At 43.8% G+C, this 139,539-nt stretch overlaps 1 protein-coding gene across 1 annotated transcript; it reads right to left on the bottom strand.

Moving 5' to 3' along the window:
- Positions 1 to 32,516: 32,516 nt before the first annotated feature.
- On the bottom strand, positions 32,517 to 113,863 carry ERCC6 (ERCC excision repair 6, chromatin remodeling factor). Its single transcript, XM_081105130.1, has 21 exons — positions 113,785 to 113,863; positions 109,462 to 109,897; positions 107,521 to 107,641; positions 105,578 to 105,689; positions 98,364 to 99,075; positions 78,885 to 79,013; positions 73,776 to 73,934; positions 64,964 to 65,099; positions 51,639 to 51,809; positions 50,973 to 51,149; positions 47,381 to 47,497; positions 45,164 to 45,259; positions 41,661 to 41,876; positions 40,900 to 41,010; positions 40,381 to 40,500; positions 39,677 to 39,771; positions 38,289 to 38,434; positions 37,503 to 38,204; positions 35,474 to 35,678; positions 34,818 to 34,896; positions 32,517 to 33,781 (listed from the first exon to the last, which is right to left on the bottom strand). Exons 2-21 carry the CDS (start codon positions 109,881 to 109,883, stop codon positions 33,359 to 33,361), a joined length of 4,449 nt encoding a protein of 1,482 aa, XP_080961256.1. The 5' UTR covers positions 109,884 to 109,897; positions 113,785 to 113,863; the 3' UTR covers positions 32,517 to 33,358.
- Between the last annotated feature and the right edge of the window lie 25,676 nt (positions 113,864 to 139,539).

Here is a 139,539-nt window from a genome sequence, read left to right on the forward strand (position 1 = left end):
GGGAGCTCTTGGGTGTGCCTGTATCTCTTCAATCAATAAAGTGTTGCCAATGCCATTAAGACCCAGATGCCAGACATGTCCAGAGCTGCCCACTGCCCAGCCAGGGAACTGCCTGTCCTTTCTGGGAAGGCTAAGGGCTCTGACCTGGGAATCCGCCCAGGAAACTGATTCGGACCTTCCTGCAGGGGCGGCCCACCAGTACACTTACAACAGGAAATGGGCACCGCGCTGAGTGAACTGGCAGCTGCATGGTACCACGTGTGTGACCCGAAGAAGCCTTAACCCAGGAGTGACTGACTTACACACCAAGTGACAACGGGAAATACCCTCCATTACAGAAAAATACCCGGAAGAAAAAGACCGGAGGGAAATGCATCTGGAAGTTACAGTTGTCCACGAGTAGGTCGGGCGATACGGATATTTAAATTAGTTCTCTGTGCCTCACATAATTCCCAGCTTCCCTCCGGTGAGCACCTGTTGTGTCTCCTTCCAACCTGGGGAGTGAGATCCAGCTCCCCGCTCCCCGCCTCCTGGTCACTCCGGCCACCAGCACTCACACTCCGACCGCCAGCACTCACACTCCGACCGCCAGCACTCACGCTCCGGCCGCCAGCACTCACGCTCCGGCCGCCAGCACTCACGCTCCGGCCGCCAGCACTCACACTCCGGCCACCAGCACTCACGCTCCGGCCGCCAGCACTCACGCTCCGGCCGCCAGCACTCACGCTCCGGCCACCAGCACTCACGCTCCGGCCGCCAGCACTCACGCTCCGGCCACCAGCACTCACACCCCGGCCACCAGCACTCACACTCCGACCACCAGCACTCACACTCCGACCGCCAGCACTCACGCTCCGGCCGCCAGCACTCACGCTCCGGCCGCCAGCACTCACGCTCCGGCCGCCAGCACTCACGCTCCGACCGCCAGCACTCACACTCCGGCCACCAGCACTCACACTCCGGCCGCCAGCACTCACACTCCGGCCGCCAGCACTCACGCTCCGGCCGCCAGCACTCACGCTCCGGCCGCCAGCACTCACGCTCCGGCCACCAGCAGTCACACTCCAGCCACCAGCACTCACACTCCGGCCGCCAGCACTCACGCTCCGGCCACCAGCACTCACACTCCGGCCACCAGCACTCACGCTCCAGCCACCAGCACTCACGCTCCGGACGCCAGCACTCACACTCCGGCCGCCAGCACTCACGCTCCGGCCGCCAGCACTCACGCTCCGGCCGCCAGCACTCACGCTCCGGCCACCAGCACTCACACTCCGGCCGCCAGCACTCACACTCCGGCCGCCAGCACTCACGGCCACCAGCACTCACGCTCCGGCCACCAGCACTCACACTCCGGCCGCCAGCACTCACGCTCCGGCCACCAGCACTCACACTCCGGCCACCAGCACTCACACTCCAGCCGCCAGCACTCACGCTCCGGCCGCCAGCACTCACACTCCGGCCGCCAGCACTCACACTCCGGCCACCAGCACTCACGCTCCGGCCACCAGCACTCACGCTCCGAACGCCAGCACTCACGCTCCGAACGCCAGCACTCACGCTCCGAACGCCAGCACTCACGCTCCGGCCGCCAGCAGTCACGCTCCGGCCGCCAGCACTCACGCTCCGGCCACCAGCACTCACGCTCCGGCCGCCAGCACTCACGCTCCGGCCGCCAGCACTCACACTCCAGCCGCCAGCACTCACACTCCGGCCACCAGCACTCACACTCCGGCCGCCAGCACTCACACTCCGGCCGCCAGCACTCACACTCCGGCCGCCAGCACTCACACTCCGACCGCCAGCACTCACACTCCGGCCGCCAGCACTCACACTCCGACCGCCAGCACTCACACTCCGGCCGCCAGCACTCACGCTCCGACCACCAGCACTCACGCTCCGGCCACCAGCACTCACGCTCCAGCACAGCCTCCGTCCCTCCTCACACCGTCTGCCCCTGCCCGGCCTCACCCTGGGCGGCACAGGTGGCAGCAACCTTCCTGGGACATGCCCGGCCTGCAGTGGGTGCCCGGGTGCATGGGTGAATCCTGCCCGGCACCTTCCCCCGCCTCCCGGCACCCCTGTGAGAACCGCCTGCTGTGGCCCCTGCCTCCTGGTTCGCTGAGAGCCTGTCCCGGGAAGGGACGCCCAGGTCTCCTGAGAACTAGGCCTTGGCCGTCTGGAACCTCGAGGATCACTAATGGTCCAGCAGGTCTGACCAAGTGCAGTGGGGAAGGGGAGGGAGGTGCATTTGGGGGCGGCCCCTTTCTCCCAGAAACATAGATGCCAGCCGGTGCCGCCTCAGTGCCCACCACCGATGTCCACCATCTCCTTTAGAGGAGGCCTCTCCCGCCACGGCCTCCCCGCGGCCACCCCACGGCCCCCCCACCAGCCTCTCCTGCCACAGCCTCCCCAGGCCTCCCCACGGCCCCCCCACGGCCCCCTCCACAGCCTCCCCAGGCCTCCCCACGGCCCCCCACCAGCCTCCCCACAGCCTCCCCAGGCCTCCCCACGGCTCCCCCACCAGCCTCCCCACAGCCTCCCCAGGCCTCCCCACGGCCCCCCCACCAGCCTCCCCACAGCCTCCCCAGGCCTCCCCACGCGCGCCCCCCACCAGCCTCCCCACAGCCTCCCCAGGCCTCCCCACGCCCCCCCCCACCAGCCTCCCCACAGCCTCCCCAGGCCTCCCCACTGCCCCCCCCACCAGCCTCCCCACAGCCTCACCAGGCCTCCCCATGCCCCCCCCCACCAGCCTCCCCATGGCCCCCCACCAGCCTCCCCGAGGCCTCCCCAGGCCTCCCCATGGCCCCCCACCAGCCTCCCCACGGTCTCCCCACGGCCTCCCTGCGGCCCCCCCCACCAGCCTCCCCACAGCCTCCCCAGGCCTCCCCAGGCCTCCCCACGGCCCCCCCCCACCAGCCTCCCCACGGCCCCCCACCAGCCTCCCCGAGGCCTCCCCAGGCCTCCCCATGGCCCCCCACCAGCCTCCCCACGGTCTCCCCACGGCCTCCCTGCGGCCTCCCCACCAGCCTCCCCACGGCCCCCCCATGGCCTCCCCATAGCCTCCTAGTCCCTGAGAGCGACCTCCCCCGCTGTGCACCAGGCTGGGACAGAGACCCAGAGGCAGCGGCCTGCCCCCCTCTTCCCGCCCCCCCCCCCACCTGCTGGGGGAGCAAATAGCTCAGGGAAATGCTTGTGAACCGGTGCAGGCTGGTTGGCCCCTCCCAGACTCCACCCGGGGCTCCACTGGGCCTTGGCCTTGGGGTGCTCCCCTCACAGTCGCTCACCTGCAGACATGGCGGCCTGTGGTGAGCAGGGCAGGGGAGCACCTGGAGTGGGTGCAGCTCAGCTCCCAGAACCTGCTAGTCTCCTGCCTGCTCACCCAGGTGAAGAAGATGCGGACGGCCTCATGCCCTGCCCATGGGCCCATGGGGGTGGAGGGTGAAAGGGGGGCGGCCCCTGACCCTGTTCTCAGCCTGGCGTGGGCGGGGGACAAGCAGGAGGCACAGGGGCTGGGCCAGTGGAGGACAAGCCAGGGGTCCGGGCTGCTCAGTGCCCCCAACGGGATTACCACCGGCTCTCCTCTTGCCCCCTCACCCCCCACCCTCCACTCTACCTCCAGCCTTCCCTGCCTGCCCCCCCCCCCGCACCCTGCCTCCAGCCTTCCCTGCCTGCCCCCACCCCCCGCACCCTACCTCCAGCCTTCCCTGCCTGTTCCCCCCACCCTCTACCTCCAGCCTTCCCTGCCTGCTCCCCCCACCCTCCACTCTACCTCCAGCCTTCCCTGCCTGCCCCCCCCCCACCCTCTACCTCCAGCCTTCCCTGCCTGCCCCCCCACCCTCTACCTCCAGCCTTCCCTGCCTGTTCCCCCCACCCTCTACCTCCAGCCTTCCCTGCCTGCTCCCCACCCTCTACCTCCAGCCTTCCCTGCCTGCTCCCCCCACCCTCTACCTCCAGCCTTCCCTGCCTGCTCCCCACCCTCTACCTCCAGCCTTCCCTGCCTGCTCCCCCCACCCTCTACCTCCAGCCTTCCCTGCCTGCTCCCCACCCTCTACCTCCAGCCTTCCCTGCCTGTTCCCCCCACCCTCTACCTCCAGCCTTCCCTGCCTGCTCCCCCCACCCTCTACCTCCAGCCTTCCCTGCCTGCTCCCCCGCCTACCCCCACCCCCAGTGGCCCTATCCCAGCCCCTGGGCAGCAGCGCCGCTCGCCCTCTGGAAGCCCTGCGCCACGCTGCCAGGGAGGGTGAGGGGGTCCTTGGTGACCCAGTTGGGTTGGCGCCTCTGAGAGCAGCAGCGTGAAGCCAGGCAGACCTGGAGCGGCCCGTCAGGGGCGAGTACTCCATGTCCACCAGCTGCTACCCCGTGTGGGCCCTGCCCTGGCCCGCTGGCCCGCCCCGTGCTGTGCTGAGCAGCTCTGGGCAGCCATTCTCTGGGCTGAATGCTCCCTGGGCCCTGGGACAGGCTGCCTGGAGGGTGGCCCCCTCTGCTCTGTGTGACCCCAGGGACTGTAAGACAGATGGAGGGTGCTGGCCAAGGGGGAGGGGGAGCCAGCCTCAGTTTCCCCATTGGCAAGGAGCTGCTGGGACGCTTACAGGGACCCAAAAGATAGTGTGAGGCTGAGCGGGGCGCCAGCAAATATTAACTAGTATAAAGGGTCCCCCCTGGATTCCTCAGCGGGAAACCCCAGTGAAGAGAAAGCAGCCAGTGCTTGGCGGCAGGCCGCCCGTGTTGCCCATCAGATGGTGTTTCTCTGAGGTTAACGGTAGGGAAGGAGCGCCGGGCCTCTAGTCTAAAGATAAACGCTTGGAGATGTGTTTTTTATGCACATAATTGTGAGGAATAGAAGCCTAGACTTGCAATTGCTGGGCCAAAGGGTATGCTTGCTCTTCATTTAAGTCAGGGGTGGGGGCGGCCGGCCCTGCCAGGGCACCAGGGGTGAGTAGTTAATGTGTGGCCAGACAGAGCAGGCTGCTGTTTCAGTTGACAATTTTGCATGGCCCGCGGATGATGCTGTAAATAGCCGAATGGCTCCCGGCAGAGGAAAAAGTTCCCCACCCTGACTGAGTGACCAATCCCGAGAGCCACATCAGCCTACACTTTTCTCACCAGATGGGGGACATGGTGCATTTTTTGTTATTTTTTGCACCAACAGTTAACACGTGCAGGTCCGTGGTGGCGGGTGTGGCTGTTTGGTTCCGATCCTGCTGGGATTGCGCCTCTTCCCTGCTGCTGGCCACAAGCTCTTCACCGCCCCAGGCCTGGCAATCTGCTGTTCCTCTTTGGCTGTGGCTCCGCAGGCTGGAGTCAGATTCTGTGTTCTAGAAGCCACAGATATGCCAGGCCCATCTTTTGTTTTTGCATACAGTGTCTGCTGTGGCTCAAAAGTTTTCACCTTTTGAAGGAATCAAATTTACCAACATTTTCTTCTGTGTTTTTGTTTTTTCTTGTGTGTGTGTGGGGGGGGGGGGGGAGGGGTTGTTTTGCTTTTGAAGGTCATTTCCATTCCAACTTGATAGACAAAATATTCAATAATTTCTCAAAATGCTTTTATAGTTACTTTTAGTTCTTTAATTTAAAATTTATTTTTACATGGTCATCTAACAACTATCCACAGTATTTTAAATGTATATTTAGGTTTCCAGTACCATTTCTTAAATAATTCAGCCTCTTTTTCCTGGTCCCATCAATCATATACTAATTTCCCATGTATACTTGGGCTATTCCTGGATTCCATTCAAGCTAATTGATATATCTGTGTTTTTCCTGCACCAATGACATTATTATTATTACTATTATTATTATTATGGCTTTGTGCTCTGTTTTTGTGTCTGGTGGGCCTGGTCCACTCTCTCTGGCCTTCTTTCTCGAAGTGCTCTTGGCTCCCTCCTCCTGTCCTGAGGGTCTGGCCGCCTTCTCACTGTGGCTCAGGCTGCCCAGCCCTGTGGTGGGATTCCCCTTGCCATCCCTCAGTCTCAGCGGATCAGTGGGTAAGTGTCAATTAGCATAATTCCACTTAATCCCCAGGAGCCTGAATTGGTCCTCACCCGAGGAAGCATCCCCAAGCCAGGCAGCCTCTCCCAGGTGGGAAAGGAGCAGAACATCTTTCCTCAAACAGGAAAATGTCTCCAAGACCCGTAACATTGAATCTTTGTTTTATAGAGTCTGAGAGCAGAGAGGAGAGGGACTGGCCAGGCCACCCAGTGAGGGGCCCCTGCCCCCCAACAGGACCCCTCTGGTCCCTCTAGCTGACAGGCGCCCGGGGCCCCCCTGAGCCAGGCAGGCTCCTCCTCACTGCCTTGGGGGGACCCAGAGGGCCCCTCCTGCCAGGGCTCTACTCAGTGCTTGCTCCTCACACCATTGGCTACTCCTGGGCCACACTCCTTTGTAAGGAAACCCTCACTCGTCCCCTCCCCCAGCCCTAGTAGCCACACAGGGGGGACCCTGGAAGTCAGCCTGGGCCCCTTCCACGCCCTCACGCACAATCCAATCTGTTACCCAACCACTTTGGTTCTCATCACAGCTCTGACTCGGACAAGGCAAGTTCTGAGTCTCTGTGCCTCAGTTTCTTTGCCTGTCAAATGGGACAGCAGTCATACCCAGCTCTGAGATGCTTTGGCTATTAAATAAGCATGTTTGGAACGTGTTGAAGCAGCACCTGCCATGTGCTCAGGCTTGCAAACTGCCCTTGTCACAGCTTCCTCTCATCGTCCTCATTGTCATCGTCATCCTGAGTGCCTCTCCCAAACCGGGGCTGGGCCACCACAGCCTGGCTTCCTCCTAATGGCTCCTCACAGACAGGGCAACGCCCGTCGTGGCTCCTTGGTCTCTGGGCTCCTTCCAAATGCAAAGCTGACCTCTCTTCTCTCAGGATGAACACTGGAGTCTTGGCGGTGGCCCAGAGTTCAGTACATCCCCGGTGCCCTATAGCAAAGGGGTCCCCTGCCTCCCCGCACCCAGCCACTGCCCTCCGTCCTGATCTTGCCAACACCACCTGCCTTTTTCTTCCGGCCCCACCCCCAGTCCCTCCGACTGCAGAGGCTGGGCCCTTGGTGTGAGCCCCCTCAAGCCTTCTTCCCGCAGGACCTCAGAGAAGACTCCAGAATGCAGAGGCAATGCCCCTGCGGGAGCTCGGGGGCCCTCGGGCCTCGGATTGCCCACCACCAGCCCCGGGTGGGAGACATGCCCGCCCCGGCCCTCCCAGAGGGCCCAGGGCAGGTCCTGCTCACAGCAGTCAAGCAGAAGGGCTGCTGAGGAGAAAGCCAAGTGGCGCAGGGACACCTTCCGTTCGCTCCTCTGGGGGTTCTCGGCTTCCCCACCTGTAGTCAGCCTTTACGTGGGCCTAAAACCAACCCAACAACCCACTGCCCCCGGGCCCTGGGCTTCCCTTAGCGCCCTCAGCACGGCCCCACCAGTCCGGAGATCGCAGACACCACAGGCTCTCCTCATCCTCCAACACGCCCGCTCATCCCACAGGGGTGCCGGAGACCAGGGAGTCGGTGTTGGGGGGAGGAGATGAGAGAGTTCCTCAGAGGAACTTTCTTTAACTTTAATTTTTAACAAAGAAATACATGTATATGTTTAAAAAATCAATTACTGCTCCAAAGCTGATAATCAGCTTTAGCACCGACGCCTGGATTGGGGCGTTGCGACTTCAAACAGCAGAGCCCGCCCTTATCGCAGTGAGAGGAGACGGCAAGAGAGGAAGCCGTGTGTGCAAGGGAGGAGCTGGCTGGTGGGGGGGCGGGGGGGGGGGGAAGGGGTGCAGCAGGGGCTGCCATTTGGAGCCCCCACCTTGGAAGGCCTGAACAGCGAGGTTTTCTCCCTGAGCCATCTGGTTTTTCAGGGGAGACTGTCAATTTCCTGCACACCATGCATGCAAATCAGTTCCGGCTGGGGCAAGTACTTAAACAGCAAAAGCAACGTTTTTAGTAAAAAATATAAGTAAATATCTTTCCAAATTGACAGCAGGAAAAGATTTTTCAAACAGCACATGGCAAGCACTAGCATTAAATTAAGAGATTGATAATTTAACTATGTCAAAACTAAGAATTCATATTCATCAATAAGCACCTTAAAGAGAAAGCAAAAAATAAGTTACAAACTGGGAGAAAATATTTGAAAAATATATACCCTACATGAGATTGGTATCAAGAATATGAGAAGGAAAACAACCCAATAAAAATGAACAGGAGAGACCCAAGAAGGCACTCCTCCCAGGGCCAAACGGGAATTCAACTATGTTATAGAACAATCAACCGAAAGCCAACTGAAGACCAGCTGGAGAGAAGTCTTATAACCAAAAGAAGCCGCATGGAGACTGGGAGGAAGGGTAAGACGTGAAAGGGTCTGGTTCCGCTCCCAAGGCTGAGGCTAAGGTTCTGGAGGGATAGCTCAGCTGAGGGGTGTTCCCCTGAGAAGTATGGGGTCTAAACCCCAGGGTGAGCTCCAAGCCCAGAGTACGAGAGCCGGGAAGAGGTGCCCACATAATATCTGTGAAAAACAGCGGGGTTTCTGTCTGCCAGGGGAGACAAGAGTCCCCTAGAAACACAGGCACCCTCTTAAAGGGCCAATGCACAAAATTTCATTTGCAGCCACTCATCCTGGGCTCTGGCAAAGGGAGGATAGAGTGGACTAGAGTTGCATGAGGATAGACTGGGGTCTGTGGCTCTGAGCAGAGAGCTGAACAGAGAGCCGCTAGGATTCTGTGCTGAGTCACCCTCTGGCACTGCAGGCACCACCTCTCTTGGGCAGAGCATTCCCCTCCAAGAGGCATTAGCCGGGAAGAAAGCAATGGCCCCACCCTCTGGACTCACTCTCACCCACCCTGTGGAGCTTACACCCTGCTGAGGAGTCAGCTGCCTCTCTGCAGAATCAAGAAAAACCTCAAATAAACTATACACTTAAAGGAACTTCAAAGAGCACAACAAAGGACATCATAAAGATCAGAGAAGAAATAAATTAAATAGAATTTAGTGAACAACACAAAAGATCAATGAAAACAAGAGCTGGTTCTCTGAAAGATAAACAAGATTGACAAACTTTTAACCAGATTCATCAAAAGAGAAAGAGTGAAGGACAGAGAGAGAGAAAGGAGACATAAATAAAATCAGAAATGAAGGAGGAGAAGTAATAACTGACACCAAAGAAATACAAAAAAATTATAAGAAAATGTTACCAAGAAGAATCAGAAAACCTGAATAGACAGATTACAACTAGTGAAATTGAAGTAGGAATGAAAAAAATCTCCCAGTGAACAAAAGTCCTGGACTGGACGGTTTTACAGGTGAAATTTACCAAACATTCAAAGAAGAGCTAAAACCTATTCTTAAACTATCCCAAAAAATTCAAGAGCAGGGAAGACACCCAAGCTCATTTTGAGGCCAGCATTATCCTAATTCCAGAATCAAATAAAAATATAACAAAGAAAGAAAAGTATAGACCAATATCCCTAATGAACATAGATGCTAAAATCCTCAACAAAATATTAGCAAACCAAATCCAGTAATACATTAACAAGCTCATACACCATGATCAAGTGGGATTTATTCTTGAGATGCAATGTTGGTACAATATCAGCAAATCAATAAATGTATACACCACGTAAACAGAATAAAAGATAAAAACCACATGATCATATCAATAGATACAGAAAAAGCATTTAATGAAATCTAGCACCAATTTATAATCAAAACTCTCAGGAAAGTGGGAATAGAGGGAACATACCTCAATGTAATAAAGGCCATTTATGACAAACCCACAGCCAACATCATACTCAATAGACAGAAACTATAAGCATTTCCCTTACGATCAAGAACAAGTCAGGGATGCCTGCTTTCACCATTCTTATTCGCCAAAGTGCTAGAAGTCCTACCCAACAATCAGACAAGTAAAAGAAACAAAAAGCACCCAAGTTGGAAAGGGAGAAGTAACACTGTCATTATTTGCAGATGACATGATACTGCATATATAGAATCCTAAAGATTCCACACAAAAAACTACTAGAACTGATTAATGAATTCAGGAAAATAGCAGGAGACAAAATAAATATCCAGAAATCAGTTGCAGTTTTATATACAAGTAGTGAACTAGCAGAAAACCACACCATTCACAACCACTTCAAAAATAATAAAATATATAAGAATAAATTTAACCAAGAATATAAAAGACCTGTACACAGAAAATTATAAGACACTGAAGAAAGAAATTGAAGAAGATAAAAATAAGTGGAAGCACATATCGCGTTTCATGGATAGGAAGAATTAACACCTTTAAAATGTCCATACTACAAAGAGTAATCTATAGATTCAACACAATCCCTATCAAGTTACCAATCGCATATTTCACAGAACTGGAACAAATATTCCAAAAATTTATATGGAACCACAAAATACCCCAAATAGCCTCAGTAATCTTGAGAAAGAACAAAGTTGGAGGTATTATGCTACCTGATACCAAACTATACTACAAGGTCATAGTAATCAAAACAGCATGGTACTGGCATAAAAACAGACATATAGATCAATGGAACAGAATAGAGAGCCCAGAAATAAACTCACAACTTTATAGTCAATTAATATTTGACAAAGGACAAAAATATACAATGTGATAAACATAGTTTTTTTTAATAAATGTTGCTGGGAAAATTGGACAGATAAATTGAGACTAAAACTACTAGTTTTAGCACCATACACAAGAATAAACTCAAAATGGATTAAAGACATAAATGTTAGATTTGAAACCATAAAAATCCTAGAAGAAAACATAAACAGCAAAATCTTGGACATTTCTTGTAGCAATATTTTTTCTGGTATATTGCCCCAGGCAAAGGACACAAAATAAAAAATAAAAAAATACATCAAACTAAAAAGTTTTTGTATAACAAAAGAAACCATCAACAGAATGAAAAGACAGCCCACTGAGCGGGAGAACATATAAGGGATTAATATCCAAAATTTATAAAGAATTCATACAACCCAACACCAACAAACACAATCTGATTTAAAAATGGGCAGAGGACCTGAATAAACACTTCTCCAAAGAGGGCATACAGATGGCCTATAGAAACATGTCACTAATCATTAGAGAAATGCAAATTAAAACCACAATGAGGGCCCTAGCTGGTTTGGCTCAGTGGATAGAGCGTCGGCCTGCAGACTGAAAGGTCCCAGGTTCAATTCTGGTCAAGGGCATGTACCTTGGTTGCGGGCACATCCCCAGTAGCGGGTGTGCAGGAGGCAGCTGATCGATGTTTCTAACTCTCTATCTTTCTCCCTTCCTCTCTGTAAAAAATCAATATTAAAATATATATATATATATACATATATATATATATATATATATATATATATATATATGACAAGCATATATGCTTTCATCACTTATTGAAAAAAAAAACAAAAAACAAAAAACCACAATGAGGTATCACCTCACACCTTCAGAATGGCAGTCATTAATAAATCAACAAACAAGTGTTGGTGAGGATGCGGAGAAAAGAGAAGCCACTGTTGGTGGGAATGCAGACTGGTACAGATCTGTCTTCCCAGAGGGCCCACCCATGTGAGAGGTATACCCCTGTGTTGAAAGGTATTTTGCTCTCGGCAAATGCCTGTGTGGGAAACAATTAAATTTCAGTGCAAACCTCCCTCAGTACCAGATACAGAATATTGGACAGAAACGCTTCACAATCAACGTGAACAGAGCTTCCATTTACCTGCTGGGAGGTTGGGAAAGACTTCCTGGCCACTTCAGGATTCCTGCAAGTACAAACCACTAACACTGAAAACAATTCCAACACTGGAACCAACTGTGTGGCAGCCTTTCCCAAGTGAAAGACTCATTACAACCTTCAGAACATACGAAAGCTTCGTGGTACAAACACAAACTTGTTCATCAACAGAGAGACAGAGACAGATGCTACATATGCAGTGAATGTGGGAAATCCTTTAGCCAAAGCTACAGTTTCATTAGATACTGGAGAGTTCACACGGAAGAAAGGCCCTATGAGTGTGGGGAATGTGGAAAATCCTTCAGCAAAAGCCATACCCTCAGTAACCACCAGAGAGTTCACACTGGAGAAAGCCTTACTAATGTAGGGAATGTGGGAAAACCTTTACTCATAGCTCTAACCTCATGAACACCAGAGTTCACACTGCAGAAAGGCCATATGAGTGCAAGGAATGTGGGAAATTCTTTGTCTACAGATCCCTTCTCTCAGAAACCAAAGAGTTCACACTGGAGAAGGCCTTACGAGTGCAGTGAATGTGGGAAGTTGTTTAGCCAAAGATCCCACCTCAATAACCATGGGAGCGCTTACATTGGTGAAAGGCCATATGAATGCTGTGATTGTGGGAAATCCTTTAGTCATAGCTCCAGCCTCATTAAACACCACATAGTTCACAGTGGAGAAACGCCTTATGAGTATGGGGAATGTGGAAAATTATTTAATAACAAGTCCAGCCTCAATAAACATTGGAGAGTTCATACTGGGAAAAAAATAAGATAAAGTAAAATAAAATCATTAGTGAATAAGGAAAATCAAATTAAGATCAGGATGAGATTTTATACTAATTTGACCCCCCAGAATTAAAAAGTCAGCTTCAAGTGTTGATATAAATCAACAGACTTTTTTTTATACTTTGCTTGAAGGGGTGATATTTGGTACAATAGGTAGAATTCCTTGTTATATGTATAAAATGTAAAAAAACAAAAAAACAAAAAAATAGCCTTACCAGGAAGCATATGTCAGAATGTTGATAGCCACAGTGCTTATAATATAAAAACAGAATGTCTTTTGTTGACCCCAAGAGCATACCTGACAAAAGGATTTTTCATGGTTCCCTGGACTCAAATTTATCACCAGAGTTTAGCACCCATTTGTTCACCAAGCTGCCAAGCTTCCTGCCCTGTACTCTTGCTATCTGAGTCAACCCTTATAGAAGTCCTTAAATCAACCAATGGGCTGAAGACCCGCCTCAGCCAATGGGGCTGTACTGCTGTATCTTCATTTGCATCTTCACCAACCAACTAGAATGGCTGCATTCCAACTGATCAGGACAGTGCATTTTGGATCAATAAAACGGTGAGGCTTTGGAGTCCTCATTTGCATGAGAACTGACCAATCAGGGACCAGAGGCTGGAACTCCTCTACATAGCCAGCTTCAGCTGTGTCTCTATGGAGCCCACTTTCAGTTTCCAGTGAAGGCTGGCTTTCCCCAGCTGGAGCTGCGAGGGCAGAGCGAGGGCAAAGCGCCAGTGGGGCGCAGCTGTGCCACCAGGGCCTCCTTTGGGGCTGCCTCCTATTCCACTACTGACTGTCCCACTACTGAGCTGTCCCGCTGCCACGCTCTCCCGCAGCTGAACTGTACCCCACTGAGCACTCTCACAGCTGAGCTGTTTTACAGTTGAGCCGTTTGCTCTGAGTCAAGTCTGTCCCCCACTTCAGCGTACCCCAAATTGGGATTCCTGTAGGCACTGAATTGGTGGCAGTGGCCTTCAGTTGACACTTTCAATAACAGAACAGATCAATTGTGGAATGTTCACAAAATGACACGTTGTACCATGGTGAAAATTAAAATACAGCTACATGCAGTAGCACAGATGCAATACAGCAGTATAATACTGACTTTAAAAAAACGAGTCCCAGAATATAATGTACTGTAAGGAGCCCTTTGTATTAAGAACTCAAAATAAGTAATGTCCTAGAAATACACTCACACATACACAAAACAAGAGAACGAACCGCACAGGAACCAGAGTAGTGGTTACTCAGCTGGGGAAGCCGGAAGCAGGAACTGGGGGCGGGGCTGGGTAAACAGGTAGCGGTGAGCTGTGGGAGGTCCTCTCTCTGACCGAGCAGCCGCTCCCACGTGCTTATTCTTAAGGACGTAAACACAATAAAGTAGGCCAGGACGGGATAATGATGGTCATCCTGAGCCAAGAATTCTCACACATCCAATTCTGAGCACCTGCGGTTCGTTAGAAAGCTAATAACGTAGTGATCAAAGAAATACTAGAGAGAATGACAAAACCAAACGCTTTCTTTAAAAGGGTCCTTTGAACAGACTAATAAAAGAGACAAACCTCCAGCATGATATGAAGATGAAGAGAGAAAAGTCACAAAAACAACCTTAGAAATACAAAGGAATGGTTACAGATACAGTTAAAATTTCAGTAACATTGGAGAATTAGATAAATAAATATCTCGATGCCAATAAATTTGAAAACCTAGATAAAGTTAAACATTATCCAGAGAAATACAATTTAATAAAAGTCATGAGAAGAACCAGAAATGCAGAAGAGATTTATATCTATTTGTTTAAGTAGAATCGGTAGCTAAAACTTGCCACAAATATATACACAGCAAAACAGGTGCATTTTCCCAGATTTCAAGGAACAAATCATCTTATGCAAATTTCTTCAAAGAGTTGAAAAGCAGGATAACTCTCCCGATGCAACATATGTTCTAAACGAAAAAAGTACACGAAAGGAAAACCATGCGCCAGATTCCCTTATGAGCACAGATGCAATGAGCCTACCCCGAACAGTGGTGAGTAGAGTCGAGCAGTATTTTCAAAAAAGTGACAGAGTAGACTTATCACAAGATACCAGAGATAGCTTCACCTTAGACAACAGAGCAGTGTGCCCCATCACATTAAAAGATTAAAGGAAGGAATAAAACCACTAGCCCCTCAATAGATGTAGACAGAGCATTTGGTAATAATAATGATTATAATAATGATTCTTAGTAAAATAAGAGAAGGAAATTTCCTTAGTCTGATAAGGCCAGCTATCAGAACCTAAAGCAAACAACAGACAATAGTGAAACTTTGAAATCATTACCTTTAAAACAAGGAATACAAATTTTTTTACAAAGGAAAAAGAGGAAGAATCTACAGATAAAACTAATAGATCTTAGAGGATTTAATTACCAAATGATAAATACATAAACAAGTCATGGTGGAATGTAATTTTTAACAATAAAATTTATAGATATCTTTGAATAAATCTAACAAAAATTGTTCATGAACTATATTGCTAAAAGTATAAAACTTCATAGATGGATTTAAAAGACATGCATAAATGGAGTTTTAATAGACTGTTCAATATCATAAATATAATAATTCTCACAAAATAATCTATAAATCCCATCTAATTCTAATTTATATCAAGATATTTCCTATAACCTGAATTGCTGATCTTAAAATTCCGTGAAACCAAAGAACCAAGAAAAGACAAGTCCATTCTGAAGATGGAGATGGTAGAGTTTCTACTTCACATCTCAAGCCTCATCATAATGTTACAGAAATTGAAGCAGTATTTATATATTTACATATACACATGTATGTGTATATATAACATAATATATACATATAAAACTTATCTGGCAGTAGTAAAATTATAAATCGGGGAAGAAATTGTGCTGGGTCAATCAGCTATTTATATGGGAAGAGATAAAATTAGATTCCTACCTTATATCATTCACAAAAACAAATTCCACACATACTGAAAACCTAAATATGAGAAATAGAAAAAGAACAGACTGACAGCTTCAGAGGGAAGGGGGTGAGGGGAAGTAGAAGAGGCTAAAGGTGCGATAAATGGTGATGGAAGGAGACTTGATTGGGGGGGTAAACACACAATATAATACATAGCTGATGTACTGTAGCCTTGTGTACCTGAATCGTATATAATTTTATTAACCAATAAATTCAATTAAAAGCATTTTGATGAAGATATAGATGATTTCTATGACATTAGGGAGAAGGAATGATTTCAGAAACATCACATAATAGGCTCAAACCATAAATAAAAAGGCTGCCAACTGAAAACTTCTCTGATAAATGAATGTTATACAAAGTAAAAACACAAGCCACTCAGAGATATTTGTAAATACAGATGAAAAGATTGGTATCTAGAATATGTGAGTCAGAATATCAGTAAGAAAAGGGTAATACAAATGAGCAAATAATATAAACAAGTAATTCACAAAAAAAGAACATGAATGATTTCTTGAGCAAAAGAAAAAACACTGAACCTTACTAATGATCAGAGAAATAAAACAAGAAGATACAAGTTCACTATTTATTCATTTAAAATACATTTTAAAATGTGACTGTTTTGCCCTAGCTGGTTTGGCTAAGTGGATAGAGCACCGGCCTGCAGACTAAAGGGTCCCACGTTCAATTCCAGCCAAGAGCAAATGCCCAGGTTGCGGGCTGGATACCCGCCCCACCCCCCACCCCCCGTAGGAGGCGTGCAGGAGGCAGCCAATCAATGATTCTCTCTCATCATTGACGTTTCTCTCTCTTTCCCTTCCTCTCTGAAATCAATGAAAAAATATATATATTAAAGATATATTTTTTTAAATAAGAGGTTTCTCTGAGGTTGACAGATACAAGATCAATGCATAAAAATAGTAGCATATTTTTACAATAACAATAAATAGAAAATATAACTAAAAATTAACCACAAACAATAACGATAAAAGTATGAAATGTCTAGAAATTTTAAAATAATTCATAAATCCTTAAATAGAAAAAAATTTAAATCTATTGAAGGACTAAAAGAACATATAATTGATGAACAGTTGTACTCTTGGTTGAGAATAGTTAAAATTAAGAAGAAATGAATCTTCCCCTAAACAAACTAAAATTTAATGCAACTAAAATTAGAATTCCAGATGAACTTTTGGTGGATTTTGATGAATTCAATCTAAAACTTATTTTAAAATTTCAATAAAGTTTCAGTAATAGCCAGTTCAACACTACAAAAAAAAATGTGAATGGTTTTTAAATCTAATAACAAGTGTTGGCAAGGGTATAGCTCCCATGAATGGCAGGGGAGGTGCACCAGTACAGCTGTGCAGAGCACTGTCAGCCCCTAGAGGAGCTGAGAGTGCGCCCCCACATCCAGGTGTCCACTGGGAGCAGCCCTTGCATATGTGCACCGGGGAGCAGGGAAAGCCGGTGAAGCATCATTCTTGGTAATAGCACAAAAATGTAGACCCCGTCTCTCGGGAGGGAATTGGAGCACAGTGAACTATTATACAGCAGTTAAAATGAACGTGCATTGCCAACATGGAATAAATCTCAAAGCATAATGTGTGGCCCAGCCAGCATGGCTCAGTGGTGGAGCACTGACCTGTGAACCAGGAGATGAATCCAAAAATGCTCACACCAAGACACAAAATAATTAAAAGGCCAAGGTTAAAGACAGAATTTTAAAAACAGCAAGAGAAAAGCAGTCAGTTGCCTACAAGGGACCTCCCATAAGACAGTCAGCTGGTTTACCAACAGAAACTTTGCAGGCCAGAAAGGATTGGCATCAAATATTCAGTGATCAAAAGCAGGGACCTACAACCATTATTTAGAATCAAAGGATAGATAAAGAGCTTCCCAGACAAGAAAAAGCTAAAGCAGGTTTGTACCACCAAGCCAGTATTACAACAAATGTTAAAGGGGGTTCTTTAAGAAGAAGACGAAAAGGTAAAAAATATGAATCATCAAATGGCAATAACTATATATCTATCAACAATTACTTTAAAGGTGAATGGATTAAATGCTTCAGTCAAAAGACATAATGTGACTGAATGGATAAGAAAACAAGTCTCTTACTTTACATATGATGTCTACAAGAGACTTACTTTAGATTGAAAGACACAGACAGACTGAAAGTAAATGGGGTGGGAAAAGATATTTCATGAAAATGGAGACAACAAAAAAGCTGGGATAACAATACTTATACCAGACAAAATAGACTTTAAAATAAGGGCTATAACAAAAGACAAAGGAGGACCCAGCAATTACAATTCTGAGTATTTATCCCAAGAAATCCAAAACACTAATTTGAAAAGATGTATGCATCCATATGTTTATAGCAGCATTATTTACAATGCTAAGCAACCTATGTGTCTATCAATAGATAAAAGGATAAAGAACTGGCGCATATATACAATGGAATATGATTCAGCCATAAAAAAGAATGAAATCTTGCCATCTGCAACAATATAAAGAGTATTGTGCTGAGTGAAATAAGTCAGACAGAGAAAGGCAAAGGTCATAGATGTCACATGTGGAATCTAAAAGAACAAGACAAATGAACAAATAAAACATAAAGAAACTTGTAGATATAGTTCATTTTGACAGTTGTCAGATGGGACGGGGGTTGGAGGAATGGGTGAAAAAGGTTAAGGGATTAATAAGTACAAATTGGCAGTTACAAAATAGCCATGGGCATGTAAAGTATAGCACAGGACATATAGTAAATAATATTGTAATAACTATATATGGTGTCAGATGGGTACTAGATTTATCGGGGTGATCACTTCATAAGTTATATAAATATCTAATCACTATGTTGTAGACGTGAAACTAATATAATATTGTATGTCAACTGTAATTGAAAAATAAAAATTATTTAAAAAGAGAGGTGATTTTCAAGAATATGTTTTCACAGTGACAGTATGCCTGTGCAATAATAATAATAATAATAATAACAATAAAAAGATCCGCCCTAACCGGTTTGGCTCAGTGGATAGAGCGTCAGCTTGTGGGCTGAAGGGTCCTAGGTTCGATTCCGGTCAAGGGCATGTACCTTGGTTGCAGGCACATTCCCAGTAGGGGGTGTGCAGGAGGCAGCTGATCGATGTTTCTCTCTCATCGATGTTTCTAACTCTCTATCTCTCTCCCTTCCTCTCTGTAAAAAAGTCCATAAAAAAATATATTTAAAAAAAAACAAGATCCACTATGAGGCAAATCCAACAGACATAACAAAGAACAGCATGAGTACCAAGAATGTCATTCAACACAATAATTGGATTGGAGACTCTAAAACTATTATGTTTAAAATTTTAGCCATAAAAGAAAAAATTGATAAGAAAAAGAAAAGTATGTGAAATAAAGACAGGAAGGTTAGGGTGAGGGGAATAAGCAGCTTTAGAAATAAATATTATAGTTATAAAACTCAAAACTTGATGGAGCTTAAACAGAAGATTAGAAAGAAAGGGTTCCAGAAGCGGGGGCAGAGAAAACTGGGAAGAGGCAATATTCAAAGAAATAATTCCTTTAGTTTCCCGGGGTTGTTTAAAGACATGGATCCTTAAATTCAGAAAGCAAAAGGTCCATATAGGATAAAAATAATTTCACACAAATCAGAGCAAAAATGCAGAATGCTGAAGACAAAGAGATGATATCCACAAAGGAACAATTTTGAAAATTTAGACAAATGGTCAATTTTCTAGGAAAAAAACTTACCAAAATTGACTAAGAGGATTATTGAACACCTGAAAAATTTTAGTGTACAATTCAGTGGCCTTTAGTACATTCACAATATTGTCCAACCATCAACTCTATGTAATTTCAAAGCACTTTAGTCAAAGTGCTCCCCAAAGAGAACTGTGTACCTATTCAACAGTCCCTCTGTATCCACCACCCAGCTCCCAGCCTCTGGGAACCTACAATCTACTTTCTGTCTCCATGCATTTGTCTTTCTGGATATTTTATACAAATGGAATCATACAATATGTGGTCTTTTATGCCTGGTTTCTGTCACTTAGATTATTTTTTGAGGTTTCTTGATTTTGTAGTATGTATCAGTACTTCATACCTTTTCGTGGCTAATTAATATCCCATTGTTTGGATATACTATTTTTTTATCCATTCATCTGTCAATGGACACTTCAGTTACTCCCAACTTTGGCTATTGTGAATAGTGCTTCTATGAACATGAATGTACAAATATCTCTTTGAGACCCTGCTTTCAATTCTTATGGGTATACTAGAGGCCTGGTGCACAAAATTCATGCATGATAGGGTCCCTAGGCCTCGCTGGCGATTGGGGCCAATCAGAGTCTTCCGGCTGCTGGCCAAGGCCTTCCTTCTGGCTGCTGGGTGCTGGCTGCTGGCTGGGGCCTTCCTTCATTTCGCACCACCCCCTGGTGGTCAATGCACGTCATAGTGAGCAATCAAATTCCTGGTCTCCCAGTCAAACTCCCAAGGGGACACTTTGCATGTTAGCCATATATATGTGTGTGTGTGTGTGTACATACACACACACACACACACACACATATATGTATATGAGGCCCAGTGCACTAAACCGGCAGTCAGACATCCCTCTTGCAATCTGGGACCACTGGCTCCTAACCACTCACCTGCCTGCCAGCCTGATCACCCCTAACCACCCTGCCTGCCTGCCTGATGCCCCTAACTGCTCCCCTGCCAACCTGATCCCCCTAACTGCTCTCCCTTGCCGGCCTGATCGCCCCTAACCACCATGGCTTTGTCCGGAAGGATGTCTGGAAGACGTCCAGTCTAATAAGCCTATTACCCTTTTATTAGTATAGACTAGAGACCCGGTGCATGAATTTGTGCACAGGTGGGATGCGGGAGGCCTGCCTGATGGGGGCCCATTGGGTTGGGCTGGCGGGGGGGAGGGGAAGGAAGAAAACATGGTTGGCCGGCCGGCCCCACCCGCGTTCAGGGTGTTGGGGGCCAATCGGGGCCCAGATCAGGCTAGTTGGCTGCCGCAGCACGTGTCATAACAACTGGTCATTCTGGTCATTTTGCCGTTCCAGTCACTGGGCTTTTATATATATAGACTAGAGGCCCAATGCATGAAATTCATGCAAGGGGCTCGGCCCTCACAGCCGCGATGGCTTGCCTCGGCCTTCGCAGCTGTGGTGGCTTGCCTCAGCCCTTGCAGCCCCGGCTTCGTCTGAAAGGTTGTCCAGAAGGACGTCCAGAAGGTCGTTTGGCTGTCTGGTCTAATTAGCATATTATGCTTTTATTATTATAGATACCCAAAAATGTAATTGATGAAATATAGTGATTCTATTTTTAAATTTTTAAGGAATTGCCATACTGTTTTCCACAGTGGTGCTACCATTTTACATTCTCACCAACAGTGCATAAAAGTTTCAATTGTTTTGCATCTCTATAGACTGTTAGGTTCAGTTAGCTTATAGTGTTGGTCAAATCTTGTTTCATTGTTGAACATCTACCTACTTGCTCCATCCATTATTGAGGATGGGGCACTGAAGTCTACAACTATTGTTTACTTCTCCCTTTATTTCCGCCAGTTTTTGCTTCATGTGTTTCGGTGCTCTCTCTCTCTTTTTTTTTTTTTTTTAATATTTTTGTATTGATTAAGATATTACATATGTATACCCTCTACCCCCCCCCCCGCCCCGCTCATCCCCTCACCCCCCCGTTGTCCGTGTCCATTGGTTAGGCCTATATGCTTGCATATAAGTCCTTTGGTTGATCCTTCCCCCTTGCCCCCACCCTCCCCTACCTTCCCTCCAAGGCCCGACAGTCCAATCAAAGCCTCTCTGACTCTGAATCAGTCCTTGTTCATCAGTTTATGTTGTTCATTATATTCCACAAATAAGTGAGATCTTGTGGTATTTATCCGCTCTCCAGTTCCATCGATGCTGTGGCAAATGGTAAGAGTTCCTTTTTCTTCTTCCTCTTCTTAAAGAATACCTTTCAGCATTTCATATAATGCTGGTTTGGTGGTGATGAACTCCTTTAGCTTTTTCTTATCCGTGAAGCTCTTTATCTGACCTTCCATTCTGAATGATAGCTTTGCTGGATAAAGTAATCTTGGTTGCAGGTTCTTGCTATTCATCTCTTTGACTATTTCTTGCCACTCTCTTCTGGCCTGCATGGTTTCTGTTGAGAAATCAGCTGACAGTCGGATGGGTACTCCCTTGTAGGTAACTGACTGTCTTTCTCTTGCTGCTTTTAAGATTCTCTCTTTATCTTTTGCTCTTGGCATTTTAATTATGATGTGTCTTGGTGTGGTCCTCTTTGGATTCCTTTTGTTTGGGGTTCTCTGCGCTTCCTGGACTTGTAGGTCCATTTCTTTCACCAGGTGGGGGAAGTTTTCTGTCATTATTTCTTCAAAAAGGTTTTCAATATCTTGCCCTCTCTCTCCTCTGGTACCCCTATAATTCTGATGTTGGTACGCTTGAAGTTGTCCCAGAGGTTCCTTACACTATCTTCATATTTTTTGAATCTCTTTTCTTTTTTCTTTTTCAGTTGGGTATTTTTTGTTTCTTTGTATTTCAAATCTTTGAGTTGATTCTTGGGATCCTCTTGTCTGCTGTTGGAGCTCTGTAAAGTATTCTTTATTTCAGTCAGTGTATGCTTAATTTCTAGTTGGTCCTTTTTCATGTCCTCCATGGTCTCACTATACTCCTTGAGGGATTCATTAAATTTATCGGCGGTTTCCATAAAATTCTTGACAAACCTTATAAACATGGCCTTGATCTCTATATCCAGTCATCTGCCCTCCTCCGTTTCTGCCAATTGTGACCTGTTTCTTTGCCTCCGCATTTTGGCTGCTTCCCTGTGTTGATAGAGTGGCCTGCGCGCCAGGTGTCCTGTAGGGCCCAGTGGCTCAGCCTCCCCAGTTACCTGGGGTGGACACTCTTGGTGCACTCTTGGTGCCTTGGTTGTTGTAGGATCACTGGGAGGAATTGACCTCCAGGCCAATTGGCTGTGGGAAGCAGCTGTGTCTGAAGTGGGAGAATGGACCCCCTCTGACCACTGGGTACAGTGGCTCCTGGATCTAAGGAGGTGCTAATTCAGCCCCTGCCTGAGGCCACACAGCCGGAGCTACGAAGAGGCTCAGCTGTGAAGCAATGCAAGCCGCTGCGGGGCCTTGGGCCTTCTCTTGGAAGTTCCGGGTCTGCTTAGCTGGGCTGTAGTTAGGTACATTCACATGCAAAAGCCTCTGCTGCAGCCTGGGTGGGGCGGGGTCTCAGGGAGTCAAAAGGGTGGAGAAAGAAGCTATGGCTGATTCTCCGTGCCCGGAGTCGCGCGTCTCAGTGTCCCGGTAACGGCTGCAAGCACCTCTGAGGGAAATCTGCCCTCAAGTTCGCCCGCTGCCGCCTGACAGAGCAGCCTCTCCCCGTATGAGTCCTGGGTCCCCAGAGACTTCCCAGAACCGGAGTTCAGAGCAGTCGGGAGCTTGTGATTCAAAAAGACAGCTGCGTCCTCAGGTGCCACCCCCTTTCCGCGCACGCGAGCCGCCGCCGTACCTCTGCACTCAGCCTCCGCAGCTCCTCTGGCTCTCAGCGTGCTTTTCTTTTCTTCTAGTTGTAGAAATTACACTCAGCCAGCCTTCCTGTTTTTCTGGACGATGTTTGCTCTGTCCTTTGGGATATTTCTCAATTGTTGTGGGAGGCGACTATTTCCCGGTGTTTATCTATGCCGCCATCTTAGTTTCTCCTCCGGTGCTCTCTTATTAGGGGCATATATAATCGTTATATGTTCTCAATGGGTTGACCCTTTACTATTATAAAATGTCTCTCTTTATCTCTAGTAAACATTTCTTAAATTTTGAAGTCTATATTGTCTGATATTAGTAATAGCACTTCAGCTTTCCTGTGGTTGCATGATCTTTTTCCATTCCTTTTGTCTTTGAATTTAAAGTCTTCTGTAGACAAGTTAGATTTTTCTTTTGCACAGAATGGTTTATAATGTAGTATTTTAATTTACCAATGATTTCTTCACTATGTTTTGAGGTGTTTTCTTAGTAATTGCTCTAGGGTTTACCATACATTTCTTAGCTTATCAGATTTATACTAGTTTAATTCCAATCCTGTATAGGCATTACTACCATAGAGCTCTATTGCCTTTTCCTGTTTTCTGCCTCATTGTGATTATACATATTGTTAGAAATCCACATTATTGTTATAACTATTACTTTACCATCTGTGATCATTTCATTAGCTCATTGCAGCCTTGCTTGCTCCATCCACCTCCTTGCTGTTATTGGCAAGTGTTACATTCTGTATGTGATAGTCCTCCCAGCAATATATTATATATATATTATTTTATATAATTGCTTTTGGAGTCAGTTTAGAGGTGAAACATATTGTATCATTTATAATGATATTTTTACTATAAAATCTACTTTTACTGTAGCTCTTTGTTTATGTGGATATGCATTACTATCTGAAGTCACTGGCTTTCAGTCTAAGGAACTTTCTTTAGTAATCCTGTGAGACAGGTCTGCTAGTAACACCTTTTCTGTTTTTATCTCAGGAAGTCTTCATTTCACCTTCATTTTGTAATACCTTTGCTGGATACAGGATTCTTGGTTTATAGTTTTTTCCTTTGAGCACTTTGAGTGTTATCCTTGCCTTCTGGCCTCCATTACTTCTGAGATATTAACTGTTAATCATGAAGTTCCCTTATAAATGATGCATAATTTTTCACTTTCTGCTTTCAAGATATTTTTTGTCTTTGATCTCAGCATTTTTACTATGATGTGCCTGTAGGTCTCTTTGTATTTATCCTCTTTGGAGTTCATTTAGCATCAAGGATGTTTTTCAATGCATTTGGGATGTTTTCAGCCATTATTTGTTTGAATATTTTTTCTTCTCCTTTCTCACTCCCCTCCTTCTGGCACTCCCATTATATGCACGTTGGTGCACTTAATGGTACATCACGTTTCTCCGAGGCTTGGAACATTTTTCTTCGTTATTTCTCTTCTATCTTCTTTGGATAGTATCTCTATCAATCTATCTGCAAGTTGGCTGAATCTCCTGCCATTTCAGATCTACTGCTGAGCCTGCCTAGTAAATGTTTAATTTGTTGCTACACTTTTTAACTATATAAATTTAGCCCCTGAACCTTGAAGCTGGAGAGGATGAGAAATGCTGGCAGCATGCCCCTCCCAGTGAGATACTGTTCCCTTAATTGGGAACTGAGGGAGGGAACCCAATTTTCTGAGCTAAACATACCTGAATTATAGCATCTCTCATCACTGAGATGGGGACGAGTAAGTTGTGGCTCAAGATCATGAACTCTCACTGTAGATTTCTTGACTAAGTGTTTCTTTGTTTGCAGTATTTCCTTAGGACTATTTCTGGAAATATTAACTTTTGAAGTGGTGGTGGTGTTTGTCTTTTGAAATTTTGTCGTTATAGTTGCATTCTGAATAGCAAGTCCAAAGGGCCCCTCACACTGCCATTCTGGAGGTGGAAATCTAAAAGTTCTAATGTTGGAAAATATCACTGTGTATTTTATAATACTATGAGAGATATTTAAAGGAGAAAAATCACACAATGAAATGAACAGATGCAGAAAAAGCATTTAATACAATTCAGCACTGTATTCTGGGCTTCAAGGAGCATTTCCTTAACCTGATAAAGGCCACCTACTAGAAAACAATAGCAACTGTATACTGGGTGTCTCCAAAATGTATACATACTTAAGAACTAATAGCTCAGTTTTGAAAATGAAATCTATTTTAATAAACACTGCCTTTATAATTATTCAAAGTGTGTATATACATTTTGGGGGACACCGTATATTAAATGGTAAAAACCTAGAGCCTTATCTTCAATGTCAGGAATAAGAGAAGGATGCCAAACGTTTACATTCATTGTCATATAGGAAATATATAAAATATAAGTATTGGAATGGAAGAAACATAATTGTCATTATTTGCAGCTGATATAACTGTCACATACAGGATAATTTATAGACTATCAGAACTAAAAAAAGTTCAGGAAGATTGCTAGATATGACCAATATATAAGTCAACAATAAAACTAGAAAATACTTTTTAAATGTTACTGTAGCAACCAAAAGTATAGGATTATTAGGAATAAATGTAAGATGTGCATAATCTTATAAAATATCAGTGAAAGACAAAACGGAATTATGTCTTCACAATTAATACGCATTATAAATGCCCTATTCATAAATGAAACTCAATATTATAAATAATCATTCGCAAGCAATCTGTACAGTCATTACAATTTCAAAAACAAAATCTAAATATGATGAGGTTATCCCAAAATTTATATGAAACAAAGGTCCAAGAATACAGCATTTCTAGAGGATGACAGGGTTCATTCTATCATATATTGATAGCCAATTATAAGCTACAATGATTAAAACAGTGGGTTATTGGCAGTTAGATATGTGGACCAATTTAATGGAACACAGAGCCTAGAAACATTCCCATAATACCTGAAAATTGAATATAATGGAGAGGAGAAAATGGCGGCCAAATAGGCAGACGAATCGGGCACCTCATCCCAGGGCCAAGCTGGAAATACAACTAAATTGGAGAACATTCACCTGGAATTTTCTACTGTGGTTCAGCTGAGGAGGTGACCTATATCAAGGAAGAACAGGAGGGACCTGGAGATTGGCAGGAAGGGCAAGATAATGAGAGTTGGGAGCCTGGAGAGGAGGGACCTGAGCTACAGGGAGAACTATCCCAGGAGCACAGGCAGGGCTCCACACACCTGCCCACAGCAGTGGCAGCAGCAGCGACCCGATAGGCGGTGCTTCCCGACCCACTACAGTGCCACCTGCAGTGCCCATATCATCTAAGCAGCTGCAAAAGACAGCAGGACTGCTGGCAGCAGCAGTCTAGACCCGGCAGACCAGAGCCAGTGGGGCAGAGAGCCACAGTTTCAATTGCCTTTTTTTAAAAAAAAAAAAAATCTCTAAACCCAGAGCACAGAAGTTTTCCTTTGTAACTACACACCCGAGGCACTGGCACAGGGAGGCATGCATGGGTGAAGGTGCCTGAGGACAGGCGGGGTGGGGAGCAGGGCAGGCAGACTTGGAAAAGCAGTAGCCAGGAGTCCTGCATTGGGTCATTCTACGCTTGCAAACCAAACGGCCATTTTCCCTGGGAGGAGCTTCCTGCCCCCAACACCCAGAGGCAGGTCAATGGAAACCCACCCGAGGTGGCACAGCTGCCACACCTGCCGCGTAAGCTTCACTGAGGAACGAAGGCAGCGGCCAAGCTTACCGGTCTGAACAGTGACTGCACTGGGGGAGGGGCCGCCTGCCCCCTATCCTAGGAACCAGCCTGATACAACTCCAGGGTCCCAGCTGACCCCTGGGTCTCCATACAAGGATCTCTGTCCAGCAAGGGCAAGTGCTGGCGAGGCTGTGGAGAAAAGGGAGCCTAGTACACAGCTGGTGGGAATGCAGACGGGTGCAGCCTCTGTGGAAACCGCATGGGGTTTCCTCAAAACATTAAAAATGGAACTGCCTTATGACCCAGTGACCCCACTTCTAGGAATATATCTTAAGAGCCCAAAACACCAATCAGAAAGGACATATGCACCCCTATGTTCATAGCAGCACAATTTACAACAGCTAAGTCTTGGAAACAGTGCCCATCAGCAGATGAATGAATGAATAAAAAAACTGTGGCACATTTACACAATGGAATACTGTGCAGCAATAAAAAAGAAAGAACTCTTACCATTTGCAACAGCATGGAGGGACCTGGAGAGCATTATGCTGAGCGAAATAAGCCAATCAGAGAAAGGTAACTATCACATGATCTCATCATATGTGGAATCTAATCAACCAGACAAACTGATGAACAAAAATAGACCCAGAAACATAGAAACATGAACAGATTGTTGAGCCTCGGAGTTAAGGCCAGGGAGGGTGAGTGGGAAGAGATCAACCAATGAACTTGTATGCATATATGCATAACCTGTGGACACAGACAATGGAGTGGTGAGGATCTCGGAGGTAGGGGGACAGGAGTGGGCTGGAAGAGGTTAATGGGGGACATATGTAATACATTCAACAATAAAGATTAAAAAAAAAGAATAAAATGTAGAAGTGGCCTTATGAATTAGGAAGGAAAGGATGAAATTTTTTTAAAGGCATTAGGAAAAATAACTATCTTTATGGACTTTACAAGAGAATTTGTGAGAATGTAATCATGATTTTAGGTCATTAAAGAGGTTATTAAATAAGTAAACAAAACAAAGTATGGATAGACTAAATTTACTGTATTTAAATTAAAAATTTCTGTATAATAAATGACAGCATAAACAAAGTAGATACCTGGATGTTCTAATTTCTCAGATTTTTACGTAAAATTTAAAAATTCTCACCCCAAACTAAAAATCTATAAAATACCTAGAAATAAGCTTAATATAAAATGTGCAAGATCTTTATGAAAAAGTTATTAAAATGTTATCCAAGAGCATAAAATATTTTAATAAAGAGACCTATCATGATACTAATGGGAAAAATTATATTAATTATAAATAAATCTATTCTCCACAATTTTAGTGGAACGTAATAAATTGATTCTAAAATTCACGCAGAACAGAATATGTACAAGAATAAGACAATGGAAGAGGAGGGGAAGGAAGGGAGAACTTGCCTATAGACAATAAGACGCATATGAAGTCAAATGACAGTGAAGAGCATGGTTGGTAGGATAGGCATCTAGATCTACTGTCCAGAAACAGACAACTTATCATATGATAAACTTGGTATTTCAAATAAATGAAGAAAGAAATGGACTAGTTAATACTAGTTGGGACAATTGCCATTTCATTTTTGCTTGGAGGGGGGAGGAACCCTTAAAGATAAATAACCAATAGTAAAACTAGGTAAATACGACATTAACAGGCAATACAATAGAGGATCTATAAATGACAAGAAAATATGAAATGTTTAGTTTATAAAGTAATCAGGGAAATTCAAGTTAAAGAAGATTATTTCCAACCACAAGATTGGTCAAAAAAAAAAAAAAAAAGACACTAGTATCTACTGTTGTCAAGGGTGTAGAGTATGGTCCTTTGAATAGAAGAAAACAATTTTATTATGCTATATAATAAAAGCCTAATATGCTAAGTGTCCGGTCGTCTGTTCAACCAAAGTATAATATGCTAATGATATGCTAAGACCGCTCAACCACTCGCTATGACATGCACTGGCCACCAGGGGGCAGACAGTCCAACCGGTAGTTTAGCTTGCTGCTGGGGTCTGGCCGATCGAGACTGAGTGAGATGGGCTGGACATGCCCTGGAGCCCTCCTGCGGTCCCTCCCCGACTGGCCAACCTCCCGCCTCCCTCCCCAGTCCCGATTGTATACCAGTGGGATCCCTCTGCCTGACCTGCACCCTCTTGAAATCTGGGACCCCTCAGGGGGGCACAGTGACTGTCAGGTAGTTCCATCTACACTAATAAAAGAGAAAAATGGTAATTGGCGTACGGCGATACCTTTTTCATTGGCTAATCAGGGCTATATGCAAATTATCTGCCAACTAAGATTGGCAGTTAACTGCCAACTAAGATTGGCAGTTAACTGCCAACAAGATGGCGGCTAATTTGCATATGTAGGCACAATGCAGGGAGGCGAAAGGGAAAGCAGGAAGAAGCCCCCTGCCACTGACAGTGATCGGAAACCCAGTGGGGAGCTAAGAGCTGGGGGGCAGGGCAAAGGCAGCCCTGAGGCTGCCTTTGCCCTGCCCCCCAGCCATGATCGGAGAATCAGGCGCCTTTGCCGCCCTGGCCAGTGATAGCAGGAAGTAGGGGTGGAGCCAGCAATGGGAGCTGGACACGGTCGAAGCTGGCAGTCCCAGGAGCTAGGGGTCCCTTGCCTGGGCCTAAAGCTAAGCCCATGATCGCGGCGCCCCCCGCTGCCACTGCAGGTCCCCGCTGCCTGGGCAGGACGCCTAGGCCAGAGGCGTTAGGCCTGGGCAGGGGCAGAGCCTGCAACCGCGGGGAGCTGGGGGTCCCCTGCCCAGGCCTGACACCTCTGCCGGAGGCCTCAGGCCTGGTCAAGGGGCCGATCCGGTGATTGGTGATCGGAGGGTGATGAGGGTCAACTCCTCTGGCCGAGGCATCAGGCCTGGGTGGGGGGCGGAGCTGGGGATTGGGGGGATATGATGGTCCCCTTGCCCAGGCCTGAAGCCTGGGTCAGAGGCGTCAGGCTTGGGGGGAGGGTGGAGCAAGCGATCAGAGGGAGATGGGGGTCCCCTGCCCAGGCATGATTCCTGGGCCAGAGGCCTCAGGCCTGGGCGGGGGCCAGAGCCAGTGATCGGGGGGAGATGGGGGTCCCCTGTCCAAGCCTGACACCTCTGGCGGAGGCGTCAGGCCTGGGCAAGGGGCTGATCAGGCGATCGGAGGGTGATGGGGGTCAACGCCTGAGGGCTCCCAGTATGTGAGAGGGGGCAGGCTGGGCTGAGGGACACTCCCCCCCCCCGGTGCACAAATTTCGTGCACCGGGCCCCTAGTCTATATAATAAAAGGCTAAGTGACCATTATGGCAGAATGACCAGTCACTATGATATACACTGACCATTAGGGGGCAGACGCTCAATGCAGGAACTGCCCCCTCGTGGTCAGTGCACTTCCATAGGGGGAGTGCTGCTCAGCCAGAAGCCAGGCTCACGGCTGGCGAGCACAGTGGTGGTGGCAGGAGCCTCTCCCACCTCCGCAGTAGCATTAAGGAGCAGTGAGCAGAGCAGTAAGGAGCGAGCAGGTGGGCGGTAAGGAGGGGTCCCAGATTGTAAAAGAGATCCTAGACTGCAAGAAGGCACAGGCTGGGCTGAGCCCCCACCCCCCCCCCCACCCCAGTGCATGAATTTTGTGCACCGGGCCTCTAGTCTCCATTAAAATTAAAAATATACATGATTTTTAATCCAGCAATTCTATGAAAGTAGAGGTGTCATTATAGGAATGAAAAGACATCTTGCATATAATGTTAAAGAAAAAGTTAATTGCAAAATAAGAATATAATCCCACATAGGTAAATCACATGCATTGAAAAAACAAAACTAGCCGCTGTAATAAAGAGACTCCAAAGGACAGTGGTTTAAGCAAGTCAGAAATTAATTTCACTCTAAGTTACAGGTGAAAGGAATTTTCCCATCCTTAACACGTGACTTCTGCCCATCCCATGCCACTGTTTAAGCCTGCACTGGCATCTCAGCCAGCAAGGAAGGGGCATGACAGAATTGTACACCCAACTCTTTAGTTAAGGACCTGATCTGGAAGGGCTACTCACATCGATTGCCTGGTCATGTGGCCACAATTACTATAAGAGGCTTGGAAACAGCCTTTAGCTGGGCAGCACCTGTCCAGATACAACTTTATCAGTAAAGGAAGGAGAACACGGGCATCATAGCAGCAGTCTCTGCCACATGTATTTGTAAATAGGCTGCATGAATACACACCAAATACAGTGCTTATCTTCGGAACAGGAGCAAGAGTGGTGGGGAGGTGGAGTATTTCTGAAATTTTATAAACAGTATTAGCCTATTTATATATCAACTAAGGAATTTTTAAAATTCACATTTTAAAATCTTTTATTTGGGGCTTGAAACTATTGTTAAGCACACTAAATCTATTAACACTATAGAAAGCATTTAAAGTTCCAAAAATTAGATTTTAATCTAAATGAGAAAGTTACTCTGTATTGTTGAAACCATTTTACTTAGAGCATCTTTCTCCAAGCTGCTCACCCAGGAAGCGTGATGGCATTGTCTGTAGACCAGGGGTGGGCAAACTTTTTGACTCGAGGGCCACAATGGGTTCTTAAACTGGACCGGAGGGCCGGAACAAAAGCATGGATGGAGTGTTTGTGTGAACTAATATAAATTCAAAGTAAACATCATTACATAAAAGGGTACAGTCTTTTTTTTTTTTTAGTTTTATTCATTTCAAACGGGCAGGATCCGGCCTGTGGGCCGTAGTTTGCCCACGGCTGCTGTAGAGTCACACTGAGGCACAGGCAGGGCGGCGATCCAGCCGAGGTCACAGCATGCCAGTGGCCGAGACAACTGTCGTGTGGGCCACCCTGCCTTCTCTGCATCATGACTTTGCTAGTTTCCTATTTGTTGAGAGGCTGCCACTCCTTCAGCCCCGGACAATGTAGATTTCAGACAGTGCATGATGCCCACACACTTCCCACTCACTAACTGCATCAGGACTTCAATCTCTGAACAAGGGGACACAGCTCTCTTATAGGCTAACGATTACAACAATGAAAATACCAGCGGGCTTCTCAGAAACAGAACAGTCATGAGCTGAACTGACTCCCTTCTGAGCCAAGTACTCAAGTTCAGGATTTCCTCATCTGTTTAAAAATCCTTCCATGACTTCTAGATAATGATGGCGAATGAGGAAAATATAGGACCTTTCTCCTCTGATATATAATGGATCACGCTATAAATATGAAAAAAAATGAACAAGCCAGAATCCCCCCCAGAACAGCAGAAAACCCATGCAGGAGGCAACCATCAGATGTTTCTCTCTTCCCCCTCCCTCCCTCCCTTCCACTCTCTCTAAAAAACAAACAAACGACTTCAGAGCTGAGATCTTAAACATAATGAGAAGGAAACAAGGAAAAACAGACTAAGAAAACAAACTGAGGTTCAAAACAGCACCATCACAGAACTACAAACACATAAATACCAGCCAGAAAGAGCAGCTGAAAACCAACCCTTAAACAGGAGAGTCATCAGGAAGGCACAGCAAGCGATGGAAACAGGACAGACAACAACACCTAAGGAGAGCAGTACTGCCTGACAGCCACCAGCACCACTAGGAGAGCGACAGACCACTGAAAGGAATCGGTGAGGTCGCCTCCCATCGTGGGCGCAGCGGGCTGGGATGCGGGCAGATCTGGCTGGGCTCTGGAGCGATGTTTGTGAGCATGGGTGTGTTGGCTGTGTTATCTGCACTTTTGGTTCTGCTTGTTTTGTTTTTGAGGATAACATTTCATTTTCCTAAAACGAACAGTCATCATAGGGACTTTGCTTGTTATAAAACTGAGTACACTACAACTTTCTAAAACACGTCTTATTTATCCCAGGCTACCTCATGCTTTACTAACGAAACTAACTGCCAATTCAACAGCACCTTAAAAGAAAGACTATTTACAGGCAATTAAGATGATTCAAAAGATAAATCTGATCTCTCTTGGGGTGGCAAATGATAAATTTAAACATTGTAAAAATTTAAGCACCGAAAACAACACTGTTGTCAGATATTGCTGAATTAATTTATTGAACAGGTCTCACTGAATAGAAGACATGTTTTAGTGCAATAAAAAGAATTGTTGCGATTCTGGGTCCGCAGACTTCTCAATGAGCAGTAGCGTCTCTGGGACTGAAGTCCACAGACTTCTCAATGAGCAGTAGCGTCTCTGGGACTGAAGTCCACAGACCACTCAATGAGCAGTAGCGTCTCCGGGATTGAAGTCCACAGACCACTCAATGAGCAGTAGCGTCTCCGGGACTGAAGTCCACAGACTTCTCAATGAGAGTAGCGTCTCCGGAAAAGCGGCTTTTGGGAAAAGGAACAAATGTGTCCCAGGACTGTCGGGCCCCTGGTTTTATAACATAATTCAGAGCATCAAAAAAATCAACCCATGTGTTTATAAAACTTTTAAGTCCCAAAGAATTTCTTCTTCCTTAAAGTTTTAATTATGAGGTAGCTATCATTCAAAGTACACATCAAATGCAGCCAACCTCTGCTGACAGACATGAGCCCTAATCATAATTCTTGGAAATTGCCACTGGAAAGTCAATTAAAAGTTTAGAAATTAATGTTAATCAGCAGTATTCTGGCTTGAGTTTCCAAATTCCTTCCCCACCAGAAGTTCTATGAAAAGTGCAGAGGTTTCTCAACAGTTCTCGAAAGACACAAGACTGGGAAACTGTTAACTTGGACTCGAACTCCTGCAGAATCTCCTGCGTGCTGGCCTGGCCGTCCACGCGGGCCTGAAAGGCGATGAAGTTCCTCATTTCCACCAGGAGGTCGTCGTGCTCCGCGCTGGAGGGCGGCGGGGCGCAAGCCTCGGGAGGGTGCACGTTTTCACTTTCCAGCCGCTCCGGCAAAATCAGGTGGTTCCTGGCTCTCATTCTAGCCAACAGTGAGGATGAAGCGAGGGCCCCGGATGAGGACTCCACAGCTTCCACATTTCCACTAAAATGCTCAGAAATGTGATCTTTTCCATCCTTTTTCACGATGCTGTCCTGCAGAAGCAAGAGCACTGCATTGATACGTTTACCGTCTAACTTATGGTCCACTAATCTCCCCAAAGCTCTGAGGGGCTATACAGTAACATGGGTGCCCGGGCCAGGATGTCAAATTCATGGGGACAGAATGAAACAATAGATACCACAAAGGGAAAGGAGAGCCAGCCATCTAAATCCACCCGTATTAAAAACCAACAACAAAAAGACACCCAAAACTACACTATTCACTTGGTGGCCACTCTGCGTGATGAGGATGGAGGGAGAGCAGAGGGGCTGGGGAGCAGGCGCCAGGAAACTGCCTCTAGGAAGCTTGAGTTCTGTGGGCTTCTCCTGCTCTTCCTTCCAACTTTATCCTGGTCTAGGTTGGCACTGTGGGCTAAGGAACAATATTGAGCTGTACTTCTTTTTCTTCACTTTTATATATTTTATTCTTTACTGCTTTATACCTCCTATGTGTTTCCTTAAAAACAACAAAGTTTCTCTAGTCATATTCATCTAAAATAGGAGTCTGGACCTGGCAGTTCCAAAGGTTCAGTAGCACAGCCCTTAACCAGAAAAGACCAGAGAGCACTGAGTGAGCGAGGCCCGAGGGCGAGGCCCGGCTGCTCTGGTGGAGCACTCGGACGTTCGTTACAGGACAGGAGACCGTGCAGGGCGCCGGCAGCTGGTGAATGACAAGCATCTCAGGCCTTTGCTCTAGGGCAGTGGTCTTTGGAACCACTGAACCTGGTACTGCTGCGTGGGCCATGCCTTCCACCTGTCACCTGTCCCTGTATGAACACCCTCCCCACACACACATTAACTTTCTAAGGGCAAAATAGAGAATTTGCTCTAGATCGTGGGTTAAAGACTTCTTCTGTTAGGAAGTTAGCTGGCCTTTTAGATTCGAATAAAGTGGTTCATAAATCAGAGCAGGCAGCACAAATCGCAGGTGGCGTTAGCCAGAGACTTTTTTCACATCCGAATCAGGTTACATTTTCCTGGGAATCCAATGAAGTCTCCCAGGTGAAAAGCGGACAGGCTACCACATTACCTGGCGTTTCTGCTTTGGGGACGTCGAAGAAGGATGCTGCACAGAGAAGCTGGAATTCCTTTTCTGACCAAATCTACTCCTAAATAAGGAAAAGAATCACAGATAAAATGGCTGTTTTTGTGACTAAGAGATGAAAATGCCTTTTCAACAACTAAACTCTTCCTGGAAAACTTTTGTTCTGCGTAATTCTTCTTTCACAGCCATGGCCCCGCCCTTCCTCTGCTTTACTCCCCTGGGAAGAAATGTTGCATCTTGAGCAAGAACCACTCCATGTCCGTGTTCAGCATACGGGGGCCACTGCCTCCTCCCGGGGAGGAAAACCCTTCCCGGCGAGTGCACTGAGCAGCACAGCCACGCCCACTGAGGGAGCTGGCGAGATGTCTTATGAAGGCTTAACTGTGATTCTGCACCTCTTCCTGGTTTTAACAAAACAGCTCTCCTTCCCCCTGAAAGCTTGTCTTTGGAAAGCAGGGAACAAAGCGAAGAAGAAGGTAAGGTTACAAACGTGTTTCGCTGAGTCCCACAAGCTGGCTGCCCGTCCCTCCCTGAGGTTTCCCCTGCAGAAGAGCAGGGGGAGTGCCCACGCCTGCCCTGACTGTGCCCAGCAGGACGGCCTGGCCTTCTTGCAGCACAGCAGGCAGGGCAGCATTTCTTACTTCGTTCCCGCTGGTGCACCAGAAACCCCCCTGTGGCCGGTCCAGGTGGGAACACCAGACGCCACTCCCAGACATCTCTGCCGAGAGAGCCTCAGTGCCTTCAGGGCATCCTGGGCCACTCGGTTGGCCTCTGCCTCCACCAGCACATAATCGGGGCTGGCTCCATCCATGATGGCGTCGTGCTTCATGACACTGTGCACGCCAACTAGCAAGAACACAGAAAACAGGAAACATGTTATTTCAGGTTGGAAACAATCTCAGTTTTTCTTCCGTACAGTCTAGCATGTCATAGGTAGAGGGAAATGATGACTATTTTTATTTACCGAGACCCAGTCACTTACATGCTGTGGCTACTTACCTTCACCACACCGTCTGAGGTAGAGACTATTACTGTCCCTGTTTTACACAATGGAAGCATGATGCTTCGATCATAACTTCAACATCACCTCTTCCCCCCTATCTGGGAATTTTAAAATCTTCTATGGTATGGTATGTGAATTATATCTCAATAAAGCTATCTTTCTGAATCAATTAAGAGAAAAAAATTCTTTACTGAAGGGAAAAATATAAACCAGAATTATAGAATTTCTAAATGTAATGCCCATGAAAATATTACATATTAGACTAATTTAATGCAGTTATTAATGGAAAATTCATAGCCTTAAATACCTGTATCAGTAAAAATAAATGAATATAAGAACTACATTTCCAAGTCAAATGGTTTTATAAAAAGACAAAAAAATTCACCAAAACACAAAAACAAAAGCATAAGGAAGAAAGTAATGAAGATAAAAGCAAAAATTATGAAGTAGAGAACAATCATGGATCTAGTTAATAAATCAAAATCTTGGTTTACTAAAAAAAAAAAAATTCACAAACTAGACAAACCACTAGCTTAACTTGATCAAGAAAAAAATGGTGCGTGTCGGGAGGGCATAGAATATTAGAAATGACAAGGGGGAAATTATCTTGAAAAAGAAGTAAATTAAAAAGAAACATTTCAAGAGTATTTTCTGTCTCTATGCAAATGAACCTGAAAACGGGACAAAACAGATAATTTGCTAGGAAAACAGACCAGTAACTGCAGAAAAGGCAGAGTTAACCAGTTACAGGAAAGCATCGGGCCCAGATGGTTTCTCTCTTAAATGCCATCCCAAGCTGCCTCCTTGAACAGAGAACCATCCCAGCGACCTGTTGAGGCCTGAACAGGACCACACCCCACGGATGAGGAAGCTGGGCAGGACTGCCGTCCCCGGGTCCTGACACATTGCTGAGACTTCTTCTGTTCTCCCTTGAGGTTAGCCACCAGCTTTCCTGCTTCCGGAGTGCCTGCCTCTGGCCATACCCCTGCCCTGCCCCCCTCCCCTGCTGTTACTGCAATCTCCTGTGGTTGGAAAATCAGATAAATATAGCATGTAGGGAAATCTCCTATTAACGTTCAGACAGCACAAGTCCATTGAAAGCATTGCACCCCTCCCGTAAGTGGTTATGTCAAGTACTATTGTTCTCCAAAGGTTCAAATCCTTGGTCTTCAAAAGGGAGAGGTGAATAAAATTTTCAAAAATGTCAATAAATTTCAAATCTTAATTTTAGGAGAAAAAAATTACTTCCAGTAGATAGCACTGTCAGCAGAGGCTGCTACTGCTAGAAACGGCCTACTCATGTCTGTCCCCAGCACACCTGTGGCAAATTCAACAAAGGATTGCCTGACTTTTTTTTGTTTGTTTATTTGTTAATCCTCACCCAAAGATATTTTTTTCCATTGATTTTTAGATAGTGTGAAAGGAGGGAGAGAGGAGGAGTGTATATATGTGTGTGTGGGGGGAGAGAGAGAGAGAGAGAGAGCGCGCGCGCAAGAAACATTGATGTGAGAGAGACACATCTATTGGTTGCCTCCCGCACATGCCCCAACCAGGGCCAGGGATTGAACCTGCAGCCCAGGTACATGCCCTTGACCAGGAATGGCACTCGGGACCCTACGGTGCACGGGCCGACACTAACCACTGAGACACCGGCCAGGGTGGATTACCTGATTTTTTGAAAAGCTTTTCTAAAACATAGTCATCATTGTTCTGCTGCTTGCTCTCCTGCTCGTTTTCACTGTCCTGCTTCCGGTACTTTCTTTTCTTCACAAGGTGTGGAATTCGAGTTCCTTCAAACTTGGCGTCTCTATGGCGCTTGGAGCTCTTGGGCTTTTGATGTGGCCTCAGAAGCGTCTCCGGGGCCTCTTCTTCTGCCACACTATGTTTTGTTTTCGACTTGTGCTTACAGAAGTTATTGTCCATTTGTCCATTCTCACAAAGAGGTTCAGTTTGGACCTGGCAGCTTTCTCTTTTATCAGAAAGACCTTGCTTCTCACCGATCCTTTCCCCACCAGATGTCCTGCCCGTGTCACTGATTCCTGGAGAACATGAACACTGGCCCTCTGCACTCGGCACTGGCCAGTCCTCCAGTCTAATCACTGCGTCTGTCTCCTCGGCAAGTCTGTCACCACGACCTCCAGTGCCAGGTGTCCGAGGGGCCTCTGGCAAAGGGTCACCTTGATTAGAAGGCGCTGCATTTACTGCAGCTCCTACAACTGCGGATTTCTCTGCTGATGCTGTGCCATCGCTGGCGGATGCATCAGAACCAGGGAACTTTTTGCCTATTGGAATGTTATGGTCTGTTCCAAAGGCCAGCTGAAGTTTTCTTTTTAAATGGCGTTTGGGTGTCTGAACATCTGAGCCAGTTCCTGTAAAAGGAAAAACACACTAATGTTACATTTTGTAATTCTTGTATCATTTGTTCCGTCAAGTTAAACGAGCTTCTGTAATACCTGCAAAAATAGCACTTGTTTCCGTGCCCTGGGATGCATCAGGACTAGTCAGAGTGAACAGCTCATAGAGGTCATTGGACTTGAAGAACCGCCGTTGCTTTGGATCCTTTAACACTCTATTTGTCAGAAACTGCTTGAAGATTTGTCTAAAGATAGAAAGTAACTGGTATGAAACAACAGTTAGCTCTACCTCAAAACCCTAATTATAAAACAATACGAGAGAGACATGATAACTGCAGCTGTACAGGTGTCTAAATAATTCCTAAAACTTCTAGCCTTGGAAATTACAATTCAAGAAGTACACAAAACATCAGGTGGTCTCCCATGTTTTACAGAATTTAAGTTAGAAATAATGCCTTGTTATTATTTATACCCCATGGGTTTCTGCAATTTCCAAGATTCATCACATTTCAAGAAACACCTTTTTCCACACAATTAAGTGGCACACAGGCTGTCTAAGCTGCAAAGAGCCAGCCCCTGACTCCTGGACCAGGCCCCTTCCCATGACGGGCTCCGCAAACCCCGACCTGGGCTTTGCAAAGTTTCCACCTGGAGCTATCTCACCAGCTTCCACCTCCTGAGCCACACCCCACACTAAAGCAGTATGCCATCGTCACTCTTGCCCAGATCCCCCCATAAAGGAGCCCTGCCCCGCCCAGTGGCTCATTCTTCAGGCTAAGGCATGTGTTTCTAAGTGGAGAGCTCTCCCTCAGGACTCGACTGGTCTCCAGCCCTCACACCAGGCCCCTGAAGAACACGCACGGCCCCACAGTGGCCCCGCACATGGTGGAGAGCAGGGGCCTCCCTTTAGATCTGGGATGTGGTTCAATAAAGTCTCCAGCACGGGCGAAACTGGCCATCTCTCCATTCCACTGCTGAAGTGCTCCTTGCTCAAATCCCTCCTCTTCACAGAGAGAAAGACGGAGGAGACACAGGTCAACCTTCCTCTATGGGGCGCCTGAGCCACAACGAACAGAACACCCACGCCAGTCACACCCACATGCCATGTGTAAATACCAATACTGTTAGCATTTTAATTCTGTCACGTCTTACAATTTTTCTGAAAAAAGATGGCACACTATAGTAGGTAGGAAAATTTCTCTCAAATAACAGGATGAAGTTTAAACAGAAGCAGTCCTTGAAGTTTAATAAAGTAGGACAATGACCACGTTCAAAGACATCTTTTCAAAACCTCACAATAAGCCATTTCAAAAAACTAAAATAAGGCTTATTTTAGAAAAATAAAATATAAAGACAAAACAAAAACTTCAAAAACCACATTTTCCCTCAGGTTATAGCAACCATTGCTTTACAAAAGATGCCTGGCTGCCCCGGCGGTGGGTCTGTCCCGCGCACACACGGCGGGAGGGCGGGCCCTGCACACTGACCGGTGGTAGATCTTCTCCTCGATGGTGCCCGCGGTGAGGAGCCGGTACACCGTCACCTGCTTCCTCTGGCCGATCCTCCACGCGCGCTCCCGGGCCTGCGGAGAGAGCACGCGTCAGCAGGGCCCTCCCCACGACAAGCCCTGACAGAGACAGGCGGCTGGGTGCTGCCCTCCACACCCCGTCAGAGTGCTGGCTAATGAGGCTGACACCCCTCAGGCCTGTTAGGAAGATAAACAGGCCAGTGACAGAGAGACCGCTATTTCTACCTGAAAAAGGAGTCTGTAGCATTCCCTTTATCAGACCTGGTGATGAGGCTGCGAACAAACAGAAGCGCGTCCTCCTCAGGCCGAAGCCCAGCAGCAACACGGAGCCCTGCGGACACCCAGGTGCGGCCCATAACCGACTGCTGACCCGCACAAAAACCCGAGGTAACCTCACTCCAAAACTTAACTACTGACAGCCTTCTGCTGAGCTGACCCGTAATATAAACAGTCGGTAAACACATACTGTGTATGTCATACGTACTATATGCTGTAGTCTCACAATAAAGTAAGCTGGAGAAAAGAAAATCAGAAAGAAGACAAAGGACATTTACTGCACTTAATTTTAAAAAGCCTCAGATAAATGGACTCAGGCAGTTCAAACCCGTGTTGTTCAAGGGCCAACTATGTCAGCAACACACTCCTTTTAAAAAATAAACAGACCTGCGTGTCGGTGCTTGGGTTCCAGTCGGGGTCGTAGATGATGACTCTGTTGGCCCCTGTCAGGTTGACTCCGAGGCCACCCACCCGCGTGGTCAGAAGAAACACAAATATGGATGTGTCCTAGAGTAAGACACACAACACTGAGTGTGCACATTTAGGACCAGAGAGAATCGTCACCTCTACCGCCCGTACTCCACCCACGGAACATGGCCCTGATATAAGGAATGGGCTGTGGACTAGAGACCCTGCTCAGTCAAAGATGCCATCTCACCACTCCTGCTCTTAATAGCAATATTAGTTGATATGTAAAAGTTGGGTTTTCAAGAAAAAATATACACACATTAATAATTTTACATGCACATAGACACACACATCAATAATACAGAAATGCACAGAGTTAAAAACAAAAACTCCCCCGCCCCCTGCTGCCCACCCCAGACCCCGCACGCTCAGGCGGTGCGGGCACGTCTGCCTCTGCACGCAGCAGCAGCTCCGGCATCACTGCCAGTCACTGGTCACCTCATTGTATCTTGTGATCAGCGGCTGTCTTGAAGCTATGGTCGTGGTGCCATCCATTTTGAGATAGGAATACTTCTGGGCTCTAAGAAAGACTTCAAGTATGTCCAACATCTGTTTGGGAGAGAGGATGGGGGGTAAGAGTTTAAAAATTAAATGCACAACCGTGTGAGTGCTTTCACATTTGTGTGAACAGTCACACCTTCCCAACGGTCACATTAAAAGGGTTTCTTGCTTTGAGGGACATAAATTGCTACGAGTATTTTGGGGATTTCTCTGCTGTTAATTTCTACAAGTTTTGTAAATAGCTGGGCATTTATTTGAGTAACTAAGTAACATGGTAACTAAGCCTTTTTAAAAAGCCAACTTCTGAGCGCCAAATCTAGACAGAGATCTAAGCTCCCAAAGAGATTAGCAGGCTGCCACCCCAGTATCAGCAGGTGGAGCTGCTAAGGGGATCATTACTCTAGATCAGGGGTGGGCAAACTACGGCATGCGGGCCGGATCCGGCCCGTTTGAAATGAATAAAACTAAAAAAAAAAAAGACCGTACCCTTTTATGTAATGATGTTTACTTTGAATTTATATTAGTTCACACAAACACTCCATCCATGCTTTTGTTCCGGCCCTCTGGTCCAGTTTAAGGACCCATTGTGGCCCTCGAGTCAGAAAGTTTGCCCACCCCTGCCCGAGATTATACCCCCTATTGTGAATTATAAGCCGTAAGGAACCAGCTTGTCTCCTGAGTGAGCGCTGTCTGCTCACCTGCCTTGACTGGGAAAACAGCAGTACTCGCTGGCCCTGCTTGTGCCATATCTTCAACAAGGACTCAACAACGATCATCTTCCCAGAACGTCTCCAGTGTCCAAACTGGTCTTCCTCTGGTTCATTATCAGGAATGCCTCTGGGAGTCTTGGGGCCTCCAGAAAAGAGGTCGGGGTGGTTGCAGATTTTCCTCAGGGCGACCAGGCCAGAGAAAACCTAGGCATAAGAGAACATGTGCGCTCCAGACGACTTGGTGTGAACTCCGTCACGCAGGAAGGAGGCGAGGAGGGAGGCCGTTCGACACGGAACGCAGATTAAGAAGGAATTCTTCATTCGCTTCTTAGCTTCCTCCCTAATCACAGCACATGAGGAGCTAGAAGAAATCAACCTTCACTCATCTTCTTTTCCTGACAGGGCAAGTTCTCCAGAAACAAAAAAAATTCTACTGGACCAAACATGTCTGTGGGGGTCATATTCAATTCCTGATTATCTATCTCCCTCACTAGGAGAAAAGGTGGGCAGCTCACAGCATCAGAAAAAACATGATATATAAAACTGACTCATCTGTTACGTACAAATAAAAAATGTCACGCCCATCTCAACTGGCAGAAATCAGTCACGTAACTTAGCAAATGCACTGAAATAGTACACTCCTGAGGACTCACTAAAAGTTCTATAATTTAATATGAGTCAGCGGTGTCCTCTAGTATCATATCAGAAATAGCATGTGCAGGGGAAACACACAATGGGAAAGACGTGCGGTGGTTCACTCTGCAGGACACACAGCAGGAGAGCGCTGCCTCCATGCCTGGCAGGAGGGCCTTCGTCAGTTTTCAGAGCGCGACGCACATCGAGCTCCCCAGTATAAAAGCTCAAGCAGCGCCCTAACCAGTTTGGCTCAGTGGATAGAGCGTCGGCCTGCAGACTGAAGGGTCCCAGGTTCGATTCCGGTCAAGGGCATGTACCTTGGTTGCGGGCACATCACCAGCAGGTGCGTGCAGGAGGCAGCTGATCGATGTTTCTCTCGCATCGATGTTTCTAACTCTCTATCTCTCTCCGTTCCTCTCTGTAAAAAGTCAATAAAATATATATATATATATATATTTTTTAAAAAAAGCTCAAGCTGGAAAAGATAAAGTCATAAACTGAGCCAGTAGTCAAAGACTATGATAGTTCTGACTAGTAAATAATAGTTAAACAAATACACTATGAAGAATCTGCATAAATGAGGAACATTGTCAAAATACCCCAGAGTCACCTAACTCATCTTTTTTCCCCAGCCCTTGCCTCCAACACAGCAGCCACAGCCACGTGTGGCCACAGCACAGGAAGCGCGGCTGGTCCGAACTGAGAGGAGCCATAGTGCAAATACACTGACCCTTTCGACTGAAGGCAAACTTTTTTCAATAAATCAGTCGGCCCTCCGTACCCACAGGCTTGGCATCCTTGGATTCAACCAACCACTGACGGAAACGGTGTTTCTGATCCAAGACTGGAGATCATGCATGCAGAGGGCCGACTGTATGCATTGTTCTACGCCATTTTATGTAAGGTACATGAGCATCTTTGAATTTTCGTATCTGCAGGAGTCCTTGAAACAATCTCCTCGGATACCAAGGGACGACTACAGTTGAGTTTTTAAGGATTCAAAAGTTAAAAGCAGATTTTTGTGTGGGGTGGGGTACTGGCACCCCAGCCCGAGTTAAATGTCAACTATCCAATTTTGAAGACTTAACTACAAAAAAAAGAGTAAAATATCTCAATAACTATTGATTACATATTAAAGCATTTTGGATATATCAGGTTCAATGAATGTACCATTAAAACTGATTTTGCCATCTTTCTTCACCTTTTTTTAAGTGACTACTGGAACACTTTGATCACACATGTGGCTCGTATCCTGTATCTCTAGACCATCTAAAGCAGGGGTCCTCAAACTTTTTAAACAGGGAGCCAGTTCACTGTCCCTCAGACCATTGGAGGGCCGGACTATAGTTTAAAAAAAAACTATGAACAAATTCCTATGCACACTGCACATACCTTATTTAGAAGTAAAAAAACAAAACGGGAACAAATACAATATTTGTATTTGCATGTGGCCTGCAGGCCGTAGTTTGAGGACCCCTGATCTAAAGCTTCAAGACTTGGAGGCACCTGAAGATAAGGGGAGATTTAGGAGAGATAATAAATGTGAATAATTTAACAAACCTCCAATAGGAGACAAAATAAGAAATTATGAGCCCTGGCCAGTGTTCTCAGTGGTTAGAGCACCAGTCCCTGCACTGAAGGGTGGCGGGTTCAATTCCGGGTCAAGGGCATGGGTACCTGGATTGCAGGTTCCATCACCGGCCCTAGTCAGGGTGTGTGCAGGAGGCAACCAATCGATGTGTCTCTCTCACATCGATGTTTCTCTCTCTCTCTCTCTCTCTCTCTCACCCCCCTTCCCTCCCTTATAGTCTCTCTAAAAATATCAATGGAAAAAACTTCCTTGGGTGAGGATTAACAAAAATACAATAAAAAAACAACTGAAGTGACTTAACCTGGAGGAAAAGCATGCAGATGCCACGGACACAGGTAGCCCTGTCCCTGCACTAATCTCTGTTTACCCACGGATAAGCAGGACAGTGTGCACCTTGGAGCATACCATGCTAGTCCAGTGAGAACAGGTCAAGGTTTACGAAAGTCTTACATGTCAAATAAATAAAGCACAACTCACAATGTACGATTCTGAAACACAAACACGTTGAATAGTTTACATAAAGCTTGATACTTAAATGCTGATTATAAACCTACTACATACACTTACTGAACAGACATTTCCTCACACACTGCTGAGTATTACCAATAACTAAAATGTTATCACGGAAAAATGGATAATGATAATTCTTCCTCCAGGCGCCTGGTAACCCCAGCAGGCCAAGACTGCCCCCTCCACCCCATCCTGTATGGATCTGCAGCCCCCAAAGGACTCACCATCAGATCTGTCATCTAGAGCTGCTCTCCCACTAGACCCCCCGCTGCTGGGTTCAAGTCTAACAGTACTCCGCACAGACCAAAGGGAGCGTGCCAGAGTATAGTGTGGCCTCTTACTTCTGGTAAAGGTTCTAAATGAAGGCTTGCACCAAAATGTTTTGAAGAGTGTAATAGTGGTGCCCTGGCAGTCGCTCAGTGGTTAGTGTGTCGGCCTGTCACTAAAGGGCCACGGGTTCAATTCCCAGTAAAGGGCATGCCCCTGGGTTGCAGGTTCACTCCCATGCCCAGGTCAGTATGTGTGCAGGGGTCTCTCACATCGATGTTTCTCTCTCTCTCTCTCTCTCTCCCTTCTTCCCTCCTTCCCTCTCTCTCTCGCTCCCCTTTCCTTTTCTCTCTGAAAAAAATACCCTCAGGTGAGGATTAAACAAACAAAAATAAAAAAAGAGAGAGAGTGAGCAACAGTGAACCCTGACTGGCGCTGGTATCCGTTCTTTCCCGCTTCCCTTTCCAGCTTCTCTCACTTAACTGACCTGCATCTCTCCATTGAGAATTCTGTAAACTTCTTTGGAATCAATGAAATTTTGGTAGACTTTATGTTGCTCTTCTGTAAGACGGCAAAATAAGACCTATGGGGGAGAAAATAAAACAAAAAAACTATAATTTCAAAAAACATTTTAACAGAATAAAATAATTACAATATCAATGAAATTTCCTAATCCAACAGCACAATGTATGCAATTTTAACAATGTATCTCTTGTTTAAAAAACAAAATGAAGCCTCATCTTAGAACTGAACAATGAGTCCAGTTCCCTCCTCTCATCAACCCCTATTTCTATCCTCTGTCCACCTCCTGGTCCCCACCCACTGTCCTGAGAGTCCCTGAAGACTGGCCTCTGCTCACAGGAGAGCTCAGGACCAGGTGCTCAGGGCTTGCTCCATCCTAGACACCACATGCTGGGAGGCTCACCTCCCACGATGCCCCCTTGCCTCAGGTCAGGCCCACACCTCTGCTCCCACGGACTCTGCAGGCTGACTCATCCCCTTCCTCCACTTTCTTTCCTCTTCAATGTTTGCAAACACCACCCGAGTAATCCTTCCAAAACAGAACCCGAGTGTTTATAATTCTTAAATTCACATTTCAGTCCTTTAAAAATGGCAACAGAAAAGCCTCCCCTCTCAATCGCAAGTTAATTGAACAAGTTATTCACCAGGTACCTAGCGTCTGCAAATCACTGTTCTGGGTGCCATGCGGAACCCGAAGATGAGAAAGACAAAATCCCGATCTCGGAGTCCAGTCTAGGAGAGGCCCCAGCGAAGCCTAGTGAGGTCCCCAAGTGGAACCTGTGTGTGGTGCGCTTGCAGAGGGGTGGGAACACCTTCAGGCAAAGGGGCCTCAGGTGCAAATGGGAGGAAAAGTGGGGCGTTTTAAAAAAATCGGAAGCAATTTGCGTTGACTACTGCATGGAATACAAGAAGAAGCATTCTAGGATTCCATAGTAAAAATAAAGTGTTGCAAATAAGCTAAATTGGTATTCCTGGTGGGGAGAGGGATATCCAAGGTATCCATCCAGCAACACTGCAATATTGAGAGGACTGGGGAGTGCCGATGAGCAGGCCATCGGACAACCCCACTGACTTATGAGGATGTGAAGCAGAGAAGGAGAGAATGAATCACCACAGCAACTGGTTGATGGGGACTCAGAGGCAGTCAGAGGGCTGTGGCCTGAGCGGCCGGCAGGGGTGGGTGACCTGTGGGGAGAGCTAAGACCACGACTAAAGCTGAAGATGAGTTCTGCTGGGAAGGGAAGAGGCAGCCATGAAAGTAGCCTTGATGACCAATCTCCCAGATCCGTTAGAGTTTCAACACTCAACATCTACAAGGGATTTATTTTTAGATGCTGAACAGAAGGGTGGCCACCTATTCAGAGAATAGGACACTAGGATGAAATTTAAAAGGATGATCCCTCAAAAGCCTAAGTCAGATGATGTCACTCCCCGCTCAGTATCTTCCTGTGAATTTCCTCTCAAGTCTTCCCCATGCCCAGTGGCCCTGGTGATCTGGCCAGCAATCTGACTTCTTCCACTGAGCCCTCTCCTTGCTCCTGCCCCCCAGCCACACTGGCCTCCTTGAATGTACCCCCACTTTCCATCTGCCTAGAATGCTCTTCCTCCCAAATCTCCTATAAGTCCCTCCTTCACCTTCTTTAGGCCTCTGTTCAAATGACACTTTATTAGAGGTCTTCTCCACTTCCCTTATAAAAGTCTGCTTCCCCAAATCCTTGCCCTCATCACCCCTACCCCCATACCCTGCCTCATCTTTATCTCCACACTTATTAGCACCTGCCACCTGATGTATGTCTTTGTGGCTGTCTCTCCTCAAGAATGAATGTGAGTTCCGTGAGAACAAGTGTTTGCTTCGTTCACTGCTAACTCCCAGGTATGGGACTGGCACCGAACACAATTTATAGCACAAATGAATTGAGGACTTGGGAAATAGAGAAGTTTAGAAAAAGTAGCTGCAGGAATCCATGGCTTAATAAGAGATCTAAAACTGTGGACCACAGGAGGAGTCCTGCTGAGGGCAGATGCCACTGCAGACTCACCTGCCACACACCTGTACATACAGCCTGACCACAGCCCCTGCGACCACACCTATTACCCTCACCAATTCTGCACCTGAAATGGAGAGTGACGGACAGGTACACCGCGCTTTAGGAATATTTTGGCAACTCCTGGATTTACAGACCTGCTCATTTTTATCCGGTAAAGAAAGACTCATCTTGACATCTGACTTCATTCTCCGCAGAAGGTATGGATTTATGGTATCTCGTAAGACACACGCACACTTATAAGCAGTTTTAACCTTTAGTAAGACAAAAGAAGACACAATTACTGTATGTTTAAGGAATGTATTTGTTTCTAACTCTCGATTCCAATGCTTGAAAAAAGAATTTTCAAAAGAATGACCAATGATTATACAGTATGTTCCAGGAGGTAGGAGCTTTCATAATATCAGTAAAAAACACATCTTATTAACCAAAATGTGCAAGCAAAAGAACAGCTGGTAATTTTGTACCCTATTTCTTTTCTATACTTTGCTTTAATTATTACTGTATAGTTAAACCCTAAAATGGAGATTTATTTGGTTCCCAACCATCCTCTAGGGAAAAAACTGCTTGCAAACAAATCTCTACTTACAATCTCATATTCTCCAAAAGCTACAAGAGAACGGCTACTCTGCAAGCTGAAGATCAAAAGGCAACCAGGGGGGAAGCTAAAGCAGTGGAGGCAGCCAGATAATCAGCAGAGATTACTGCCCTTTGGAGACTTCAGAGAGTGAGTTCAAGACAAGCCCTATGATCCCAGAAATGAAAGGTCGCTCAGGCCTACCACGGAGCATATGGCTCTGTAATGGAGCAGCCACATGAGATGGTATTAACTACGTAGAAAAACAAAGACCCACAGCACAGAAACCACTCTGCATTTCATTTAAAGGCAAACAAAGAATTCAATAAATTATTGATATTCAAAAAAAATCTACATAGGCTTAACCTAGTGAATTACTATTTAATGGAAAAAAAATTCTAAGTTGAAATTTAAGAAACTTAGCTGCAAAATGAATGAGAGGTTGATCATAATACAGAAAAATTCATGTTACAAACTTAACATGGTAAAAAAGAAAAAATTTAAAAGACCCTAAGAACACCTCAAGTATGTATATATGTATGTGCATGTATGTGTGTTTATCTTCTGTGATATTTTTGTCAAAACTGCAAAACCTGAATCCAATCACAAAGAATGAAAGACAAACCCAAAGTGAGGCACATTCTATAAAATAACAGGCCTGTAGTCTTCAAAAATATCAAGGTCATCGAAAGGCATAAGAAAAGTTAGAGAAACTATACAAAATTAAAGGAGACTAAAGAGACACAGATACTACCAGAACTGGCAAAATGTAAATGACATACACATTAGATAACAAAATTCTATCAATATTATATTTCCTCCTCTAATGTTTATGCTGTTGTTCTGTTAAGAAAATGTCCTTGTTCTTAAAAAATACACACTGAAGGGTTTAGAGGAAAGAGCATCATCTGCAACTTGTTCTCAGGTGATTCAGAAACAAACATAATCTGTGCAGATAGAGGTGGGGGGGGAGGGAGGGAAGGGAAGATCGAGCAAATATGGCAAAACGTTAGCTAAATACGAACAACTAGTGAATCTAGGTGAAGAGCATGTAATTCTTTCTAATTTCTGTTAAACTTGAAATTATTTCTAGCCCAGCCAGTGTTGCTCAATGGTGAGCACCTGCCCATGAACCAGGAGGTAACGGTTCAATTCTAGGTCATGGCACATGCCTGAATTGCAGGCTCAATCCCCAGTAAGGGGGTGTGCAGGAGGCAGCCAATCAATGATTTCCTCTCATCACTGATGGTTCTAGCTCTCTCCCGTCTCCCTTCCTCTCTTTCTGAAATCAATAAAGACATATTTTTTAGAAGAAATTATTTCTAAATAAAAAACCACTATAAATGAAGAATAATAAGGATTCAGTGGAAGAGAGCCCTTACAAAAGTTAATTAAAAATCATTCAATCTCAAGATGTAAAAGGTATTAAAACTGTTGTTGACAATCCTCTGATTGTAAAGAGCTAAAATTCTATTTCTAATCAAGTATTTCAAACATGTGAACGTCATTCGGTGAAAGGCTTTCTGTCGAGGCTCAGGCCGCCCCTGAGGGCTGTGCAGAAGCTCTGCCTCTCACCCAGGATGGAGCCTGACCTCAGGTCGGCTTCCCGTCCTACTGTCCTTGCCTGTGACAACCCCATTCTCCCAGTCACCCAGGCCTAAAATCTCAGGGCTCAGCAGCAAGCTCACCACCACCTATCCCATTACCTTTATCTGAGCAGCTTCTACATCTCATTTGTTCTGTCTAAAAAATTGCCACCAGGGGCCCTGCTCACCACTTTCTTTCTCAGCATTACCACCCAGGTCCAGGTCCAGGCCCAAGTCCTCACTGCCCTCACCCCCAGGAGTCCTGCAGGGCCCTCAATGCAGCCTGAGAACCCACCTGCAGCCTGAATACTCACCTGCAGCCTGAGTACCCACCTGCAGCCTGAGTACCCACCTGCAGCCGAGTACCCACCTGCAGCCCGAGTACCCACCTGCAGCCTGAATACCCACCTGCAGCCTGAGTACCAACCTGCAGCCTGAAAACCCATCTGCAGCCTGCGTACCCACCTGCAGCCTGAGTATCCACCTGCTGCCTGAGAAACCACCTGCAGCCTGAGAACCCACCTGCAGCCTAAATACCCACCTACAGCCTGAGTACCCACCTGCAGTCTGAGAACCGACCTGCAGCCTGAATACCCACCTGCAGCCTGAGAACCCACCTGCAGCCTGAGTACACCACCTGCAGCCTGAATACCCATCTGCAGCCTGAGTACCCACCTACAGCCTGAGAACCCACCTGCAGCCTGAGAACCCACCTGCAGCCTGAGAACCCACCTGCATCCTGAGAACCCACCTGCATCCTGAGTACCCACCTGCAGCCTGAATACCCACCTGCAGCCTGAATACCCACCTGCAGCCTGAATACCCACCTGCAGCCTGAATACCCACCTGCCGCCTGAGTACACCACCTGCAGCCTGAGAACCCACCTGCAGCCTGAGAACCCACCTGCAACCTGAGTACCCACCTGCAGCCTGAGAACCCACCTGCAGCCAGAGTACCCACCTGCAGCCTGAGAACCCACCTGCAGCCTGAGAACCCACCTGCAGCCTGGTACCTGTGAGGACAGCCCTCTCCCATCTCCGCTCCTACAGCCTAGTTGGCTCTTCCTTACCTGAGCGCCTCTGCCTCCCTTTCAAGGCTCCCCTTTCCGGAACCCACAGCTTTCCTGGTGCTTCCCCACAAGCATCTCCAGTCCAGTGAAGTGTGTCTCTTCACTGCTCATGGCCACATAAAGTGGCTGTTGCCTTGTTCTCGAGCCTGTTTTCCCAGAATCAGGATAAGGGATACCTTGTCTCATTAAGTCTTACCTGAACAGTTCTCTCTGGTTTCCCCTTCCTAAGACTTTATACTACTTTATAATATGTACTACCCCAATTTGCACTAAATTATATGCTGTCCAGAACTGATTCACTCATTTCATAATTTGGTTGCTCTCAACTATTTTACATGATTTTTAAAAAATCATCTGGAAAAATATGAGCTATTAAGCAAACATAATTTTGTGATTTTTATCAGATACCAATTTATAGGCTTGGCTCTTGCCCTTATTTCTAAACAGCTTGGGTACAAAGTATAATAATGAAATCTAGAAATGCTAACAGTGTTACCTGTACTGGGGAGGCATTTGAATATCCCCCCATGGTGATGGGGACCGAGAACTGCTCCATAAACACAGGTAACGTGCCCAACTTCCCTGGGAAGACAAAGTCAAAGAGCGACCACAGCTCACGGAGGTTATTCTGCATCGGAGAGCCAGACAAGATGATGCGATGAGGGGTGCGGAACTATTTTAGGGAAGAAAATATTTTCTTATTAAATTCAGCTTTTAACAGATGATCACCGACCCTACCCCAAAACACTCCCACTCTATTTTTAGAGTAAAAATTGTGTAAATGTGTAAATTTAACACATTTACATATCATTTTGGTCTTTCCAAAACACAGAAGACATTTTATATAATTTTAATTCTTCAATTACATAAGGGGAGAATTATTTCTTATTGTTCTACCTGAATACTATGGATTTGAGTTAGATTTGGTTACATTCTAACAAATGATCCCTATAAGGATATTAATATGAACAATTAGAATTCTTTAAAAAACATGACTAAGAGCAAGAAGAACTGTCTGTATTAAAGCTAAATGTGTATTTCAAATCCCATATGCAAAGGCACAAGGAAAGATTTAGTAAATGCGTTACTAAAATCAGGGAGTTTATTCTCAATTAAATATTATTACCCACCTGGCAATCCCCCTTGTTCCAAGAGGTCATACCTGTTTGCAAGCAAGGGTGATGGCAGCATTTGGATTTCGAATTTTGTGTCCCTCATCCAAGATCACGTAGTGCCAGTCATGCCTACTAATATCATCTTGCCTCAGTCGGATGTAGGAGTAGGAAGTGATCAAAATTCCATGACAATGAGCAATATCTCGAATTAGTTTCTCCTAAATTGATAATAAAATGGAAAAGCAAGTTTTAAATAAAAAGTTAAATTATATAAGCATGACTCTTAAAATGACAATCTTCCAATCATTGTGCAATCTAAAGAACTTTATAAATATGTATACAAACACAATACAGACAACTGTAGTTCTACATTAGCAGCAATGGAAGGTTACTGCATGTTTCATTCATCTGTAAGTAGCAAGTACTAACACAGCCATTACTGGGGGAAGGGGCTCAAAAGAAGACTACAAAAAATTATAACATACACTTACTCAATTTTTATTTTTCCCAAACCTCCTTTGTGTCAATCCTTGTTAAACTTAAAACAACAAGGTAGATGGAAAGTGATTTATTTTAATACAAAAGCTAGAAAATGAGAGAAAAGCCAAAGAGACAAGACAAACAAATCCAGGAGTTCTAACAATTTACAGCATGAATTCCAGGAGAATAGAGTTGAAAGGATATAAAAGTAATCTTTTTTTTTTAAAGGTAGGAAAAAATCTGAGGAGAGACTTGGGTCTAGAAAGCAAAACATCCAAGAGTGTCAGGTGGAAGGAAACACTGAAAAAAGACATAGACCTACGCAAATACCTACTGGATGTCTGAATTCCAAAAATAAAGAAAAATAAGAGAAACTACTGTAGTTTTTAGTTAGAACAAAAAAGAGAAAAGATTTCCTTCAGAGTAAAGACTAACTGTGGTATCTTTTACGTAACATTAAAATTTTCAGAAAACAGCCCGGCCAGCGTGGCTCAGTGGTTGAGCATTGACCTATGAACCAGGAGGTCACGGTTCGATTCCAGGTTAGGGCACATGCCTGGGTTGTGGGCTCAAACCCCAGTGTGGGGCATGCAGGAGGCAGCTGATCAATAATTCTCTCTCATCATTTATGTTTCTATCTCTCTCACCCACTCCCTTCTTCTCTGAAATCAATAAAAATATATTTAAAAAAAAATTTTTTTTCCAGAAAACAACTGGAAAATCTTTCCATATTTCGAGGGGAAAGCAGTGACCTGGGAATTCTGCACTGATCCAAAGTAGCAGTTATGCTTGAGAGGAAAAGAAATTCCACCTCAGTCAGGCAGGGGCAGAGCACAAAGCAGCAGGAGGTGGGCCTGGTACAGTGGGCCAGCGCAGGGCTGCAGTCACCCAGAGAACACGGTGAGCCCGCAGACCTCGGGCCGGAGAGCTCATCACAGACAGCATGCTCCAGGCAACCCTGAGAGCGGACAGAGGCCCCAGTACTAACCCCCACTTCACAGATGAGGAAACTGTAGCTTAGAGACAGTAAATAACACATCAGGTCACACAGCTGAGAAGTGGTGGGGTCAGGGTTTGAATACAGAAAGGCAGCCAACTCTAAAGCTAATTAACTGAATGTTACGCAACATTGCCTCTTACTTTACCATAAAAGAAAAAGAATTTTAAGAGAAAATTACATGTAAGATACATTCTAGTTCTTAAAATAAATTATTAAAACAATAATTAAGAAGGATTTAAAACATAAAAAGGGATATATTAAGTGTTATTATAATTCCAATTTAGTTTAACAAAACCTAGAGTGACAATAAGGGAAAATAAAAGTGTACTAAAAATCTTACCCTGTCCGCAGAAACCGGTTTGGCTCAGTGGATAGAGCGTCGGCCTGCGGACTGAGGGGTCCCGGGTTCGATTCCGGTCAAGGGCATGTACCTGGGTTGCGGGCACATCCCCAGTGGGGGATGTGCAGGAGGCAGCTGATCGATGTTTCTCTCTCATCGATGTTTCTAACTCTCTATCTCTCTCCCTTCCTTTCTGTAAAAAATCAATAAAATATATATATATAAAAAAAAAAAATCTTACCCTGTCCAAGGGTAGAATGGGGCTTAGGTGATCGATATAGTTTATTTTCTTAACCGCAAGAGAAAAATACATTTGTAAACCATTTATGCCCACTTACCGATTCATATTTGCTACTCTGGCATGAATATGAAAAAAAGAAATAAGATTATAGAACTAGCAAACCACTGTAGGGGAAACAAGACGAAACATGCCAGGGGTCTCCATAGGACAGTCGGTAATTAGCAGCTAGACCTGCCACTGGGTAAATACAGCAAAAACATTTTCTCGAAGATATACCAAGGAAATGCAAACAAAAACAGGGCAGGATAAGAAAGATAAATATCAAACAAAAAGAAATGAACAGAAAAAAGAGGGATATTTTTCTATTTTAAAGGAAACAACATAAAGAAAGGAGAGCCATGAACCTTTACCTACTAAAAAAGCACCACGAGACAGGAAAGCAAAGCCCTGAGTGCTACAGTGACAAAGTGGCCTAGCCACAGCCTTCAGGGGACCTGACCACTGCCTCTCAGAGTGTGACAGATCTGAAGAGAAAAAACCATTAAAGAAAACAAAAATTTTAAAATTAAGATACAAGGGATCTGAGTGCACCATGGCTCTCAGCAGTGCTCAGACCACACGAGGAACACCCCTCTTCACACCTCAGAAAGGCTGGGATCAAACCCAGCAGCCACACAATCTGCTGAATCAGGAAAATGGGAGGATAGATAACACAAAAATAAAAATTAGTGACTCTTAAAGAAAAAACCTGACAGAAATGATAAAGCAAAACACTAAACAATTCTTTGAAAAAACAAAACAAAAGAGATGAACCTCTAAAAAGTTAACCCAAGAACACACAGACGCGGATGCACAGCACAAGAACTGGCAAAGCAGTGTCATCGCAGATGCAGAGAAGACAAAATGCTAGCAACGCTGCGTGCAGTCTAATGTCAAAAGATCATCTGTCAGGAGATGACTGTTGACAAAATCAATCACCAAACTGGACTCAAGAAAAATGAGACAAACCAATCAGTCTACCATACCCAAAGGTTTCATGAGTGAAGTAAGAATCCATCCTGTTAAACTGTCCCAAAACACAAAAAAGATCAAATAAATTCCAAGTCATTAATATAAAGCTAGCAAAACTCTGTTTTCAAAACTGACAGACATACACATTAGAGAGCCATTACTTTATAAATAAGAATAGATAAATATCAGGAAACCTAATACAATAATTCATGTAATCACAATCATATAAATTTTTAAAAATTCAACATCTTCAAAAATGATATTACCTTAATAAACTATGCTTAGAATGTTTTTAATTAGAGTACAAAAGGGTATAACAAGGGCCAAGAAATTTATGAAATAAAAATAAAGAGGAGTTTAATAAAAAAAACTTACAGCAAACGAAAGCGCTGGGTCAGACAGCTTCACAGGGGAGTTCCACCAAGCATTCAAAGAAGAACTAAAACCTACCCTCCTCAGACTACTCCAAAAAATTCAAGAGGAAGGAACACTTCCAAGCTCTTTCTATGAAACCAGCATCATCCTAATCCCAAAACCAGATAAAGACACGACAAGGAAAGAGAATGACAGGCCAATATCTCTGATGAACATAGATGCTAAAATCTTCAACAAAATTCTAGCAAAGTGATCCAGCATTACATTAGAAAGATCATACACCATGACCAAGTGGGATTTATTCCAGGGATGCAGGCTGGTACAATATCCGCAAATCCATAAACCTGATATATCATATAAACAAACTGAGAGATAAAAATCACATAATTATATCAATTGATGGAGAAAAAGCATTTGACAAAATCCAACACCCTTTCCTGATAAAAACTCTCAAAGTAGGAATAGAGGGATCATATCTCAATATAATAAAACTAGAGGCTCCGTGCATGGATTCGTGCACCAGTGGGGTCCCTCAGCCTGGCCTGTGCCCTCTCCCAATCCAGGACCCCTCAGGGGATGTCGGACTGCCAGTTTCAGCCCAATTCCTGCAGCCAGGCCAAGGGACCCCACCAGTGCACAAATTCATGCACCAGGCCTCTAGTATGCATATAAGATCTTTGGTTAATCTCTTCCTCCCCTCCCCCTGCCCCCTTCCTCTGAGATTCATCAGTCTGTTTCCATGCCTGTGTGTTGAGCATCTGCCCCCTGATGGTCAGTGCGCATCATAGCTACAGGTCAAACGGTCTCTTAGGCTTTTATATATGTATTAAAAATGGGTGTTGAATTTTGTCTAACGCTTTTTCTGCATCAATTGATATGACTATGTGGTTTTTTTCTTTCAATTTGTTTATGTGATGTATCACGTTTATTGATTTGCGGATATTGTACCATCCTTGCATCCCTGGGATAAATCCTACTTGGTCGTGGTATATGATCTTTCTGATGTACTGCTGGATCCGATTTGCTAAGATTTTGTTGAGGATTTTGGCATCTATGTTCATGAGGGATATTGGCCTGTAATTCTCTTTCATTGTGTTGTCTTTACCCGGTTTTGGTATTAGGGTGATGCTGGCTTCATAGAATGAGCTTGGAAGTGTTCCTTCCTCTTGGATTTTTTGGAGTAGCCTGAGGAGGATAGGTTTTACTTCTTCCTGTATATATATATATATAGATCTTTATATGACAATCCTACCGCCAACATCATACTTAATGGGCAAAAGCTAAAACCATTTCCCCTAAGAACAGGAACAAGACAGGGATGCTCACTCTCACCACTCCTGTTTGACATAGTACTGGAAATGCTAGCCATAGTGATCAGACAAGAAGAAGAAATAAAAGCATCCAAATTGGAAAAGAAGAACTAAAACTGTTCATTATTCACAGATGACATGATATTGTACAAAGAAAACCATAAAGACTCCGTAAGAAAACTACTAGATTTAATAAATGAATTTGGCAATGTAGCTGGATACAAAATTAACACCCAGATATCTATGGCTTTTTTATACACCAATAATGAACTCACAGAAAGAGAAACAAACAAACAAAAAATCCCTTTTATCACTGCACCAAAACAATTAAGATACCTAGGAATAAAAGCTTAACTAAGGAAGTAAAAGACCTGTACTCGGAAAACTATAGGACATTGAAAAAAGAGATAGAGAAAGACAAACAAATGGAAGAATATCCCATGTTCATGGATTGGTAGAATCAACATCATTAAAATGTCCATACTACCCAAAGCAATCTATAGATTCAATGCACTCCCCATTAAAATTCACAGACCTAGAACAAACTCTCCAAAAATTCATATGGAATAAAAAAAGACCCTGAATAGCCACTGCAATCTTGAGAAAGAAGAACAAAGTTGAAGGGATCACAATACCAGATATCAAGCTATATTACAAAGCCACTGTTCTCAAAACTGCCTGATACTGGCACAAGAACAGACATATAGACCAGTGGTCAGCAAACTGCAGCCCCTTGAGTGTGGCTCTTCCACAAAATACCACGTGCAGGCGCGCACGTACAGTGCGATTGAAACTTCGTGGCCACACTCAAGGGGCCAAAGAGCCGCATGTGGATCGCGAGCCGCAGTTTGCCAATCATTGATATAGACCAATGGAATAGAACAGAGAACCCAGAAATCGACACAAGCCATTATGCTCAATTAATATTTGACAAAGGAGGCAAGAGCATACAATGGAGTCAAGACAGTCTCTTCAATAAATGGTGTTGGGAAAATTTAACAGATACATGCAAAAAAATGAAACTAGACTACCAACTTACACCATACACAAAAAATAAACTCAAAATGGATAAAGGACTGAAACGTAAGACAGGAAACCATAAAAATTTTAGAAGAATCAATAGGCAGCAAAATAGCAGACATTTGTCGAAGCAATAGCTTTATCGATACAGCTCCTAGGACAATGGAAACTAAGGAGAAAATAAACAAATGGGACTACATCAAAATAAAAAGCTTCTGTACAGCAAAAGAAACCATCAAAAAACAGTATGAAAGCCCACTTCATGGGAGAACATATTTGCCAATGTTACATCTGATAAGGGCCTAATGTCTAAAATGTATAGGGAACTCATACTTCTTAACAAAAGGAATATAAAAAATCCAATCAAAAAAATGGACAAAGGACATAAACAGACACTTTTCGAAAGTGGACATACAGAAGGACAACAGACAAGTGAAAACATGCTCAAAGTCACTAATCATCCGAGAGATGCAAATCAAAATGACAATGAGGTACCATCTCACACCTGTCAGAATGGCTATGACAAGTGCTGGCGAGGATGTGGAGAAAAAGGAACCCTCGTGCACTGCTGGTAGGAATGCAGACTGGTACAGCCACTGTGGAAAACAGTATGGAGTTTCCTAAAAAAATTAAAAAATGGAACTCCCATTTGACCCAGTAATCCCACTTCTAGGACTATATCCTAAGAAACCAGAAACACCAATCAGAAAGGATATATGTACCCCTATGTTCATAGCAGCACAATTTACAATAGCTAAGATTTGGAAACAGCCTAAGTGCCCATCAGCAGGTGAGTGGATTAAAAACCTGTGGTACATCTACACAATGGAATACTATGCTGCTGTAAAAAGAAAGAACTCTTACCATTTGCAACAGCATAGATGGAACTGGAGAGCATTATGCTAAGCGAAATAAGCCAGTCAGAGAAAGACAAATATCACATGATCTCACTCATTTGTGGACTGTAATGAACAACATAAACTGATGAACAAAAATAGATCCAGAGACAGAGAACCATCAAACAGACTGTCAAACTTCAGAGGGAAGGCAGGGGAGGGTGGGAGGAGGAAGGGTAAAAGATCACCCAAAGGACTTGTATGCATGCATATAAGCATAACCAATGGTCACAGGCACTAGGGGGGTGAGGACATGTGCTGGGGGGTGGGAGTGGCCGGGAAGAGGTCAATGGGGAAAAAGGAGACATATGTAATACATGTAATACTTTAAACAATAAAGAATTAAAAAATAAAGAGGAGGAAATTGTCTTCTCATCTGTCACAATAAACTTAACATTTCAGAGCCAATAACACTGCTTTAGAGAATAACTATAACACCTGTACCTATTAAAGGTTCGACAGGTGAGAGTTATAACATTATGACTGGTATTTTGCCATCTTCCTATTCACCATTTTCAGTACCTGCACAATACTACATTGAAGGCCACCCTGACTTAACCATTTCCTGACTTCCTACTTATGATGAATGCAGCAGTAAACACCTCCGGGCTCACACTCCTTCATTGCTTCCCCCTGACTACACCACTATTCTGCTGGCACCGCCACCAGCTGCGACCGAAAGATGCAGCGTTCCACCTCGAAGAACCACAGCCCACCTCCCAAGACTTCTAGAAGCAGTGATGATTTCAACAGTTCCTCCACATTTAGATTTTCCATGGAGGTTCTGGCTGCTAGAAGTCATGAAGCAGGTTGGGCATGAGACAGAAGATAGCAAACAGAGACCCGGACTGTTCCAGGCCGCCTTTTAGTCCAGGCACAAAGCTGTGTGCATGCACAGAGAGAAAAGGAGATGAAGACAACCACAACTGTTTGGGGCCTGAAATACACCGAAAGTTAAGTCACCACTGTCACTTATACAATTGCCACTGGATCATGGCCCAGCCCTGCGAACGCGGACCCTGCAACCCCAACTGCTGGATGCAGAATCCCCAGGATCGCTCTGGACAGCACTTCACCAAGTTACACAAATGCGATTCCAACCTCTCAAATACCATGTTTAGCTTCTTTTGTATGTTTAAGGGTTAAAGTTTATTTCTTAAATTCCGTAATGTTAGCTATAAATGTATAATGAGTAAGGATTAAGAAGACACTTTTAGAAAAAGAATAAGTAAAATTTAAAAATGCCCCCATTGAAAAGATAGCCGCCACACACAATAGCTACTGGTAAAAACACATGCAAGACTATTTGCTTTCACCTGATTCAATCACAGAATTCTGTAACTGCTAAGACTGGAGTTTCAATAATGGTGAATTGTTGAATATTACCGATGTCTCTATCCAAATACTTAAGACAAATTATCTCGGGCGGTTTCAAATTAAAAGCTTGTAAAATATGTAACCTCTCTCCTAGTTTTTGCAATTAATAGGGTACGTCTGCAATTAGCCTGACTTACTGAACGCAGTGCTGCTGTCATTAAAAGATGTCTGTGCAAGAGCTGCTGTTATTACGGAGGCTCAGGAGACCAATCGCTCCTAGAGGGCAAACAGTGGACTGGTAGGAAACAAGAGCCATAAATCACACTGTCAGGTGCCGAGAGCGGAGGGGAGCACCGGCACATGAAGGCCATTCGCTGCAAGCACAGCATGGCAGCTTCCCAGGCAGGATTTACTGCACCTGTAATTAATTAAAATTTCCTTCAAGCTAAATCTTTAATAAACAAGGATTTGTGCTGACAATGAAGAAAAAAAGCTCCAACAACGTAATTTTACAATACACCTCACAGAACAAGCATAGCATCTATCATTCCTTGTATCAGGTGAACATACCATCTCTGAAGTTAATAGGAATTACATCACTTTGCGTAATAATGTGTGTACTTGGAATGGGTCTGAAATATTTAGGATGCTGGAGGCATGCACAGAGGATGTGGCCCTTTTATTTGTTATGGTTTCACTCTCTTCCAGCTTTTTAAAAAGCCAAGTCTTTTTACTCTAATGTTTCAGAAAACAGGACTTTTAAAAGAACACACAAGAACAGTTTTATCAGATGCCTATGTTTTGTGTGGTTTGTCCTTTAATTACACATTGTAGTTCTCAAAAAGCATTTTAACATTCTATTTCATTGTTTCCATTTGGGGCCAAGTGTCTGGACCCGAGGAAAGAAGGTCTATCCATGAATGACCATGAACATTTTTGATGCATTTATATGGAATCATCAGATATGCCAGAATGTATTTTCTTTCTCAACAACTAAGATAGAGACCTACAATATTCTTTGTTTCTAATAGTAAAAATTCCCAGAGTAAATGTAAGCTTTGCACATCCCATTTCACAGGAAATCAAACTGGGCTCATAGAGGCTAAGTGACTTGCCCAAGATCACAAAGTGATCAAATGATAGATACAAGATTCAAACCCTGGTCTGATAATTGCAAAAATCTATGCTTTACACCTTTAAGACATTGTATTTCTCACTCTTAAGCCTCTAAATGCCATGAATTGATCAAAATAAGATAAAACTCTTTGAATTATCTAAAATATTCCACAGAATTACTATATCCTACATAGAAGCATAAGGTGAGACATAAAGTGACAACTGTTTCGGAATATAAGCAAGAAATTTCTCGCTATACATCTTCAAACTGAAAGAAAGGTCCTTAATAATTAAGTAAACGTTTCAACAGAGTGTTAAAGATACTGCCACCCACTGTGAGTTATGGCAGAAGTATCACAAAACTACCTTCTTTTATTATCTTTTCATATATTTTCTTTCCCCAACAAAACGGTTAGCTTTTCAAGGCCAGTTAAAACTATATACCCATTTTGGGAAGCCCTAACAGCATCAAAAACCTGGAACCTCATGTTCATAATTATACAACAAATAAATACTAACTGACTGACACATTAGGTTTCTCTATAATAGAAAAAAAAGGACCACAAAACATGAGAAAGGGAAAATCTTTGACTCCTATTAAATAAGATTTTAACTGACCATTGAAGGAGATTCAAAAGACTAGAAATGAATTTATCTGGTTGGACCATTTGGTTGAATATATTAGTCACACATTTTATTTTTTTTTTTGGCATGGTAGCTGGGTTTTTATTTACTATCAAAGAGAATATTAACAAAGATAATATAAGAAGGTGATGGAGATGGGAAGCTAACAGGCTATTTAGAGAAGAAGAAAAATAGATGCACCCCATTTAGAAATCGTTTGATCATTTAAATATGTTCTCTAAATGCAAAAATTTCAAAATTTTATGTCATACCAACTACAACAAATCATTATGAAAATAAAGATAATCTATTTGAATGCTAAACAGAACAATTGTGGCATGATTACTCTAGTTAGGATTTTTAAAGAAAAATTCTCTTCTCTTCCTCTTTTTCCCCACCCTGAATGTTCCTATGCCAAAGCACCACTGTGACATTTAGACAGGACAACCGGTGGGCACAGAAAGCTCCCCCTGGAGAAAAGGAGTCAGCCAATAAGTATGGAGAGGAGGGCAGACAATAGATGCAGGGTGAGAAGCTGGACCGTCACTGACACAATGTTTGAAATATGACTAAGAAACATAAATTCTATTGCAATTGAACACACCTCTAAACCAATAGGTGTGCATGTGATGGCAAAGATCTATACATACAAATATGAAAGAACAGAGCAGAGGGATCAAACACCACTTGGGCGCCTGAATCCAAAAGCCAGAGTTCTGATCTCGGCAGTGTTACTAACAGGCCTGGGTAAGGAATTAACACATTTTGATGTATCATCATCACAAATAACAAAGTGATGTTAGCATTCAAAATAAATGGATTGTGTTTCTAAGTCGTGAGTATGGTTTGAAAGAGAACATAATTTTGATCTTTCGCTTGACAGCTTATATCTTTAGAGATCTGAGATACATTTTTGTTGGTTTGTTTTTTAAAGAAACCTGAAGTGATCTGCTTTCCTACATAACCTCCAGGTTATATATATACTAGAGGCCCAGTGCACGAAATCATGCACGGGTAGGGTCCCTAGGCCTAGCCTGCGATCAGGGCCATCTTCCACCCGCTCGCCAGTCCCTAGTTCCCACCGCCCACCTCAGTTCCCCGTGGTTCCCCGTTTGCCATCCAGCGATCGGAGCCTGCAGGCCAGAGGAAGGGACCAAGAGGTCTGCCTTCTGCCTGCTTGCCAGCCCCCAGTCCTGCCGCCACCCACCCCGGTTCCCTGTGGTTCCCCATTGGCCATCCAGTGATCAGAGCCTGCGTGATGGGGGAGGGACCGAGAGGTCGTCAATGCACCTCAGAGCGACTGATCGATTGGTTGTTCTGTTCGTTACGCCGTTATGGTCGCTGGCCTTTTATTATATAGGATATTTTTTAAATATATTTTTTACTGATTTTTACAGAGAGGAAGGGAGAGGGATAGAGAGTTAGAAACATCGAATAGAAAGAAACATCGATCAACTATCTTCTGCACACCCCCTACTGGGGATCAAGCCTGCAACCAAGGTACATGCCCTTGACCAGAATTGAACCTGGGACCCTTCAGTCCACAGGCCGATGCTCTATCCACTGAGCCAAACCAATTAGGGCAGATCTGAGATATTCTGTAACAAAAAAGGAACAATAGAGTTAAGGGTCAGAATAAAAACACAAGTCTACTGCTTTTCCTTAAAAGTTTAGTAAGGAACTTCAAGTTAAACTCCTTGGTGAACTGTAAAGCACTGAGAAAATTATGAACAATCACTTCGGCATGTGTCTGTGTATGCAAAACAACCTCAGAAGCTAGAATCACTGTAAACAGAAGTGAAATATCTGTCCTTAAGCTTTTGCCCTCTGAACAAGTTAAGGAAGCAAGCCTTACCAAGAAACACTGCCCAATGTCAATGCTACTTCCATTAATGAGTCAATGTATTTCATTTACATGCAGGTAGCTCTTCAGGTTACAATTACAGAAGAAACACAGGTGAGCCGTGATCCAGGTGAAGGTGTGAAATATACACACTTCACTAACCCAAAGAAAAGCATAAAGATGGACATAGAAAAAAATTGTCTTTTAAAGACAAACATCAACTAATGAATCTTTCCACAGAATTTTGTGAAACAAAACATTAAGAGATGTCAATAGACAATGGAAGTGAAAAAAGAAATATCCAGGCTTACAAGGGTGGTGACAGGATGGTTATAATTTATTTTGACTAGAAAAACAATAGCAACTCTTATTTTTGCCCTCGTGGGTTTGGTTCAGTGGTTAGAGCATCAACCCTCAGATCAAAGGATTGAGGGATCGATTCCCAGTTAAGGAAGCAGTTGCAGGTTTGCCAGCCCTGGTAGGGGTGTGTGTGTGGGAGGCAACCAATAGAGTGTCTCTCTCACATCCATCTTTCTCTCTCTCTCTCTTCCTCCCTTCCACTCTCTGTAGAAATCAATGGAAAAATATCCTCAGGTGAGGATTAAAAAAAAACACCCAAAAAACCCAAAACTATTATTTCCATGCTGCTAAAATATCACTTTTTAAAATCACAGCATTATATTTTAACTCGGTTTATATTCCATTTATCATTTAAAATTCAAGGCAAAGTTGGTTGGTTTTAACAACAGCTAGTATAAGTAAGACTCCATCTCACCAAACTTGAGCTACCAAACTATGGATAGTACTGATTCACTTCCATCAAAAGTTCTGCTTACTCATGATCACAACAAGTTGGGAATGTAGAAGAAAGGGGTATTGGCAAAATTACAGAAACCCTGGGGTCTAGTGGCTCATGTGTGTCTCCCGCAGAAAGGCCAACATTCACCAGCTCTTTCATGGTCCATGAGAGCTCGCTCAAGGGCTCCAACACTCAGGAAAGAAAGAACTCAGAATAAACTGCCACTTCCTGTCAATAAAACAAACTGCAAAACCACAGTGACAATGTGTAATTATTATTTATTCCGCAAATGCTTATAGGGCACTTGGGATACAAAAATGCGGAACACACAGTCTCTACTCTACGCAACTTACAGTCTAGATAGTGAGACAGATGACAATAAAAAAAGCATAACAGAACACATCTATGTTACCCCTAGGAATACAGATAAACCTCCTTTTAGATAATGTGGTTAAAATTAGGAATAAGTGAGGAAACACACTATCAAAATACAGTGATTATAATTATATGACAACCAAGGATTCAGAGAACAAAAAACTAAAAAGCAACAATGCAAACTGCAAAATTCTCAAAATGGCATATTGTTCTTTTGTTCATTGAAAACATGTTTTAAAAGCATATTAACAAATGGTTTTGCCAATTAAAAATTATGACCTTTATTACCCACCTTCCTAAAACCGTCTGAAGCCACCAATACTCCTAATCCGCCAGGGGACTGTTCTTGAGCCTGCCTTACGGCCCCTCGTGCTCCCAGGCTGAGCCCTGTCTGTGCCCAGCAGGACAACCAACAGTCTCATCACCACTAGGGGCTGGAATGATAAGCCTTCATTCACAATTATTTTCAAAATACACAGCTCAAATTAAATCAGTAGCAGTTTAAGTGCATGAAGAGAAACACAGAAACACCCACTTGATACACATGGGTCAAAGAAAACAAGCATGTAAAATGGAAGGCTTTAAGATGAAACAAACAAAAAGGTGCTGACGTGGGTACTGTTACCTTTCTGTGGGTGTAGGAGCCAGTTTCGTGTAGAACTGCCACTCTGAACGGAGGCCACCATGTGTGAAATTCCTTCACCCACTGATGCATCACTGTCGTAGGGCAGACAATGATTGTCGGACCCAACCCCTCAAACCTGTACCAAAATGTCCAAGAAGAAAATACAACCATAAATGACAGCGCGAGGATGATCAACTGCCAAAAAATAAAAAAAGAAACAAACAAAACTTAACAGTTCAAAAAAGAAAATCCAAAAAACAAAAGAAAAATCCTAGCTATGGGATTTGATATTTCCTATAAAGAAAAAGCTGCTAAGGTTGAAACCCAGTCAGTGAAATCCCCACCATCCCATTCATCAATTGGTGAATGCAGGCATTAAGGGAAAACGCTAGCTAGCACATTGGAAGACAACATCCATGCCCAGCTGGTGTTGCTCAGTGGTTGAGCGTTGACCTATGAACCAGGAGGTCACGGTTTGATTCCTGGTCAGAGCACATGCCCGGGTTGCAGGCTTGATCCCCAGTGGGGGGTGTACAGGAGGCAGCTGATCAATGATTCTCTCTCATCATTGATGTTTCTATCTCTCTCTCCCTCTCCCTTCCTCTCTGAAATCAATAAAAATAATTTTTTTTTAGAAAAGATAACATCTAAAGTAAAGGAAAATCAAACAAAAATCATGTCATAAAAATACTTTTCTCTCCTCCTCTATTCCAGATTGATGAAGAGATTATTATCAATGTATCTCAAACTAAGGGAACACAAGAGTGCCTTCCATTTGTTTGACCCTTTATAATTTACCACAAGTTTTCACCCACAAAATTCCAGCCAGCCTCACAGCCCTGGAAATAAGCAGGACAGAAATGCCCAGGGGTTCAGAGCCCAGAATGCTGACGTGCCAGGGCCACATGGTCACAGGAGATGGGTAACACCCAGAAGTCAGTCTTCTGAGCGCTGCAGCCCGCTCTTCCACATGCTGCTCACTTCCCATGTGATAAACACACGGAGGAGCAGCGTAGTGGCCGTCACCAGCGGTAAGCCCATGGCCATCGAGCGCAAGCGCCTGTTCTAGTGGAAACAACTGAGCACCACGAGCAAGAGCCTTATCAACAGCCCACGTCCACCCAGCAATCCCAAAGAAGCATATGTACACGGTGGGGAAAGGGAGCCTATTTTTCCTACTTGCTTCCTCTTTTACTTACACACCCACAAATAAAGGGAGGGTGGACTAAAGCATCCTGTTCTTTAATGTAGCATAGGTCAGTGGTTAGGACTGCCTGCGTCTGAATCCCAGCTCTGGACACACTAATTCTGTGATCTTGGGTACATCACTTAATCTCTCTGAACCTGTTTCTCATCTTAAAGTGGGAATAACAGTACTGATCATATGGTTTACATAAAGATTGAATCAGTCAATATCTGTAAAGTGCTTACAGTCAATATTGTACCACACAGTAAATACTATAAGTGCTTGTTAAAGAAGATGGAATATCATGTAACCATTAATATTCTTTCTGAAGAATATTTTAAAATCTGGAAAAATGTTCATAGTAAGTCTTTTAAAAAAAGACTTACACATAGGTAGCTGATAGATGGGTCGTGACCACTATCCCAGCATGCCTTTCTCCTAGCTCCTCCCTAACAGAATCAGTGCTGTGCAGCATCCACGCTTCCTTCCCAGAGGCGTCCCTGCTGGGACTCAGCAGGGTCTGGCTGTAGTGAAGACGGGAGAAGCAGGAGTCCCGATTCTTCTCAGAGTGTCAGCACACACCACGCCCCTGGCAATGCTCACTAGTCCACTAAGGGGCCTGGGAACACCGGCTCACCCAGTGATGGTAGTCCCCCCTTATCTGCGGTTTCATCTTCTGCATTTGCAGTTCAAAAATGTTAAATGGAAAAGTCCAGAAATAAACAATTCTAAAGTTTTAAACTGGTCTGAGTAGCCGGACTGTGATGAAATCTCACATCCAGCTTCAGTCATGCATCACCCCTTTGGCCAGTGTACCGGTGCTGTATACACTCCCACCCATTAGTCACTGAGCAGCCATCTGGGCTCTCGGATTGACTGTCGTGGTACCACAGTGCTTGTGTTCACTCACCCTTATAGCAGCCTGCGCTATGGCACCCTGCCCACGCCACTCACCTCCTTTCCTCCTCAGCTACACACCGCACCATCCCACATCATCACAAGAAAAAGAGGGTGAGAACAGTAAAATAAGACGTTTTGAGAGAGAGGTCACATTCACATATCTTTATGGTAGTACATGGTTATAATTGTTTGATTTTGTTATTAGTTACAAATTAGTTTGTTATTGTTCATTGCTTACTGTGCCTAATTTATAAATTAAACTTTACCATAGGTGTGTATGCACAGGTTCAGTGCTACCCCAGGTGTCAGATATTCACTGGAGATCTTGGAACACACCGTGTGGATGAGGTGCTGCACCTTCTCAGCTGGGGAAGCGTTTCCTCTGTTGGTCTCCTGCTGCACGTGCACAAGGAGCTAGCCCAGTGGCCACAGGGCAGCTGGGTACAGTGCAAAATCTTATGACACAAGGAGAAATGTGAGCACCTGGGTCCCTGACGACATCCCAGCCTACTGATCGGCTGTGTTACTGCCCACTCCTGCAGTTTTCAAGGGATAGCACACGTACTGGGAGAGTTTAACCTATTTTGAAACCGGGCTTTATTTACTTACACTCAAACTATTCTGATGCGCTGTAAACCACAGGTACCTGCATCTACCCGCCCTGCCCGCCCTACCCTCCTGTGACAGTAGAACAGTGTTCCTTCTCTCATCAGAGACCAGCCCCTGGGCCTTGCTATGAGCCCGTGCCCCACCACAGCCGCCCGCCATTGCTGGCTGCTTCATCTGCAGTCTTGCAGGGAGTCGGGTGCTAGTAAGTGCATAGTGAATATTAAGCAACTTGGGGGGATCTCTTTACACTAGACTCACGCAGCTCCTGCTACAAGAGGAGCCAACACGGTCCAGACCCTGCTGACCTCCATGGCCCTCTCCCTCATTCTGGAGCCGTCTCGGGCACTTTTTAAACTGCCCTTCTTCCCCTCCCCTACCTTTTTCTGCCCGACACAGTGTAGACTACAGTTAGATGTACACTGCACATTCCTGCCCCATGCTATCTAATTAATTCCCATTGTTTCAATTACTCCCTCTACACAGATGATGCCAAATCTAGGTCTCCAGCCCAGATCTCCTTCCTGAACTCCAAAGTACCATATGCTTGGATGTCTAATGCTGTATCTCCACTCAGATGTCCCCACGGCATGTTCCCCACACACCTTGCCCTCTGCATGACTCCTAATCCAACAGAAAGAACTGTCACCTATTCTCCAGGTGCCCAATTTGGAAATCCAGCCCTCATCCCTGGTCAGCCCCTCTTGCTCTCCACCATATCCAACCTATCAAGTTCACGTCACGTCTGGCTCCTCAATCCCTCCACAAGCCACCTGCCTGTGCATCTACATGCTGATGCCCAGTTCTGGCCACTGTCATCTGACCCGGTTACTGTGTGTACTAGCATGATCAGTTCAAAAAAGCAAAATCTGAATGCTTCATCCCTTTGCTTAAAAAAGCCTTTTAACGTCTGCCTGTTGTTCCTGGAACAGTTTAAATACCTAATCTGGCCTATGAAACCATAAGAATCTGAGCTCTGCTCCCCTCATCAGCCTCACCTCTCATGACGCCATCCCAACATCTGCCCGGAGGCTCAGCACTCCAACTGTCCGCACTGTCTTCAGTTCCTACCAAGAGCACAACCTGGGCCTCTCACTCTCTGCCTCATCCCTTCCTATCCTTTTATCCTAGCTACCGTCTATTTGTCCTTCAGACCTCAGCTGCTTCGGTAGCTTCTCCCTGTCCTTTCCTCTCCAGAAGGGCTAAGGACCTTTCCGCGGTGCAGTACCCTAATGAGACCCGGTACTAACTAATCATTCCTAAGCTCCTTCCTTCAAATCACCTCCATGCCTAAGGCACAGGAAGGAATTAATGAATACTGGCTTTATTAAATAAAAATATTTTTAAGGCCCTGACTGGTTTGGCTCAGTGGATAGAGCATCGGCCTGAGGACTGAAAGGTCCCGGGTTCGATTCCAGTCAAGGGCATGTACCTTGGTTGCGGGCACATCCCCAGTGGAGGGTGTGCAGGAGGCAGCTGATCGATGTTTCTCTCTCATCGATGTTTCTAGCTCTCTATCCCTCTCCCTTCCTCTCTGTAAAAAAATCAATAAAATATATTTTTAAAAAAATATTTTTAAGGGTTGGCAGAAAATATATTGAAATAAAAGAGATAATTTCTGAGTTGGGGGAACATGTGTAATTTTTATTTTCTTGCTACAGCTCAATAAATGATACCTGAGCTTAAAAAGAAATTATAAATCAGAGTAAATCAAACAGTGCTTAAAATATTAAAAACAATATTGTGCAAAACTGAAAAATACCTTGTAGCTCTAACAGAAAAACAAGCCATAACCTAAACGAGGCTTACTCTTATACTCCAACGTGACAGAGTCTCCACCTGCTTCCAAACCCTTTCAACCTGCGGCTACAGCCCCTGCTGCCCTGCCCTCTGCTCTGCACAAGGGCTGGGACTACAGAAGTCAGAGGCTGCAATCGACTCTGGCACTTCCTGCAGAATTCCCCAAACGTCTCTGCTTCTCACCCAGGCAGGTCCTGGGAGAGCGTGCCTCTGCCCTGGCCCCTTCCAAGACAATACTCCTTTCTAAAAGGATTAAATGCACTGGCTTCTATTCTCCAAGAGGAACAAGAGTTATCATCAATATGTACTTAGCAGGAATTAGGAAACAACCATTCAAAATCTGTCTAAAATAGTTAAAAACAAATTCACTTTCAAATAAGCATAAATACACACATACGGGGTTTTTATTAGGTTCTACCGCAGTTTTTCTCTTTCAGCAAACTGCTACAAATGATGACTCACGTTTTGTCATTTAAGGTCAATATTACATTCTGGCTGAACAGCTGTGTGAATTATTACGCCCTTCAATTTCTGTCATTCTTTCTTTATTTGAAGACTATGGAGGCTTAGAGGCTGAGTAGACAGCTAGGAGCAGTACCAACCTTGTTCCTGAACCAAAGAAGGGGCAATCAAATCCATTAACAATCACATCTACTACCCTACCCTTTTCCAGCCCTCAACACTGGTAAGACGACCACTAGAAGTACTTAAATATCCTAGAGCCATGGTTGGCAAACCGCAGCTCGCGAGCCACATGCGGCTCTTTGGCCCCTTCAGTGTGGCTCTTCCGCAAAATACCACGTGCAGGCACGCACGTACAATGCGATTGAAACTTCGTGGCCCATTTGCAGAAGTCAGTATTTTGTGGAAGAGCTGGTATTTTGTGGAAGAGCCACAGTGAAGGGGCCAAAGAGCCGCATGTGGCTCGCGAGCCACAGTTTGCCGAGTCGCAGTTTGCTGACCACTGTCCTAGAGGATTAGCATCAATTACCAAACTGGCTACAGTTCCTTTCATCCTCGATTATCATTGATTATGATCTCACAAATTTAAGACAAGCCAATAGTGTCAAGGTCAAATATGTCAACCTGCAGGATGGAAATCTGCTACTCACAGCCTAGACAGGGGTGGGCAAACTTTGTGACCTGAGGGCCACAATGGGTTCTTAAACTGGACCGGAGGGCCGGAACAAAAGCATGGATGGAGTGTTTGTGTGAACTAGTATAAATTCAAAGTAAACACCATTACATAAAAGGGTACGGTCTTTTTTTTTTTTTAGTTTTATTCATTTCAAACGGGCCGGATCCGGCCCGTGGGCCGTAGTTTGCCCAAGGCTGACCTAGAACTTACCAGAAATTACAAAGTAAAATATTTACCTTGAAAAGTTTATTAATTTTTTCAAGCCATTTATCTGTAATTAGAAATTTACTCAATGATAGCTAAGACTTTAAATTATTATCTGAAGTTTGAAAGATAATTTCTTTCCTCTCCATCATAAAATTTGGGGTGTGTCTATCATAATATGAATGGCAAAGTGAAAATAAGATAGTATGTGCATTATGAACTGGGAACACAGTGACCAGTATAGATTTTTATTAACCACATGCCATATGTTTCTCCTTCTTAAAAACAAACACACATATACAACACATTAAAATAAACCACCCCAAACATCTTTTGCCACAAAGTTTCTTCTTGAATCACAGAGACCCACACTATTTTAATGATCATGGGACTCAAAATTACAACACTAAGACCACCTAAAGTTAGGGCCTCAAACTGCACAGCTTGTAGGAGTTGGGGGGAAATGTGCACAGCCAATAAAGCAAGGCCGACTCATAGCACTTGACAACTCAATTTCATTTGAACTTCATTTGACTATTCATCTGACTCGTTTCCTTAGGACATGAACACAGAGGAAAACTCTAAATCCATTCTGTCTCAGAGGAGGGTATGTTACAGTGCTGTTACATACCAGTAGTTTGCTCTGGCACACGGGAGTTGGGGGACCCTCAGTGCACCTCTATTCATACAGAGCCTCGTTGTTCTGATGATATACAACCACATTCTGGGAAGCACTTGTACCACTACTATTTCAGTGAAGACGATCTGGGCTATAGTCCAACACGTCACACGATTTCATTATGGAAAAGAGGATATGCGCACCGATAGCTAATTGATTACAGCTGTTCTATCATTAGCCTTGACTTCACTCCTACAATTGTCACTGCTTGGGAGGCATGTTTTAATTTTTAGATCAAAATTACACTGCAGGGATGACTTTAGGTTTCCTAGGCCCAGAGGACGAGGTTCCATACAGGTTTCATGATAATAGGGAAGGAAAGGAGGAAAAGACATGGGAAATAAGAAAATCCCAGAAATCATTTAAGGAAAGAAAGACAGTCCTAGAAAATATCTGGGGCAGCTTAGGGCATTCTAGTTATCAAAACAACAACAAAAACCCAAGTGGAGTTATAGAGCCAAGCCCACCTAAGAGCTGTTTAGAACAGAGAAAGCATTTTACAAATCTAAACTAATGACAGTCTTAGAAAAGAAAACATTAAGTTCAACTCTGCCTTTTCCCTGGGCTGGAATGTCTTCACTTGATTCCAGGCAAAATATAACAGAATTCTAATATATGAAGAAAAACCTCTTCTTCTTTGTAATAACAACAAAATATTTAGTATTTTTAAATCACCAAGTGTTTTTTCCCTTTCCCGCATTTACATAAATATTTCTAAAACTTTAAATACTCCTCATGAGAAGTGTTGACCTGGTAAATTAATAACAGAGTAAGGGATAAAAACAAAGCACTGTGAAGACAGAAAGCTCTTCACTCAGTAGCCTATGGTTTGTATTTGGCTCTCTGCTATACACTGTCTGTGAAGAATTGGAGGACAACACAATAAGGGACTTTCTGCAGTTGTGACTTCAGACACACTGATATGATTTTAAAGGTGTCTCCAAATCGTATCTAGAGCATGCCCGAGGTTTCTACCACATAACCATCCGGTAAATAGCTTGCTTTTACTCCTCAGATAAGCCTATTGGAATCTAAAAAGCTCTCAGTATTATGCTAAGTGAAATAAGCCCGTCAGAGAAAGACAAGTATCACATGATCTCACTCATATGTGGAATCTAATGAACAAAATAAACTGATGAACATAATAGTTCCAGAGACACAAAAGCAAAGACTGATGAATCTCAGAGGGAAGGTGGGGGAGGGTGGGTGGGTGGGTGGGAAGTGATCAACCAAAGAGCTTGTATGCATATATGCATAACCCGTGGGCACAGACAATAGGGTGGTGAAGGCTGGGGGGTGGGGGAGGCAGGGAGGTGGACTAGAAAGGGTTAATGGGGGGAAGAGGGGACATAAGTAATACTTTCAACAATAAAGATTTTAAAAAATAATAAGCAGCTCTAAGATTAACTGGCTTCAAGAATAACCCACATAATTTACCTAGCATTATTGTTCCCAGTACTAAACTATACAAAGCAAATTTACAACTTAAATATGGAAACAGTCACCACACTGATTTTAAAATAAAATATTTCAGTCCTACCATACTGAACTAACACTTTAAAATTCTTATTCTTTCAGAGTACTAAAGCTTTAATAGTATTTAAATTCCTAAAGAAAATAAAGACTAAAATCTAAACAGTTTTCTATCATTTTAGCATTTCAGATAGTCACTCAGGCTGTGGCCTTAGAATTTCTATAAAGTCTTGGAAGAGGGGGTAGAAAGCAATAGTGAGCAGACAAGTAATGTCATTTTAAGAAATCACTGTCTATAAATGCTCTCATGCACAACGACTATAAAAGAAATTCGGGAGAATGGCTTTTCCAAAGCTCCAACTCTCCCCATGAATAGACTTTGTACTTACTGTAATGCTTACCTGGTCTCATGCCAAAACAAATATTTTAATATAAAATTTAATAAATGGAACTAAAAGTATCATGTCTAATTTAATATTCCATATTGTGTAAACTATTGATATTAACATAATTGAGTTTGTAAACAATCCATTTGTAGAAGCTAACCTTAGACAACTGTATTGACCCAAAACATCTAGTGGGGCTCATCTGCAAAATGAAGCCTCAATGCCTAGAATTCATTAAAAGTGTTACATGTTTAATTTCTCCTGCCCTACAGCTCCATTGTCTCGTAAAAATTTTCCTTTGATCTCCCCCACTAAAAGAATTAAAGGAATATTGTAATTGAAATGTCATCAATAATTCACAAGACCCTCCTCCACAGCAATACATCTGATAAAATATTAATTGAGCTCCACAGACTGACAGTCTGCAGAGGAGCACTTGCCTGTAATTTGAACCACGAGTTCTGATCTTGCTGTAGCTCAGACCTGCCAAGAAGGCAATTATCTGGATGGTCTTGCCCAATCCCATTTCGTCTCCCAGAATTCCTCCTGCCTGCTGGCAGTGCAATTCCCATAGCCACCTAACACCTGTCTGCTGGTACCTACAACAACAAACACCAACAAGAAAAAGAAAATGGCAAATGGTGGATAATACAGATCATAACACAAAGTACTCATGAATTAATCATTTCGCTAAGTTCTAGTACCAGTTAGAGAAACATGCCGGATGTGTGTTTTACATAAGTATTATATTTATAAAGTCATACATTTTTTATTACCTAGGCCTAAAATCACAAATTTTTCTTTACAGAACATTAACACATTTCTAATTAAACTGATAGATGGCGTAATTAGGGACTATTTTATTTCCTTTACAACATTAAAAATAGCTTGGTAGATAAACATAAACTCATTATCTTTTTCAGTATCTTTCTGGAGGGGGAAATCTCAAATACTTTCAGTTTTTTAAGTTTCAATAATTTTCTATTAACAACATGCATGAACAGCATCAAAAGCAGGCTACAGATTACCAATTTATAGCATATATTACTGAAAAGTCACTTGGTAATCATATTTCTTTTTTTGTTGTTGTTAATCCTCACCTGAAGATATTTTTTCCATTGATTTTTAGAGAGAGTGGAAGGTAGGGGGAGAGACAGAGAGAGAGAAACATTGGCCGGGGATCGAGCCTGCCACCAAGGTACATGCCATTGACCAGAATCGAACCTGGGACCCTCCAGTCCATGGGTGGACGCTCTATCCACTGAGCCAAATCGGCTAGGTCCATATTTTCTTTTTATAAGAAAAATTAAATTAAACTGTAAGGTGATAAACAAGTCTGAATAATAGAGTTCCTCACAAAATTAATACATAACAGATGAATCTGCCATATTACTAGCATATGCAAAAAAAACAGTTTAAAAAATCAATAATACAAAAAAACTTTTTAATATTTTAAAGCAGAACTTGATTCAGGGACTTTTTCATAGATACAAAAACATCAGAGCTCTTGAAATTTTAAATAAGGAGTACAGGTCAAAGGTAATAATAACACAGTCCCCTCTACAAAAAAAAAAAAGAAAGAAAAATGTTGGTATTTTCCTTTCTCAATGGCATATTTATTTAATCTATAGTCTAAAAATAAAGTTTAAAAAAGGAATAATGCAAAAAGAATTTTTAAGAGTTAACATCATGGAACAGTATAAAGATTCCATGCCAAGTTTAAAAAAAAGTTAAAAAGAAATCTAAAAAACAAGCAAAAAAAACCACCTAAGTTAAAAGACAATGAAATTCAAAGGATTTTTTTTTCTTTCAGGAAAATACCAAGACTAATGAGCTTCCCACCATAAAAGAAAATGATTTTATTTTACTGCCCAAATGTATTTGGTACATGACATGTCTACCTAAAATCTCATTATGAACTGCAGTCCTTGTTGAACTAGTTTTACTTAATCTTCTCTCATGTCATAATTAACTTTCCCCCAGTATTTTGCAAATCAATTCCAAAATTTGACTCCAGCTGTTGCCATTATTATCTATCACATAAGGAAAACTTAGAATGAGAATTTTACTGCTTACTAAGTTTGCTAATCTATACTAATAAAAAGGTAATATGCTAATTAGGGCAGAGGTCCTTCCAGACATCCTTCCGGACAAAGCCACAGTGGCTGCCCGAGGCTCAGGCAGGCCACAGATGGAGGCTGCTACTGGGAGGGCCGGCCCAGGGCTCAGGCAACGAGGGCCAGGCTGAGACTCAGGCAAGCCGTGGCGGGAGCGGGCCTAAGCTGTCAGTAGGACATCCCCTGAGGGTTCCTGGACTGTGAGAGGGGGCAGGCCGGGCTGAGGGACCCCCCACCCCCATCCAGTGCACAAATTTTTGTGCATCGGGCCTCTAGTCATAATATACAATTTGAATATGCACCCTGGAAAAAAAGGATTAAAAATCAAGACATAAAAAGTGCACTATGAATAAAAGATCACTTAATTTGGGAAGAAGGACAAGTTCTACTTGCAAGTGGTATGCAATCAGAGAATAATGGCAACTACTTCGGGAGCCTAGAGCCTACTGCCAGGGAGGCACCAGGCCAGGTGGTTGGATGTAGCCTCAAAACCACCCTGCAGGGAGATTGGCCAGCCTGTTTTATAGTTAGGAAATGAAGGCACGGAGAGGTTAAGTAACTTGCCAGAGGTCACACTGTTAGAAAAAAATGAGCAAGGCAGAACTGAAAATCCAGAACCTCTGATTCCAACCACTGGAGAGATAATCCTGACCAGCAGTTCTCAAGGAGGGGTCACTCTGCTTCCTCGGAAGCATCTGGCACTACCTACAGGCAAATGCCATTGTTCTCTAGTGGTGAAAGTCCGAGATGCTTATCAGCATCCTACAACGCAAAGGAACAGTTCCTACAACAAAGAATTATTCGGCCCAAAATATTGTTGTACTAAAGATGAGAAACCCAGATCTAGAATAAAAGCTGGCTGTGAACTGGCTAATAAACTAATTCCAGTTTTAGAAAAGGATGTATTCAAAAAACTTGCCAAAAAACTGATGTACAGAACTAACCCTTTATTTGTGGTTTCACTTTCTACAGTTTCAATTACTTGCAGTAAATCACAGTCCAAAAATATTAAAGAGAAACTCCAGAAATAAACATAAGTTTTAAGTTTGCACACCATTCTGAGTAGCATGATGAAATCTCAAGCCTCCCCACTTCGTCCTGCTGGGACATAAGTCACCCCTTTGTCCAGCATTACCCCCGCTGTACACGCTCCCTGCCCATTAGTCACTTAGCAGCTCTTTCAGTTATCACATCCACTGCTGAGGTATTACAGTGCTTGTGTTCAAGTAACCCTGATTTTACTTAACAATGGCCCAGGCACAAGAGTGGTGCTGGCAATTCAGACTATGCCAAAGAGAAGTGAAAAGAAAAGTTTGGTACTATCCACAGTTTCAGGCATCTATTGGGGTCATTAGGGAAAGTTAAATATTTTTACAAATTACTGTACCATAGTAAAGAAATTATTATACTCTGTTTCTCCCATGAGACTAAAACATCACATAATTATCACAGATAATTGGTATATTTTGGCATTGTCACACTAATCCAAAATTGCATTAACTAGTGTAGCTAAAAGTAAGGTCAAAAGGGTGAAGCTTGCCATTCGATTGCTAAATTATACAGATGAATGCATTTGCTGGGCAAACTTTCAAAACAGAATTTTAAAAGTTAAACATGACCTTACAGAAAATATCACTTAAATGGATAATTGTACCTTCTGACTCCCTTGTGTACAATTCCCTGTTAATCTAAATCCACAGGGTGCAGTAAATACAGGAAAAATACATATCTATGGTTTAAAATTAAATTGCCTTACCTGAAATTTAATCATAAAATAAAAATGGAGACTATCAATCTTATTACTTTTTTTCATATAGCAGAAGGAACAGAAGTTTTATAACATTTGTGAAGTATTTAAAACCCTGTTTTGAGTGATGAAAAACAACAACAAAAAATACTTTCCAGGAATGTGCAATTAAGATAAATTAAAAAACCAAACAAACGTGCCAACATTAACTACAATAAGGTAAATAGTCAATACAATAAATCATATACGTTCTTAGTAAGCAAAGTTTGGTTGTAGTAACTGTGAAATTTTTTTGCTAGAAAATTTCACATTTTTTAAAAATGCAGATTCAACTTGAGTCTTGAGGATATTTGCCAAATCACTATACGTGTAGAAGTATCTTATCTTTGATAAATCAACGTAATCTATAATTTGGCCTGTTACTTAATAAGCAATCGCTTCAGAGAAGATGAAAAGAGTTGCCAATAAACATCTTTATTTATCTTTCCATAGTTAATTTTCATTTTGGGAAAGCAATAAACAAAGTTGCCACCTCTCCAAGCTATAAAATCTACAAAAATTACTAGAGAGATTCAGATTTTAATTTCTTTGCAGTTTTTTCTGTCTAGTTATGGTAACCCAACCAAGATACTTCAACACATCTTTAGGATTCAGCTTTTCTATATGTTTAGTGAGATAAAATAATTCTTCCTGTTCTTGTTTTCTCCCACACACTCCAAGAAAAATTAAAACGATAAATAAAAACTCTTTGAGATGAAATATAAAAAGCATGCTATTTTTAAATAGACATCTTGCAGAAGTTTAAAGCATGGCTGACAGGCAAATCTAAGAAGATTAAACATAACCATTTCAAAGAAAGAAGTTTGCATCCCGCACCCAACTACCAACTGATGACGAGAGACAGAGAGAAGCTATTTAATGGCTTAACTTCCTATATGCATCTAAGAAGCCTTCCTGAAGTACCTTGTTAAGCAAGTCCCAAGAGTGATGGGACTGAAAATGTGCTCAGTATTCACATTCATCACGGGAGACTGCCCCGGCCTTGCAGGCTTTCCGCATGCGCCTGCCATGCAGCATCCGGTTCTAACACTGAGGCCACTTCACATATGAAACATAGTCAGTTTCAAAGAGCAGCTCAATCCTGAAGGTGTTTGCCTATATCTTCTTTTCTGACATTAGGACATCTACATAAAATATTTAGATGCACATTTGGTCAGCTCAAAAGTATTACACCCTTAGGTACAATATAGGGCACTCAGAAAATAATCTAAACAGTTTTTTTATTCTACATAGAAGTAAAAAACCTTCCCAATATTGATTTTAATATAAAACTCTTCTTAATTAATCCGATTTAAGAAATTAGAGGTTTGGTTCCTAAAAATTACTAAGAACAATAAAATAACTCAATGTAGATGGTTTTTAAATGTGCTGCTTTTAGTCTGCTAAGACGGGTCTATATAGATTCATCAGTTTACAAACATACCCAATGCGCACTTCAGTCAATTTATTATCATCTAATTTTAATGAACAGCATGTGGCTAAAATTTCACTTGACAGCATCTATTTGCAATAAATTGCTGCCAGTACCTAAGGGCCCACAGGTAACTGCTGTGTAATTCCTAAAATATTAATCTACACACAATGGCTTGATGACAGAATAAAAGGAAAAAACACATGGCACATACTTGAAAAGCTTTTTGAACAAAAAACCTGGCACTTTAAAACCTTCATCAAACTCAGCATCACTTTCCTCAGAATCATCTTCAAGCTTCAGACACTTCTCTTTGTCCTGTAGTCTCAGCTTATTCCATCTCCTACCATGAAAAGAAAAATCATATTTCCATTATTTTGATTATAAGACAGATTAAAATAGATCAGTCTAGATAATGCACAGGAAAAAAAACAGGCAAATCAGAATGATCTTTTTTCGCCCAAAACACCAATATTCAAAAAAGAAAAACAACTAATTCTCTTTTCCTTCCTTCTCAATTCAATTCTTATTTGAATTATTGTTGCTGTGCTAGAAATATTTTTGTAAGGTCCCAATTCATTATCAAAAACTACCTGCTCCTCTTCTGGAATACACCCTGAGGGAAAATTTCTCTGCTAGTTCCTAAGATATATGAACTTAATTTTACAAAAGATTCAGTGAAAATTTCAATGTGGCTAAGTATCTCCAAAACAGCAGTATAACAAAAATATTTTATTTATAATTACTATTTCTGTGCTAAAAATATGCTACTAATAGCACAAAACAGCACAATATCTTGAATATAAAGCAAATTTTTGGTCAATATGACTATAATTGGATTCACACATTGAATACTTAATGGAGGGCATCAATAATATAAAAGTACTGATAATTATACCACTGAGAAAAAGTGTGTTCACTAAATAAAATCTAAGTTACAAATTTAGTACATAATGCTTTTCAAATATAAAATAAAAGGAATATTTATACTTCAGAAGGGTAATGCCATCTATCCTATCTAATAATAGACAAACATGGTAATTGACCATACCTTCGCTACCCCTTCCATTGGCTAATCAGCACAATATGCAAATTAACCGCCAACAAAGATGGCAGCTAATTGTATACTGCAGGCAGGGCAGGACAGTGCGAGCCGCCAGTGCGTGCCACCATCCAGGGCAGGCCTGGCCCTCCTTGCCACCCGGGACTCCATCAGCAGGTCCCGGGCAGCTAGGCAGCCCCGCCCCAGAAGCCCCAGAAGCCGGCCTGCCTTGCCCCAGAAGCCAAGACAGATTATGAGGGTGAATCAAAAACAAAACCCACTTTAAGTATAAAGACACATGTAGATTAAAAGTAAATGAATTAAGCAAAACGCTCAGTGGATAGAGCATTAGCCCGTAGACTGAAGGGTCCCAGGTTCAATTCCAGTCAAGGGCATGAACCTCAGTTGCTGGTTTGATCCCCAGTCCCTATCAAAGCATGTGCAGGAGGCAACCAATCAATGTGTCTCTCCCTTTCCCTTCACTCTCTCTAAAATTCAATGTAAAAATATCCTTGGGTGAAGATTAACAAAAACAAAGTAAATGGATTAAGTAACGTTAAAGAGATTATAAGAAAAATATATTCCAAATTTTGTTAGTTGTATAATGGTTATGTTTAAATTATTAACACCTAAGAAATTGGGTGAAGGGTACATATAATATGCTGTAGTATTTTATATTTCTTTTACATGTATGAAATTATTTCAAGTTAAAATATTAAAAAATTAAAAATTAATAAAATATTAATTGAAATGTATCTGCATTACATGAAAAATCTCCTAATTGCTTCTAGAATAATTTATTAAATTGTGCTAAAATTTACAAGGGTTCAATTAAAAAATATCTTAATTCTAAATGATGTAATAGAAAATATGTAATAGTGCAGTTATAAGCACTTATCTGAAAATAAAAATTTAAAGAAGTGAATTTAAAGAAGGGATTAGCCAAAGAGAATATATGCACAACCCATGGACACAGACAACAGTATGGTGATGCCAGAGAGAAGTGGGGGGCAAGAGCTGGGTAGAGGGGGCAAAGGGGGGAAATAGGGACATCCTATATCTTATCTAATAAAAGAGAAACATGGTAATTAGCGTATGTCCGCTACCCTTCCCACTGGCTAATCAGCGAGATATGCAAATTAACTGCCAGCCAAGATGGCGGCTGGCAGCCAGGCAGCTTGAAGCGAACATGAGGCTTGCTAGCTTCAGTAACGGAGGACTCCAACGTTCCCCGCCTGCCACTGCCGGCCTCTGAGCTTGCAGTTTGAAACATTGTTACAAATATAGAAGCTAAACAAACTCCAGAAACCTGCTTTCAGCCAGCTGGGATCTCAGAGCTGGAGTTGAAACAGTGTTTCAATTATAGAACCCAAACAAACCAGATACCTGCTTTCAGCAGCCGAGGCCTAAGAGCTGGAGCCAAGCCTCAGAGCTAAAGCTGGCCCAGAATTTAAAAAAAAAGAAAGAAAAAAAGGTGTGGTTGGGAGCTTCAGTCACCCGCCAGCCTGAAAACAGCCCTCAGCCCCTCACCCAGACTGGCCAGGCACCCCAGTGGGGACCCCCACCCTAAAGAGGGTGTGATCAGCTGCAAACAGCCATCAGCCCCTCACCCAGGCTGGCCAGGCACCCCAGTGGGGACCCCCACCCTGATCCAGGACACCCTTCAGGGCAAACCAGCCAGCCCCCACCCATGCACCAGGCCTCTATCCTATATAGTAAAAGGGTAATATGCCTCCCAGCACCAGGATCAGTGGAACCGAGAGGCCTCCCGGCACCGGGATCAGCGTGACAGGGGGCAGTGCCCAAACCCCGATTGCCCTGTGGCTCTGTGTGTGACAGGGGGCGGGGCCACAACCTCCCTATCCGCCCTGCTTTGTTCGTGACAGGGGGAGGCACCCCAACCCCCTGATCAGCCCTGCTCTGTGCCTGATAGGAGGGAGCTCCCCAACCCTCTGATCGCCCTGCGGTCTGTGTGTGACAGGGTGCGGCGCCCCTACCCCCTGATCGGCCCTGCTCTGTGTGTGACAGGGGGCGGTGCCCCAACTCCCCTATCAGCCCTACTCTGTGAGTGACAGGGGGGAGTTCCCCAACCCCCTGATGGGCCGTGCTCTGTGCGTGACAGGAGGGAGCTCCCCAACCCCCTGATTGGCCCTGCTCTGTGCGTGACAGGCGGTGGCGCCGCAACCTCTCCATCGACCCTGCCTTGAATGTGACAGGGGGCGGTGCCCCAACCCCCAAATCGGCCCTACCTTGAGCGTGACTGAGGGTGGCATTGCAACCTCCCGATCTGCCCTACTCTGAGCCCGGCCAGGGGCTGCACCTAGGGATTGGGCCTGCCCTCTGTCACCCGGGAGCAGGCCTAAGCCAGCAGGTCGTTATCTCCCGAGGGGTCCCAGACTGCGAGAGGGCACAGGCCGGGCTGAGGGACCTCCCCTCCCGCCCGAGTGCACAAGTTTTTATGCACCGGGCCTCTAGTAATAATAATAAAAGGCTAATATGCACATTGACTGAATGGCAGAATGACCGGTTGCTATGATGCGCACTGGCCACCAGAAGGCAGATGCTCAATGCAGGAGCTGCCCCCTAGTGGTCAGTGCACTTCCATATGGGGAGTGCCACTCAGCCAGAAGCTGGCTCATGGCTGGCCAGCATAGTGGTGGTGGCAGGAGCCTCTCACACCTCCGTGGCAGCACTAAGATTAGTCCAACTAACGGTTTAGACCCGATCCCTTGGGGACCTAAGCCTTTAGTCGGACATCCCCCGAGGGCTCCCTGGCTGTCAGAAGGATGTCTGACTGTAAGCTTAGGCCTGATCCCCCGGGGAGTGGGCCTAAGTTGACAGGTGGACATCCCCCAAGGGGTCCTGGACTGTGAATGGGCACAGGCCGGGCTGAGGGACACCCCCCCTCCCCCGCCGAGTGCACAAATTTTTGTGCACCAGGCCTCTAGTCTATATAATAAAAGCCTAAGCGACCGTTACAGGTGAATGACCAGAACAACTGGTCACTATGATGCACACTGACCACCAAGGGGCAGCCACTCAACGCAGGAGCTGCCCCCTGGTGGTCAGTGCGCTCCCACAGGGGGAGCACTGCTCTGCCAGAAGAGGGGCTCACAGCTGGCAAGCGCAGCAGCGGTGACAGGAGCCTCTCCGGCCCCCGCGGCAGCACTAAGGAGAAGCGAGCCAAACGGTAAGGAGCAAGCAGGTGGGTGGTAAGGAGCAAGGGATCCCGGACTGTGAGAGGAATGTTCGAAGGGTCCCAGACTGCAAGAGGGCACAGGCCGGGCTGAGGAACCACCCCCCCCCGCCCCCCCGCCGCCCCAGTGCACAAATTTTGTGCACCGGGTCTCTAGTATATACATAAAAGAACAAAATGTGTAAGATCTAAAAGTCTCAGCAATACACCAAGGTTGTTGAGAAGTTGTAGCCATTTAGCCAGGCTAATTCTATATTCATATAACTACAATGGACACTGGTGTCACAAGTTAAAAAAAAGTCAATAGCCTCACATATTATTTTCTTCCATTAATAAAAGGATGACTTTTTCAGTATGCTTGCAATTTTGAATTTCACAAAATGGTGGAAATAAAGCACTGATACAGATAAATGCCTTCCAAATAAAAAGCTCACAGCAACAAATGTAAGAAGGCATTTATCTGCCACTCATGCAAGAAAAACATCGCACATCTAAAGGAAGATAAAGGAGAAAAGGGAAGAATGATATTGCACACGGTGGATTCTCCAGTATCAATTACCAAACCAGCATGGAGACCAAACAGAGCAACAGGCGGGTGACCCCATCCAGGGAGCTGCTTAAAGTACCTCCTCTGATAAATTCTTGCCTTGATGAAAATTTCAAGTCTTCAAAGTAGCAAAAGGAAGGGTTAGCTGAAGTTTAACTGAAACCACTGAGGAAGACTAGCTGGTGACCTGAAACTGCTTCTCAGGGTACTGAGAGAACCTATAAATCAGCATTGTTGGTAAATTCCAGAGAACAGCAAATGGAAGAGGCAGTACATGGCCAAGCCTAAGGAAATAGCTGTTATATAAGATTTAGTATGTGATAGTCTTTTTATGTAAAAAATTAATGACCTTTTTGTGCTTCACTTCTAAAGGCAATCTCTTCCTCTCTTTTATTTGTATTTTTCTTCCTTAATTTCCAGGTAACTGATTAAATGAAGAGTGATGTGGTGGGCTACAACAGTCTCTGCTATTCTGAGTTTCACTTCATCTATAAACTTAGTCACATGCAATGGCATACAGCAGTGGTTCTCAACTGACCGTCCTCCATCGCCCCCTTGTCACAGGGGGATTTGACAATGCCTGGAGACATATGTGGTTGCTACAACTGTTGGAGGAGAGGAGATATACGACTAGCATAGAGCTGGCTAGGCCAGGGATGCTAAGCATCCTACAACGTACAGGATAGTCCTCTACAACAAAATGTTATCTGGTCTCAAAGGCCCATAGTGCCAAGGCTGAAAAGCCTGGCTATATAGGTATCCTTTACTAGTGGAACTTAAATATTCACACATTTTCTTGACATACATATAGGAGTTCTTGCTACTCACTACCTGAAATTTAGCAAGCAAGCAAATTCAAATGAGGTATCCAAACTCTTACTATCAGAGCTCAAAACCAAACATCCGCATAACAAAGGACACTGTACTTAGAAAATTTGTGGATAATATAAAATCTGTGGAAAAAATCACAAAAACTATCACAGTCACTGAAAAAGTACTTCATTTGCAAATACTCACAGATAATCTTATAAGAAAAAAAGAAAAACACCAGAAGTTACTGGCTTTTTAAATTTGGTACAACGGGTCATTAAATACTTTATATACAAGAAATTCACATATTAAACTTCACTGACAGATGATCGCCATTTCCTTAGACTCAGCCAGTACATCTTTGTGGCTGTTAAATTTCCCACCACATCACTTTGTACCAACAGGGAATCAGCTTCCTTCTCCCGCCCTGCCTCCCTCTTAAAATGCAGGCATCATGTCAGCACAGAACACACAGCACCTAAGAAACCACAGAAGCCACCATAGAAATGATTGCATCTCAGCGTCATCCGCTTCATAAAGAAAGATGGAAAGAAACAAACATTTATTCAGCTTGGCTAAAGGATGACTGAAAGTGGTGGAGAAAAATCATTATTACCTATAAATATTTGTATCACTGTGGAGACAAATCACCCAGTAGAATCATATACAAATTATTACAGACAGAAAACACCAGTTATAAAACCACATGCCCATGTGGCTCAAGCTAAGAGATTCTTCTGTTACACAAAGCAGCAATTCCTAGGTGGCTTGTAGCCAAAACAGGCCTGCCCATGTCACTAGTGCCCACGCAGAGCAGTGCCAAGCACGGGCTGACAAGAAGTACAAGGCACACTGTGGAGGTGGAGAGAGCTGGAGCCATCTGAACCCTGAGGGAAACAGGTGCCTTTCCCATCCTCACTGCCCTCAGGGGCCTCATGCTCTTTTCCGCGTGCTCACCCCGCTTCTCCCAGCCTGGAAGGCTGAGGGATCTGTCCGGCCAGCAGATGTCGAGGGGACTCTGTGCTGTGAACAAACTGGGTTAGACATGCTGTAAGCACAGGCCCAAACATAGTCCTGGTCTCAGGTGGTCCAGAACCACATCCTGACTGCTGTTTATTAGCTCCTTAACCCACAGCAAGTAAATTAATCTGTTTAGCATCTAAGTTTCCTCAACCGTGAGATGGGGAGAACAACAGCGTCTACTTCCCTGGATTTGGGGGAGAATTAAATGAGGTGTCACATGTAAAGCACTTATTAGCATAAGCCTAAAATAAAATAAATGCTAAATAAATTAATCTACCGTTATATATAATGCTACCTATATGTGTGAAACCCTCCACAACCCTGAGGCAGGAGCCATTACTATGCCCAGAGGGGAATAAAGTAATCTGTAGTCCAATACAATTGCACACAATACTGAAAAAACACCACCAATTTCACAGAACTCCTGAACAAGTCCATTTGAACTAAAACAAAACTGGTTCATCAAATGGATGCTAAGTAAATTATTACAAGTAACATGATCAGCATGAATAAAGACAGTAGCCATCAGAGGGTACCTGCTAGAATACCTCAATTTAAAAATTCTGTAACAGACTATTACAGTGAACTGTCGTGAAGTAGGTCCATCTTTTATATAACAAAATGATTTTTACATAACACAGAATGACTTAAAATTAGTTGATGGCAGAAAAATAAGATCCGGACCCAAGTAATCTGAAATCTTAAAAATTAGAAATGGCTCCAAAATGTCTAAATTCTGTTACGAAGTAGTCCAATATTTACATTTTTGGAAAAGAAATAACTTTTTCCTGTTTTCTATTCTCTCACTTTAAAAAATCCACACATGTAATAGTCACAGCTGCAGCCGCATAAAACGAAGTGGGCCTGGTGTTTCTGGCAGTGTCTCTAGCTCCTCACACAACGACCACAGTCAGCCCGCTGTTGACTCCACTGGCAGCCACTTAGAAGAGAACCTAGCAATAAACATAAACTTCAATTCCAAGCAGATGCAAGCTGAGAAAACACTCGCTGGCTCCCCCACACTCATGCAGGAGCGAGAACCTGGCCCAGGCCGTGAGGCCCGGGGCTGACACCACAATAACCATCCATCAGGAGCAGCTCGAACCCAGAGCCACGCTGCCAGCAATGAGGACACTGCATGACCAGTTGAACTGCACGAGGAGCAATACTTCCTCCAGTTGTAACTTACTGGGCTACCTTGTCAATGAAACCCTAACGTACACTGGAGAGCTAGCTGCCACCACTTAAAGTTAATTTACTTCCAAAAGAGAAATTTCCATCATGTCAAGAGTGTTCCATACACACAAGCGGAAAACACAGAGAGGTGGCAGAATGTCATCCCTGTGGCCTCCTCATATCTGTGCATCTACATTCCTGCACTGTCCCAACCTCCCCGCCCAACACACATCCCACATCCGTGGGCCCGTTAGACCTCTGCCCACCTAGTGCTTCCGGAGAAGGACGCCTCTCCTCACCAGCCAGTCAGCCATCGTGTCCCCCAGGTGCTCTCTCAGCCCCTTGGGACCTCAGGCATGCCCAGTGTCTCTGCTAGCATCTTTTGAAATCCGTATCTGTCGCCCCCTAAGGCTGGAGCCATTTGAGAATAGAGACTGTCTTAGTCATTTTTATATCCCCAGAGACTAGTATAAATGCCCACCTCACCACACTCAATAAATGCTGAATGAATGAATGAGGTTCGGAATTGGGCTAGGAATAAGGAAAACACCAGGATTGGAAAATGATCTGAGTGGGTCACTCAGAAATGGGTTCAAGAAACTTCCAGTTCCATCTCATTTACAGCCTCCCTCCTGCTGCATTTCCTTCTTCCACACACGTGACCTAAGGAACTACTCCTGGCTGTATCCACGGGATAACAGGGGTAAGGTCCACTATGAAGCATCAGCCAGGGCAAACAGCAACTGCTAGGTTAGAGAAATTCTAATTTAGAATTTTATAACCAAAAATGTTATATTGAATATAAAAATGTTGTAAGTCATCTTCAAGTCCTGAATTCTGTTTTTTGGGTCTCCCAGGGGATGTACTTTGCAGCTAGGTTCTGCATAGGGGCTGATGGGAAGAATCAGAAGCCCAAGGTAAAACCCAAGCTTCCCTAGGGCCAGATGGAACAGCTGGGCAAAAGATTAAACTTTTTATGAAAGACTTTGTCTTCTGATAGAGGAAGAAAGGTGTTAACTAGCCCTAAAGTATATTTACATTAACAGAAAGGAAATGCTTTTTATGTTCCCACCTACATCTTTTTCTTTAATCCAGACATATAATAGTCACAGCTGCAAGCAAATAAAATGAGGGAGTATATTATTCACTTGGGGGGTGGTTCTAAATCCTACAGTCCCCCTCCCTCCAATGGCAGCCACCAGAGGAGAACTCAGTAAAAAAAAAGATTTAAAACATCCAGTGAGAACTGGATATTGGCAGAGAGCTGCATTATAGATCTGCAGCAGGTACAGAGAGGTCTGAACTTTAAAAACATCTTTTAACCATTACTGCATTTGTCTCCTTGACCACAAAGTGAACAAATATTGGGTTTTTACAGAACTAAATGAGATTATATGTGTATTATACCCTTTGAATTAAAACTGCATGTTTTGTTTTGGTTTTTACGCAGCATACATGTCAGATGCTTTTATAATTATTGGCAGATTACACACAAAAAAGGTAAAACTAAGAAATTTTAGTTAATTGCAGGTTAAAGGTGAATAAACAGTGAAACACATAGAGCAATCTTGGGCAGGCAGGAGGCAAGTAGCCCCCAGACTAAAGGCCATCCTGCTAGCCTATCCCTACTGCCAGCCAAGATCAAGATCACTGTAGTCCATAGGACGGCAAGAGTGTGTCAGTCAAGCCTTACATGGTACAACAGGAGGACCTGGAACACTAACCTTAGAACAAAGAGATCTGTGAGGAACCAAAGTGTCATCTTGACATACCCACACTTAGAACCAATGAAGTTTGAAGAGTACTCCCTGGGCAGATGTCTAGTGCCCCCTAGTGTGTTCAGAGGAGATAACATTTTTTTTATTTTTCCCCAAAACTACTGAAAATGTACTTATATTTGTCACTGATACTTTATCACTAAGTGGAGTCTTAATCATATCAATAAAAAATGTATGAAAGGTAAGAAAAGCCTAAAATTAAAAAAAAACTAAGCTTATAACAGCTAATGATTTGGCTAAGCATATTAATCCCAACTGTGAAACTGCCTTTGACTTTAGAGAGAAGTTACCTTTTCGTATATGTCAATATTTATGATTCTCATGGACCCCTTACTGGCTTGATGGGATCTTTGTAGTAATGTTTTACTTAGTGGGCATGCAAATAACAAAAACAGCTAATATTTACTGAGTGCCTGACATATGCCAAATATCTTGGATATATTATCGTTCGTAATCCTCATAATGCCCTTGAAATAGGTGCTATTATGATTCCCATTTTATGGATGAGGATATGTACAAAACCTCAGAGAATACTAGATGAGACTTTGACATTCTGATTTCATGGCCTGTGATTTCTAACCTCTATGCCAAATATCACTTCCTTAAGTAATGTCAGCTAGCTCTGGTCAAGCTGTGTTTTGAAATTATACATACAACCCTAGCCAGTTTGGCTCAGTGGACCGAAGGGCACCAGGTTCGATTCCATTCAAGGACATGTATCTCGGTTGCAGGCTCCTCCCCGGCCGGGACCCTCGTCAGGGCATGTGCAGGAAGCAACCAATCAATGTGTTTCTCTCACATCGATATTTCTCTCTGTCTTTCCCTCTCTCTTCCACTTTCTCTAAAAATCAATGGAAAAATATCCTTGGGTGAGGATTAATAAAATAAAAAAAGAAATTATACATACTTACATACATACACACCATAGTAGCCTGCCCAAGATCAGTAATGTGACGATTCAAACCCAGATCATCGGCTCCAGAGTCTGCACTCCTTATTCTTACATAACCTTGCCTCTCAAAAAGCATTTTTCAAAATCCCCAAAACCACCTCTTTTCTCCTAAGTACCAAGCCAAGGGTAAATAATCATTTCTTTAATTGCTATACAATGCAAACAATTACACAAGAGCAAATCAAATTCTACTAAGCTTCAATGCAAATTTGTCTCAAAAAATGTCAATGCTAAAGTTTAAGGAGGAGAAAGATGGCTTTCATTTTCGTGCAATAATGTGATTTCTTCCCGACTTCAACACTGTGCACAGTGAGTCCAAACTCACTTTTCACTGGGCACCTGCCATCTTTCCAAGGAGCAGTAAAATCAGTTTAGTTCTTTTGACTACAGATAATCTGGGGTGAACAGATGCATAAGACACATTTAATATTAGACAATCCAATATACTCAACTGCCTATACAACCCACAAAAATGCAAAATATACCTATTAATAGGATCTGTCAAATTATTAGTAACTTGAGAGCATATATTAGCAAAATGAACATGCTTTCCCTGAAACGAAGTCATATACTGAGCTGCTTGAAATCCAAATTTTACCTTGCTGCTCCATCTTCATTTTTACATTGAAGGCCACCAAGGCCAGAGCAGTTTGGATCCACACGGACTGTGCGGAAGTCACACATGATACAGTTAAATCACTCTTAATACAGGGTGCAATTTCAATCTGAGGATCCTTCTCCACTGACTGCAATATCCATGAAAGAAATTCTTCAACAGAAGCACAATAAGTACAATTTGATTTTTAAAAGTATATTCAAGGCACCAAGCTGGGTATTTAATATAGTTTGCATTTCTGCAGCGCACTGGGTTCTCTATTTCAGACAGTTCAGAATCCCTTACAGATTACTCTAATTTGCTAAATTGAGATACTCGGTGTTTTACTTTTCTTATCTGCCTTTTTATGGTCTTTCTGGGCGGACTTAATTGGCACATCTAAGCAGATGAAATAGCCTCAGTTAGGAGTCCAGATCTCACAGAGTAAATTAAGACTGATGCAGACAATTATGCACTGGAGCTGAGAATGAGAGGTGTGTGCAGAGCACAAAGCTAAATTAGTCTTCATTTGTGTCTTAGTTTTATCATTTAAAAGAAGGCAAGATGCACCATAAAAAAATTCTTTAAGGCAGTAATTTTTGCTTCTCTTCAAAACACAGACTTTTTGGCCCTAGCTGGTTTGGCTCAGTGGGTAGAGCAGACTGAAGGGGTCCCTGGTTCGATTCCAGTCAAGGGCACATGCCCAGATTGTGGGCTCGATCCCCAGTGGAGGGCGTGCAAGAAGCAGCCGATCAATGATTCTCTCTCACCATTGATGTTTTTATATCTCTCTCCCTCTCCCTTCCTCTCTGAAATGAATAAAAATATATTTAAAAAAAACACAGACTTTCCGGTTGCTCTCTTACACCCCCCCCTCCCCTGCATGTGCTGGGGGGTGGGAATGGCAGGGGAGAGGTCAATGGGGGAAAAAGGAGATATATGTAATACTTTAAACAACAAAGAATAAAGAATAAAATAAAATAAATTTTTAAAAAATCACAGACCCTTAGAAGAAAATTAAAAAAGGACATAGTTTTATTTCTTGAGAAAGAAATTAAGTCCCAGAAACTGATTATATTAGGTCTCTAGATCAAGTCCATATTAAACTTTTACTAAATTCAGATTTTTAGGAATCAAATGATGTTGGTTATTTTTGTGTGTTTTTTTTAAATTGGGATATAATTGACATATAACACTGTATTAGTTTCAGATATACAACATAATGATTTGATACTTGTGTATATTACAAAGTGATCCCCACAGTAAGTCTAATAAACATCTGCCACTACACATAATTACAAATTGTTTTTCTTGGGATGAGAATATTTAAAATTTACTCTCTTAGCAACTTTCAAATACGCAATACAGTGTTACTAACTTAACTACAGTCACCATACTGGTTTGTGTTTTTTGTGTTTTTAAATCAAGCTTTACAAGGTAATTTGGCCTTTGTGTAATTGCCACCTGAAGGAGCTGAATCTTCACCCAGGGCAAACCAAGATCCAAATGATGGACCACAGGGGACAATCCCAGCGCAAAGGGAGACATCTCTAGACCTCTCCAGTGCACTGCAGAAATGCAAATGATATGAAACACCCACACAGTAAAATGGAGACAGAGCACCTGGGAGAGTGGGGCTGGGGGCGCGGCCTCCAGCAGCATTTCGGGGGAGCAGTGGAAAGCCTGCAGCAGGCCTCCATGGAGCAACAGGAGGAGCTAGTTGCTACAGCCAGACTCTTCCGAGTCCACTGCACCCGACCAAGCTGACAGGCAGCTTCCACCTGACCCACAACAACTCAGGCCCCAAATTACTTCAGCTTTTTGAGCTCAGGCTCCCGTCTCCTAAGGGGTTGTGAGGTTTAAACCAACGAACCCACATAACATGAAGCACTGCAAAGTAGTAAACATTCAGTAACGTTAGCTATTATTGTTCTCATATAATCTCCTCCCATCCCTGCTCAGGCCACGGAGGCCTCCAAATTTCCAAATCCAAAAGTTTTTCAACGTTTATCCTACTTAGCTTGACGCCTCTTAGCAACTGAACACGCTGACTTCTGAACACCCTTCTAGAATTATGTGTGTATACAGCCAAACCCTCTGAACAAGACTCAACTCACTCCTGGCCTCAAAAAGGAGGACAATGAAACAGTTTTCCCAAAAGATTAAGCCTTGCAGAGCATTGGAAGATATTCCTTAAGATTTACATAATGAATGGAGTCATCAGTCCTTTTAAGCTCAAAGTTATTCATGTAAAATAAAGTAAAAAATAAGTCAGAAGAAAAAAATCTTTAAGGTAAAAAATGTATTAAAAACCAGTCACATCAACAGGCATCATGGCTATGGATTCAGGTTATACCAGATCATAAGGCAAATTCTAAATACATGGCCAGCGTGGCTCAGTTGGTTGGAGCGTCTTCCTATGCAGCAAAGGGTTGCAGGTTTAATTTCCAGTTGGGTACATGCCTGGATTTCACTTCGATTCCCAGTTGGGGCGCATATGAGAGGCAGGCAATTAATGCATCTCTCACATTGATGCTTTGCTCTATTTCTCTGTCTCTTTCTTTCTCCCTCTCTCTCTCTCTTTCTGCCTTTCTCTCTCTCTCTAACATCAGTAGAACATATCCTGGAGTGAGGATAAAAAAAATTCTATCCACACCATACTTGTCAGGTCTAGACTCCCTAGCAATCTCCTCAAATCCCCATCCAACTGCCTTTTTTGGTTTGGTTTCTATCAGGGAGGTGGAGGCAGCTATGTGCTGATTCTTGGCACCACCTTGTGGTCACATCTAAATATTACACATTCCACATCATTCCACAAATGGAAGGAAACTGATACAGTGGGGCCTTGACTTACCAGTTCAATTCGTTCCGAGACCGAGCTCGTTAACTCAAATTACTCTATCAACTCAATGCAAAAAATCGGCAGTGAGACAGCTGGTATCTCAAAAAACTCGTTAGTCGGGACACTCGTAAGTCAAGGCCCCACTGTATTTACACAACCCTGTCCTGGCTCCCATTCCCAGTTCTACCTCTTAAGAAATGGTTGAAACTGCAAAGACTGACTTGAGGTCCTGGATTAAATCAGAAAGGAGGATCACAGTGCTATTACCCAGTCCCAGGAAAGGTTAAGCTGCAGAGGAGACTTGGTAGGAAATCCCCACTAAGCATCAGCTTAAAAAGAAGAAAAAAGATACCTAGTTAGAACTGATCTTGAGCTAATGAGAGACTTACGGCACAAGCTGAAAGCTGAAAGGATATGAGACGTCTAAGAGTCACCCACTTTCACGAATTTAAAAGAGCTTTATAATGAACACATTGCGGGCAGATCACAAGCATTCTTGTGTTTTCATATTACACAGTGTTTTACATAAATGTTAAAGGCACACCTTAAAATTAAATACCCATTGCATTTTGAAGTTATTACATGTTCTTACAAACTAATATCTTTTTAAAGTATGATACTTTGTAAAACGTTTTTTGTACTCGTTCGGTAGAAACTTATCTGGCCACTGGGTAAAGCTAGCAATAAAACTACTGGTGGGCAATGTGTTAACAGGACTATAATACAGACTTACGTTCAAAAAATGTGCCTAGACTTTGGCACATAATGGGACAGAGGGGGTGGGGTGGGTGAGGTCATGGAGCAGGGTCAGCTGGTTTGAACAAGACCAAGATAGAACTACAGCCAGGCACTACAGCTTAACAGAGAATGTTTTAATAAATAAGTGCCTTAAGAGTACTTGAAATATGCTTCCATATTTCAAAACATAAAAGGTTAACCTGACAGGAGAGTTTGTGTGTTTGACCTGGGTTCGGGAAGAAAGGGCCAGACCTTGGAAGCTGCTATTGATGGGCCTTGCAGGGCTGCTTGAATCTTCACAGGCCTACCCTGGGCCTGGCCCTGGGCCCAGAAGGAAGTTTAAAGCTTGCTCTGGAAGCCAGTTGGTGTCCTTGACCAACTGCATCCCTAAGAAGAGGCACTGCTGCCTGAATGAACTGAGGGTTTCAGCCCTGAGATGTTTAGTTGAATACACTGATTTTCATTGAGCATTTCTGACGATTTTTCCAATTACTCCTGAAATTTCTATCTACTGTGTTTTGTTTTGTTTCTTCAGTATGGGACCTGAATAAGGGTTGTGTCCCATTTTACTGTCTTTTAAGTTTAAATTTAGCCATGGCTGGCTTTGCTCAGTGGTTAGAACATTGGCCCATGCACCGAAGAGTCTCAGGTTTGATTCCCAGTCAAAGGTACATACCTGTGTTGCAGGTTCATTCCCTGGCCCCAGTTGGGGCACATGCAGAAGGCAAAAAATTGATGTGTCTCTCTTACATCCATGTTCTCCCTCCCTCCCCCACCCCCGACTCCCCTGCTTCCCTTCCACTCTCTAAAATATCAATGGAAAAAATATCCTCAGGTAAAGATTAACAACAACAACAAAATGTACATTTAACATGTTTCTCTTTTCTGCTCCCCTTGCCCACAGGGGATTCCACTTTGGCTGCTTAAAGTTTGCTGCTTAGGTCAGCTCAAAGAAGAAAGCAGGGACCCCCGCCCTCCCCCCCCGCAACAAGGGGTTAAAAGGACCCTAGCTCAAAGGCAGAGCCTCCCACTCAAAACTTTCTTTCAAGGGTACTTTTGCTTTGCTTGCTGAATAAACCTTCTCTCGTGAGTTTGAATCTTGGCTCTGAATTCTTTTCAAAGCCAGAACTCAAGCACTGAGGTCTGCTTTCACTGTTCACATCTTGGTGCAGTGACTCGAATTGTCCTACTCACTTGCTGTGGTAAGTCATCCTCTCCGACTCACTCCTTGGTCTCCCTTTCTCAGGACCCGCAGCCAGGTAAACAGTAATTACTAGCAGTTTGTTAATTACCTTCTGGGAGTTCGAACTAAACCTTTTGCTGGAAAAATGAGAGCCTGAACTTGTTCGGCTCCAAAGATAAGGAGCACTTCCTCCCTCCAGCTCCAATCTCGGGTATGCTTAGGTGACTAAGAAACTATGTGGCAGTCTCAGCAGGCATCCCCGAGATGTGCAAGAGCCCCATAGGGAATTCCAACTGTAAATAACTGATTTGTCTGCGGATGCGCACATAGAGGCTGGTTACCTAGCGCTCCCAGTCCTTGCGGCTAAATTAGACAGCCGAGGAGGGAAGCAGAGACAGAGTGTTTGAGATGACTCAGGGGGAACAGCCCCTTGGAGCTCAACACACAACAGCACACTTCCACCCCCACACAATATCCCTGGAAATGTTGCTCAGACCAGTAAATTAAAACTGAAATTAATAGGAGAGCTTACATCAATGATGAGAGAGAACCATTGATCGGCTGCCTCCTGCATGCCCCACACTGGGAATCGAGCTCACAGCCCGAGCATGTGCCCTGACCGGGAATCAAGCCGTGACCTCCTGGTTCATAGGGTCCATGCTCAGCCACTGAGCCACACCTTCCGAGCAAGGTCCCGGTCTTTTAAAACAGCTTTCTGCATACTCTTTAAGGTCCCTGAAACAGGGGAATAAGACCACCCTCAATTCCTTCTACACTCTTCTAACGACCTTTTCTTTATTTCCAACTTCTATAAGAGCCTCAGGAATAACTTAACAGGGACTCTCACTTCCCCTCAAGAGGTGGCTGCTCTCTCTCTCCAAGGCCTCCAAAAGGACCAGAGATCTTGGGAACATGAGAGACAAGGCAACAGGTCACTAGCCCAACTATTGAAGACCAGAGTTACAGGAGGAGTTTTCCACCCAAGGTGATGACGGTACTAGGCACCCCTTGGATGGATAGGTGTGATGGATGAGGGGGAAGAGGACCTCCGGTAAGACCAGCTAAGGTTGGAGGCCAAGAAGCAGGGATGCCTGGCTTTGAACAGGAGCACTCTACACCTGGGTGGCACCCAGACAGCAGGGTATCCTGCCCTACTGTGGCTCTCAGACCACAGGGCAGCTCAATATAGCCCAGATATTAGCAGGGATGCCTCTAATTGTTGGTTCAGAGTATACCTGTCTCTCTGTAGATGGGGAACCAGTCCACAGTGCCTCGAGATACCCCTCTGGAATACATACCAACTGGGAGAAATTTGACCCTGAATCCTTAAAAAAAAAAAAAAAAAAGGCTAATGTTCTTTTACAACACGCCCTCGCCCCAATACAAGTTGGACGACAGAGATGTTTGGCCAGTCAATGGCACCATTACTTTTAATACTATTTTACAACTAGACCTGTTTGCAATTCCCAAGGGAAATAGGCAAAAGTCCCATACATCCAAGCCTTTATGGCTCAGGGATGACCCCAGGCTATGCATTACCTGTAAACTAGATCCCTCCAGAGTTGCTGTACTGTACCCACAGCCCCTGCCTCCCTTGCCTCCCCCAGGTAACACCTCTCCTTCTCCTTGCTCTCCTGTGACCCCAAAGGATGAAGAAAGAACTACCTGTCAGGCTCCAGTCCCTCTTCCCCCATATCTGGGGCCTTCTCAAGCTACTTTATCTGGCCCTTTACAAGCGGTAGCAGGACGGACTGCCCCTTTCTCTATAAAAGATTTACACACCAAATCCAACAGGACTTACGAAAATTCTCAGAAGACCCAAAGCTTTGATCTGAACTGGAGAGACATTACTGTAATCCTTGCTCAATCCCTAAATAAGGAAGAAAAGGTAAGATCATAAAGGATGCCATCCAGCTTGGGAATGGTATGCATATGATAAATACCCTCTAGGAATGATGGCTGTACGGGTCACTGATCCTTTATGGGACTATTAACAGCCCCAGAGGGCCTGGAACTGGGACCATTTCCTAAAAAGCCTTCTAGAGGGAATGAAACAAAGTTGATCTAAGCCTATTAATTAGCAACTATAAGCCAGGAACCTCAGCAGACTACCATAGCCTTCTTAGAGAGATTGAGGGAGGCCATCATGAAATATACTAACCTAGATCTTGATTTGGAAACAGGCCAACAGTCTCATGAGACTGTTTTCTAACCTAGGCTGCCCCCGATATTCTGAGAAAACTTCAAAAGCTCTCTTAGGACCACATACCCCTACCCCAGGCCTACTTATGGCAGCCTCATCCGTCTTCTATAACTGGGATCTAGAGGAGGAGGAGAGGCTCCAATCAAGGGAGAGGCCTAAAGATCAGAGATAGGCTCTGTTATTAGCCATGCTCCTCTGTCGCTACTCAGGTTGAGCAGATCCAGGGTGCCATGGAAGAACACCTCCTCCCAGAAATGACTATATCTACATAAGATCTGGATATTGGCAGAACAACCACCCCCAGCAAGGAAGCCCCAGGGTCAGGGTGAGCCACCTGGCCGCTGTGCACTCTGCCATGAGCATGGGCACTGGAGGTGGAACTGCCCCAGGAACTGCAGGGATCCTGGGTCCAACTTGTCTCTCCCCATATGGCCTTAGACTAAAGGGGCCTTGGATACCATCTGGCTCCCAAATCCAACATCAACATCATGGGGATGGAGCCCAGGGAAACCTTGGAAGTCGAAGGTGAGACAGTTAAGTTTTTACTTGATATGGAAGCTGCATTCTTGGTCTTGAAAACCTTCTCTGGGTCACTCTGCTCTGCCTCTCACCTGGTGGCAGGTGTGGATGGTAAGCTGACCCACCGATGGCTCAAGCTAAATCTGCTGCCACTGAAAGGGTCACTTATTTTCCTACCAATTTATAGTTATCCCTGGTGCCCCAGCCCCTTCCAGGTTGAGATCTTTTAGAAAACTAGGAGCCCAATTAATTTTCCAAGGGAGATAGGCATCACCATTAAATTTTATAGCCATCGGTCCCCCTCAAGACCCTCAAAATTCTAAGAAAGAGAATGAGCTAGTTAGATAATTTCCTGGACAAACCCTGAAGCTTGGGCAGCTAAAAGACCTGGACGAGCTAAAACTGCCAGCCCAATTTAATAACCTGAAGGGAAGCCAACCTCCTCCACTAGCCCCTCTGGTCCAACATCAATAAGCTTACCCAGGAGAAGAATGGCTACGAGACATCACCCAAATGCCAAGATAGAAGGGACTAAAACACCTTTTAGCTTTTATTGACACCTTCACTGGATGGATTAAAGCATATCCCACTAGGACAGAAAGGGCCTCCGAAGTAACTGAGGCATTACGTAAGGAACTAATCCCCAGACTCAGCCTAGCCCGGTCTCCACAGAGCAACAATGGGCCATTTTTGTATTCCAGGGCACCAACAACTAGCTACTTCCCTAGAAATTTAATATCACCTCCACTCCTCTGGAGGCCCCAAGCATCAGGAAAAACAGAAAGGACTAATCTTAGAGTCCATCATTAGAAAACTAAGCCAGGAAATGGCTCTCCCATGGGTTGAAAACAGTGTTGCTGCAAGTTTCTCCACCATAAAGTAACCGGGGGCGCAGAGGATGGGCTGAGACCCGTCCCTGTGCCCACTGCAGCCTTGTGGCACACAGTTCCTTTCAAAGTGCACAAATTCGTGCATGGGCCCTTAGTCTAATATATTAAGCTGGATCTAGAATTCTTATTTATTCATAAACCTGCTGCCTAAGATAAAGCAAGCAGTATAACCTGTTTATAATAATCTCCCCAGACTGACCTTAATCGCTGTTTATAATAATCTTCATCTCCATCGTCTCGGCATCTCACTACTTTCCGACCTCCTCCTCCTTTGGCAGCTTCAGCTTCTTCCCCAAAACTCTCATCATCAATCTCCTGCACTGTGATTTTCTTCTGCCATTTCCGTCGCTTGAGCAAAGGCCCCAGTTCAGAGTCAGTGCCTTCTGCAGACAGGTCCACCTCTGCTGCCGCCTCCCGCTCCTCCTCCTCGGTGGGTAAGTACTCGGACTCCTCACCCTCAGAATCTTCCTCTGCCTTTGGCCTCACGTCAGACTCCAAGTGTTTCTTTCCCTTCGGCAATCCCACTTTCCCCTGGAACTGAAGAGCCCTCTTCTGGAGTTTTTTGATGTGCTTTTTCAAGCGCTTGTCTGTTTTCGAAAGAACTTTGCTTCTCTTGTTTGGTTTGTTTTCACTGAGTGTTGGGCTCAGCTCAGAAGTGACCAAGGCTGGAGTTTTCCTAGACGCCCTTTTATTACCAGCTTGCTTCTTCCTTTCAAAAGACAGTTTTGCTTGATCTGCCAAATACTTTTCAAAGCCTGATGCTTCATTAAGCATTAGTTTCCTAGGCTTTTTCTCCTGTTTCTGAGGGATCTGGGTACCAAAAGGTGTCATCTGGCCAGTGCGGATGAGCTCTTCCCAAGCAGTCTCCTGAGCAGGCATGAGCATGCTGCCGAGACAGGACGGCCCTGCTTCTGAAAGAGGAACAACAATGCATTGGGCACTAGCGTAAAACTCACCAGGAGTACAAGGGATATACTCAGCCATTCAATAAACAGTAGGCTCCTACAATTAATTCATATTAAAAATACAGTGGGGCCTTGACTTACGAGTGTCCCGACTAATGAGTTTTTCGAGATACGAGCCATCTCTCGGCCGATTTTTTGCTTTGAGTTGCGAGCTAAAATTCGGGTTACGAGCCAGCTTCAGATACCCCACCGCTAGTTGGCGCAGCGAACGTCACAGTGAACACCACAACATCAGCCCAGCATCACGTGTCTCACTCGTTCACTTTTTGATTTGACATACAAGTAATTTGAGTTACGAGCTCCATCACAGAACGAATTAAACTCGTAAGTCAAGGCCCCACTGTACATCATCAATCATTAATACCTAGCTAATGTGATTCAGTGGTTGAGTGTTGACCCATGAACCAGGCCATGGGTTCGATTCCCGGACAGGGCACATGCCTGGGTTGCAGGCTCGATCCCCAGTAGGGGCTGCACAGGAGGCAGCCAATCAATGTTTCTAACTCTCTCTCCCTTCCTCTTTCTCTAAAATCAGTAAGAACATATTTTTTTAAAAATATATATATATACACACACTAATAAAAGGGTAATATGCAAACTGGTCATGACCAGATATGCTAATTAGTCACGACTGGGTATGCTAGTCATCACTGGTATGCAAACTGACCATCACTCCAACACACAAGATGGCCACCCCCATGTGGCCACAAGATGGCCTGCAGGGGAGGGCAGTTGTGAGCGATCAGGCCAGCAGGGGAGGGCACTTAGGGGTGACCAGACCTGCAGGGGAGGGCAGTTAGGGGCAAGCGGGCCTGCAGTGGAGGGCAGTTGGGGGTGACCGGGCCTGCAGGAAAGGGCTGTTGGGGGGGACCGGGCCTGCAGTGGAGGGCAGTTGGGGACAACCGGGCTGGCAAGGGAGGGCATTTGGGGGTGACCTGGCCAGCAGGGGAGGGCAGTTGGGGGCAACCAGGCCTGCAGGGGAGGGAAGTTGGGGGCGACCGGGCCAGCAGGGGAGGGCAATTGGGGGTGATCGGGCCGGCAGGGGAACAGTTAGGCGTCGATCAGCTGGCAGGGGAGCGGTTTGGGGGTGATCAGGCTGGCAGGCAGGCAGGCAAGCGGTTGGGAGCCAGCAGTCCTGGATTGTAAGAGGGATGCCTGACTGGCCGTTTAGGCCCGCCTAAACGGGCAGTCAGACATTTCTCGAGGGGTCCCAGATTGGAGAGGGTGCAGGCTGGGCTGAGGGACACTCCCCCAGTGCATGAATTTCGTGCACCGGGCCTCTAGTGTGTGTGTGTGTGTGTGTGTGTATATATACACACACACACACACACACACACACACACACACACACACACACACACATACTAGCATATATATCATTAGTATACTAAAGCATATGAAGAATAGAGTAAAATTTATCATGCCACTTTTAATATATTCCTGTTCAAAAAGGTGATTTCTCAATAACTTTTTCTAAAATATGGCATTATAAATATACTCTCATGCATCCAAAGACAGACCTAGTCATATGCAACCTAAAGATAAATTTAGGTATGCTTCTTTACCAATTAAAGAGTAACTGGGAGGAAACAATCTCCCCAGTTTCCATGTCACTGCTAATACCAGCATTCAGGCTGACTTAAATTCAAGAGATGGTAAAACTGAAAACAGACATCTAAAGAATCAGCATGCACTGAAATAGGTAAACATACATGTCAGATCTGCACTACCCAATAGTCACCATGTGGCAATTTAAATTTGAGTTGAAAATTCAGTTCCTCAGTTGCACCTGCTCAATGTGCTCAATAGCACATGTGGCTGGACAACACGGACAGACATGTCCATCACTGGATAGCACTATGCTAGGTGTTGAAGTTAACTGGCCGAGGGATGGACTAAAATTGGCAGCTAAGCCATAATAACATAAAGTAACCTAGAAATCATCCTTCTTTCATTTGTTGAAATTAATAATCTCTAACAAGATTACTTCAGCCATGTAGTAGTATTACTTTATGGTATAAGTTTTATTTCCCTGATGACTAATGAACTATGGTACCTTTTCATAGATTTATTGATATTTTGGATTGCCTCTTTTGAAGAAAATGTTCAAATCCTTTGCCCAAAATATCCAAAGAAGTAAGGCTAAACAGGAAGAAATTCATATTCTAAACTCTATGTTTCTTGTAGGCCAATACTACCACGGCCAGTTTCTCAGTAAACCTGAACTAAAAACAAAAATCACTGAAGTGCACAGATCCTAATGTAGAGCTCAGTGAAATTTCAGAAAAAACATACCCATACACCAGTATCCAGATCGAGAAACAGAAATTACTAGCATCTCAGATGTGCCCTTCTTGGTACCTCCAAGCCTCTAACCACCTCCCACCCCCTAAGATGACTATCAACAGTAAAGACAAGTTATACCTGACTTTGAACTTTATGTAAATGGAAATGTTCATACTCTTGTGTCTGGCTTCTTTTTCTCAATATTACACTTGTAGGATTCACACTTGCTGAATATAGTTGCAGTTTGTTGATTCTCATTGCTGGTAGTGTTCAATTATATAACTATACTACAATCTTTCCATCCCACAATTAATGGACATTTAGGTAGTTTCCAGTTTGGGCTACTAGGAATAATGTTGCTATTAATATTCCGGTGCACATCCTTTGGATATATGTTTATAATTCTTTGGGTTTGTTAAGCTTTAGTAGGCACTGCCAGTTTTCCAAAATGGTCCTATCAATTTTAAGTTTCACCAACAGTGTTTGAAAATTCCAATTGGTCCACATTTCTGTCATTCTATTTTAGCTACTGTTAGGCATGTAGTAGTATTACTTTATGGTATAAGTTTTATTTCCCTGATGACTAATGAACTATGATACCTTTTCATAGACTTATTGATATTTTGGAGTCTCTTTTGAAGAAAATGTTCAAATCCTTTGCCCATTTTTCTTATAGTTTGCCTTTTAAAAAAAGATTTCTAGCCCTAACCAGTTTGCTCAGTGCTTAGAGCGTCAGCCCATGCACCAAAGGGTCACAGGTTCAATTCCCAGTCAAGGGCACGTACCTCAGTTGCAGGCTCAATCCCCAGCCAAGGTCGGGCGCCTGCAGGAAGCAACCAACCAGCTTGTCTTTCTTCCACACACACACCCCTGCCCCCGCCCCTTTCCATTCTTTCTGAAAATCAATGGAAAAATATCCTCCAGTGAGGATTTAACAATTTAAATAAATAAATAAATAAATAAACAAACAAACAAAAATAAAAGATTTCTAGTTCTCTATACATTCTGGATTCAAGTCTTCTGATTGATATATGTACTGGCAACAGCTTCTCCTACTCTGCCGATTTTCATTCTCTTAATACTATCTTTTAACATACAGAAGTTCTTAGTTGTAATATAGTTCATTTATCAGAGCTTCCCATTTTTTGGTCTCATTACGTCTTTGCCCCAAAGTCATAAAAAATATTTTCCTATATTATACTGTAAAAGCTTTGTTCCACCAATCACATTTAGATATACAACTCATTTGGAATTTGTTTTTGTAGATGTGGATTAACTCAGCACACATACTGAAAACGTGGTTCTTCTCCACAGTATTACATTACCACGTCTGTCATAAATCAAGTGACCACACGTGGGTGGGTCTGTTTGCTGGACCCTCTATTCTGTCCCATTGGTCTACTTGTCTATACTTGTGCCACTACTGCAGTGACTTAATTACTGTAGCTAGATAGCTGGTCTTGATATTTTGTTCTTCTTTAATATTGCCTTAATTATTCTTGAGCCAATGAATTTTTACATGAATTTCAGAGTCAGTTTGTTAATGCCTTACCCTACACTTTCCACCCTAAAATCTCTTCCTCAAAGACCCCTGAAAACATATATTGGGGTTGCATTGAACCTATAAATGGATAGAACTGACATCATTACAATACCACATCTTCCAATCCATTATCACACTGTGCCTCCCCATTAATTTAAGTCTTCTTTTTGAACAACGTTTTCTATTTTTAAACATTTTTCTACTTATTTTTAAATACATTTTTCTTGATTTCAGAAAGGGAGAGGGAGAGGGAGATAGAAACATCAATGATGAGAGAAAAATCTCTGATCAGTTGCTTCCTGCATACTCCCTACTGGGAACTGAGTCCACAACCTGGGTATGTGCTCTGACCTGGCATCGAACCGTGACCTCCTGGTTCATAGGTTGACATTCAACCACTGAGCCATGCCAGTTGGGGAACATTTTCTATTTTTTAAAGTAGAAAGCATTGCAGGAAACTATATTTTTTTGTTAAGATTATTTTTAGTTATTTGATTTTTATAATTGGCATCTTTATTAAATTTTACTTTTTGTTTTTGCTGGTACATAGAAATATGACTTATCTATATGAGTCCGTCGCTATGATGCGCACTGACCACCAGGAGGCAGATGCTCAACACAGGAGCTGCCCCCTAGCGGTCAGTGTGCTCCACAGCGGGAGCACCACTCAGCTAACCCACAGGCGCCAGATGCAGGGCTCACCTCTCCTCATCAGGACTGAATGGATGTGAGCCTGCAGAAGGCGCAACAAGGCTGGGATGAGCCGCAGAAGCGGCAGGTGGCGTTGGACTGCTGGTTTTGGCCCAATCCCAGCAGGCCATGCTGAAGGACCCCTGGTGCATGAATCTGTGTACCAGGCCTCTAGTTTTTATATATCAGCCCTATATTCAATGATATTGCTAAATTCACATATTAATTCCAATAGATTGTCCATTGATTCTTTTGGATTTTCTACATAAAAAATCATGTATTCTATGAATAGTCATAGTTTTATTTCTTCATTTCAATCTTATGCTTTTGATTTCTCTTTTTCCAAATACTACACTGTCCAGTACAATGTTAAACAGAAAAAGAGGCAGTGAGTACTTCATCTTCTCCAAATGAGGAGCAAAGCCTACTTCTAGCAATGGATTCGTTATCAGATAATTCCCACAACAACCTCTGAAATGGATCACTATGTGGAGAACAGGGGAAAGAAACCTCAGGTAAGCACGTGAGCAGAGAAATGAAGGTCTACCATACGTATGCCTAGCTCATAAGTTCAAAACAGGATTGCCAAGGTTCAGGAATGAGGTCAAGGTCTGTGCCCAGGCAATGCAGAGCTGGGTGGCACAAAGAGTCCTACACACTCTGTTTTCCTGCCTCTCCAAATTGGGCACTAGTGACCAAGAAAGGGCAGAGGAGGGAGGTCGATAAGAGAGACCAGGAGTCTCAAGTGCTGGCTGGTACCCCAATGGAGAGATATAATAGGAACCAAGAGCTCAGAAAAAAGGCAAGGCCATTAGTCTACAAATGTGTAAGATTCTAGAACCTAGGTGTCCGCAAAAGCCAAGGGGAGTTGGATAAGATTATTTGGGAAGAGGCTCAGCAAAAAATCCTGAGAACAATTAACATTTAAGATAAGGCCAGAATAGTTGGCCAAAAATAACTAACTAGGAATGGTCTGAGGGCCGAAAGGAAAGCCAGTTGAAAGACAGGAATCCTGGGAGACACAGATGTATCTGTTGCTAATGTAGGGTGAAAAGTAGCTTTTGGATTTGGGGAAGTAACTATTAATCCGGGGCAAAGTTTTATCAAAGAATCAATAGGAGGTGAAAGATAGCAGCAAGTTTTAGGCAGCCAGACAAGAACAAAAACTTGTTACCAGTGAGAACTATGGTGCCTCAGCAGCAGAAAGCTTGGCTTTAAAAGCACACATCTCTAATATTTTTTCTGTTGCCTCAATGAATTCTTTATAATTCTCTTGTCTTACTGAATACATTTCTGGAGCTAGTAGAAAATATTTGCTTGAAGAGCTTAAATGCTAAGAAGCCTTAGTCTTTATTTCAAGTAATAAATGAATGACCAGCTACCAACAATTTCTAAACATACATACATACACACTGACCACAGAGGTATTTCATTTCAGGGCTTATGCATTTTCTCAAAAGGTTTTCCAAAAGACGCCCATCTAAGACAGCGATACAAACAAAACCATGGCCATGGTTTACCTGGAATGAAGGAACCTTTCCTTAACAAAACTGATGTTTGCAAAGTCTATCAAATATGCCCCAAAAATATATGTGAAATCAATTCTATGAATGCTGATGATGTTGGGCTTACAAAATGTACCTCAAGTAAGATGTTAGTTGTCTTTAAAAAATTAACTATACAAAAATGTAAGAGTTCTAATTTATTAAACATAATATTAAATGTGGACCAGCAGCCAACAGTAGACTGAGTTAAAATTTCACTTTCATTCTCTAACTTTGGTTCTGCAGGTGTAGAGAATAAAATTTTCCTAAATCAGTTTTGACACTAAGGCAAAGAAATATATTTTTCAGAAAACCTAGGCCAGGACTCACTATTGGCCTCAAGTATCAATTCAAGAACACAGAGACACTGTTCCCAGTACCTCACCTGCATCCTCCTCCTCCAGACTGGCATGATCTAGTTCAGCTCTCGCCGCCACTCCTCCAAGGAGGGCCTGCAGACGTTTCTGTTTTGCTGTGATCTTCTTTAGTTGTTGTTCCTTAAATGGTAAACAGTGAATACAGAAAACATCAATGCAGTGATTTATTGTTACAAATACAAAAGACAGCATTACAAAATTTTTAAGCTTTAATCAAGAGAAAAATAAAACAGAAATTCCATATATTACTATTACCATAGAGAACCTTATCTGAGCCACTGCCATATTTCCAGCAGGAAGTAGGGTTCAAAGCATTTCCATCAGGCAGGTATCCCTGTCCCCACCCACTCTCCCAGCATAGCTTTCTACGTGCCCAGAATGATGTCCACATGTACTGACTCTCCGCTGATGTGGGGGTGGCACTGCTCTACTTGGTTCCCCCATTACAACTGGGTAAATCACCACATTCCTCTGCGTTCGGACCTTAACAGCCAATGGGCTATGAGGTTAATAGGTTGTAAGGATAAGAAACATAAATGTGAATGTTCAAAAGTTGAAACAGTCAGTCCCCTTTGATAACTTACCATATTTATAATTGTCCTTTATAGAATTCTACCCAATCACAAAATTTTAAAAGGAAATATATTTTGATATACCCTTTTACCCCGATCACAACAGACTCCTCTTAGTCTTGTCACCCTCTATACCACCAAAGCTCAGATATGGGGATATTCCTACAGCCTCCTCAATTAACTAGGCCTGTGGTACTCGGTTCTTCCCAAGGTCAAGAATGCTTAAATACCAAATATGAATGTGGGGCAAGGGAAATCCTGAATATAAAGGCCATATTAGAATGACTTGTAATTTGTTTGCAGTTTTTCTCATCCAAATCTTATTTAAAACAGCCTTTCTCTCTGAATAGTCTATCTCTAAACATCAAAGAGCTGCTAAGGAAAGACAGGGATATATAATTGAGTAGGACTATTATCTAAAATGGTCTAAAAGTTGATCCTCTCCTCTCCTTAAAACTACAGCCCACCGAAGCCCAAGGTCAGAGAAGGTCTCTGCACATTAAACCACATGCTCCACAAGAGGCCAGATGCTGCTTTTCTGATTTGGGAAGACCAACAGCTGCTTCAAGCCACTACTAGCTGTGACTCTGGGGCTACTACTCTGGAGGTGAGAGAAGACAGGGTGGTGAAGACAATGGACTGGTGAGTGGAAAGCAAAAGGAGGAACTGAGTCTACACACATCCCCACTAGCACAGCTTAAGTGAAAGATGCACAGACTCTACTTGTTGCAATGAATCAATTGCAAGCACAAAGGTATCTGTTAGTCACTTTGGATGGCAGAAGTAAAATGATCAAAACTAGTCATTCCTGTCTTCTGCAATGTATTTCCATAAAGTGTACATAATTCTAAAAAGTGTTTCAAATCTCGCCAAAAAAAATGTCATAAGTAACAGTCCCTATCCTTAAGTTCTACGACTCTAAATGCAGACGCAGTGTGGCTGGATGATGACTGTAGTACCTGAGGCCAGCCTGTATCCCAGGAAACAGTGCAAACAATCAGTGCAAGCAGGAGCTAAGCAGGAAGAAAAAGAAAGTTCATACGAAACACGGAGACTGAGTAGAGGCCTGACACCAAGCAGAAGCCTAAGCTGGGTAAAAGAAAACACTGAGGCAAGGAAGGCGATGAAAGTACACCAGCAAAAGGCATGCAAAGCCAAAAACCTTTTTCTCAAACGTGTGTGTGTATGTCTGTACGTATTTTTAAAAATACTCTAACAAAGGATATTAAAGGGAAACAGATGAAAAATTACACATACATAAAAACTCAAAGTTTTCTATTATAAACATTTGCTTCAAATCTTAGAAGTACTTTTCAGAATCCTTCCTAAACATTAAATGAGTCTAAATGATGACTTTTTCAAGTGTCATTTGAAATCACCTTGTTATATTTTTGCCGTTTTACAGAATCTAGTTTCCTGTTGATGTCTCTGTTGGTGGCAGCTTGAGGGCTAAGTTGTTCAATAATTTTATTGATTTGCCTTAGGGATGTCGTACATGACCTGAAAAATAAGATAAAACGTATGTTTTCCACCCTGATAACATTTCTAATAGAATAATATAAAGATTGAAATACTAAAAACATGGCTCTCTTATTTCTTATTAACTAAGATAAAAGAAACTAAACTAAAATGCATAGTCTTCCTGACCATAAATAGAACTTGAAGGGTTGTTAGAAGTTTAAGATGACTACTGTTTTTTTTTATCTGGCTTCTTTAAATCAGCTCATTCCACTTTGTAAGCTGATTAATTTATCCTCTAAGCATTTTAAGTGACTAGTTTATTCAAGAGACTACTAAAACCATGTGCAATAAGTTGTCCTTTTATAAGAGAAGATGAGTACATTTTTTTAAGACTACTTTTTATAGACGTTTTAGGTTCACAGCAAAATTGAGAGGAAGGTGCAGAGATTTCCCATATACCCCCTGCTTCCCCTATTGTCAACCACCCCATAGATGGATTTTAAAAGTCCATTATGAAAGTCTCTCTAAGCTTGGAAAAGTACTAAAAATGCTTAAACATTTTCTTCTATAAGTCAGACATCTGTGGCAATATTTTTCTTTCACATGACCAGAAAACACATTTGCTGTAGTATTATGAAGGGGGAAAAAATCAATTTGTAATACATTGCTCCTAAAATAAACACCACAGAATTATAGCTCCCAATTTTCAAAACACCAATTCAATCTTGACATTTGTGTAACTTGCTGTTGTATGCCTTCTGGATTTTAGCATAAGATGTTATCAATGCAAGTGACTGGCAAGCTGAGGACCACGTGCTACCACCCATCTGGTGCTAACCTGCCCGTGGCTCTGCAGCACTCTGCTCTGCCACCTCCGTAGGCAGTGGACACATTTCTAAGGTCAAATGTAAAAGGTGTGTTCATTACAAAGAGTTGAGGTGCTCACACCTGAAGGTCAGACTACAACGATTCGAGAACATCTGCAACTCAAGAGGCCTAAAGAACATACCAGGAAACTTAATAGAAAACATGTCCTTTAACTGCCAATAGCAAGCTATACTACAGCCTTCCCCAGTGGGTAACCAACAGCTCCATGTTACTCCTTCTCCCCTCCCACAACCACCCCCAGCTAAGACTGCACCACCCCTCCATCCAGCCCTCCCCTTCTCTTTCTTGCTTGCCTGACACTGCCTGGAACACTGGCCAAGGCAGAGAAGACTAGCAATGGAGTGTGAGCTCAATCTTGCACCCCCTCCTAGCCCAGCCCAGAGCCTCTTCCTTCTCTACCAATGTGTTAATGTGTTATGCTCACCAGGGCCCAAGTCTCCTCTAAAACACAAATGAAATCTCCATGGGACTTCATCTTCCTTTACAGTCAAAAGTAGGACAGAAGAAAGGAAGAGCAAAGAGGTGTTTTCCCTTATTTCTAGAAATGCAAAATCTGAAAAATTACCAAAAGACATACTCATTTTAAGGGAAAGAAACTACAAGATAGAGAAAAATGTGAGAGGGCAGGTGTGTTCCTGGTTTCTCAAGCAGGACACCTAAGAACTGTGAGTACACTTCTCCTGAGAATGATTCTGTGCACGTGCTTGTGAGTTCCGGGTCACTCCTCTCCATCATGCACAAACAGGCTGTTGTGAGCTGGTCTGAAACATTAACTACCATGTGCACGCTGCTCCAGCGGGAAGGGCTGAGGTTCGAACACAAGGTCGACGAGCGCCCCTTTGATTCTATCCTCCATATGAGAAAGGCTATGAATCTCCTAATATTTCTGGGATACTACAGCCAGTACCTGAATCTCTCCATCCCTTGTAAACACAAATTCTGCAATTAGCGAGAAGATGGTCCACACTCACGTGAGGTCATCCAGGACTGACTGATACTCCTTCTCTGCATCAGGGAGCTGGGCAGCGTGGCTGGCCTCCTGGATGGCACTGTCCACCTGCTGAAGCACCCCTTGCTCCAGCACGTCCTGGTCATAGACGTCCACACCCAACCCCTGCAGTTCAAGGGCCTGCGCACTGGGCTCCACCGCCTGGATCTGATGTCTGTCGATGTGCAGCAAGGCAGGCCTTCTCCTCGGAACTTCCCACGGACACCCCTCCGTGGAGATGGATGGCCCATTAGCAGAGGAACAAGAGGGGAGGCTTTCCTCCATCTCTGCATCACCATCATTTTCTTGCTTAACTGTCATTTTCTCACCATCACTGACACACCGACTCTGTAAACAGTCTTGCTCCTCAGTTTGACTTGAGTCAGGAATTCTCTCATTCGGCATCCTTTACAGACGACCTAAAAGTAAAAAAACAAACAACAAAAAAAAACCTTTCAATAGCCTTTTCTGTTATACAGAAAGGATAGCTACATAGTTTCTTGAATATTTTATGAAGCAGACTGATTTTTCAAAAGATCAAGTAATAATCCTCCAATTACACAAACAAGTTTCCAAGTATTACTTTTCTTAAAAGCTATATATCTTCTTGAGTTCTAATAATAAGAAAAACTAACCAAAAGAAAAAAATGTAGTGTCACTGACAAAGGACATTTGGGTAGCCAGCTAAAAAAGCTGACAACCAAAGTCCTGAGTAACAGCGAAGAGTCTTCTCCATCCAGCTGGCACTTCCTACATTAGCCTCTTCACTATGTCATGGCATAAATGAATTAAATTATAGTGGCATGATCAACTGTGATGTATAGATTTAGATTTAGTGATGTAAGGAGAGAGCTTCTATATGAATCTGACACTAGAAACTTTGAGGTTGAACATTTATTTACTCCAATAAACAGAAACAAGAGATCATCATAACACCACTCAAATCAGAATCTGAGAAAAATTAAAATATTCTCAAAAATAACTCTATTTCAATGTGTGATATAATTTCTCACCCACTGGGTAGACAAAAACATAAAGCCAGATAATATCTGTATAGACAAGGAAGGTACACCCTCACACAATGCTGGTGAGAATATAAATTAGTAAAGCTCCTTTGGAAGGCAATTAGCAATATCTATTAAGATTTAAAATGCACCCGACTAGGTATTTATTCCAGAGAAATAATATGTGCAGGTATGTTTACTGCAGCATGTTTTAACAGTTTAATGTAGGCATTAGGTATATTCAGTGGTACTGGTATAAGTCTTGTAAAGTGAAAAGAGCCACAGTATAAACACATTTATGGAAAAAGCTGCATCTGCATCTGTGTGTATGGAATGCACTCAAAGTGATCTGGAGATAACACTACACCTACAATAGTTGGAAGGGGAAGCAGAAGGGGCAGGGAGGAATACAGAAGAAGTTTCACCTTTCCAAGTAGTCAGGAATTCCTTGAATAAAAATATATTCACTATGTTGCCTGCATAACTCTAATAACTAGATTATAAAGCAACACACTGACCAAGAGACAGCTTGCTTTTCATTTAACTGTGAATAAACTAAGGTTTTTCAGCACTGAAACTTATTTCTATGAAATGACCACAAGTACCCCCAATAAGCCCCACTCATTCCTCATTAGATAAAAAGATCCCAGAGGCCAAGCAGAGATACAGAGATGCCAGGAACTTGGCATCACCCTGCCCTGAGTGGCTCACTCTCTAGTGGGAAAGAGTGTCAAAAACAAGACAGCAGGACAGATCCATAGAAGAGACATGAACAAGAGGCCACGTGGACACAGAGGAAGTGACGATGAATTGGGTGATGATGTTCAAAAAACATGTACAAGATTTGAAAACCTGGCCCAGGGTCTGATACAGAGGAGGTGCTCAATATATGCTGAAAGTAAGTCAGGTTCAGAGAGGAGTCTTAAATAACAAGTCTGGTCTGGACTACTGAGTCACCGGTGAATTCAGTCACAAAAATAAAATCTCTGAAAGGAAGCAGATGGAAGCAGGCAGAAAGGCTGGTGGGAAGTTATAAATGCCAGGTACGGGTGAGGATGCAGTCAGAATGCAAATCTGGGCTCAAAAGAAAGAGATGACAGGTACCAGAGATTCTTTTAGAGGTTAAAGTGAACAACAGAGTAAGAAAGTCCCTCCTTTCTTTGGCCTTCTGATTATTTTCAGGAGAATTAGTTTAGTGCTCCATCATTAACTAGTCTCCACTTTCAACAGAGGCAGGATCCTTAATACTGGCTGAAATTTAACAACTGTTTTCATTTTTCTTACTTGTATGTATGCAAAGATTTGTTTTTCAGTTAAAAAACACATAAATCCAAATATATTAAGTAATAATATTGTAGAATAACATATGAAGTAATAATGTTAGATAATAAAGACAAGGTTAAATAATGTTTGCAGAAAACTTCTAATAGAAAAGAAGAGGGAATAGTTAAAAGTGGGAAATGAGATGGCAAGTTCACATAAGGAAACTAGAAAGAATCCAGTGGATTTGGAAATTAGCAGGTCTCTGGTTATCTTAGTTTAAAAAAAGTTTCAGTGGAGCAATGGGGACAAATACCAGACTATAGGGAGTTAAGAAGTGAGTAGCCACCAGTGAGTAGCCTACCCTCTAAGCCTTAGAGTCTAAGGAGCTTGCCTATGTAAGGTTGACAGCTGGAATGATCCTATATAATAAAAGCCTACTAATATGCTAAGTCCGGTCAGCTGTTCAACCAATCAAAGCATAATATGCTAATGATATGCTAAGGGCACTCAACCGCTCACTATGACATGCACTGACCACCAGGGGCAGACACTCCAACTGGTAGGTTAGCTTGCTGCTGGGGTCCTGCCGATCTGGACCTAGCGAGATGAGCTGGACATGCCCTGGAGCCCTCCCCCCTCCCCCTCCCTCCCAGCCTGATTGTGCACACATGGGGTCCCTTGGCCTGGCCTGCACCCTCTCAAAATCTGGGACCCCTCGGGGCATGTCGGAGAGCTGGTTTCAGCCGATCCCAAAGGCCAGGATGAGGGACCACACTGTTGCAGAAATTTGTGCACCGGGCCTCTAGTAAAGTAATAATGAATTGGGAGAGGAAAACTAGGTCAAGAAAAACTATAACATGCAATAGCTGGAAAGGGAGCAGGGAGATAACCTACAGAGAACATTGTACAGGAGACATATTTGTATACGTATATATAAAATATATACAGTATACACACACAAATGTCACTGTGGTAACTGCTGTAAGAGGAAAGCACGGGATTCTGTATGACAAAGTAACAGAGGGACCTAAGAGACATTGTGGAGGGCAGGGAGGCCTCTCTGATAAAGTGATGTTTAAGCCAGCATCTGAAGAACGAATGAGTTAATCGGCCACAAGTGGAGTGAGCGTTTTTTTGCAAAGAAACAGGATGTGTATTCCTAAGGCTGGTAAGGGCTGGCGCACTTGGAAAATGGAAGGAGTGGGCACAGTGAGCATTTACTTTACATTCATTGTGCAAATCTAGCGCTCTGCACGGCTTAAGGGGAAACAGTATCTTCGTTGTCCTCCCCTCACAGCACGGGTTCTGCGGGGCTGGGGGCTCGGGGCTCGGGGCTGGAGTCGGCTGCGCGCACACAGGCTGGAGGCGGGGAGTGGAGAGGAGGGTGGGCGAGGCCCAGACCGACCGCGCGGCCTGGGTAAAGCGAGCGTGGACTTCACTCCAAGCGCAAGGGTCCGACTCTTCCGAGTTCTGCACACGGAGGGGATGGCATGATGCAAATGTGTCTGTGGACGGCTGCGCCATCGCAGGCCAGGCCGGAGGAACAGCGCGACGAGGAGACGGGAGGCACACGGCGAAGGGACGCCGCGTGGAACGGGCGACGGCAGGGCGAGGGCGCTCCGTGGGAAACCGCCTGACAGCCTTCGCGCGGCCGCCTCTGCCCTCCCCACGCCAGGGACCCAACGCCCAAGTGCCGACGTGCATTCAGCCCGATCCTCTCGGTCAAACAACAAACAGCTCTGATACTTAACCGACATCAAACTGGGCCGAGCGGACCCTGCGCGCGGGGCCGGCCACAGGGCCAAGAAGTGGGGCTCGGTCGCTGGCTCACCCGCCCGCGCCGGTCAGTTTGGGGACCCGCCACCCCGGGAGCGCGCGTCGCGGCGTCACTTCCGACCGCAGGTGGGCGGCCCGGGAGGCGCGCCGGGCGACCTGACAGGCCCGGGGCCAGGGGTCCGAGGGGCCCGGGCTGCCGGGCAGCACGAGCGAGGCCCAGTCACTACCCGCCCGACACTCAGCCCGGCCGCGCCAACACTCACCCGGGGCCGCGAGGCCGCCAGCAGGGACACGCAGACGCGGCCGCAGCGCGCAGCCAGGACGCCGACTGGAAGCGGCCACGGCGCATGCGTGGGGACCCGCCCCCAGCACCGCCCCCAACGGTGACCGCCGGCCTGCGTGGGCGGGGCCAGCGGCGGCGCCGGGCGGACTTGGCAGGCGGTCGGGGCCCAGCGGTTGGAGGGCTGGTGCAGCTCCGCCTTTCCACCTTTGACCCGGATGTGAATGAGGATCGGCGTGTACCTAGTTGCGGGCGCTTCATTCCTATTAAAAATGCCTCCGTAGTCAGGTGGTGATGAGCATTAAAGGACATGTACACTCACACACACACACACCAGGTACACACACACACCATGTACGCACACACACCCCCTGGGCGGGGTCGGTGTGTGCTCACAGTGGGCCTGCAGAAATGTCTTGATTGCATTAGTGATTCACTAATTTAATATCTGCCCTCAGATCAAAGATGAGGAGGATTTTGAGCCAGGTGAGAATTTCAGGTTGGAGCATTTGAAGACACAAAATGCCAGCACGTAGGTTCAGAACAAACGGAGGAGCTCTAACCGGTTTGGCTCAGTGGATAGAGCGTTGGTTGCGGGCACAGCCCCAGTAGGGAGTGTGCAGGAGGCAGCTGATCGATGTTTCTTTCATCGATGTCTCTAACTCTCTATTCCTCTCCCTTCCTCTCTGTGAAAAATCAATAAAATATATTTAAAAAAAAAAAAAAAAGAACAAACGGGGAAACTGAAATTCAACTGAGGAAGGAGTCGCCCCAGGCGGGAGCGGAAGCAGCGGCAGGGTCCGCCCGGGTTCCAGGCCGGGAGTGGACTTCCCAGGGGCCAATGAGAGCCCGGGGGGATGGGCCGGACCGGACCGGTGTGTGGGCCTGGTGGGAAGTGCGCTGCTCGCTTAGGGGCTAAGGGACCAAGGGACAGGATCGGACTATCACCAAGCCCTCCTGTTAGCGACGCCCATGTACAGGTGCTTCTGTCATCCCACATACAAATGTAACTTGCTTTTTTAAGAGGGAATAGAGAATTCTATTGGTCTCTTGGATAAAATACTGAGAATAGAAAGCCATTTGGTAAAATAGTACTTTTTCACGCTTGAATCTGAAAGCAGAATTTGCCCCAGATCTATAGTGGTCCCCAACCATTTTAAGAATGAGGCCCCTTTTTTAATATGTACTATTTTGGAGAGTCCCTATATATCAGTCAGAATTTGGACAGGTGGTACATCAAACTGGGTAGTTAAGGAGAATTAATGACTTTTAAAAATATATGTTTTTATTGATTTCAGGGAGGAAGGAAGAGAGAGAGTGAGAGAGAAGCATCAGTGTTGGGAGAGAATCATTGATCGGCTGCCTCCTGCACAACCCCCACCGGGGATGGAGCTCACAACCCGGGCCTGTGCCCTGAACAGGAATCAAACCGTGACCTGGTTCATAGGTCGATGCTCAACCACTGAGCCACGCCAGCTGGCTAACAATTCATAACTTAGAAAGCTGTAGGCAGGGGTCAGGAAAACAACTCAGGATGGCACAGTACTCCTAGGGCTAAAAGAGACAAGAAGCTGTTCCCATCTGTGAAGGGCTAGATTGCATCCCCCCAAATTCAATTGAAATCCTAACCCCAGTAACTCAGAATGTGACTGTATTTGGAGATAGGGTCTTTAAAGACCTTAAACACTTTTAATTACATTAAAATGGTATCATTAGGGTGAACTTTAATCAAATATCACTAGTGCGCTTCTACATATGTAATCAAGAGAATTGAAAGCATAGATCCACACACAAAAAAAATGTACACAAAGAGTCATAGTAGCGTTGTTTGTAATAGCCAAAAGGTGGGAAAATCCAAAAGTCCATCAGTGGATGAGTGGATAAACAAAAGGTTGCATATCAATACAATGGGAAATTATTCAGTCATTAAAAGAATGAAGGACTGATGCATGCAACAACATGAAAACATGCTGTGTGAAAGCCAAACACAGAGAACCACATACTATATATTCCATTTATATGAAATGTCCAGAATAGACAAATGCATAGAGACAGAGAGTAGATAAGTAATTGCCAGGGCATGGGGGAAAGGGGAGTTGGAGAGTGGCTGTTAAAGAGTATAGGGGTTTTTTTTGGGGGGGGAGGGGGGTAATGAAAATATTCTGGAATTAGTGACAATGGTTACACAATTTTGCGAGTATCCTAATAGCCACTGAATTTTACTCTTTAAAAGTGAATTTTATGGTGTGTGAATTATACCTCAGAAAAACAATTTGAAAAAAAATTCCTTAATGCCCACCCAGTAGAGACCCTCCACCCAGAGTCAGGCTCAGACCTGTGACTCCAGAAGACACATCAATACCACATCAGACACACCAAAATGCACCATGACCTCCAGCAACTACTAGGCAGCACCATATAGAATCACTGATATTTGACTATTTTTTCCTATAAAAATGGCAATACTATATGATTCTACTGAACTTTTACTTCGCTGTAAAACTTGAAAGGATTTTTACTAATTTAACTTCAAAATTGTTTGGCAAATGGTAACTCATTAATGTACAATTGGTTAAGATATCTTGGCAATTATCATACATACTTAGAAATTCTTTTAAGTAAACCTAGGAAATAATAATAAAAAAAAAATGCTGGAATGCCTTGGGGCTTGAACTGTTGTTTCTCTTGGAAATCTTGTGACAGCTGCCATGCAAATAAGCTCAGTGGGCAGCAGGCCAACTTCAGAGCTGTGAGAGGCCATCCTATACCATCCAATGTCAACAGAAAACTGAGCCTCCAGCTGACTGCAGGGGTCAGTGGAGCTGATACAGACCAGAGAAATTACTTGCTGACTGCCCCAAAGAATTTTGAGAACTAATAAATCTATATATATAAAAGCTGTGCGGAGCCAGCTCAGCCAAGGGTTTGCAAACCTGAGTGAAGGCAGTGAAGGATGAAGAAATGACAGACAAAGAGAATAAGCTGGGTCTAGGTCAGCCGTGGGCAAACTACGGCCCGCAGGCTGGATCCGGCCCGTTTGAAATGAATAAAACTAAAAAAAAAAAAAGACCGTACCTGCTGGGGTCCAACCCCAGCGGGTCCAGGGGTCCCCAAAGGTGTGGACGGAGTCAGCAAAGAAGGAATGACACGGAGACAGCGTTCAGTTGATCAGCAGCCTAGCCAGGATCTCTAGCCAAGTTCTGGTCAGGATCTCCAGCGAAGTTCTGGTTAGGATCTCCAGCCAGGTTCTGTGTCCATGTTCTCTTGCTAGGTTCTCCAGGTTCTCCAGCCAGGTTCTCCAACCAGGTTCTGTCCAGGTTCTCCAGCCAGGTTCAGTCACCAGGTTCTAGTCAGGTTCTCTTGCCAATTTCTGTAGTCAGCTTCAGTCCAGGATCTTTTGCCATGTTCTCTCGCTAGGTTCTGTCTCTAGGTTCTGTTGCCAGTTTCTGTCCAGGATCTTTTGCCATGTTCTCTCCAGCGAAGTTCTTCTGTCTCTAGGTTCTGTGTAGGTTCTGTCTTCTAAGTTCTGTCTTCTTACATCTGTATTTATACCAGTTGATTCCAATCCTATCAATCTCTATTCCAAAGGTTAGGGCGTTTCTTATCTCCATTCCAGGGAGTAAAGATTATGTAGCTTAAGCATGATTGTTCGTAGTTAAAGTGATTAATTACCTGCCTGGCACTTAGTTAAGAGGTTTTATTCCCTCCCTAACTTCAGGGGAAAATCCCTACCTGGGGAAACAACCTTTCTCAGAGACCTTGGTTAAAACACATAGTGCCAAGAAGGTGAGCAAACATATTAAGAACAACATGCCATATATGCCAGGTCCCTTGAAACAGCAAGCATGGACCGGCTCCCAGCATGTACCCTTTTATGTAATGATGTTTACTTTGAATTTATATTAGTTCACACAAACACTCCATCCATGCTTTTGTTCCAGCCCTCTGGTCCAGTTTAAGAACCCATTGTGGCCCTCGAGTCAAAAAGTTTGCCCACCCCTGGTCTAGGTGGATCTTCCTGTGCCTGGCTGAGGCCACAGAGAGAGATCCAGAGGCAAGCTGGGCCTTTATTTTATAGCCAGAGGTAAACAAGGTAGTGGTCACCATAGTTACAATGTTCTTGTGAGTTTCACTTGTTTTGGCAGCACTTGCTGCACCTCCCTCAGCCCATTAGCTACCCAGATAAGATCTAGGGAGCGTCATAAGGTCAAGCCTAATTATACTAAGAGGACTGTGCCCTCTAAGCTGGGACTTGTTTGTGGCTTTGCCAATAGGTCAGTCCGAGGCTTAACCCTACAGCCACATCCTACAAAAGCCTAATATGCAAAGTGTCCCCTTGGGAGTTCCATTGCTTGCAATGACATGTGCTGACCACCAGGGGGCGGCGCAAAATGAAGGAAGGCAGCTGGCAGCTGCTAGGGACCCTACCCGTGCACGAATTTTGTGCACCAGGCCTCTAGTATTGGTTATATAAAGCACTGTGTTCTGGAATACTTTGTTATACAGTAAAAGTTGACTGGTATGGAAGGTGATCCAAATGGCTATACCAGAGATGGGGAAGACAACAAGATGAGGACCTGCCATTTACACAAAGACAATGGCAGCCAGCAGTCACGGCACTGTTACCCACAGAGCATGCAGGTCCACGGAGTCCACACACATTGGCAGCATTCAAAGGAGGTGCAGAAGTGAAGCAAAAAAGACTCATTCCTGTTTCCACCAAGAGCAGGTGATCCCTAAGTGGGACATTCTTCATACTGTCCCAGAGCACTGCCCTTATGGGCACAGAACCTGGGGCAGGGAGGGCAGGCTGGGATGGAGGGCAGGCCACGTGCTCTCCTCTGCCAGCAGCTCATGCTTCTGAAGGCCTGGGCAGAGGATCATAACACCCAGATAAGCTGAATGTTTACCTTAAAGGACACAGGTTTTAATCCTGGTTTCAAATACTAGCCAAGCTTACTAATATTTTGGGTAATATTTTCTGGCAAGAGATCAAGTTTTCTTTCCAGAAACAGAAAAAGGACCTGAAAGAGCAATGTTGGCAGCAGTGGTTATTAGGGAGGATCACATTTGCACATTGCTGGATTAAAACTCCTATTTGGAGCTAGCAATGCATCTGGCCCTTGGAAAGTAAAGGAATGAATGTTTGAGTCTTTGCTCATGCCTTCGCTTCAGGTGGTCAGCATGGTGATAGTCTATGAGCCCTTTGTGGCTCAGCTCCAGCTCCGCCTTTTCATAAGCTTCCCAGCACTCTTCTTCACGGTGCAAGAAGTCCTCCTTGCTCTCTGTCCTTAACTCCAGCACAGCACTCACTGTTTTGTAGCTGCTGGGTCAGGGGCCATTTCCCTTGCTATCAGGGAATGAGATCTCTGCTGCCCCCCAGGGCCCTGGCCCTTTCTCTCCAGGTACACAGAATGCCACTCCCAGGCCCTCTCCCACAGCCACTAGGACTGCCAGGCACTGCAGCTAGAGAGATGTGGCCACTGCAAGATCTCAGAGCCACTGGCTATTCCAAGGTTGTGTGAAGTGGTGAAGCTTCAAAGATTTGCCCCTTCTAGCCTAGCAGGAGCCCTGCCCACAGCTCACCTCATTTTAGAGAGGTCCGTAGAGACCCTCGGACTCCTGGAGGTGCTTTTTAATACTTCCTGTTCTTTGCTGGCAACATGTCAATCCATTTGTGGCAGCATAAATAAAATTACAGGGTTTAATTACAACTAATGCATGAGTGAGTGGAGAGCAGCCTGGCCAGTTTGCTCTCAGCCCAGTAGCAGTCAATAATGAAAAGGTCGCACAGAGAGTGACAGGGTTAGCAGCAGTGTAGGGCAGCCAATAGGGCCCCACAGAGCCCCTCCACCTGGTGCAGTTTGCCAGTTGGTGGAATCGCCATTTGGTGTGCCTTATGAACTAATTCCACACGAACTGTTCCGGTTTTCTGGCCCTTCCCAAAAAAGGGAAGAAATGAGTAGCACGCCGGCTGCACATTCTCTGCTTGTCCTTGGTGTGCTTTCACAGGCGCCCCTTGGTGTCCTCATCTCCTGGAGCGGGCAGAGTAGTGGGCACAGAGAGGGCGCCGAATGAGAGGTATTGAGTGGGCGGCTGCCTCAGTGTGTAGAATACAAAAGGGAGAACTGTCCTACAACCCGCCTGACTTTCAGGTGCTTTCCTAGACAGCCACAGAGGTAAAGCCGGCCCGTAATTATTTGGGCTGAGATCTGAAATCATGTAAACATAAAGTCCTTTTTGCAGTTTTACTAAGGTATTTTCCAGATATGGAATGGAAAGGGGACAGAAATAGAATGTTGGGGAACCAGCTAGAATTGTAAGAAATATTGATCATGCTCTGTTAACCGTGATTGTTTTATTCTGATTAAAGAAGGCACATTCTCACCTGGCTGGCAGCCGCACTTGGGACCGGAGAGCTCACCTGGAAATGCAGCCCCCTCCCCATTTGGAGCTGCCGATTATCATGGAAAGATTAACTTTGCTGCAGAAACCAGAATCGCCAGCTCTTTGTGCACACCTGCAGGCCTTTGCAAATCTCCAGCCTGCTCACCTGTTAACTGCCCATCTGGCCCATCCTTTGGCTATTTTCCCTTGTAACCCCAGGCCTTGCATATCACTAAGCTCTTTGAATATCCCAGATAGGTTGCATATCTGTAAACTGCCCATTTGCCCTTTTGCCTACTTTCCTTTGTACTTCTACTGATATAAACATCTGGCTTATGGGGGAAGGGGAAGAGAGTAGATTTTTGTGGACGGCTTGCTGCCCTCCCACACTGCCAGCGATATTGGGGTAAACACTCATATATGATTCAACCCTGTCTCTGCTTAATTGGCTTGAGTAGTGACAGGCAGCACGGACCCATTGTTTGTCCGGTTACACAACTGCTGTGTGAGCAAGGTAAGCTGGGACTTTGGCTTCAACTCCTTATAGGTACTACTTCTCTGGTTACCCTAAACACCTCGCATTTATTCTAATATTGCCAGCAGTATGGGAGAGCAGCAGGTCGTCCTAACGAAATAGAAATTTATCTCTCACATTTCTGGGTTGGGAAATCCAAGGTCAAGTGCCGGCATGGTAGATCTCATTCTGAGGCCTCTTCTCTCGGCTTGGGCATGGCTGTCATTTCACTGAGCTCACATGGCCTCTTTGTGCACATCAGGGGAGAGAGGGGAGCCAAGCTCTCTGTATCTCTTCTTGTAGCACCATTAATCCCATCATGGGGGCCCCACTGTCAGGACCTCATCTGCTAGTAATCACCTCCCGAAGGCCTCATCTTTAAATTTCCTTACGTTGGGGGTTAAGGGTTCAACATACAAATTGGGTGAAGACACAAACATTCAGCTCATAATATAATCCTTTGCCCAGTTTCTGGACTGGAGCCAATTTTGTAATCTGAAGCCCATTGACTGAAGGAGAGGCAGGATCCAGCAGGAGGGACCCTGCAGCCCTAGGATGATTTCCCAGCCCTGAGGGAGCATTTCCTTGGGTGCTCTATCTTATCCCTAGAAGCAGTGGCAGCTCCCCATACTCACTATTCCTGTGTTCTTTAAAGGGATCTTTATTTTTTACTATCCAATCTCTTATTACTCCGTTCCCCTGTTAGTGTTTATAATTCTTTATATTAAACTCTCTGTATTCAAATTAATATGTCATTTCTCTTTCTTGATTGAACCCTGACTGATGCAAAGCTGGTGCCAAGAATGATTTCATCTTCCACCCTCTGCTATAGCTCATATCTGTTTAGATATTACTAAGACACCTAAGAAATTTATTACTTCATGCTCATCAGACCTGATCAGCATAATATTGCCAATGTAGTGGGCCACTGTGATGTTTTGTCAAATGTCAAGATGACCAAAATCTCTGTAGGCAATATTATGGTAGCGAGCAGGAGATTGGCAGAGCTCCGAGGTAAGAGTGTAAAGGTATACTAACTGTACTTACTGTGCAAGGTAAAAGGAAATAAATTCTGGTGATCTTTATAAATTAGTATGGAGAAAAAGTACTAGCTAGGTCAATAGCTGCAGGCCAAGTGCCAGGAGCTGTGTTTATTTTTTCTAGTAAAGTTATCTGGGATAGCAGCTAAAATGGGAGTCACCATTTGATTCAGTTTACAATAGTCTACAGTCATTCTCCGAGATCCTTCTGACCTTCACACAGACAAAACTGGTGAGTCATATGGGGATGTGATACTCTTCATCACCCCTGTTTATTTCAAGTCTTTTTTGGTAACAGTAATGTGTAATTCTCCCAGGCATGTACTACTGCTTCTGGTTTACTGTCTTGGAGAAAGTGGAAGTTAGTCCTTAGCCATTCGTATCATAATGGTCCTCACCTCATAGGTCAGAGAGAACATATGGTATCCCACCAGTTGCCAAGTATGTCTAAGTCAAATATACATTAAAAAAACTTGAAAAATTACCTCAGAGTTGATCTATGAACCAAGAGGGCCCACTGTAATTCAGACTTCAGCTACAATTCCATCTATCACCTGACCACCATCAAATCCCACACTGACTGGTGCGCCATCAGAGTCAGTATCTGCTAATTTTGGAGAGATACCAATTTCCTTTCCCCAAATGCACAGTCGCTCCAGTAAACAGCAATAGATATCTTTGGAGAAGGCTGGAGTAATATTTACAACATTTATTTGTGGAAATGAGGCACGGTTTTTCTCAAAAGACTTCTTCATTCAAGGGGCTGAGTGTGGGAATCACCTTAAATCTAAAAACAGCTTGGAAAGCTACAACTCCAATCAGATTTTAGTTACCAGACCAAGAATTTTTCCTTATATAGATCAAGGAATACTGTAGTAGACTGTTCATGTATTTCATTCTTAAGAACACTGTAACTAATTGGCCACAGCCAAAGACCTCTGTGAGTAAAGGCATTCTGATCGTCTGTGCATCCCTGCTGTCCTTTACACTAGATGTGCCTTTGGCCTTTAAGCGCTGCCTCTTGGCCTCCACTATTCTGAAATCACGTCCTTATTGCAACCAGAGAGCCAATCTCAATGCCTGAATTCCCTGCAGTCATAACTGACCTACAAAAGAAAGCAACCGCAGAGCTGTTCAAAGGTGCAGGTGTTCTGATCACTAATGTATTTCTCAATGCCTTAGTGAAGGGAGTGTCTCTTGGGCCTTCTCCAGAACATGGGTGGAGGTAGAAGTAAAGGTCCATGATAAATCCAGTCTGTAATTCCCCTCTGTCTGGCCTTTAAATTCCGTTCTCTGCATCATGCCAGGGCAGCTCCCACACTGCAGCCTCATTACCAGTAGATGTAGGCCAGGTTGAATCCAAGTTCCAGTCAACCAACCAAATAGGCTGTTAGAATCACCTCTAGCTGTATGAACCAACACATTAAATAAAGATATATATACAAATATGTGTAAATATGCCCTATATACTCAAACATATTGTAGCAAAATAAAGAAGGAAATGCACATAATAATTATAGTCCTCATACTAAGGGACACCCAAAGGGGTCTTCTACATTCCAGACATACTCTTCCTTACCTCCACTGGGGCAGTAGTCCAATTTCCCCTTGGTAGTCATGATCAATCACCCCAGCCAACACCAAAACAGCCTATTTGCCTGTTGATTCAGTGGCATAAGGAGTCCAAAGTGGCCAGAAGACGATTTTTCCTTTTTATTGAATTTATTGGGGTGACACAGGTTAACAAAATTATACAGGTTTCAGGTGCACAATTCCAAACATCATCTGTACACTGTATTATATGTTTACCACACCAAGTCAAATCATTTTTTATTTTTTAATAATATTTTTTTAGAGTTGAGGTACAGTATAGTTTCAGTTGCACAACCCAGTGATTAGACATTTATATAACTTACAAAGTGATTATCCCAATAAATCTAGTACCATCTGTCACCATATATAGTTATTATAATATTATTGACTATATTTCCTATGCTATATTTTACATCCCCATGACTACTCTGTACCTGCTAATTTGTACTTCTTTTTTAATTCTTATTATTGAAAGTATTACATATGTCCCCTTTATCCCCCATTGTCCTCTCCCAGTCTCCCCACCTCCCAGCCCAGGCCTTCACCCCCTATTGTCTGTGTTCATTGGTTTTGCTTATATACATACAAGTTCTTTGGTTGATCTCTTACCTGTTCGCCCCCCCCCCCGCCCCCGCAGCCCCTCCCACCCTCCTTTTTCTTCCCTTTCCTCTGAAGTTGGACCAGGGGTGGGCAAACTTTTTGACTTGAGGGCCACAATGGGTTCTTAAACTGGACCGGAGGGCCGGAACAAAAGCATGGATGGAGTGTTTGTGTGAACTAATATAAATTCAAAGTAAACATCATTACATAAAAGGGTACGGTCTTTTTTTTTTTTTTTTTTTAGTTTTATTCATTTCAAACGGGCCGGATCCGGCCCGCGGGCCGTAGTTTGCCCACGGCTGGGTTGGACGGTCTGATGATGATCTTAACTTCCCGTTCAATTGAATTATTATTGTGTCTCCTGATGGAGGTGTTCCTTCCTTTGGGACCAAGACCTCTCCGACAGCAGAACATAAAGTCACAGGAACAGGAAGAAAAGGGGTCACACGGTAAAAGTGCGTGGTGCCGCTCTCATTTCCGTCCCTTGATTCCTGAACCAGTCAATCCTGGCTATTGGAGACACAACACCAGAGTCTCCTGGAGGAACTACTCCAGCCCTGCAAACTATTGTCACCCAGCTGGCACTGTAACCTCATCTTCAAAAGGCCATTCCAACATTCTCTCAAGCCAGTTGCTTCAGGATGGTGAGGAACATGGGAAGACCAATGAATTCCGTGAGCCTGGGCCCATTGCCTCACTCTCTGTGCTGTGCAGTGAGTTCCCTGATCAGAAGCTGTGCTCTGTGGAATAACAGGATGGTGAAGAAGGCATTCTGCAAAACCACAGATGGTGGTTTTGTCAGAAACATTGCATGCAGGGAAAGCAAATTCATATTCAGATTGTTTATTCCAGTAAGGATAAAATGCTGCCCCCTCCACGATGGAAGTAGTAATCCTATGTAATCAACTTGCCACTAGGGATCTGGCTGGTCACCCCAGGAAATGGTTCCATATTGGGGACTCAGGGCTGATCTGTGCTGCTGGCAGATTGTGTACTCGGTGGTGGCCTAGGACCGTGGTCGGCAAACTGCGGCTCGCGAGCCACATGCGGCTCTTTGGCCCCTTGAGTGTGGCTTTTCCTAAGCCTTAGGAGTACCCTCATTAAGTTAATAACAATGTACCTACCTACACAGTTTAAGTTTAAGAAATTTGGCTCTCAAAAGAAATTTCAATCGTTGTACTGTTGATATTTGGCTCTGTTGACTAATGAGTTTGCCGACCACTGGCCTAGGAGAGCAGAAGTTCTCATTGCTGATCCCACACATAAACTCCATCCCTGCCTCCATGGCCAGTATGTGCAGGGGCCCACTGGAACTGACGGGTGGCTGAGGAAAGAGGCTGAGTGGGATCCACAGGAGGGGTCGCCCATCAACTTGTTTATTAAAATCTTCCTCTGCCAAGATCCCCCTTTGGTGAGCATTTACATGGGACACAAACATATTCACACGTTTTGCCCATTCAGAGAGTTCTATCTACATACCTCTTCCCCAAATTTCTTTGTCACTTGTTATTCAAACACGTGCTTTCCAAGTCCCGGACAATACAGTCAAACCATTAGCGACAGCTCATGAGTCAGCATATAATCACGTCTGGACAGTTCTCCTTCCAAGCAAAGTGGACAACCAGCGCATTCCTCAAAATTCTGCCCACTGCAATGCTTTCCCTTCATGAGCATTCTTCAGGAATGTCCCAGGAAGGACCAATTGTTGCAGCTGTCCACTTCGGGGTGGTGCCTGCATATCACGTGAAGCATCTGCAAATCAGACCTCAGTCCTTCCTTCCTCTGCCAATTGGTCCTAAGGAACTCCTCCTGCAGCCGTTGGAGCAGCAGGAGGGGGACTGCGGGCATGTGGGCCACTTCTTCCTGTCACTTCCTTGTACCTTCAGGGGCTGCTCAGGCCTAATAATGTACATACCACTCCCATTTGATGCTGGGATGTTGTCATGCACACCCAGCTTCCTGGCTTGGTGAAGCAGATATTCCCAGTTCATGATGGGCAGCTCAAGTCAGATGGTAGCTTGGTGACCCATGGTGAAGTGTTCCATCTTTACAGAGACCCGGTGACAGGCCAAGAGCTGTTTCTCAGAAGAATGGTTATCTGTGGAACATGGCAGGGCTTTGCTCCAAAATCCTACGGGTCTGCACTGAGACTCACCTAGGAATGCCTGCTGAAGTCTCTAAACCACACCCCTATCTGCCATTGATGCTTCAGTTATTTGAAAGACTAACACAATTTTAAGAAACATAAAGTAGGTAAGTATGGCACTTATTTTTCCACTTGAGTAGTAGCTTCTCCCATGCTCCATGAATAATATTTTTAAAATACAGCATCACCCTGTGTTACAAGGCCTGAGTATGTGTTCCCCCTTAACACAGCCCCAGGGCAGGGTGACAATGTGCCCGCTGTGTCTGTGTCCTCCCCGCCTAACACAACTCCTGGGATGTGGTTCTTTTTGGTGTCTATGGAATGAGTGAAAGGCTGGCATTGAGGCCTTGGAGGGATCTGCCAGAAAGTTTCTTTCTACTTCCCGAGTCCTGAACACCCTTGTAACTTGGTTCTTATAGGGTGGATGGCGGCGCCTGCACCAGCATCGTGAGTGTACTGGTTAAACGCAGGCTCCCTGTCTCCTCAGGCCACCAAGACCGAATCCTCAGGGTGGGCCAGGAACAGAGCTGTCGCCCCACTTCCCTGGGGACAGACACATGTGGAGAGGAGCCTCTGGGACCTCCAGGCCTGGGGAGGCATTTCTGACTCCTCCCGCCTCAGGGAAACGCTTCTCCTTCATTCTCATCCTCAGAGCGGCCTGTAGGTTCAGTTTCCCTATGTTTACCTCCACCTCCTGGTTATTTCTCTTCCAACAGTCTGGCCTACCTTGTACACCAGCATACCAATTGTGGGGTCCAGTGGTAATGTTTTTCATAGACTTACGCTGTTTCACACTTCCCACTCAAGAAATGTGGAATTTTCTCTGTAACCGGCTGTTCTAGCCCAGTCAGCACGAAGAAATGATACAGGTAGGGAATGAGAAGCAAACGTACAGAAATCAACACAGGTCCCAGGAAGAATCCCAACTTAAAGCAATATTCAAGAAAACAATGCACCACACTCTCAAGCAATTAATGCCTTAGCGTCAAGCTTTAATTTTTCAAAAACTAAAATCCTTATTGAGGATGAAGGTTAGGATCCATAGCCAGTGTGGTGTGAGCTGATAAAAGAATTGAGGCCCTTGGTCCAGGGGAGAAAATGGCAGGCTCAGCAAGATTCCAAAGTGGAAGCAATTTAGAAATGGTTTGGAGATCAATTCCCAGCCCAACAGGTCTGAACAAACCCAAACCAGAGCTTTTTACACAAATGATTAGAAATGAAAGCGAAATTTTTGTCAAAACAAAGATGTGTGTGCAACATATTGGCCCCTTGGTGTCATTTGAAGGAAATTAATGTGGAGACCAAAGAAACAGAGTCTGCAGTATGCGGCGCCCTAGAGACCTGCCTGCTATTTTGTTCCTGGTGTAGCAGAAACACACGCTCCCAGCAAGCCTTCAGGGAGAAATAAGACATGTGCATAAGTAAGATTAATCAGCAAAGCAGGCGGCAACCTAATGAGTCATCTTTGACATCACAAAACTCGGAAAGTATGAAGTTGTGGCCCGTCAGGTCTGTGCACACTCAGCAGAAGCAGGCTGGCTGCCCAGGGGCACAGCTGGGCGCCTCTTGAGCGCTTTGGGCCCAGGAAACGTCTGCATGGGGTTATTGACTTATGTGAGTCTGCTTCTGTGAGGAGACTTAGGGTGAGGTCTGGGGCGGGGAAACCAAAGGTTTGGGGCTCGTGCTCCTCCCCCCCTCAGGAGCCCCCTTCCTTCTATGCAAATGAAGCTCCCAGGAGGCTGTGTTTCCATCCAAGCCATCCATCCACCGGGCTTTCTGGGACGCAGACCCCACTCTGGGAGACTGGAAAGCAGGGGCGCAGCGTGAACCCAGGACCAGCCTCCATGAGGCAGGGCCTTCCGGGCCTGGCAGAGGAGTGTTTGCAGTGGCCTGTGTCCCACGAGCAGCCAATTCTCCTCCCCATCTGTCACCAGCCCCTGTGGGCCAGCCTCATCCAGCATTAGCCCTCCTCCCCACCGTGCACCCGCACCTGCTCACACTCAGCCCTTACTTCCCTTGAGTCTGAAAACTCTTCATGTCCCTCCCCTCCCAACCTGGGTTACCCCCAAACTCAACCAAGGCAAGGCCAGGGGCCATGGTGCTGTCCTCACAAAGTCACAGTCCTTGCAGGAGGTGGCCCACTTTATCCACCACCCTTTGCTGGCAGATGCCAAATCTCTTCCTTGGGGAATTATGGTGACGTGGAAGCCGGAGCACAGCTTCCCCAGGTACTTCCTGGCTCTAAAAGCTTTCTTTAATCACCCCACAAGCCGAAACCCATCTTTCCTTTGCTGACTGATTCCATCTAGATGGAATATCCAAGAGGCCTAGAAAGTTCCTCGTGGTTAGAGCCTCCTAAAAGAACAGGCAGGCCCCTCCACGGAGCGCAGCCACGTCTGTGGGAGCAGTTCTCCCTGCAGAGCCCACACCACATCACGCCAGTTGCACCCAACCACACCCGGAGCTCTCCACCCACTGCACGCACTGCTGGCGCTGCTGCGTGCGCTGCCTGTCTGGCTAATTCCACAGGACCCAGCTACAGCATGCAATGTCCTGGGCACACAGACCCCGCCCCCAAGTGGCTGATTCCAGAAGTCCTTGGCCAGGGCCTCGGATCTGGCCCTTTCCTGGACCACGTGCTCCGTGTTCATGAGCACAGCTGGAGCAGACGTCTCTGGGCCTCTTCCTAATGACAGCCATGAGAGTAGGAAAGGGCATGACTTGGGAGCAATGCGGCCGCACACCAGCGGTGTCCCGGCTCAGTCCCTGCTGTGCTTCTTGACAAGTGGGTTTGCCCCTCAGAGCCTTGGTCTCCTCATCTTTCTCTAAGTCAAGGAGTAGTTACTATTCTACTCTGTGCCTGAACTCTTCTAGTCACTGAGGCTATAGCAGTAAATAGCAAAGGTACAATCTCCACTCTCCTGGGCTTCTATTTTTGTAGAAAAAGAAAGACAAACAAGGAACAAATGAACAAGTAAATAAGTGCCGCAGCGCCATCCAGTGGGGAATGCCACGCAGGAAGTGCTCACGACACAGGGCCTGTGGCTGGACAGCTGGGGGGACTTGGACAGAGTGGTCAGGAAAGGCCTCTCCCAGGGGGCGATCTTCGAGATGAGGCTGATAACCAAGAGGGAGCCAGCCGTGGGAAGATCTAGAGCGAGAGAAAGAAAAGCTTGCTGAGGTCACAGAGAATTCCAGGTACTCGAGGGGCAGCAGGGCAGCCAGTGAAGGAAGCGAGGGGAGTCAGGGGGTGATATGGATCCAAGCTGTGGGCAGGGGCTAGATCATGTAGGGCAAGCATGTCAAACTCTCTGCCTGCGGGCCGCATGTGGTCCACAACAAATATTTTTGCGGCCCAGTCAATATAACGGTATGTAAGAAATGTTTTAATAAAAATTTTGTAACTTAATTTTTACAATATCCTGTTATACATAATTATTAACAAACTACAACGTTCGCTAATGACTGATTACTATAACCGTGTTGCATTCATGTCCCTTACGCGCCTTACGCACAGGCGCACCATTTCTCTCCACTAATACCAGCAGCGAATACTTTAGCAGCCGATGGCCACCGCATTAGTCTTGGACTGACTTGTTTGGTGTGTGCAACAGGAAATAATTCGCTTTCAGAGAACAAGAAAAATAGGTTTATTTGCGTTACGCTTATTAATTTGTGCAGTTATTCAGTGTCTGGTAAGTTAATATTCAAGAAAAATATTAATTTTTATTAAAATGATCTATATTTTATGTTAATGATTACTCATTTATTTCAGCCCTTTGTATTCAGCATGTCTCTATTGAAACAAACCTACGTTTCTATGAAAATAGAAGCTTTTGTTTTTTTGTGGCCACATCAACTTACACCTTGTTTATTTGGCCCGTGTTAGCCTTTGAGTTTGACATGCTTGATGTAAGGCCTTGTGAGCTACAGGTACTCCCTGCTTCAATTTTATTCAAATTGTAATAGAAAACCATTGGATGGTTTTTGGTAAGAGAATGATACTAGGTTTCAGTTTACAGAACTTGACTCTGTCTGCCTGCCTCCTGATGGGTAGCAGGTGGCAGGGACAAGGGGTGGGAGTGGGTGGAGTAGAAGCAGTGACTGCTAGGCAGCTTCTGCAGTTGACCAAAAGAGAGAGTAGGATGGAAGTAGTGGAGACAGAGACAGGGACAGATTGAGATTACACTTTCGAATAAACCCGGCAAGTCTTGCTGAAGGATTTGATGTGAGGGTTAAGGAAGAAAGAATTAGGAATTAGTCTACGAACTTTTGCCTGAGTCATTAGTTGGGTGGTGGTACCATTTACTGAGAAGGGGAAGCCTGGGAGTGAAGCAGAAGTGTGCAGGGGGAGCAGACAGGAGCAATGCTTTGGCCGGGTTATGTCTGAGAGACCTCTTAGACCTCTGAATGAAAATTCCAAGTATATGTAATACCCTTTGTAATACTTTAAGCAATAATAAAAAAAAAAATTCCAAGTATACACTTGGATATATGGGCCTAGAGACAGGGAAGAGGTCCAGGGTAGAAAGGTAAGTTTAGAAGTCCTCAGTGCATGGATGGAATGTTAAGTCATGAGATCAGATGAAAGCACCTCCAGGCACGTGTAAACAGGAAAGGTGGACCAAGCTCTGGAGCCTCCAACATGTGAAAATGAAGATGATAAACCAGCAAAGGAGACTGAGAAACTGGGGTAGGAGGAGCATTGGGAAAGAGAGAATATCATGAAAGTCAAAAAAGGAGACTACTTCATGAAGCAGCGAATGGTCCACTGTGTTTGTACCACCCCTTTCATGTGACCACTTCAGGACTAAACAATGTGCAAAGATCCCTGTGGGCCATCCCAGAAATGTGCACAACGACTACTATTACTTAAAAGGCCCATTGCCGTCTGCTTCCAGGGCCTGCTGCTCTCATAAGACGCCTCTGTGCCGCTGTAAGCCATTATGCTCCAAACTGCCAATGACCTGTATAAAAGGGAGAGCAATCACAGCGCCGTTTTCCTCATGAAGTCCGATAGAAATTGCAGTGATCACTGGGTATTTAGCAGAATATGTTTGTGTACGAAAATTACCCAGGTCTGGGAAAAGAGCCATCCAAAACTATTAGGGGAAACAATGCCCAGCGCTCACACAGTTGCTGAAAAGTGCCTGTTCCGACCGGGCAGACTGGGCAAACTCATAATAAACAATGGAAGTACTCAGGAAACTCTCCTCAACAACGCAAAATAATGAGCCTGAGACTGGGCACTGCCCCAATCCCACCAAACAAATAATAAATCAACATTTAAAGGCTCAAACTGTCTCCAAGCAAATCAACTGCATCCCAGGACAAAGCTCAAGAAGATTTATAATAATAAAAATATACTTTACACCCAACAAAGTAAGCTCACAATCCAAAGAAAGATCACCAAACATTCAAAGAGGCAGGAAAATGTGCTCCATAACAAGGACAACAAAGTTATAAAAAATGACCCTTGTTAAATTCCTGAAATGAAAACTACAATATATAAAATGAAAAATACCCTGAATGGGATTAATGGCAGAATAGACATTGCAGAAGAAAAGGTTAGTGAACTTGTAAACATTGTGATAAAAACTGTCCATCATGAAACACAGAGAAAAAAATGTTTTAAAAAATGAAAAAGCATCAGCGATTTGGAGGACAGCTTGAAGCATCCTGGTATGTGCGTGACTGGAGCCCCTGAAAGGGGGGGGGGGGGACAGAAAACGCAGTCCTCTCTTCTTGTCCATGGGGTTTCCTTCCAGAACCCCCCTACACCCCGGAGATACCAAAATCCACAGGTGCTCAAGTCCCTTATATAAAATGCATAGTATTTACAGATAACCTACACACATAATCCCATACACTTTAAGTCATTTCTGTATTACTTATAATACGTAATATCATGTAACTGCTACGTAAATAGTTGTTATACCTTATTGTTTAGGGAATAATGACAAGAAGAAAAGTCTGTATGTGTTCACTACAGACATAACCATTGTAGGCCTAACTACATAGTAGATATCAGCAACAATGTAATATTTTTTCTCTAGTATTTTTGATTTGTGGTTAGTTGAATCCATGGTTTCAGAGCTAACTGTGTTTGAAAAATAATGTTTGAAAATTTCCAAACTTGATCAAAGCAATCTACCCACATATCCATGAAGCATAACAAATTCTAAGCAGTGAAATAAGAAGAAAACTACACCAAGGCATATATAATCAAATTGCTCAAAACCAGTGGGAAAGAGAAAATCCTGAAAGCAGTCAGAAGAACAAGACATGCTACAGACAGAAGAACAAAGATCAAAACAACTGACCATTTCTCTTTGGAAACAATTTAAGCAGGAACACAGTGGGGGCAGAATCTTTAAAGCACTGATAGAAAAAAAAAATCAATCTAGATTTTTATACCCAACAAAAATATCTTTAAAAAACAAAGGTGAAATAAAGACTTTTTCTGACATATGAAAAGCTGAATGAATTCATCATGAGCAGACTACCTGCAATACAAGAAATGTTAAGGAATATCCTTCAAACAAAAGTAAAACAGTGTCAGATAGAAATCTGGATCAATACAAACAAAAAATACCAGAAATGGTGACTATATAGGTAAGTGTATAAGTCCTTTTTCATTATTTAAATTAATTAAAGGATAACATGTTTTAAATAATAGCAATGACAATGTATTATAATACTTATAACACAAGTAAAAATAAAATGTATGACAAAAATAGCATAAGTACTAGGAAAAAGAGTAAGTATGCTATTATAAGGTTCTTATACTGAATGCCAGGGTTTCTCAACCACACCACTATTGACATTTTGGACTAAGTAACTTTTTATTGGGGGGCTGTTCTGTGCATTGTAGGGATTTTAGCAGCATCCCTGTCTTCTGCTCACTGGACGATCCCAGTCTCTAGACATTGCCCACAGTTCTCCGGAGGACAAAATTGTCTCCAATTGAAAACCACTGCTGTATGTGAAAATGCTTCATGTCACTTGAAGGTAGACATGGTAAGTTAAAGATATATACTATAAACCTTAGAGCAAGCACTAAAATTACAAAACAGGGAACTAATAGGCCAAGAAAAAAGATAAAATTAAATGTTAGAAAACTTTCTTTCAATTCAAAGAAAGTATAAAAATAATTTAAAAGGGAACAAAGAACAGACAGGATATATAGACACAATAAAATGATAGATTTGAACTTAACCATATCAAAAAATCCTATTAAATGTGGTTTAAACATTCAATTGAAAGGTAGAGATTGTCAGACTGGATTAAAAAAGCAATACCAAAACTATATTCTGCCTAAAAGAAATGTACTTTAAATATAAAGGCAGAAATAGATGAAGCATCAAGGTGGAAGAAAATCATATACCATACTGATCAAAAGAAAGCCGCAGTGGCTATATCAATATCAGACAAAGAGAATTTCAGAGCAAAAGATAATATCAAGGATGAAGAAGATCATTTCATAAAGGTAAAGGAGTCAATTTATCAAGAAGATGTAATAATCATAAACATTTATGACCCTAATAAGGTAGCTTCAAATATATAAAGAAACGTTGATAGAACTGTGATGAGAAATAAACAAAGCCATATTGTACTCAGAAGTTTAAATACTCCTTCAAAAATTAAAGAACAAGCACACAGAAAAGCAACAAAGGTACAGTAGACTTGAGCACTCTCAACCAGCTTGACCTGTTTGACATTATAAAATGCTCCACAGCCAAGTACTCATTCTGCTCAAGTACACATGGAACATTTTCCAAAATATTTCAAGCTAGAAAATAAGTTGCAATACATTAAAAAAGATTGCAGTCAGAAAAGGTATGTTCTCTAACCACAGTGGAATTAGGTTAGGAATGCATAGCAGAAAGATATCTGGAAAAAACCCAAATATTTTGAAAATAAATAACATACTTCTATGCAATCCATGGATCAAAAAAGAAATCCAATGGGAAACTAGAGAGTATTTTGAACTGAATGAAAATGAAGATGCATATATAATATTGGGGGAGTGGAAGAGAATTATTGCACTAAAAACCTATATTAGAAAAAAAAAAAAGAGAAAAATCTCAAATCAATGACCACAGTTTGCATCTTAAGAAATTAGAAAAGGAAGATCAAATTTAAAGATGAAGGAGAAAAAAGAAAATAATAAATCCTAATAAAGAAATCAATACAATTGAATAAAAAGGAAAAAAAATTCATGAAACCAAAAGCTGGTGTTTTGAGATCAACAAAACTTGATAAACTGGCAGAACCAATCAGGGGGAAAATTGCCAATATCAGAAATAAGAGAGGTGATTTTAAAAGGATAATAAGGGGATATTATGAGCAACTTTATGCCAATAAATTTACAATTTAGATGAAATGGACACATTCTGAATAAATTTTGGCCACATTTTTGCTGTCTCCTTATCCTCTTTTGACTTCTAAATGTTGGAGTGCTCAAGAGCCCAGTATTTGGCAATCTTTTCTTTTCAGTCTACTTTTATTTTCAATGTGATCTCAATTATCCTATACCACTAATCATCATCTAAATGCTGATCACTCCCTGTTTTTTTGTTTTGTTTTGTTTGTTTTGTTTTGTCTTTTTCCTTTCAGGCTGATCTGTCTCCCACACCTCAAACATGTGTATTCAGCTTTCTACTCAACAGCTCTATTTTGCTATCCCATAGGCATTTCAAATTTATTTATTTATTTATTTATTTATTTATTTATTTATTTATTTATTATTTTCTAATCCTCACCCAAGGATATTTTTCCATTGATTTTTAGAGAGAGTGGAAGAGAGAAGAAAAGACAGAGAGAAACACTGATTGTGAGAGAAATACATCGATTGGTTGCCTCCTGCATGAGCCCCGAGCAGGGCTGGGGCAGGGGAAGAGTCTGCAACTAAGGTATGTGCCCTTGACTGGAATCGAACATAGGATCCTTCGGCCTATGGTCTATCCACTGAGCCAAATCAGCAAGGGCAGCATTTCAAATTTAAATGTCCAAAATGAATATGCTGATTTCCTCCTGCTCACACACAAATGAGTCCCTCTCTCCGGCTTCTCCATCTCAATAAATGCAGCCATCATTCCTCCAATATTTTGGCCTAAAACCCAAGGAGTTCAGTTCCAATCCAACAACAAATCCTCTCATCCTCTCTACTTTCAAAACATATATCCACTCTAATCTCTTCACCATCTTCACCACTACTACTCTGGCACAATCCACCATATCTTGTCCGGACGTCTGCAATAGGCTCTTAACTAAAATTTCTACCTCTACTCTTGCTCAATCCCTGCCATCTATCCTAGAGGCATAGATATTCAATGTCCACAGCTTACCTGTGTGCTCCTTCACACTCTCCTGCACCCTTGCAGTTGAGCTGTACTGTAAGCAGAAGAGACGAAGGTAAAGCTGAAACAGGAACAGCTCCCGCCTAACTCCTCCAGCCCAGAGGCCACGTATTGAGACGGTAAGTTAAGGATGAAACCAGCCTGTCTAGGTCCTCAGTTTAGAAGGGTGTTGCCCTAGAGAACTACCAGACTTTGCAGGAACATGAAATCAATGTTATGCATCTAGACACTGAGATTTTGGGTTTTGTTTGTTACTGCATCAAGCGTATTCTATCCTGTCTAACCCAACCTTACAGCATAGTAAAAGGTGAATCTTTTTGAAAATTTATAATCACATTTTTAAAACTTCTTTTGTTGAAATGTGATTCACATAACATAAAATTAACCATTTTATAATAGAATTTAGTATATTCACAATGTTGTGTAACTACCACACCTATAAAATGCTAAAACATTTTCATTACTCCAGAAGAAAAATGTTTCATTAAACTATCATTCTTCATTTTCCCTTCTCCCAACCTCCGACAACCACCAATCTGCCTTCTGTCTCTATAGATTTACCTACACTAATTATATATATACTAGAGGCCCGTTGCACGAAGAGATTCGTGCAATAGGCCTTTCCTTCCCCTGGTTGCTGGCACCGGTTTTCCTCCAGCACCCGGGACCCAGGCCTTCGCTCCAGACAGAGCCTTCAGTCTTTGCGGCTCCGGACGGAGCCTTCAGTCTTCGCTCCACTGCTTCGCCCCTACGTATGCAAATTAGCCGCCATCTTTGTTGGGTTAATTTGCATACTCTCCTGATTGGCTTGTGAGTGTAGCAGAGGGACGGTTAATTTACATGTTTGTCTATTATTAGGTAAGATATATAAAAGCTGAAGTGACAATTATGACTGAACAACCTGAATGACTGGAACAACCAGTCACTTTGATACGCACTGACCACCAGAGGACAGATGATCAACGCAGGAGCTGCCCCATGGTAGTCAGTGTACTCCCACAGCGGGAGCTCCACGCAGCTGACTGACCCATCCCTGGGGCCCACCAGCCCAGCCAGGCACCGATGGACCAGAGTCGCCGGCACGATCATGACACTGTTACCGGCCTCCTGGAAGTCAGCCTCGGGCACTGCAGCCGCTTTCCCTCCCTAGATGCTCCGCAAGGAAGAAAGGATATAACAGCAGCCGCCAGGTGGCTCCTGACAACCGGCACAAACATAAGCGGGATGAATCCGGATCCTGGCCAGCAAAGGCATCCCACCACCCTCCCAGAGGGCCAATCACCTCCCAGGTCCCCCTCCCCCCATTCCCCTCGGTACCCCACCCATGCATGAATTTGTGCACCGGGCCTCTAGTTTCATATAAATGGGATCATAACTATGTGAACTTTTTGTCTGACTTTTTTCACTTAGCATAACTCTTTCAAGGTTTGTCCATATTCTAGCATGTATCAGTTCTTCATTCCTTTTATGGTGAATAATATTCCATTGTGTAGAATTTTGTATCCATTTATCCACTGATGAACATTTGGGTTGTTTCCACCATTTGGTTATTGTGATTAATGTTATTATGAACATTTGTGCACAAATATTTGAATACCTTTTTCAATTCTTTTTGGTCTATACATAAGAATGGAGTTTCTTGGTCATATGGTAATTCTGTAATTAACTTTTAGAGTAATCACCAAACTGTTTTCCATGGTGTCTGTACCATTTTACATTCCCACCAGGAATGCACTCCACACCATTACCAACACTTACATTCTGTTTTGGGGTTGTTTGTTTTTATTGTAGTCATCCTAAAGAGCCTGAAGTAGCATCTCTATATGGGATGTGATTTGCATTTCCCTAATGAATGATGATGTTGAACATCTTTTCATCTGCTTGTTGCCCATTTGTATATATATTTTGGAGAAATATGTATTCAAATCTTTGCCCATTTTTAAATTGGATTGTTTGTCTTTTTGCTGTTGAATTATAAAAGTTCTTTACATATTCTGGATACTATACTAGTTTCCTTTGTCATGCAAACCTTTTTATTGGGATATAGTCCTGCTTATTTGTTTTTCTTTTGTTTCCCTTGCCTGAAGAGATATATCAGAAAGAAATTCTAAGAAAAATTTTATAGATTTTACTGTCTGTGTTTTCTTCCAGGAGTTTTATGATTTTGAGTCTTGCATTGAAGTCTTTAATCCATTTTGAGTTTATATGGTTTAAGAGGGTGGTCTTCTTTCCTGTATCTGTTCAATTTTTTCAAACACCATTTATTAAATAGACTGTCTTTACCTCATAATATGCTATTACCTCCTCTGACATTTATTAACTGACCATCTAGGTGTGGTTTTATTTCTGGGCTCTCTATTCGGCTCTGCTGATCTCTATGTCTGGTTTTATGACAGTACATGCTTTTTTGATGACTATGGCCTTGTAGTATTGGTTAATATCAGGTAGTGTAATACCTCCAACTTTGTTCTTCTCTCTGAAAACTGCTGTTGCTATTCAGGATCTTTTGTGGTTTCATATAACATTTTTTTTTCTTAATTAAATCTTTATTGTTCAGATTATTACATTTGTGCCTCTTTTTTCCCCCCATAACTCCCCTCCTCCCAGTTCCCGCCCCACCATCCACCCTCACTCCCCACCCACTGTCCTCATCCATAGGTGCACGATTTTTGTCCAGGCTCTTCCCGCATCTCCCCACACCCCTTTCCCCGCCAAGAATAGTCAGTCCATTCCCTTTCTATGTCCCTGATTCTATTATGATCACCAGATTATTTATTCACTTGATTCTTAGATTCACTTGTTGATAGATGCATGTTTGTTGTTCATAATTTGTATCTTTACCTTTTTCTTCTTCTTCCTCTTCTTAAAGGATACCTTTCAGCATTTCATATAATACTGGTTTGGTGGTGATGAACTCCTTTAGCTTTTCCTTATCTGTGAAGCTCTTTATCTGACCTTCAGTTCTGAATGATAGCTTTGCTGGATAAAGTAATCTTGGTTGTAGGTTCTTGGTATTCATCACTTTGAATATTTCTTGCCATTCCCTTCTGGCCTGCAAAGTTTCTGTTGAGAAATCAGCTGACAGTCTTATGGGTACTCCCTTGTAGGTAACTGAGTTTCTTTCTCTTGCTGCTCTTAAGAGTCTTTCTTTGTCTTTTGCTCTTTGCATTTTAATTATGATGTGTCTTGGTGTGGTCCTCTTTGGATTCCTTTTGTTTGGGGTTCTCTGTGCTTCCTGGACTTGTAAGTCTATTTCTTTCACCAGGTAGGGGAAGTTTTCTGTCATTATTTCTTCAAATAGGTTTTCAATATCTTGCTCTCCCTCATCTTCTGGCACCCCTATAATTCTGATGTTGGTACGTTTGAAGCTGTCCCAGAGGCTCCTTACACTATCTTCGTATTTTCAGATTCTTTTTCATTTTGCTTTTCCGGTTGGGTGTTTTTAGCTTCTTCGCATTTCAAATCTTTGCCTTGATTCTTGCGGTCCTCTGGTCTGCTGTTGGGAGTCTGTATAATATTCATTATTTCAGTCTGTGTATGTTTAATTTCTAGTTGGTTCTTTATCATAACATCGAGGGTCTCATTAGATTTGTTGAGGATCTCATTAAGTTTATCAGCGGCTTCTAGACAGTTCTTGAGAGAGCTTAAAAGTGTGGTTCTGAACTGAATATCCTCCATTGACAGTTTTGTCCTGTTTCTTTGTCTCTGCATTTTTTTATGCTTTCTTGGTGCACCCCCTAGTGGTCTTTGTGTGCAGTCCTCCTGTAGTTAAGCCTTGATTGTTGTAGTTAATACTAGGGGGATTTGACCTCCAGGCCAGCTGTCTGTCTCATATAACATTTTTGAATGCTTGTTCTAGTTCTTTGAAATACACCATTGGTATCTTGATAGAAGTTGGGTTGAATCTATGGATTGCTTTAGGCAGTATAGAAATTTTTTTTATATATATATATTTTTATTGATTTTTTACAGAGAGGAAGGGAGAGGGAGATAGAGAGTTAGAAACATCGATGAGAGAGAAACATCGATCAGCTGCCTCCTGCACATCTCCCACTGGGGATATGCCCGCAACCCAGGTACACGCCCTTGACTGGAA

This window comes from Myotis nattereri (assembly GCF_964212035.1).
Source record: "Myotis nattereri genome assembly, chromosome: 13".
Taxonomy (NCBI): domain Eukaryota; kingdom Metazoa; phylum Chordata; class Mammalia; order Chiroptera; family Vespertilionidae; genus Myotis; species Myotis nattereri.

Bases quoted from the DNA above. Each gene is read 5' to 3' on its own strand.
- ERCC6 (XM_081105130.1), bottom strand. From the start codon at position 109,883: ATGCCGAATGAGAGAATTCCTGACTCAAGTCAAACTGAGGAGCAAGAC. The intron at 107,642-109,461 runs GTGAGTGTGGAC...CTTATTTTTCAG, and splicing joins TCAGTCCTGGATGACCTCAC to GTCATGTACGACATCCCTAA. The intron at 33,782-34,817 runs GTAATGTGGTAG...TTGCTTCTGCAG, and splicing joins CCCCAAAGCAGAAACGCCAG to GACAGCATCGTGAAAAAGGA.